Source organism: Tiliqua scincoides, chromosome 14 (assembly GCF_035046505.1).
Source record: "Tiliqua scincoides isolate rTilSci1 chromosome 14, rTilSci1.hap2, whole genome shotgun sequence".
Classification (NCBI taxonomy): Eukaryota; Metazoa; Chordata; class Lepidosauria; order Squamata; family Scincidae; genus Tiliqua; species Tiliqua scincoides.
This window is the reverse complement of record NC_089834.1, coordinates 8,277,229-8,418,710: the sequence shown is the minus strand read 5'-3', so window position 1 is coordinate 8,418,710 and position 141,482 is coordinate 8,277,229. Positions and strand designations below refer to the sequence as shown.

The following is a 141,482-nucleotide window of genomic DNA, read 5'->3' as shown; positions in this document are numbered from 1 at the left end:
CAATTTTCTCCCAGTCCATCTCCGACACTGGAAATGAGCCAGGCCGGGGGAAAATTGCTTAAAAGCATCAAAGCACAGCAAAGTAAGGCCAGGGCAGGGGGCTCCCCTCCCTTGTGTGCTCCTTCTCATGTAAAGAATAGACAATCCCCCCCCACTCCGCCGCCTGCTGCTTTGCATGTGAACAGGGCAGACTCATGAATAAAATACACATTCCAGCCCTATTTCATCCAGTTTAGCGTCTGTTTCCCTGCATCACATCAATTTTGTGGAAAATCAGTACAAAATACTTGGTAAAATTAAACACTGAGCAACCTCCATCAAACTGCTGGTGGGGGGGGGGAGTCATTTGGAAGTCCGAGCCGACAAACTGTCAATGTGCCAATGACAGCTGGCTCTACACAGTGACAGCCCAAGACATTTTGGTGCCCAGACCCAGCCTGTGATCTCCTGGTGCCTGAGGCAGTGTGCCAAATGCTGGCCCCCCTGACATGGTATCCAGTCTCTGTTCATCCCATTCCATGAATAGGAAAAGAGGAAGTCAGAGCAGAAGAGGGAGTGTGGAGCAGAGGAGAGTGATGGACGATAGAGCTCTGGAGGCCCCCAAGATATATATATATATATATATATATATATATATATATATATATATATATATATATATATATATATATATATATACACACACACACACACACACTTCTGCTGGCTGAGTTTGTCTTCCCTGCAATAATATTTTGTCTCTCCATATTTCTCTTCATCGGCTTCCTTTATTGTATCTCCAGAAGACAATAAAGACTCTCCAGGTCTTGTTCCTTCTGTGGTAATCCCATTCCTCTCTCTAGTTTCCTCCTCATCCTGTACATTCACCAAATCCTCAACTTCATACTAGATCTCAGTGCTCTTTTTCCTTGGACACTTTCTCATGGCTCCTTCTGCCTCGGACATGCCCCCTTGAGATATTCATCCAGTTCTTCTCTGGTCTTTTTCAAGAATGAAAACCCCCTCTGGAGTATGTGAAAAGTATGAAAACCCCCTTTGGAGAACATTGTATTTTGGTTCTCTCTATTCTTTTTTCCTCCATGTTTTTAGTGGCTCTATCAGTCAGGTTTTTTTTTACCATTGCTCTTCATAAGGTTCCCTTCAAATCTAAAAGTTTTATTTCACCCTCCAAGCTCTCTTGTCTCCTATTTCAAGTTCTTTATTTTGAGCACCAGCCAGTGGGCAGGGATTTGTATCTTGGCGGTGAGGTACTCTCTAGGTTCTTGTACCAATAATGCTTCTTTCCCACTTTGCCAAGCTGTGAGGCACAGTTGAGCGACAGAGAGCAGGACAGATCAATGGGTTATTGGATTCATTCTCAGAAAACGAAGCTAATGATGTACACAACACACCAAACTTCATGTGACCCAGAGGAGGAAGTTGTTTCCCTTTTTCTATAGCACACTAATCAGAGGGCTCTCAAGGTTAAGTGCTTTTATTATTGTTTTATTGGCAGCTGTCTTAGACAAAGAAGGCAACCGAAGAGACAACAGCCAATAGAAGTAGTGGGGAGAAATTAAGTGAGAATGAATGTGAAAATACACCCAATCTAAGGACAACTGATGGGTGCGCTCAAGCTCTGAAGAAACAAGAGGATTATTTTGTTCATCAAGACTGGCCCAAGATATTCTGACACGTGAGGTGCGGCACCAAATGCTGTACACCCTTGCCTGGTGGTGCACTAGCTTCTGTAAAGATTGAATATGAAAAAGAAGGGAATAGAGCAGAAGAGATGAAGGAAGGAGAGTGGTGGACTACAGCCTCTCCCAGAAGATCCTCTAGCCCTCTGTTCTCTCCTTCATTTTGTCTTCTGCTCTGTTCCTCTCTTCTTTTTCAAATCAAATGGGAGAAAGTGGTGGTAGTGGTGAATGAGGACATAGTTTTGGACAGTAGTGGCAATAGTCCCCCAACAACCCACTAATCTACTTCCTGAGGTGACCAACTCAATAAACTTCTTTGAAAGGGCAACCCTGCTGCTCATCATCCTGACTCTCTCAGCTCTGCTCCAGTTTTTCACATTTCTGGTGTTTTCTGTGTAGAAAACCTAGCATCCATTTAACTAGCATGGATGGAGTTTATCAGAATATCAGAAGAGCTGTTCTAGAGGCCCCTGGACGGCCCAGTGTAAGAAGGTGAGCCTTCTCCTGCTATTATACCTCAGCAACTTGCATTTGGTGGAATATAGCCTGTGAACATGGAAGCTCCATATCGCATATCACTACCATGGCTAACAGTTGTTACTGCTTAATTTTTTTAGTTAAATGTTTATAACAGTTACATAGAAACTACATCCCCCCCAAAAACACAGAGCATAAAAATAAGATAATCCATCTACAATCAGTCATTGTTCAACGTCAATTTGCTCTTCAAGAGCTGACTTTAAGAAGACCCCCATAGTGTACTTAACTATTGCCCCACTCCCCAGTACAACCAAAGCTACATCACATTATTCTACTGGGAAGAAAGGCTGATATTTTCTAGGCAGCGTGTCATTCAGTGAACTGTACGTGTGTTCCATTCCCATCAAACTTTTGGCCCAGTTGCCAAGGCAAGGCTGGGGAGCTGTCCAACATGGCCAGAGCAGCTGCGAGGGGTGCTGAATCAGCAGGGGAGCTGTCTGGCCAATGGATCCAACGTTGCACCAGAAGTGTTATCACCGTGATCTTGATGCTCACCCCTTTCTGGAGCATCAGCAGGGCCCTTAGCTGGAGCGTGTGCCAGCTTTTGCTCCCACCCTCACCAGAGTACAACTTGGAGAAAGGAGGTGTCAGGCTGCCAGGTTTGCACTGTGCCTTTTGCTCAGTGATTCCACTCTGGCTCCATCACTGTCTTAATGATGGAGCTGATGGTGGAATGTTCAGAGCTGGAAAGTGAATCTAGCTGGGGTGGCACTTGGGCCTTCTGATTACAGGTGGGGTGTCTTCCCTGATGGTAGCTGAAGGATGTTCCTCAGATTATCACTGATTATAAGGCCTCTCTTGCCCCACCAATTCACAAGCCTACACAGTTAAGAAAGGGAAGTTTCCAAGAGGGGATATTTCCAGGATTTAAAATATCAGCAGCATTGTTCATAGCAGCAAAACTCTTTCCCTCCTCCCCTCCATGCAACAGCAAAATTAGTTTCACTGCTACCACTCATCTAAAGTTTCTAGGTGCTGTACAAAGTAAAACAAAAAAACCCCTCTATCGCTTCCACTCCTGACAGAAACCTCAAGAAAGGTTGACATGTTTGTCTGTTGCAGTAAAAACAACAGACTGTTTTAGTCTTAGGGCGCAATCCTAACCAACTTTCCAGCACTCACATAGCTGTGCCAATGTGGTGTGCACTGCATCCTGCAGTGGGGAGGCAGTAAAGGAGGTCTCCTCAAGGTAAGGACTTGCTTGTTACCTTACCTTGGGGGCAGCATTGCAGCTAAGTCAGTGCTGGAAAGTTGGTTAGGACTGCGTCCTTAGACTGACAAATTTATTTCAGCATAAATGTTCATGGACCAGAGTCTATATCATCAGATGCATAATGTCTTTTGTATTCAGAAATCTCACATCTCTTCTGAAGTGGACTGTCTTCCATGGAAGCTTGTTGTTGGCATCCTTCAGTCTCGGAAGACTATGGTGTCACGCTCTGAATGGTGGTTCTGGAACAGATTGTCCTCTCCAGTGCGCGAAGCCTGGGTAAAGTAGGTATGGAGGTTAGGCTGTTACCCATGCAGCAAATCCCCCCTCTCCACGTCGCTGAAATGGTCCAATGGAAAGGCAGAGGCCAATACGGTTGGTTCCAGCGGCGTCGCAGGAGTTGCCTGAATGTGACTGTGTTCAGCCATGAACTGCCTCAGGGGCTCCGGCTCCGGATTTTGCCTCGAGGTTGATTCCTGAAGCCTTTTCCATAACTGGATGTAGCCACAAGGCAGTGGAGGTTTGGGATCAGAGTTTTCCTTCTCTCAGATGAGCTGCCTTCCCAGGCTGACCAGTCCCATCTACCCGGTCTATGCCAACCATGGAAGCTTATGCTGAAACAAACAGGAGTCTGTTTAGATGCCACAAGTCTCTTTATCATTTCTATGCCTGATATAGGGACTGGATAAGGTATTACAATAGTAACATGAGTCTTTTAATTGGGGGGGGTAATGGTTTTGTTTTGGGGATGCTTTATGATTTTTATAATTTGATTGTTGTCAGCCATCTTGAGGAGAAGGCTAGGATATACGACTTTAAAATACATATCAGTACTATCATGGTGCATATCAAGTCAGGTTGCTGAAATTTTTTTTCTTTTTCTACTTCTGTCCTTTAATGGGCTTCAGCTAGTGCTGGGGCCAGAACAACTAGACTTCATCATCATCATCATCATCATAGCAGAAATTCCAGGTAACCGTAGAATGGAAGACAAAGAACATGAAAACATGACAAGATACCAAGACCTGTAAAAAGAACTTGGACATCTCTAGGTGAACACTGTGCCAACTGTCATTGGAGCCCTTGCAGCAGTTCCTAGAAGTCTAAAAAAACATCTTGACAGACTTGAGCAAATTACACCAGCTCAGCATCAGAAAACAACATTGCTTGGAACAGCGAGAATCCTACAGCGATATCTCTGCAATTTCCAGGATCTTGCCTAGATCCCAAATTGCAGACTATAACCAGCCCAGCCTAGGCTGTGATGAAGAAGTATAACAATAATAATAACAATTCCCCCCAAAAGTCCTGGGCACAACTGAAAATCCTGTCTAGATCTTTCAGTGAGGCTAATCCATATTGAGGGCCCAATCCTATCCAAATTTCCAGTGCCGATGCAGCCCCAAGGAGACTTCCACGACTCCCACCCCACTGCAGTGTGCAGTGCATGCCCCTTGCAACGGCTGCATCAGCGCCGGAAAGTTGGACAGGATTGGATAGGATTGGGCACTCCTTCTTCTTATACTCCATTTTGGGACTGTTACAAACTTCAGACTTGGGGGGGGGGAGGCTTCAAGTTGGCCTGCTCCCCGACCTCACATTTTCCTTTTCTTAACTTCTGATGAGGAATTCTGGATAATTCAAAAGCTTGCTTAAGATTTAGTTGGTCTTAATAAAGGTATTACCAGATTTTGGCTTTTGGATTCTAATTCATCCTAAATTCATCCTAAAATCCAAATGTTTTTTAAAAAGAATGGCATGTAAATAAACGGAGCTCAAATGAGGCAGCCTTGGTCAAAGGTGATCTTTTGAAGATGGGCCCCAAATGGATTCCAGCAGATGTCCTCAGGAAAGGAATCCCAAAGATAAGATCCTAGGGTTGAGAAAAGCTGGCCTCCAGCCCAGTTCAGAAGGACCGTGAGGAAAAGGAGCAAGCAACGTCTGTCAGCTCAAATTACTGGGTTGAAGTTACATTTCCTATTGACATTAAAGCAGGCAGAATGAACACAAGCCAGTGAAAATCCTCCCCTTTCTTTTTTTTTCTGCACTTTAAAATCTTGGTTTGCTCTCATTATCAGGGTAAGCTTCTGGCTGGGCAATGGCCATTAGAACACAGTGATGGAAGCCAGATAAGGGCTTTAGGAAATAGAGAGAAATTTCAGTCTGTAGCTGTACAAAGACAAAAAGTGTGTCGAGTTACACTTGGAAAGAATGGCCAAATTACACATTCTCAACAAATGCATGAATTTATAATCAGACAAGCGTAGTTTCAAAGGGGCAGATTTTCAGCAAAGAAGTGGGAGGGAGTGCTTGGCAATCCTATTCACCAGCTAGTTTCAGCGGTATACAAGCTTTGCTTGTACATCTTAGCGTACAAGCTTGTACGTATTATCTTGTACAAGCCAATACTGAAAAGACAATTTTTTAAAAACAGCAAAAAATGCCATGCAACCACCAAGTGACACTAGCATAAAAACAATAAAAAGTCCACCTAGCAATGTCTACCCACCACTTAGCCCGCCCTCCGCATTTTTTTCCCAGATGGACTCATAGCGGTGGCCACCAGTAACCACTTGCCTCTGGTGTGTGTGGTATGGTATGGTGCCATTGCCCTCTACTGGATGAAAGTAAAATTGCTTCACTGTGTTTTGTTTTTGCAAGGGAAGTTATTTGGTGCTTCCAGGACCCAGCATTTTGTGCTTCAGTTCTGCATCTTGTCATTACTAAATAACTGAGAGGACGAGTGGAGATCCAAAAGTACAATGAGTACTTTTGAGGAGACATGCATAAGACTGTGGTGTTAGAACCTGTCTAGTACCTAGTGAGGCCCATCCTAGTTGAGTCTCTTTGATGGTCTGGTCACTGCTGGTTTGTTTTTTTGGATAGTTTGTTGTAAGTAGCCTTGTATAAGAGAAAGGCAAAATAGTAAACTTTTTGCAGTATATTAAATAATAAATAATATTTATTTATTGAAATAATATTCATTCATTCATTCATTTTTAGATTACTAAAAGAACAAAACTAATAGACAGTGCAATACAAAAACAGAAACAGTAAAACTTCAAATCACATCAGATATCTCTAAAAAACAGCAAGGCTAGAGCAAGAGCAGCATATCCTAATAACTACCAATCCTATGCCTGTCCACTCAGAAGAAAGTCCCATTGCAGTCAATGAGGCTTACTCCCAGGAAAGTATGGCTAGGATTGCAGCCTTACAGATGGCCTTTCTTCCTCCTCCTCCTCCTATCATTTTATTCTCTGATGTCTGTGGTCTCCATCTTCAAAAATCAAACTCACCACCTGGAGTGGTGCCTGCCTGTGTTGGGCACAGTGGCCCTGGTGCAGTCTGCATCCCAGGGTAGCAGATCCAATGCCTCTGCCTTGAAACACTGCACAGAAGAGGGCATTGGGCAGGCGTGGCTTTGTAAACCCTTCCAGGTGGAGCTGCACCTGCCCCGTGCCCTCTTCTCTGCAGTGGTTCAAGGCAGAAGCACTCTGTCCTCCACCGGATCTGGTCCCCCTGGGCGCCCCTTGTCTCCCTCTCTCCCAGCACCTCACAAGCCTGCCTACTCAGAAGTAGTACCTGGGGCTTGCTCCCAGGTAGGCGTGCAGAGGATGCGCTGCAGCCCGCGCCCGGCTGCAGCAGGAGCAGCGGGAGGAGGCGCTGCCTCCGTTGCCATGGCGACGCGAACACACCTGGCGGGCGGGATGCGGGCGCCGAGCATCCTCCCTCGCCCGGCCGGTCCCTCCCTCGGAGGCGGCGCGTCTTCGCCCGAGCATGACCCGGCAGTGGAAGCGGCGTGGGCGGCGAGCGGGGCAGCCATGGCCGCCTCCCGAGGCCGCGGAGCCGGCTGTGAGTGTGAGTTGCCCGCCTGGCGCGGGGGGGACGGGGCTGGAGCCCCCCAGGCGAGGGGAGGCGAGGCGAGGCGAGGCGAGGCGAGGCGAGGCTGACCCTCCTGCGGCTGTGGCGGGCGAGGTCGGGATCCCTTTGGTGTCTGGCTTGCTGGGGAGCTCGTAAGGAGGAATCTCGGGCCTTTGGGACCCCCTCCCTTGCCCCCAGCCTCCAAAGGGAGGGCAGGGGGACCGATGTGGCTCTGCCCCTCCCTGCTCCAGTTGGGGGGCAGGGCCCCCTTCCAAGAGCCCTCCCAGCACACACACACTTTGAAACACTTTAAGCGGAGGTGGGGGGGGAGCTGTTAGAAAAGGGAAGGGGATCCAGATCTCTCTGTCCCCTCCCAGTTCATCTGGGTTTGGGACCCTAGAGCAGTGTTTCTCAACCAGGAGTACTTGTACCACCAGTGGTATTTGAGGTGGTGGTGCTCATAGAACCCCCAGACCTCTGCCGCCTGGCAGTGTCACTAGCAGCACAACTTGACAAGAGGCTTACTTGGTTGGCAGCTCCAGTGTGCACTCCTGCCCTCCTGTCCACCCTGAGCTTCTTACTGGTGCTTGCATGTGGCCTCCCAATCTGGAAGTAACTGGCGATGACATTATTGCCAGTTACTTCAGTGGCTCTTCCAATAGGTGGACCATGTGAAGGGGGGGCAAATGCTGAGAAACACTGTCCTAGGGGTTAGCAGACAAGGGGGAAATCTTATCTATTTATTTGGATTCCACCTTTCTACATTTGGTATGGACACTTAAAAAAAAAAAGTACAGTAAATTGAAAACGGCAATAAAATGATTGTGAGCTAAAGGTAGGGTCTTTTAAGTGTAAGTGTGTGTGTGTGTGTGTGTGTGTGTGTGTGTGTGTGTGTGTGTGTGTTGTGGGGGCAGGTGAGTAGCAAGGAGGGGAGTGTGACCTTGTACATATTAACATCTTATTAGAAAGGCTGGTGGCAAAAGACCTGAGAGCTCTTCTGGTGAGGGTTGGGGGGGGCAGCGTAGTGATTGTGTGGCTAACTTTTCCTGCTTGCCATGGCAGTGACTGGGAAAGTCGTGGTGGTGGCAGCAGCAGCAAAGGAGCTGTACCCTCCCTGCCCCCAAAACTCATATGTTGGCAGCCTGTATTCAAATCCCCAGCCCCGGAAAACACTGATAAGTGATTGAGGCTGCAGTACTGTACAAGGCTGTCTTAAATTACAGCACAATCCTGCGCATGTTACTGTGCTCAGAAGTAAGTTTCATTATGTTCAGTGGAGGCTACTCCCAGGAAAATGTGTAAAGGAGTGGTTCCCAAATCTTTTAGCACCAGGACTCACTTTTTAAGACAACGCCCTGTTGGGACGCACCTAGCTGCATAAGACTAAGGGCTCAATCCTAACCCCTTATGTCAGTGCTTTCCAGTGCTGATGTAAAGGCAATGCAGCTCTGAGGTAAGGGAACAAACCTTCCCTTATTTTGAGGAGGCCTCCGTGACATCCAACTGCAGGTTGCAGCACATGTCCCATTGGCTGGAAAGCACTGACATATGGGGTTAGGATTGCGCCCTAAAAAATGTTTCACTTTATCAGCTGCTCAAACTTCTTTTTAATATGGCTCAGTACATTTTCCTTGTCAGCTGTGAGTTGTCAGTTTCACAACCCACCCAAAATGAGGTCACGCAACCCACAGTTTGGAAACCACTAGTATAGAGAACTGCAGCCTTAGCCTTTGAAATTCATTGCCATGTGATGGTGGCCATTGTCTTAGATGGAAGGTGTTGAAGGGGGATTGGATTATTTCATGGAGTACAGATCTGTCAGTGGCCAATAGTCAGAATGCCTCCATGCCTCTAAGTACCAGATGCGAGAGGGCAGTGGTGGGAAAAAGGTACACTGTTCTCTCCATTTGTGGGCTTTCCAGTTGTTTCCCAATTGTTGGCCCACATTGGGAAACAGGGGATTGACTAGATGGCCTTTTGGTGTTATTCAGCAGGTATTTTCTTATGCTTTTTACCTGGGAGTAAGCCCCACTGAACATAGTGGAACATTTCTGAGTAATATAGATAGCCCTGTGCCATAAATTGGGAAGTCAGGGATGAGCCTATTGATTCTTATTCAGAAGTTAATCCCACAGTGTTCAGTAGGGTTTTCTCTCTTGGAAGTGGGCAGAGGATTGCAATTTCATGTGGCTGTTTGTTAGCATTTGTTTATTTCCTTTTATTCATCTTTGTTTTCTGTTTGTTTCAGCCATTGGCCACAACACTGCGGGAATGTGTCACAATAACAGCTGAGCATCAACAGGTAAATTCACACAATTGCAGAATAAGAGCTCAATTTGTTATTTTTATTTTTTAAATGTATCAGTAAAAAAATCAGTATACCTCTGAGGCCTGGGACTAGTGTTAATGTAAATACTGGAGGATATGTGGTTAATATCTATGTACTCGTGAAATAAAGAAATTGAGAGGGTAAATATTTATAGTAAGTAACTGAAAAATTAATAGCCTGTTGGTTTTTTTCCCCCTTAGGTTGCTACAAGCCAGATTTTTTAAATGTCTGAATGCCATTTTTACTACCCAGCAGAAGATGAAGACGATTCTGATGGTAGCAGAGAAACCTTCTCTGGCTCAGTCTATAGCCAAAATCCTTTCAAGAGGTAGGGAGGATATTACATTTGTTATTCTTTTTGCCTGTCACCTTGATGATATTTCTGACTTATAATATTTAAATCTATTTGGACTGCATTTTCTTTTACATGTACTTGAAAGCAAGTCTTACTGAAGTCATGATACTGCTGTTAAAACATACACGGTATCAGGCTCAGTGTATTATTTATACCCTGAATTCCAGAAGGCAAGATGTCTGATAACAAATTTGCAGCATAACATATAATTGCAACTGTAAAGGAGGCAGCGGAATAAAACCAGGGCCAAAATCACTGGGGCGAATCCCAAACACACTCGCTAGGTGGTGTGCCCCACTGAATATAATATGATGTAATTCCAACAATGTGTGCATAAGATTGCACTGCACAACACTCTCAGCATTAAATAACCCAGGGTCTTGTCGGAAGCTTTTACATTATATGTGTGTATGGCCTCTGACTCTCAAGCCCCACAAGCAGTCTAACAAAATGTGGCGCTGTGTTCTTTTCCAGCAAAATGAACAGGGTCACATTCCCTTTGTTGATCCTTCACAAGGCAGTTCTGGTTCCAGGTTGGAAGCACAGTTCATCTCTGTGCCAGAAAATATAATAAGTGAAATGTCCCCTTAGTGCTAGTTATTGTTGGGATGGTTTCTTGTCCTAGGAAACATGACCTCTCGCAAAGGACTGAATGGAGCATGCTCAGTGCACGAGTACACAGGATCGTTCCTTGGACAAAGTGCCCGCTTCAAGATGACATCTGTGTGTGGTCATGTGATGACGCTGGATTTTATAGGTACAGTATTGTTTGTTCAAAACTGTCTGCTATTAGGAGCAATACAATTATTATTTGAGAATATAAAGGGTTCCCTCAATTCCCTCTATCCCTAAGTATAATATATTGCAGTTTGCTGTGGCTTTTGAATTGGGCAAACTGTGGTTGTCGCCAACCAGAATTGGAAACCAAACTAGGAAATGGCGGAGGAAGTTTGAGTACATGATGCTAGGAAGGAGTTAGGCCCAAATCCTAACCAACTTTCCAGCTTTGACATAGCTCTGCCAGTGGGGCATGTGCTGCATCCTGCAGCTGGGGGCAGTCCACCTAGGAGGCCTTGAGGCCCCCTTGAGGCCTCCCCAAGGTAAGGGAATGTTTGTTCCCTTACCTCGGAGCTGCATTGCCCTTATACTGGTGCTGGAAAGTTGGTTAGGATTGCGCCCTTAATAAGACTAAGTGCAGCCCCAGCAGTTAAACTATGGTTTGGCTATTATGTGTGAATCCAGCCACTATGCAACTAATTGAATCTGACCTGGAGAACAAGTGAGAAAATGTTATCTTAATTTGCTCCTTCATGTTGGTTTTCCAACGAACATAACAGATCATCAGACTGACTTTCCTTGTTGACCCATGCTGTGAGAATATTTATTTAGAATACTGAAACGCAGAAGTGTTGCTCTTTAATAGAAAGGCACAGAAAACATTTGAAGTCATGGAGTTGGATCCAAAGAAAGGGAACCCTGACTAAGCATCATTGAAATCTATGCAACCAATTAGTTGTGACTAATTGAAGTCCCATTAATTTCAGTGGCTCTAAAGCTGCAATCTTATGTACAGTCCCCTTGCATTTAATGGTGCTTATTTCTGAGTAGGCATGCATAGGATTGCACAGGCTCCACTTTCTTCAGATATAGCCTACTGTGTTTGCATTAATGTTTTACTTTCAAGTATTTAGATCTGTTTTTCAACCTTTTGCACTTCCTAGGAAAATACAACAACTGGGATAAAGTGGACCCAGCTGAACTTTTTAGTAAAGCCCCAACGGAAAAAAAAGAAGCAAATCCCAAACTGAACATGGTGAAGTTCTTACAGGTATTTGCTGAGGCTTGTTTGAAAAGAAGCATGGAACTTTAAACAGCTGATCCCTTGACACTTACCCTATATTTTTCTTCATCCCAGTTGTATCCCATCATTATTCCAAGCATAGAACAGCTATCCAATTTTATGTCTACAGTGAGGTAGGTTAGGTGAAGAGAGAGTTTGTTACCCTGTGAACTCCATTCCTAAGCAGGGATTTGAACCCTGGTTGCTCAAGTGAATGCAGAGCTAACCACATTGGTTCTACTGGTTTAAAGTGGTAGCTATCATATTTAGCGGGCCCTCATAGGCATGATCAGGGAGGAAATGGTAGTCATTATGTAGTCTGATTGTATGTTTCTTTAGAAGGAAGTCCCACAAATGGATGGCTATTTCCAAAAAGTACAGAATATGCAAGATTGATAGCCTTAGCCTGAACTTAGGATAAGACTACCAGATCAGTTTTGCAGCAAAGCAGTGAGTTATCTCCCACCCACCTTCTTCCTCCAGCTGAATAGGAAGCCTGAATCTGCAGAATGTGAAAGATAAATATATTTAATGCTGAATGCATATCTACTTCTCAAGTGACTGGAGAAAATGTATTTTATTTTAGGTAGAAGGAAGAGGCTGTGACCTCGTTGTTCTGTGGTTGGATTGTGACAAGGAAGGTGAAAACATCTGCTTTGAGGTTTGATTCCTGGGAATAATTTATTACATCAATGTAGTGGGCATTTATGTGTGAAACTAGTGAAACTTTTATAGTTTGGTGGAAAGTTCAAAAACTGGTGTGGAAGCTTGATTAGTACTATGTCTGTTGGGCCAGAAGGCTGCATGTATCTTGCCTATTTCACAATTTTATTTTAACAATCATTTTTATTTTTTTGAGGTTGTAATATCTACCAATGCCCAACTGATAGATACTCATACCTCTTGGTTCTATAGTATTACATAACTTCTCTTACCCTTATTCCAATGGCACCCAAACTTTTCAGGGTCATGATGCCCCTGCAGCTTCTTCTTCCCATCTGAGCTGGGCTCTGCCATCTTTGTTCTCATGAGATCCAAGGTAGCAGTGCCTGGAGGGAACAGGTGGGAGAGGTGACATCTTGTGTTGCTCTGTGAGTGTTCTGCAACGCCCTAAGGCACATTTAGGGAACCCCTGCCTTATTCCCAAATGTGAAAAAGCATCCATTTACTTTTTAGCTCATTGGATACAGGGGTTTTGAAAATCATAAATGTTGGTTAGAAAAGAAAGGAATGAATGTGTCATCTTACGAGGGTCACCCAGAAAGTAATGCACCACATTTTTTTTCTTCAACAATTATTTATTGAACGCAATGAAACTTACACACAAGAAAGAATGATGTTTCTTCTACACTCCCTATTTTTCCACGCAATCTCCGTCCAGTTCTATGGCCTTCCTCCAGCGAGACACAAGGGCATATATGCCCTGTCGGTACCACTCCTTGTTCTGGTCACGAAGCCGTTTCTGCACTGTGCGAATTACCTCTTCGTGATCCTCAAAATGTCTTCCGCGAATGGCATCCTTTAATGGCCCAAACAAGTAGAGGTCTGAGGGAGCTAGGTCAGGGCTCTAGGGTGGATGTCCAACCCTGTTTAGTGATGTGTTCTGAAGTCCTCAAACTTGTGTGAGGCCGAGCGTTATCATGTTGAATCAAACATTCACCTGGGTTGTTATGGCGCCGAAGTCGCTGGAAGCGCTTCTTGAGTTTGGTTAATGTCTTCATATAAGCTTCAGAATTAATGGTGCTGCCTCTTGGCATCACATCAATTAGTATGACGCCCTCACAGTCCCAAAACACAGTGATCATGACCTTACCGGCGGAAGCAGTTGCTTTGAATTTTTTCTTCTGTGGAGATTGAGGATGACGCCATTCCATCGACTGTCGTTTTGTTTCGGGCTCAAAATGGTGAACCCAGGTTTCAACACCTTTCACAATCCTGGACAAGAACGCTTCCCCCTCATCTTCAAAACGTTTCAGCAACTCAGAAGAAATGTTTTTTCTGAGAGATTTGTGGTCCACCATAAGACAGCGCGGAACCCATCGTGCACACACTTTTGAGTAATCAAGAGCACGGATGATTGTATTCCTTTGCTGATTGACAGCTTCAGCGCCAACTGCCTAGTCGTTATGCGTCGGTCCTCGCGAATGAGCACATCAGCAAGCTGCGTCTTGTCAGGTGTGACAGCCGTGGATGGCCGCCCCGAACGCTGCAAATCTTGGAGCTCTGCCGAACCGCCTTCTAATGGCCTCACCCTCTGTGCCCAGCCGTACTTCTGTTGACTGCAGAACTAACCGTACTTCTGTTGACTGCAGATTCTCCATAAACTGTACACAAACGTTTGTGAATGTTCCCAACAGTTTCTTTCTCCGAAGTGAGAAATTCAATGACGACACGCTGCTTGTAACGTACATCACTTACAGATGCCATTTTGAAACACTGCTGCAGCTACGCTATCTGTCTGAAGAAACCAAAAATTTGTGTGCGCACTCCTGAAAATTCAAATAATGTATATCTAAAGTTTCGCATTACTGTAGGCTGAGAAAAAAAATGTGGTGCATTACTTTCTGGGCGACCCTCGTACTTCTAGTCTCGCTGTTTTTGCTACCACATTTTTAAACCAGCAAACCTAACAAGCTCACTTCCTACTTATCCTACACTTCCCAACATCTTTTATAATTATCCTAATTGTAGTTTGAACCCCAGATAGCCTGCAAGCCTTCAGTTTTCTGTCCCTGTATTAAAACACTCCCAAATTTAAGGACGGCAGACTTCATTTGCTCATCCATCTCTAGCACCTGACTGTAAAAAAACCCATATGTGGAACCCTAGCTGGAGACTACATTCTTTAGGTCAGTTAAGAACATAAGAACAGCCCCACTGGATCAGGCCATAGGCCCATCTAGTCCAGCTTCCTGTATCTCACAGCGGCCCATCAAATGCCCCAGGGAGCACACCAGATAACAAGAGACCTCATCCTGGTGCCCTCCCCTGCATCTGGCATTCTGACATAACCCATTTCTAAAATCAGGAGGTTGCGCATACACATCATGGCTTGTACCCCATAATGGATTTTTCCTCCAGAAACTTGTCCAATCCCCTTTTAAAGGCATCTAGGCTAGACGCCAGCACCACATCCTGTAGCAAGGAGTTCCACAGACCGACCACACGCTGAGTAAAGAAATATTTTCTTTTGTCTGTCCTAACCCGCCCAACACTCAATTTTAGTGGATGTCCCCTGGTTCTGGTATTATGTGAGAGTGTAAAGAGCATCTCCCTATCTGTCCATTCCCTGCATAATTTTGTATGTCTCAATCATGTCCTCCCTCAAGCGTCTCTTTTCTAGGCTGAAGAGGCCCAAACGCCGTAGCCTTTCCTCATAAGGAAGGTGCCCCAGCCCCATAATCATCTTAGTCGCTCTCTTTTGCACCTTTTCCATTTCCACTATGTCTTTTTTGAGATGCGGCGACCAGAGCTGGACACAATACTCCAGGTGTGGCCTTACCATAGATTTGTACAACGGCATTATAATACTAGCCGTTTTGTTCTCAATACCTTTTCTAATGATCCCAAGCATAGAATTGGCCTTCTTCACTGCCGCCGCACATTGGGTCGACACTTTCATCGACCTGTTCACCACCACCCCAAGATCTCTCTCCTGATCTGTCACAGACAGCTCAGAACCCATCAGCCCATATCTAAAGTTTTGATTTTTTGCCCCAATGTGCATGACTTTACACTTACTGACATTGAAGCGCATCTGCCATTTTGCTGCCCATTCTGCCAGTCTGGAGAGATCCTTCTGGAGCTCCTCACAATCACTTCTGGTTTTTACCACTCGGAAAAGTTTGGTGTCATCTGCAAACTTAGCCACTTCACTGCTCAACCCTGTCTCCAGTTTCTACATTCTTCAGGCATTTTCAAAATGCCTTTCCACGTGTTGCTGCATCGTTTAAAGGCGAGAGCCTAAACCCATTCAGTGCCATTTTTGTTACAGAAAAAGCATTTCGGAACTCAAGCCTATCCATGTCTACTCAGAGGTAAACCCCATAATAGTCAATGGGGCTTACTCCCAGGTAAGTGAGAATAGAATTGCAGCCTAAGGCCCAAATCCTAACCAATTTTCCATTGCTGACATAGCTGTACCAATGGGATATGTGGGTGCATCCTGCAGTTGTGTGACACTCACAGAAGCCTCCTCAAAGTAAGGGAATGTTTGTTCCCTTTCCTTGGAGCTGCATTGCCCTTATTTCTGTGCTGGAAAATGGGTTAGGATTGCACCCTAAGTGTTCTGGGTGCCACCTGTCAGGCATTTCTCTTACACAAGTGCCAGTGAAATTACACAAGTCTGAGAAATATAACAGAACCTGTGTGTCTGCTCAGAAGTCTTCAGTGGAGCATACTCCACTGGACAGATGTTTAGGACTGCAGCCTTATTGACATGCAACCTCTTCATTTCCATTATTCTTGTTCAGGAGTTGTTCTGTCTAGTGGCTTCTGTCCATTATGTGTTTAATTAAAAAGTAAATCCTTTGATTTCTTTTCAGGTCCTGGATGCTGTTAGTCCTGTGATGAATAAGCCTCGTAGCAGTGAAAGGACTGTATACAGAGCCAAATTCAGCTCCATTACTGACACAGACATCTGCAATGCCATGAACCACTTAGGAGAGCCGAACCACAATGAGGCGTTGTCAGTGGATGCCCGTCAGGAACTGGATCTGAGAATTGGCTGTGCATTTACAAGGTATCCATGGAGCCCTTCCAGGTCAAGCCAGTTATTTTCTCTCTTGGTATGCTCTTCATGGGCTTTGGCTGGGAGTAGCAGTCACTGCACTCACCATTCTTTGGTAGAACTCACCACGTGAGTCACCCTGCTGTGAATTTCCCCATCTGTAGTCACATCAGTGACTTTCATCAGGAGTGATATGGAAAGTCAAGACACAGCACTGAATTTGTGTGGTGGGCTACTTTGAACTTCATGGCCTTGTGTTGGGAAACTCACCTTGGGGATGCGACCCTTTCCCCCCACCCCCCCGGCAAGTATTCCATCCAAATGGACTCTCTGTCTAAAGGTGGTAGATGGTGTGAGATGCTACATTTATTTCATTTTATTTCATATTTAGGTTTCAGACAAAATATTTCCAGGGGAAGTACGGCAATTTAGACAGTTCATTGATCTCCTTTGGGCCGTGTCAAACCCCGACACTGGGGTTCTGTGTGGAACGACATGATAAAATCCAGTCTTTCAAGCCTGAAACCTACTGGGTGCTACAAGCTAAGGTAAGCTACATTCACCATTCCTGTTTCCCTAGATATCGTATTGTGCTTCAATGTTACTGGTGAAAATTATTTTCATTTGTCCAGATTTCTGAATATGGTGGTGTTGTCGTCTCAAAAGTGAATAATCGTTGATGGAATGGGCCTTGGGTTAGCTATATTCCTGGAGAAGGACCAGAGAGTGCTCTTAATGTTTCTGTATGTTTCCTGCAAGGTTAACCATGATAAAGAAAGCTGTTTGACACTGGACTGGGACAGAGTGAGAGTATTTGACAGAGAGGTTGCTCAGATGTTCCTCAACTTAACCAAAGTGGCAAAAGAAGCAAAGGTAAGCATGGTTGCATATGGACTGAATTGCTCTGAAAAATGACAGCGGCCTGTTTATACCATAGTAAATATCAATATCACTAAATATGTCACATGGACATTTTAGTTTTCATTGTTAGTGTATGATACTTCAAATTTTGAACTAAAAATAAAGTATTCTTCCTCCCCCCCCTTCTGTGCTAAATTTAGTGAGGGAGAAACACAGTTTTGTGCTCCAAGCTGGAACAGTGTTTCTCTTTCAGGATACAGTTGCTGTGTCTTTCCTGTCAAGGGTATCTACAAACATTTAAAACACACACACACACGTGTGTGTGCAGGCATGCAACATTGAATAGATTTTCTTCCAACATGACAAGCCTGGCTTCCCTTGCCTTAGCAATGGCTTTAACACTCACATTTACCAACAACCTTACCACTGATTCAATTGCCCTTCTTTTACCTCTCTTGTGCTTTCTCTCTATCCACCTTTGAAGAATAACAATAGTTGTTGCTTTTAAAAAGTCTCTTGTATATTTAATCAATCAAGTCACCTTATTTTGGAAGGAGGGAAGTCAGAAACGAGCTTTAAAATGCTGCAAAACCACACTTGGGAGGGTTCATGACATTACCAGCAGCAGCCTGTCAGCACTGTGACCCTCTGGCTTCTGCTAACGGAGTACTTGCTGTGAGGGAGAACTGGTTGCATGTGACCAAAATATGAAGAGCCATAGCAACTCCTTTTGGGTATGCATCTTACAAATCAGAATTGTAAGTGACTGATGGAGATGGTTAGGTGAAAGTGGTGATAAGGCAAGGGGAGTGGATTTGACAAGTCCTGCTTAGCAGGCTGAAGCTACATGAAGTAGCTCCATTGGATGGTCTGAAGGGATGTGATGAAGCAACCTTATTGAATTAAATCATGTCCAGGTTTGGAAGATGTAACAAATAAATAGCTTCATGGATCCCAGGCCATGTGTCCAGAACAGAACTGGAGAAAGATATGAGGGCGCAATCCTAACCCCTTATGTCGGTGCTTTCCAGCACCGACATAAGGGCCATGCAGCTCTGAGGTAAGGGAACAAACATTCCCTTACTTTGAGGAGGCCTCCGTAAGTGCCACCCAACTTTAGGATGCAGCACATACCCCATTGGCACCACTATGCCAGTGCTGGAAAGCACTGACATAAGGGGTTAGGACTGTGCTCTAAGCCTGTCAGTATGCGACATATTTTTATAAAATTCTTAAACTCATTAGTGGATCCTTAGAAAGAAACCAATATTCACACCTACGAGATACTTGCTGGTGACTCTCCTGATTCTCTCTCTCCCTTTTAATTCTTGTCAGTTTCTTCTTGTAATTCGGAGAGGAAAGATGTGCAACCATTTTTATCTGTTAGACTGCACCATTCCATGGCCCAACCAAACAGTCAAAAGCTGCTCCGCCAACACCTCCTTACATTCAGAAAGTGGGTTAGAAAAACCTTGTCTCGCTTTGTGGAGGGGCAAAAATTGCTTGAAATGTCACCCAGTTCATGCTTTGGCTTACTGGGTGTCATAAATATATGATGAGATGTCACTAAGGGAAGTTTTGTCTTTTAGGTAGAATCCATGAGTAGAAAAGAGAAGGCCAAACAAAGACCCCTGGCTCTGAATACTGTGGAAATGCTGAGAGTTGCCAGTGCCGCTTTGGGTAAATGCAGCAGAGAAGTGTAGCTCTCGACTCAAATGCATGTTTTGGAAGTGTTTGGGAAATTCTCGAGGATGACTAATGACTCTGCATGCTTTATCTACTCTTTCATCTCATTAGTCATCAGCAAGGCCTCCAGAATTTCCATCTCTTGGCTGCTCTTTTCCCTTTGTCTAGACTTGTACTCCTACCCTAAGCAGCCTGAAGCAGCTTACCCTTTTCTGTTCCACCTAGACAGAGTGTGAGGAGGATGTGATCCTTTGCTATTACAGGAGAGTAAGCTCCATTGAGCCAGGGCCTCTGAAAGCGGGGTGCAGGGGGGACATCATGCCTGGGGTCCAAAAGGGGCCCCAGGAGCCAAAGGAGATGGGTGGATTGGGCCCAGGAGGAATAACCAGTGTGAAGGGAAGTGTGAAGGGAAGGGGATCCCTTCCTTCCCAAGGGAGGGAAGTGTGAAGGGACCAGTGTGAAGGGAAGTGGCCCAGAAGAAACTCTGTACCCCCAAATAAAATTTCTCTCAGTGTCTCTGCATTGATCTGAGTGAGATTTCCTGCTGGATAAATTTACACAGTATCAGACTGCAATCTCCCATCCTTCTCCCAAGCATCTGATGCGTGCAGTTTATGGAGGCTCTAGTGACACAAGAGTCATGCAAGGGTAGATGTCTCCTCAGTCAAGCTTCTTGTGTTCTCCTCCAGAGCTAACCCAGGAGCTTTCAGCATTTGAGGCAGCATGCCAAATGGTATGCCCCTATAACCTGGAAGTTTACTGGCCACCAATGCTACCATACCATAGTGGGTGCTCCTTTTTTTAGCAGGGGGAGAGTAACTGGCCCACCTCACCCCAGCACTGTCTGTTCTAGTGGCTGTCTGCTGGTATTCATTTGCATCTTTTTAGATTGTGAGCCCTTTTGGGACAGGGAGCCATTTAGTTATTTGATTTTTTCTCTGTAAACCGCTTTGTGAACTTTTAGTTGAAAAGCGGTATATAAATACTGTTAATAATTAATAATATCTAAGATTTGTAGAAGAATGGAGCAGAAGAGGAAGTGTGAAGGAGAGAAGAATGGAGGGTTATCCACCTTTCCAGCACCAATGCAGCCATAATGCAGCTCCAAGGTAAGGGAACAAATGCTCCCTTACCTTGAAGAGTCTTCTGTGACTGCCCCCCCCCCCGCCCCAACAAGATGCAGTGCATGTCCTATTGGGACAGCTGCATCCACATTGGAAAGTTGGATAGGATTGAACCTGGTATTGGAGTATCTCCAGTTAGTACAGTATCTCCCTGGTACTGGAGATTGTTGCCCTCTCTTTTTTTTAAATCCAGAGAGAGAGAAGGAGTGGCGGTAATGGGTGGTGCACACCCCCTCACCAATCCACAACAGGAGGCAGCTGCCTCAGTTAGCCTTACGTGTTGACTGGCCTTGCCTCTCTCTGTTGACATATTTTTGTTTAGATTTCTGGACCACAAAGCAAATAAGAGAAGAAAGAAAAAAAATCTTGTGCATGATTGAGCAGAAGCACAACTGTGGAAAAAGTTTAACTCAAGCGTAAAACCACGAAAAGTCACACCGTTTTGCCTGTGAACATTTTGTTGCTGACCAATAAGAAATTTAACCATTTTTGTTTGCAAAACGAACCACAGCTAAATATTTTCCTTCTAGGAATGGGACCCCAGCATGCTATGCAAATAGCTGAACGGCTTTATACACAGGGCTACATTAGTTACCCTCGAACAGAAACTACCCACTACCCGGAAAACTTCGACTTGAAAGGTGTTCTGCGACAGCAGGCCAATAATCCTTACTGGGCAGAAACGGTAAGTGTGCATAAAATGGCACTTGGTCTTTTATGGATATATATGCCACATCTACACTGTCCAAACTTGATGGCATGGATCGCACCAAGGCTTGTGTAACTGCTAGAAAAGAGATTGCAGTTCAACCACAGAGAAACACACCTAAGCTTCACTGGCTTTAGTGTGAGAATTATGCACATGCCTCAATTTTTCCTTTTGAGATCAGAGAGATTTTAACATAATCTTTGGCTGGATCCTGCCCATGGAGTCCAATGTATAACCCGAAACATCCTTGCTTCTTTTTCTTTCCCCTTAGGTGAAAGCATTGCTGGCAGAAGGTATTAACAGACCGAGGAAGGGCCATGATGCTGGGGACCACCCGCCAATCACTCCCATGCGAACTGCATCAGAAGCAGAACTAGGTGCCTGTCTGTGATTTTAAACTCCTGAGCACTGGCAACCAGTTTACAGACCTTGAGGAGAGGGCTGGGCTTGCCAGCAAGTCTTTAGGAGAGGGAGGGCTCAGTTTCAGATGGTTTAGTTCCATTAATCAAATAGACAGGAGCTGATTGGCCCAGAATTCACATCTTTTATTGGCTAGAATAGCTGCCAATCACTTGGGGACAAAGTGCTGAAATGCATCAATGCTGAAGGAAGCAGCATTGAGATCTTACTGTATGCTGATGTGTTTACCAGTCTAAGGTTGAACTTGTGTCTCACATGAGAAGCTATGGAAACTAAGAGCCCAATCCTGTGGTCGGCGGCAGGCTCCTTGCTGCTGGCCACAGTCGCAAACGTGCCGTAAGGCACATTTGCAGGGCTCACTGCTGGGCTCCCGCCAGTGCTAGCCCAGCACCTGGTGGTGGCCCAAGTTCTGCAGCTTGGCGGTCTCCCAGACTGCCGGGCTGCGGAACGGGAGGCTGGGATGTGGACGGGGGTGTGGGGGAGGTGTTCGAGGGAGGGAGAGGCCAGCGGGGGCGGGCAGGAGCCGTGCAGGAGGGCAGGCGAGAGGAGGATATGCTTGTGCAGGGCTGCGCGCCCTACACGAGCACCTAAAGTGAGTAGCCCCATTGCGGGGTTGCTTACCTTACTCAGGGGAAGGGGATGAACGTGCCCTTCTCCCGAGGAGCCTCCCGCAGTAACGCGGGAGGCGCAGGATTTGGTGGCAGCCCTTTTCAGTGCTGTCAAGCCTGGGCACTCTGGGCAGCTCAGGATTGGGCTGTAAGAAGTCAAGCTGACAATGGCTGTACCTCAATCTGCCATAGTGGCAGTGGGGAGATTGTTAAACCTCTTTGGGTGTAGAAACCTACATTTTTTATTTGCCCTACATTGCCCTACATGGGCATTTTGAGGAGGGTATAAGTATTGAGAACAATTGAGATTAACAGATGAACCTACCCCTCCCACTGAATTTTGCAAAATTTGCCTTCTGCCCACTGCTTGGAAGAAATGAATTGTCTGTCTGTTTTCCAGGTGGAGATGGGTGGAGATTATATGAATACATTACTAGGCATTTCATTGCCACTGTCAGTGCTGACTGCAAATACCTCCAAACAACCATTGCTTTTGGCATTGGTCCTGAACATTTTACCTGTGTAGGAAAGACTGTCATCTCACCAGGTAAGGGGATGAGGATGCAGGATGAGGGTTGCATGTCTCATTCTTTGTGTCTTTTCAGACACTTCAGGCAGAGTTTTAAGTAAGATATGGAAGTTAGAAAGCAGTAACACCTATTTTTATTGTCTTAACCCAATGCCAGGTTTCACAGAGATCATGCCCTGGCAGAGCATCCCACCCGAAGAGAGTCTTCCCAACTGCGAGAGAGGAGACACCTTCCCCATCAGCGAAGTGAAATTGCTGGAAAAACAAACCTGCCCTCCTGATTACTTGACTGAAGCAGAGCTCATCACTCTGATGGAAAAGCATGGCATTGGTAGGACTCCTCTCTAGTGGTGCATTTCACACTACATCTCCTCCAGCACATTTTTGTAGCACAATAAAAGTGGAATAATATGCCAATTTACTTCTGACCATGGAATAGCACACCACAGCCTGCCTGTCCATATCTTATTGGCACAGTGAAGACAACACATTTCTGATGCTTCAAAATTGCACAATTGCATGCAACAACTACAAGAGTGGCTGATCTTAAGGATCCTAGCAAATCCTTCCTTGTGTATCTTGAGTTATAGATATATTTATTTGGTCAGACGTGGTGAAAATTATAATCCAGCAAGACTGAACTGAATGCAGTATTAATAGTTTAACTTCTGCTTTCAGGAGCTGGAGTGCTAAACTCTGCATGCCCCTCACCTTGGGTTTGTAACTATTTCAGTTTTTTGGAGGTACTAACTGTTAACCGTGGTTGTGCTGTTCGGAAAGCTTTTCACCTGTCTTCAAATTGAATCACTTTGTAACTGTGTTTATTGGTTCTGTTAGAAAACAGGAAACCTGACTTGGCGGAGTGAAGTATAGCATATGTTGAGGAAAAGGGGATTCATCAAGTATGGGTAGGGATCTGTCTCCTGTGCTTAAGGCGTGAGAAAGAACTAGTTATTTAGAACATAAGAGGAGCCCTGCTGGATCAGGCTGTTTATTTAAATAAATAAAACTAGTTATTTAGAAGCTTGAGGAGAACAAAAGAGATGAGGATAAATAGATGCAAGAGTTATAAATTGATGCTTTGTGTGTGTATGTGTACTAGGAACGGATGCCAGCATCCCAGTTCATATCAACAACATCTGCCAGCGCAACTACGTCACTGTTGAGAGTGGCCGCAGATTGAAGCCGACAAACCTGGGCATTGTTCTTGTCCATGGCTACTATAAAATAGGTCTGTCTATGTGTGTTTTTCTCTTAGCATTGCTCCGAAGACCCTGGCAAGGGTCTCGCCAAGGAGAAAAGTAGTTAAAATGTTATTTTTAAGAAAACATTTGGCGTATGTAACCGCACAGCTGGTGGACACAATTCCACGAGGGGAAATTACGGCAGAGCTTAGGTAGAAATACTGGTAAACACTTAGAATGCTGAATGCAGCCCTCTGATGCCTTCTTCACAAGTGTCATTGATGGGAGTAGAAACTATGCAAGAGGACCAGCTCCTATTTGTTCTGATTGAATTGTGCCCTTATATTTGCTTACAGTGGTATTTGTTAAAAAAAACTTCTGTCTCCCTCTCTCAGATGCAGAGCTTGTGCTTCCCACAATCCGAAGTGCAGTTGAGAAGCAACTCAATCTGATTGCTTTAGGCAAAGCAAATTATCACCAGGTCCTGGAGCATACCCTGGATATCTTTAAAAGGAAGTTTCACTACTTTGTTGATTCAATTGCTGGTAAGGGTTTTTTTTTTTTAATCTATCTATACTTGGTGATTGTACTCAAGAAGGTTACCAGAGCATTCAGAATCTAGTGGAGAGCATTTTTTTCCATAAAGGTGGATTATATTCTTTTGGGAAAGGCACCAAGAACAATGAGATTCATATGCCACCCCCTGCCCCAAATTTCACCACTGGAATAAATTAGAAAAATTAATTGCAGTCCTAACCTCACTTGGAAATAACTTCTGTGGCCCTCTGTGGCCCAAATCCTAACCCACTTTCCAGCACTGGCATAGCTGTGCCAATGGAACATGTGCTGCATCCTGCAGTTGGGGGGGGGGCACTTACAGAGGCCTCCTCCAAGTAAGGGAATGTTTGTTTCTGTACCTAGGAGTTGCATTGCCCTTATGTCAGTGCTGGAAGGTGGGTTAGGATTGCGCCCTGTGTTACTTACCACAAGTCAGTGAGCTTAGGGATGAGTGTGTATTCTGTGTTTTATTTTCTCTGCCTGCCAGGAAGGAAAGGGTGATGTGGCTGTTGAATGCCAAATTCTCTGTGACTTGTTTTTGGCAGGTATGGATGAATTGATGGAAGTGTCTTTCTCGCCACTTGCTGCCACAGGCAAGCCCCTATCCCGCTGTGGAAAATGTCATCGTTTTATGAAGTATATACAGGTACAGAGAACATAGAATTTAACACAATGCAATCGAAAAGTTTCACAGATAAGAATAGAATGCTACAAAGACTGTGTCAGCTGAAACTCCTTTAGCTTTACCACCGTTTTCTAAATGAAGAATTACAAAATGGAGGGCATCGTCTTTGACTAACTACATCTATACTCTGCTTTCCAGTCCAGACATGCTCTAGACCAGGGGTGTCCAAAGTTTTTGGCTGGAGGGCCACATCATCTCTCTGACACTGTGTTGGGGGCCGGGGAAAAAAGAATTAATTTGCATTTAAAATTTGAATAAATTTGCATAAGTTTACATAAATGAATATATTAAAGATGAACTTATATGAATGAATGAAGGTCTTGCAATAGCTCAAGGCCTATAAAAGGCCTTGCACAAAGCAAGGTTGACCTTTCCTTTGCTGCCTCTGCTGCATCACAGACATGAAACAGCAAGCAGTGGAGGGAGCCCTTATCCCACAGCTCACTCGAGAGGTCAAACAGTCGCCTTCACGCTCAGAGCAGTTGCGTCAGGCCAGTGCGGGCTCCAGTAAATCTCCGGAGGGCCAGAGGCTCATTGGAGACTGGGGGTTCCCTGAGGTCCGCATTGAGAAGCCTCCAGGGCTGCATGTGGCCCCAGGGCTGGGGTTTGGGCACCCCTGCTCTAGACCAGCGGTTTTCAACTGCTGTACTGTGGCACACTGGTGTGCTGTGAGGCAGCCTCAGGTGTGTGAGAGGAGGCAGGCAGCAGCCATGCGCATGGGGGAGAATCGGCTGCTTTGACCCTCAGGTGGCAGCTGGTGAAAAAGGAGCAGCCATGGCTGCTCCTGCTGCTGAGCGAGAGGAAGGCTGCAACCCGATCCCCTGGGAGTAAGCCCTGGGAGTAAGCCCTGTTGACTATTATGGGGCTTACTTCTGAGTAGACATGCCTAGGATTGGGTATCAAGTCTGCCCCGCATGTTGATTGGGCAGCTAGAGAAGCCCGCGGAGTGAGTGAGAACGAAGGAGGCAGGAGCAGGCAAGCAGGTCCGAGTCTGCTGAGGCCACCAGCCCAAGAACTGGCTGGCCTGGTGAAGGGTCCATGAAAGTCCCTTTTCGTGCCACAGTTGCCTGCAACTGCCCAAGCCGACCCTCCCTGCCTTGCCTTTCAGAGGAAGGGCTTTGGGCCACAAGCCTATCCACACTTACCTGGGAGTAAGCCCCTTTGACATGGGGCTTACTACTGAGTAGACACGCCTAGGATTGGGTATTAAGTCCAGGCAGAGAGGTCCAGAGTGAGAACTAGGGAGGCAGGAGCAGGCAAGCAGATAGGAAGGAGCGAGTCTGCTGAGGCCACCAGCCCAAGAACTGGCTGGCTAAAAGGGTCCTGGTGCCCCAGTTGCCTGCAACCCCCCAAAGCGACCCTCCCTGCCTTGTCTTTTGCCTTTTAGGGGAAGGGCATTGGGCCACAATCCTATCCACACTTACCTGGCAGTAAGCCCCATTGACTATAGTGGGGCTTACTTCTGAGTAAACATGCCTAGGATTGGGCTTTGGCACTTCTCCCCACCCCACTCCCTCCCATATGCACATCCCCCCCAAATCTCATAATCGAAGTTAGCGCCTCTCTTACTGTCCCTCCCTTCACTCCTCTGCACCTTTCAAAGGTCCAGAATCACTTTCCTCACATTCTCCCCCCCCCCACTCCAGCTGAATCCTACACTTCTTTCAATCATGTGTCTTCTTTGCCCCTCACCCCACTATGTGCTCAGTCTGACCTCTCTTTGCCAGCACTCTCTGGCATTACACTTTAATAACATTTTTCCTGCTTTCCAGAATCACATGTATTCCAAACTTCATACTCTCCAAACTTCTTGTAAGTCTTTGGCTACAATCCTAACCACACTTTCCTGAGAGTAAACCCCATTGAACAAAATAGGACTTACTTCTGAGTAGACCTGGTTAGGGTTGTGTCCTTTGTCATGTAATGATTTAATTGTATTAATTATATTAATTAAAAATTAATTGTAATGTAGTAATTTAATGTAAGTAAAGAACTGGTAGTGTGCCTTGACAATTTTAGTGCCTTGTCAGTGTGCCGTGTGCTGAAAAAGGTTGAAAATGGCTGCTCTAGACAATGTTTTCCTTTATCCCATCTAGGCCAAGCCAAGCCGTCTCCACTGCTCTCACTGTGATGAGACATACACCCTCCCCCAGAATGGTACCATTAAACTCTACAAAGAGCTGCGATGCCCCCTGGATGACTTTGAACTGGTGCTGTGGTCTTCTGGATCCAGAGGGAAGAGCTACCCTCTATGTCCTTATTGCTATAACCACCCCCCTTTCAGAGACATGAAAAAAGGTTAGACTCATTGCAACCAAATATATAGTTCAGTCATTTTGCAACACACTTTAAGTACCTACCTTGGAGTTTCTGGAACAAAGCTGCTGCATTTGTTATCCTGAGAAGCATACTCAAAAAGCAGTACTTTGAGTCTCATGCTGATGATAGGGTTCTCACTCCAGGGAATTGCAGCTGCATCAGTGCTGGAAATTTGGATAGGATTTGGCCATTAGTTGGACCCAAAGGTTACTGTGGCTCTTAGATTTGAACTGCATTTTGGATATGTCCTGCTGTGCTGTTTGTCTTGACTGAAAGGCTATAAGTTGGAACCTGATACTTGGGCTGACTGGAGCCAATAAAATTGGAGCAATACATGGGACTTTTAGGATCCTGCATGGCTATGAGTGTACCACAAAATGTGTCTTCTAAAATGAGATCTAAAATGAGCTATTGTAAAATTCTAAGAATCTCAATATTTTCTTTTTAAAAGGGCAACTTTAACCTTATTTTGCGGAGAGAAACAAGTTTAAAAGCAGCTTTGTTTAAACTTCTTGATAACAGCTTTCCACACTTCATCCAGGTGGTGGGATTTCAGCTTCCAATCCTTTCCCGCAGCTCCGAGCACTTCTGCCCTTACACATCCATTAGTTCCAAGTCTCAGCTCCCCCTTGACACTCCTTGTCTCGACCCTTGGAACAAAACGCCAGATTTACAACAAAAAATCCAGGTTGTGCAATCAGACTAAGGCCCAAATCCTAACCGACTTTCCAGCACTGGCATAGCTGTGCCAGTGAGGCGTGTGATGCATCCTGCAGTTGGGTGGTAGTCTCAGAGGCCTTCCCAAGGTAAGGGGATGTTTTTTCCCTTACCTCAGAGCTTCATTGTCATTATGTCCTTATGCTGGAAAGTGGGTTAGGATTGCCCCCTAAATGTGCAGATCAAATGCATGTATTCACAGCAGCCCTGTTTGCATGATTTATTGCAGAAATGGCTTGCAGAATTTGTGTGAGTTCAGAAGTCAAGAACTGAGCAGTATGGACCACAGTGTGGGAAACTGTTTGCTCATAGCTTGGCATGTTTTGTCCTCCTTTCTCCAGGAATGGGCTGTAATGAATGCACCCACCCCACATGCCAGCACTCTCTGAACATGCTGGGAATTGGGCAGTGTGTGGAATGCGAGAACGGAGTCCTGGTGCTTGACCCGACCTCTGGGCCCAAGTGGAAGATGGCCTGCAACAGATGCAACGTAGTTGTGCACTTCTTTGAAAACGCCCACAAGGTCCGGGTGTCAGCAGAGACCTGTGAGTCATGTGACGCTGCCCTGGTGGACGTGGATTTTAATAAAGCCAAGTCTCCCCTCCCAGGCAATGAGACGCAGCACTCGGGCTGCGTGTTCTGCGATCCTGTCTTTCAAGATTTGGTGGAACTAAAGCATGCTGCGATGAAGCACCCTATGCATCGCGGAGGACAGGGGAAAAGGCAGGGCCGTGGGAGAGGAAAGGGCAGGCGGCCCGGAGGGAGGCCCAACCCAAAGAAACCCAAGGACAAAATGGCTGCTCTGGCAGCTTATTTTGTGTAATGTCCCTAATTCACCACTTATTATTAAGTAATAAATAATAAAGCTTCATCCAAACCCTTTGTCTCAGTTTAGGTTGCTGGTCTCGATCACAATCAATGCTTCAGTCCAAGAAGAGGTACCACAGTCCCTCTTGTGTCTGCAAGATCGTACACTGGGGGATTTTAAATCCCATTGAAGGCAGTATTTGCTCCTGTGCTAAGATTTGAGGTGTCAGGCCTTAACTCTTATATATAGATACGGTAATTAAATGTTCATCAAAGCATATAGAGAGTGCATTTCCCCATCACTGAACAGCAGTTCAAAATGGTTTTTCCAGGGTACACACTTGCTTTTTAATATGATTCTTCAGTGTGTTGTAGAAACAGAGTTTGTGTAAAGCCATCTGGGTTCAGCTAAGAATGGAGGGTGGAAAAATCCATTTTGAGGAAGAAAAATCCAGCTGGGCAGCTCTGTCAAGTCTATGTTGACAGAAAGAGCCTTGTGGTATGTCAAAGCCTAACAGCTCAATCCTACCTAAAGCCCTTCCCCACTGATGCAGCCATGCTACCAGAGTGTGCCATACATCCTATGGGCAGCACTCCCAGAGGTCTCCAGGTAAGGCGACATGGGTAACCCCTCACCAGTGAAAGGGACCATTTTTTATTTTGTGGTGTAAGGCTGCAATCCTATCCACACTTTCCTGGGAGTGAGTCCCAGTGCCTATAATGGGATGTACTTCTGAGCAGGCATGATAGGATTGGGGTCTAAGCTGCCCAGTCAACTCTCACTACACATGTTTATATTTTTGATTTATTGCACATTTTCATGCTGCCCTCCCCCTAGGGAGGTCAGGGTGGTGTCCCTGGTTCTTTCTCCCCCCTTTTGTCTTCACAACAATCTATGTGAGGTAGACACAGTGGCTGGCCCAAGGTCAGTCAGAGCCCCATCCTATGCCTGTCTACTCAGAAGTAAATCCCATTATGGTCAATGGGGCTTACTCTGTGGTAAGTGTAGTTAGGATTGTAGCCTATACAGCCCAATCCCAGGTGTGTCGCCTCAGGAGTCAGTCCCATGGTAGCCAATGGGACTACCAAGGAAGTGGGGCGGGGTGGCAGCCTCCTGCTTTGTGGCTGAGTGGGGATTTGAACCTGGCTGCACAGCACAGTGTAGTCGCTGCTACATCCATTTGGAGCTATGGGTTATGTATGTACACGTGTGTTGTTGCACGTGTGCATCTATAGGGGTGTTTATACACGTGTCTCCGTGAAAGCTATACAGCTCCAACAGGTTGAGCCTGCCACGTCTTACGCCCATTGGGGGGAGGGGGGAGCCTGGCCCCCTCCCTCGCCCCGCCAGGCCTGCTGGGGCAAGGCGAAAACACAAGCACCAGTCGGAGGAAGAGCGTTCCAGGCTCGCCCCACCCCGTCGCTCCCTCAGCCCTGACAGGACCGTTGGTGGGCGGGGCCGCCGCGCGGGGCTCCCCCCTCCCTCAGCCCTGACAGGACCGTTGGTGGGCGGGGCCGCCGCGCGGGGCTCCCCCCTCCGTCAGCCCTGACAGGACCGTTGGTGGGCGGGGCCGCCGCGCGAGGCGCCCCCTCCCTCAGCCCTGACAGGACCGTTGGTGGGCGGGGCCGCCGCGCGGGGCTCCCCCCTCCCTCAGCCCTGATAGGACCGTTGGTGGGCGGGGCCGCCGCGCGGGGCTCCCCCCTCCCTCAGCCCTGACAGGACCGTTGGTGGGCGGGGCCGCCGCGCGAGGCGCCCCCTCCCTCAGCCCTGACAGGACCGTAGGTGGGCGGGGCCGCCGCGCGGGGCGCTTCCCTCCCTGCCTCCCTTGGCTGCGGCACTGGCGCGTGCGCGGGGCCATGGCCTGCCCGGAGGCGACGGCGCGGGCTTTCCTGGGTGCTCTCCTGCGGGAGCTGCCCAGGCCGCCGCTGGGCCCGGAGGAGGCGTTGCCCTGGAGCCCCCGCGGAGGTGGCCCTCCCAGCCAGGCCGAGGCGCCGGCGGAGCTGGCCGAGCTGGCCCGCGGCTTCCTTGCCGGCAGGTAGGTAGGGCGGGGGAGCGGCGGTGCCAGTGACAGCCGGAGCCCGACAGGGGGTCCAGGCCCCCCGCGAGGGAGGGAGTGGGGGCTTCCGCGGCCAGCTGCGTGGCTGGAGGAAGGGGGCGGGGTGCGGGTCTTCCCCGGGGTACGAGCCCCAGTACGGGGTCTCCAGCCTCTTTCCTGCCACGGCTGGAGACCCACCACTCATCCTCCCTTCCTCAGGGGACCGCACCCACCCTTTGCCTTCACAACAACCCCGTGAGGTAGGACAGCCGGAGTAGGGCAGGCTTTGTGAGCCGTATGAGTCAGAGTATGTGACTAAAAACCCACTACTGCTCCCATCCCCCTCCCGGGACCCAGTCCCCCCACGCCCACATCCCATCCCCCTACCCCTTGTGCCTTCACAACAATCTTGTGAGGTAGAGCAACCTGAGCAGGGCTGGGCTTAAGAGTTGTGGGGCAAGGCAGCTAGAAGAGGCTGTGCGGGATTAGGTCAAGAATTTGGAGGCATCCTCTTTTTCCCTCTTTTTCCTAACACCAGAACCAGGGCACATCCACTGAATTTGAGTGTTGGGGGAGTCAGAACAGACAAGAAAATATTTCTTGACCCAGCATTAGCATGTGGAACTCCTTGCCACAAGATGTGGTGATGGCACCCAAAGGCCTAGAAGCAGATTGGACAGATTTCTGGAGGAAAAGTCCATCACAGGATACAAGCCATGGTGGGAAAATGTGACCTCCTGGTCTTAGAAGCAGGCAATCTCAGAAGGCCAGGTGCAAGGGACTGGTGCCAGGACGCAGGTATCATGTTGTCTTGTGGGCTCCCGGAGGCATCTAGTGGGCCACTGTGAGATGCAGGAGGCTGGACTAGATGGGCCTATGGTCTGATCCAGTGGGGTTACTCTTATGTTCTGAGTTTTGAGAAGGCAGTACTATGATTGAGTTGGATCCAAGCCCTCTTGAACAGGCTTTAAAAGTTTGCCACAAACTCCAAACTGAGGCTTTGCAACTCACAGCTTGAAGAACAGAACACTGTCTTAGAAGATAGTTCTCTGTCTGCGCGCACGCACAGAGAGAGAGAGAGAGAGAAGCTGTCCATCTTATTCTATTTGTTTTTCACATTTTTCTACCACCTTTCCTCCAAGGAGCTCAGGGTGGTTTCCATGCTTCCTTCCCTCCTTTGGTCCTCACAACAACCCTGTGAGGTAGGTGTGGCTAAGAAGTAGTGACTGGCCCAAAGTCACCCAGGAGACTTTGTGGCTGATGACTGAGTGGGGATTTGAACCTGGATTTCCCAGGCCTGAGTCCAACTTCCAAACCACTATGCCAAGCTGGCTCTATTTTATATTATTTATTTCTGTGATTTTATCCCACCTTTCCCCCATGACCATGGGGGCGCTCAAGGCAGCTAACAGAAAATATGAGCAATAGGCATAAAAACAGCTGGCTTCCCAGGTTAGGGACATCTGAGTTACAGAGGAGAGCTATGTGTGTCAGTGCTTTTGTGCTGGCCAGACTGTCCATTGTCGTGTTGCGCGCACGCACAATAGTGCCCAGCTGACAAAAGCTGACCGCTTCTACTTAGGTCTATTCCAACTTCCTCCTGAACGGACACAGTATGTATGCTGGGAACTTGGAGCAATGCTTGTAATGCAATTCTATAGCAGTCAGCTGCAAGTATGTAATGTTGGACACAGTGGGACTTACTTCTGAGTTAGCAGAGCTAGCCACCTTCCCCTATGGTAATGGTTAATAATAATAATAATAATAATAATTATTATTATTATTATTATTATTTGGTTTTTATTCAGTGTAGATGAATAGACAGGTGTGCATCTAGGTAAAATGAACATACCAAGAACAAGGGACAGGTGGTGTTACAGTTTTGGACTGTGAAGTTCCACTCAGCCATGAAGCTCGAATGGATGCATACAGTCTCTCCCTCACTCAGGTTAACTACCTCACAGGGCTGTAATGAGGATTAAAGGGGGAGCAGCGACCTGGGTTCAAATGCCCACTTGGCTCTGAAACTCAAGGACTGAACTTGAACCGGCTGCATTCCCCTTCTCAGGCATCTGAAGCACTAGGCCTTGCCTTACTAAATGATTCACTTCAAACATGGTGTTAACATTGCAGAAAAAGTTTTTTTTAATTGTATGTAGTTGTCATATAAGTGTGACATTTTATTCTCAAAGCTGGATTTATAAGGTTATAAGGGAAATACAATATAGGTATTGTTATTGAGATGTATCAGTCACATCAGCATGACTGGGAGGAACCTTGTGACTTTACAAGTCCATTGTGCCTTTTTGTATAGTTCAGGAATATCAGAATTAATGCTGTTCTTTGGGGACCCGAAATGAAGTGTTGCCTTGTGCTTAAAATTCACCCAGTTGCCAAGCATTTGCTTTCCTAATTAGTGAGTGTGCATTATATTGTGAACCATCCCCATTTTTCAGTGAATACCTGATTCAGTGTTCCATTATCCTGACCGTAGCTCTGATTTCACCAGAACATGTACATTGTGAGCATCTTGCTTGCAAATGTATCTGTACACTGGTCAGAATTGGCAGGTATATTGTTGTGGCTGCTGATGCAAACTTATTTCCCATTGGTAGGCAAAATCTCACTGGATGGTGCATTCAAAGTGGGTTTCACAGGAGAAAAGTGGATGTATGATGGACAACTTGCAAAGGAGGGACCCTCATCCTCCTTCCCACCAAGTACAATCTACTACAGAGTGGATGCTGCTTCTGCAGCTCTTTCACCTCACCTGTCACTCTTGCAGGGAGGAGCTGAATGTGTCAAGCCTGCATTTTTTGCATACCTGCCCTGAAGCTAGTGCTAGTTAGACTGTGCAGCTTAAATCCTCAAGACTCCAAACCCTGTCAAACCTTTTCTAGTGTAATCATTCCTCTGGGGCTCAAGAATTCTTAGGGAGGGGCATGGGCAATGTACCAATGCGTGGCACATTAAAACATTTACCCCCTCCCCCACATCCTCTTGGTTGGGATTAGTTCCTGTCATTTGTTAATTTGGGCTCAGATTGAATCCTGAATCCGGTGGTTCTCTAGAAAAATAATCTAACTATGTCAACCTAGCTATAGTGTTGCCTGCCATGACAAATCCACCCAGCTAGTAAACACAGGCTGCATTCTTCAAGCATAGATATATTACCAGTTGCCCTTGCAAACCCTCTCTGTCTCAGAGAGCCTCTGTGGAGGCTGCTTTAAGGCTGCAATCCCGTGTAACTACCTGGGAGTAAGTGCATTGAAGAAAACTAGGTTTATTTCTGAGTAGATACAAATAGGATTGTGCTGAATATATGTGAAGACAGAGAGGTCCCACAGCCCAGCATTCTTGCTATGTGCTGTGAATCTTGCTCTCCATCTGAGCTATGACCCCTTTCCCATGTAGCAAAGAACTGCCATGTCATTACTCTTTTATTCCTTTCTTCCATTCATTTTATTAGCTCTTTTAATGATGACGACAACAATAATATTATTTAGATCAGTGTTTCTCAACATTTGTCTCCTGCTGTACCACTTCACATGGTCCACCTATTCGAAGTACTACCGGAAGAAGTAAGCGATGATATAATCACCTGTTTCTTCTGGGTTGGGAGTCCAATGCAATGCAGCAAACACCAGTAAGAGGCTCAGGGTGGATGAGTGGGCTTTTTTGGGTGCGGGAAGCATGCTTTGGAGCTCTGCCTGCTGAGTCAAACCTCTTACCACTGGTATTGTGTTGCATTCCCGGTCTCGCTGCTGGGTGGCAGATGTCCAGAAGTCCTGTACCACCAGACATCACCTCAAGTAGCACCTGGTGGTACTCATACTACTGGTTGAGAAACACTGATTTAGAGCATGTATGGTGTATTTTTCTTGACGTTGTATTTTAGAACAACCCTGTAAGTGGAGTAAGTACTGTTATTCCCATATTGCAGATGAAGAAGACTGAGGCTGAGAGGACTAAGACTCTCCATGGAGTTCACGGCAGGGGCGAGATGTGAATCACATTTGATTTGCAGCACAACTGCATTATACTATACCATTTCTCTCTGTAACTTGGTACACATCCCTCTCCAGTGCTACATGCAGTTGTAATTTCCCATTTTTTTGAAGAAAATGGTGATGGTGTTACTGTCATTCTTCAGCAAGGCTGCCCAGCTGTCTAATATAATGTTGTCGGTATTGGATCATTGCTCGCTCAGGTGTCCTTTATAAGAATAAAGAGCGGTCTTTTGTGGAATCATCTGGGAAGGCCTTCTGATTCTTCTCTCTCACATTGTTTCCACTTACTCAGCTTCCTTTTAGGAAATGCTGTGCCCTTAGATGCAGATTGTGTCCTGTGGGAAGTTCTGGGAGGAAGAGCAATCCATCACAGTTCCGATGTGGGATATGGTTGTTCTGGGAAACAGAATAACAGGAAACACCTAGGATGAGCTAAGAACTTAAAACAGCCCCTTTGCAGAATGAATGGAAGGAGCAAAGTCCTTTAAGTGTATCTGAGATGTGTGTGAATGATGCAGAATTGGAGGTGCAGAATAATCCACTATGAATTGGAGCACTTTGACACGAGGTTTAGGTTTGACACTTATTTTCCATCTGGTGTCTTTCTTTATTGGTACAGCTCAAAATAGTTTAGTAGTATTTCTTGTACAAATCTGGCAACTGTTGCTAAAGCCCTGATCAGGGAGCTTATGGTGGCTTGAGAGAGCCAGCAGGGGCAGCCCATTCCTTGGACATTTTCCCTGAGGGAACAGAAGAAGGGGAGAAGCCCAGACGAGACCACTCTTGCCAGGCATTTCCGAGGGGCCCAGCAGCAAGGGCCTGCCAGAACTCTGCACTTTTGTTTTGTCTTTCGCCAACAATTTATTTTTTAATCTTTAGTTAATCTGTAGACTGTCTTGAGTTCTTGGCAGAAGGTCAGTATAGATAAGTAGCAGTGATGTTCATATGCAGTGGGATACTGATTGAAAACAAAGACTAGTAACTACTCAGGTGGCTATCCTGTTGCGCTCCTGGGTTCTTCATTGTTTTAAACTGATTTTTGAGATCTTTCTTTATCTACCGCCCCATTTCTGGTTCTGATATAATATGTATGATATGGTCTTACTATTTTTGGTTTTGTTTATAATTGGTTGTGTTGTTTCATAAGTCTCCTAGAGCCTCTTATTTTTTTAAATAAAGTAGATGCAGTACTCTGAACTGTAAAGCTGGTGATGATGAGATATTGAAAAGGCATTAAACTAGTATTGAATCTTGTATACCTGGGCTATGAAGGTATTCACATGTGTTTGGGCAGATACAATACTGTGGCCATTGCCTTTGCTCTTTTCAGATTTCTATAACAGACAGTAATATTTTGAAATATGTAATACTCAGGGTGGTAGCTGTGTTGATAATGCCCTCAGCATTGAGTTGTGTTAGGGGTACATATACAGACCTACAAAAATAATGGAACTCGAAGTGCATTTTTCTGCAGCTTGGTAAGCCTGGCTTCCTCTACACTCCCTTCCTTCCCCTTTGAATGCAAATAACGGACATGCTAATTCGGAAATCAAAACATAACTCCTTTCTGAAGGAACAAAAGGAGTCACACCCTCAAACTGCAGAAGAAAGGGGCTAGACCTAAAGTACTACAAAATGGTAATCAGATCATTTCTAAGACTGCTGTCCAATACATGTTACCTGGGAATAAGTCCCATTGATCTCAGCGGGGTTTATGTCTGAGCAGGCATGACCAGGATTACATTGTAAGCCAGGGTTCCCAAAGTATGCATTGTGAAGCCTTAGGTGATCACGGCAAGGGCACAGCAAGATGTCCCCAGTCGCCCCTCCTATCTGTTCCCCCATGCACTGCCATCTTGGATCTCATGAAATCTTGCAATATTTGGGTACCACCATTTTGGATCTTGTGAGAATTTGCAAGATCCAAGATGGCAGTGCCCAACTCAGCTAAGAAGAAGAGACCGCAGGGGCATTGTGACCTTGGTAAGTTTGGGAACCACTGCTGTAACCATCCACTGCTCTGGAGTGTGCATGTTATTTTCATCTAGGCACTCTTGGAGGCACTGAAGATCTGTTGCCTTCTCATCTCCCAAAAGACTGAATGCTTACTCAGAAACAAAACCATAGTTTGACTGAATGAATGTCTGAAATGTAAAAGAGTGATTCTAGAAGTGCTTATCTGGCTTATTATGAGATTCTTTGGGCTCCTGTGTACGTGTTTGGCACTGCAGGCTGCTGATTTCTAAGTTCATGAGAAAATGTCAGATTGGCATCAAACGCAGGAGAGCTGTTCATAGGGCTCTGACAGGAGGCTTGGCTCTGTGAAGTGTGTGTGCAAATACTGATAACTTAACACATAGTGTGCAAGTTGCTGATTCGTTATGGCCAGGATTGACAGACTTCAGGCTTACAGGATCTCCACTGTTTTTGTTTTTTACAAGGTCCCGGAGTCAGAGCCAGGTGCCAAAAAGTGATTCAGGAGGGTGAGCAGTGCATCAGATTAACAAAGAATGCTTCTAAGCACATGCTTCGCCAAGGAATGTGTTTTCAGTCCAGAGCTGGCTCTCAGTTCTTGTGCACACAGATCAACTCCTAGTTCCACTAAGCTTTCTGTTTCAACAGCCTAATTGAGAGGAAAAGAACGCTTTTTCTTATTGCAGTTGTTAGTTAAGTAGTTGGGAGTCAGGAACCCTTGCCAATGGACTTCAAGTCACCCAGCACTCTTACCAGTACATCCTTGTTTACCTTCTGCCTGCTATGCTGAGTAAAATTACTGACTGGCACTGACAGGGACCTTCAGCTTTCCAATGCATTCTGATGTTAAATTGCAGGCTTCCACAACTTACCTGAATTTGAGCACATATAGTGCAAATTAGTGACATAATGCCATGCATGTTGAATGGATGATGGAGTATCTGGCATGCAAGCAACATACAAGCTACTGGAAAATATATAACACTAAGTCTATCGCTGATGAAGAGTAGCGCCACCATGAATATTGCCTTATGAGAGCATGCATGGGTTTTTAAAAACTGCCAACTCTCCACATGCATAGTGAAAACTTGATCTTTGCCAGATGTTAGGCTGGTGTGCTGAATTTTATCAAGCTGTCATTTTTCTGATCTTGTAATCTGGTGATGATCAACTTCTGCTTTGGTGTGTGTTAGGTGTCCAGACTTTACCCAGCCAAACTATTTGGGCAGAAGTCCCTGTTGAATAGTGTTGCCTGTACACCTTTGCCAGTGGTTTGACTGGGAGAAGGCAGTGTTCCAGGCTGAAGAACCTGGCTGTTCCTTCTTACCTTGCGAAGGTATGCTTTTATCTCCAGAAAGTAGAAGACTGACCCAGAGGATCTGGTTCAGCTCCCATTTCCTGATGGGTGGTACATCCTTTAACCAAGTGAGAATTCACCTGTAACTCCCTCATGTTGCTTTTGACCAGCACAGTTGGTGGTGCTGGCCAGGGCAAAAGCAGCAGGTCAGGTATTGTCCCGCCTCCCAGCCCCCAATGAGATATGAGAGTCAGTCTATTATTTATTATTACCAGGTCCGAGGAGGCAGGTAACCTGCCAAGTGAGAACCTTTGATTGGCCTCATTTGGCTTCAATATTGATAAGGTACTTGGGTATTTTAATTTGCTATTAGTATATATCGGGGATTCCCAAGCTTGCTTAACATCAGAGCCACATACAATAAACTTGAGATGTTTGAGAGCCACAAGAGAGATGTTTGAGAGCTGTAATATTTAAGAAACATTTAAATTCTTAAATATGTTTACTCACCACAAACATTAATGTTTTTATCCAGTGGATTCTCAGTTTATACCTAATAACTATAAAACTTGAAAAGTTCTCATTTACCTTTTATATTGTGATGCCAAATGGTGTTACCAAAAGGGCTGTTTTGTTTAGGGGAATTAGTACACTACCCTTACTGGAACCTCAGGATCGCAGGCTAGATAACAAGACGGCGTAATGCAGAGAATTTCCCTTTAGCTTAAAGAGGAGACTGGGAGAAAGATAACTTTTAATAAAAGATTATAGCTTTATTACAAAAGCACAAAGGTAAACATAATGCACATGGAAAAATGAGTAAGTATATGTTTCTTGGTCCTAGTACTTGAATCCAGTGTACCTAGCTTTCATGGTGGTTGCATGTAAAAAGTATTTGGTGCATCCGAGGAAATTAGAAAAAGGAAAGGCTGTAGGGAAGGATTTTAGGGGTCCCTGGTCTGCCAAACCCAGTTGCTAACTAAAGATGGGGAGAGAAGGGGAGAAAAAAAGGGGAGGAAGAAGGGAAAGAGTTTCAGGCGCAAGATAGTTACCTGTCCTGTAGAGCAGTTGAGGGGGGGGGGACAGTCCTGTGTAGAGGACCCTCTGACACAACACACATGTATTGTGTCCTTGGAGGGGGAGCCAGAGAGAGATGTGGGCCGAAGCCCTCTCTTAAAAAGGGGTTTTCTGACTCTGCTGAGCTGAATGGTAACTTCCTTACCACCATCCAGCAGGGTAAACATTGAAAAGATCAGGATGTCCCTTATCAGCAAAATTCAATGGGGTCTAATGGCTGGCTTCCTAGCTGGGGGTATTTAAACAATACCATGAATGGCAGTTACCCAGGCAATACCCAGGAAGGCAGTTCAAGTTTGCATACGGTACTTAAGCAGTGATTGGGTTAAAACAATACAATGAATACAGTAATGTAGGAGACTGGGTTAAAACAATACAATGAACAGGAGACACTTAAACAATGATTTACTATGCCAGACTTCTTCCTATAATGTATGATCAGGGAGGTGGATTTAAGATGCCTATAACCACAGGGAAGTGGAGGTTGTGACTTGACCTGATTGTGACCTGTGTGTTGAGGTTTAATCTGCATGATACTTCAGTCCATAGTACACAACCAGATAAAGAGAAAATCACAACTAAAGGCAAAAGGGGATTTTCACGTAACAATGGAGCTCAGCCAACACATTTCTGAGAGCTGCACATTATATGTCAAAGAGCTGCATGTGGCTCATGAGCCATGGTTTGGCCACCCCGGTATAGAGGATGATACCTCATTAACTTTTAGAGAATTCAAACTGAAACCTATTTTAACTAAGCAGCAGTTCCCTTTCCCATGCAGCCCTCTCACCTAAGCATGTTTTTCTTTGTTTATCAGGAACGCACCACCTCTTCTTGCTGCATCTTTGATTCATGCTGCCATCTCTGATATACTACAGACTGACCTTAGTGATTTTAAAAAGCAGAAGGTGGAAGGCGAGGAAGCTGGAGACCAAGAGACTTCCCCTTGTAAGTACATTTCCTTCGCATAGGAGACCTTGCATTACTGGGGACCAGCGCTTAAGTGACTCTTACTGGTTAGCAGCTGTGGCTCAGCATTTTGACTTAAGTTGGGGTCCTCCTGTTCCAAGATGCAGAATTAGAATTGCTGCTTATGTTTAACATATAGGACGTTGTAGCACAATTGTGGAACAAAAGTGTTTCTTGTCCAGGCTGGACTAGTTGTTGTGACAAACAGAAGGAGAAGTGAGGCACCTCTGGGTAGTGGAGCTAGCCTTGTTCAGGTATAACAGGCCAGCAAGTTAACTGCTGCTTTGTGGCTGGTCTTATGACCGTAATAAAGTTCTATTCTATTCTATTCTAACTGCTGCCCAAAGAATTTGTGTGTTTTATGTAAAGAGTTATGCTCTTCCTTCCCTTTAATTTAACAACTTCAAGTAGGTTAATAAAAATAAAATGCACTGAAATCACTTACAATAGAAGCAAGAAAGTAGCAGTAGATTAAAACACCATCAGCTGTCTCGGGGAGGGGGGCAGTCACACAGCAGATATGGGAAGCCTGGTGAGAACTGAAAGGTGTCTTTTACACACCCACCCATCCACACCCTCAGCCAGCAGCAAACACACATTTCCCCTTTCTAGACAATGGGGTGCATTGTAATGGCACCTTCTGATCTCCTTTGGCATTTTAGCTTGTGAGCATTCAAGCTGTGTGCATTTGCTGTGTGCTGAAGCCCCATGTACTGGCCCAAGAATAATAGCAGTGCTATTTCCAAAGGTTCTGGAAGGTTCAAAAGGCTCAAGTGATGCAGTGGTTTATTTTCTTAAATATCCTTTTCTTTTGTGTCCATGTTACTAGACACTCACCCAACCAAGTGTGTTTGCTTGTTTGGTTACTCAAGCAGTATAATGCCGTTTCTCAAATCCCTGTGCTAGTTGACCATCACCTTCCTAATAATTCACAAAGTCCTCGTGGTTCCCATTTAAAACTTTCCTTAGCCTTACTCCACTCCACCTTTCTGCTCTAATTTCTTATATTTAAGCCTTTTGGAGAGGTGGAGTGAGTGAATCAGGAAAGCAAGACTTGGCATTAGACAGAGGAGGGGAAAAACACACACAAACATAAACTGCATTTGCTTACATTTGTTTCTTTTTACCCTTACCTTGCCCTTCTGTCCTGTCTCTTACCTCCTTCCCTTGTCAAAATTTAACTTGTAAGCTACTTGAGGGGGGTCACGCCTCTTTTGCTTGTGTTACTCATTGTAACACAGCCTCCCCCTGGGGGCTGGGGGATAAGAATAGGCCCTCAGTTTGGCTGTACTTGTCGTAAGAGGCAACTAAACAGCCACCGGGTAGATGGGACTCCTTAGCCTGGGAAGGCAGCTCATCTGAGAGAAGGAAAACTCTGATCCCAAACCTCCACTGCCTTGTGGCTACATCCAGTTATGGAAAAGGCTTCAGGAGTCAACCTCGAGGCAAAATCCGGAGCCGGAGTCCCTGAGGCAGTTCATGGCTGAACACAGTCACGTTCTGGCAACTCCTGCGACGCCGCTGGAACCAACTGTATTGCCTTCTGCCTTTCCATTGGACCATTTCAGCGTCATAGGGGGGGGGGATTGGCTGCATGGGTAACAGTCTATCCTCCCTATCTACTTTACCCAGGCTTTGCGCACCTGAGAGGACACTGTTCCAGAACCACCATTCAGAGTGCAATACCATAGTCTTCCGAGACTGAAGGATGCCAACAACAACAACTCATTGTATTGTCATGTACATCACAGGTATAGATAGTGAGGGTAACTGAATAAATCATGAAGGGTAATGTCAGTAAATAGTGCCATTGGTTTGCAAAACATGAAAAAAATGCCCTTCTACTCCAGGATCTCTTGGTTAGTTTGACACAAAGTTGGGTGCTAAGTTGGCTCCATCTGCTGGAGCTTGTGAAAACCGCATATCCTTTAAGAATACTGAGAGTCAAACTTACATGTGATGTTAGATGTGTTTGATCCTCATCTTTTGTTTTAAGATAAATAGTGTATGGGGATGGGGTTGATCAGGGAGGGAGCAAGCAGCTTTACCTGACTTGATCAGACCTGACAATAATGTCCATGCACTGGTTGTCATCAAGACTAGTGGATACCCTTGCCTCTGTCTTTAAGAATAAAATGTTACACCATCTTAGGATGTGCAAATCGGTGAGAAAGGCACAAGTAGAGGAGAGAGTGGGGTGGACGAGAGGAACAGAAAATGCACTGCAGGTCCCCAAATGTGACTTTCTGTATATCCTTTCTTTCCTGGGTCCTGACTAGTGCTGGATGGAGAGCCATTACAGCGCTGCTTCTATAACAAGCTCTGGGAAGTGTGCTGCAAGTGGCAGAAGCAGCTGCCACCACTGAAACCCCTCCAGCGCTACCTCCAAGTCTCCATCCATGCCACCCGCAATACCCGCCGGAAAATGGAGGACAAGCACGTTTCCCTCCCAGAATTCAATCAACTTTTTGGTATGACGGTGAGTTTATACACCTAACAGAAGAGCGCAAGTACCCAGGAAATTGCCTCCTGCGAAGTCAAGCCATCAACCTCAGTATTGCCAGTACTGGCTTGCAGAGGCTCTTTACGGTTTCAAGCAGGTGTCTTTCCCAGCCATACTTGGAGATATTGCCAGATATGGCATCTGGGACCTTTGAGTGAAAAGCATGTGTTCTTCCACTGACATGCATCCTCATTCCCCACAGAAACTGTTCTTCTCCAAACTACTCCTCAGTACTTGCAAATAGTCACACTTCCCCTTTTGTTCTGTTGTAGTTTCAGATTTCATACCATCTCTGGCACTGTTGCACACTGTCTTGGTGTCTCAGGACATGGTTCCCAAAGAAGTAGAGTTGCAAGCAGAAATACGTGTGGCTTCTAGCAGATCTTAATAGATGGGCAGTTCTGGGGGGGAGAAAGGTGCCCGTATTTGTATGATACACACAAATATCTAGCTCTTTGCTAAGCGATCATTCTGTAGATATAAAGGTAGTAGAGATTCTCAAATCCTCAAAACCCCTCCTGGCCATGTTGTAAAGTCCATAGCAGGGAGTGGGAATTATTCATAGATGTAATGATAAACTAGCGGGAACATGACTGAGAACAGAAGTGACCAGTGGATGTGTCTTGTTTCCTCCCTTCTCCAAACCAATATTTATTCTGATGCATTTTCCACTGCATGTCAATGTATAAGTTTTTTTCTATTGTGTTATTGTTCCCCTTCACATGTCCTCGCCACCAAAAGGATGATGTGGATAGAGTTTATTTTGCTGTGTTTGATGGTCATGGTGGAATAGATGCTGCTAACTATGCAGCAACTCACTTGCATTTCAACATTGCGCATCACAAGGAGATTCTGAAAAACCCAGAGGAAGCCTTGAGAGAATCTTTCCAGAAGACTGATGACATGTTCCTGGCTAAAGCCAGAAGGGAGGTGAGTGGGGGTGAGATGGTACAAGAGCCCAAATGAATTGGTTCACAGTTGATATTTTGCTAAGAATTACTGTCCACAAAACTGAGGAAATGAACATGTTAATTCAGGTCAGCATAGATCAGCTGACCTCAGCCAGTGGTATAGGTACCATCAGTAGTACTTGTAGTGGTACTCACAAGACCCCTGGACACCTGCTGCCCAGCAGTAAGACCAGGAACACAGCACAGTAAACAGTGGTAGGAGGCTCTAAAGCATGCTTTTCCATGCTTGAAAAAACCCTCGCATCCACCCTGAGCCTCTTATGGTGTCTGTTGTGTCAGATCTGACCTCCCAACCCAGAAATCACAGACAGTGATGTCATTACCAGTTACTTCTGGCGGTACTTCAAATAGGTGGACCATCTGAAGTGATACGGTGGAGGACAAGCATTGAGAAACACTGGCATAGATCAATAGTGGGATCTTTTCAGTGACATAACCAAGTATTTCAAGTCCAGGGTTATCCAGTGGACACTCTCTCTCTCTCTCTTCAGCTCAAGCACAAACCTGAGGGATTATGAGTTCATATACATACAGTGTGTGTGTGTGTGTGTGTGTGTGTGTGTGTGTGAGAGAGAGAGAGAGAGAGAGAGAATTAGTACAGTGTGTATATCTGCAATTAGTAAAAACTGATTCCAGGGTTTGGAACAGATTCTTCCTGTATTGCTCTGGTGTATAAGAAATCAGAGTGTGTTTTGTTTAAAAATTACACCCTGTCTTCACTTGTTGATAATGCATGGTGGCTGACAAAATTAATGAATTTAAGAACATCCAGATACAAAGTAGTACAGTTCTCAAAGCAAGCAAATTAGCAGCAACCATTTAATTTTTTGATTTGCCTGTAAACTGCTTTGTGAACTTCTGTTGAAAAGCAGTATAAAGATATTTTTAATAATAGCTGTAGAGTTTAAAAACAATAAAATTAAACAAAATTAATTTGTTTATTGAAAACAATTTGTTTAAAATTAAACATAGTGTAGCAGTGATTTACTGTGCCTGTATTCTGTATCTGCTTGTACCCACTCTCTCCGTGACCACTACTGTGTCCATAACAAAAGATAATTAATTGTAATAGAAGTTGAGTAAGTGCTGGCAAACTTATTGAACCCACTACCACTCTTGCTTGTGGAACAGCAACCGAGATCTTAAGGGCTTGTTTTAAAAGCACTGTCTTTTGACACAGGAAGCACTTCCAACTTGAGAGAAGGCATGAAAGTTAGCATCAGACTTGAGCATGCATGTCTGTTGCATGCTATCTATTGCAAATCTACAGAGCCCTGGGATGCAGCAATAGATATTATCACATATGACTATCAGTGTGCATGCTAGATTATATGTGGACATGGTAGCTGGGTGAGAAAATTCTCCACTGTTGGATTGAACCTTTTATCATGCAATTCATAATGCCTTTGGAAGGAGAGAAGAGGGGTGTGTGTGTAGTCATATACATCTGGACAGTACCTAGTTGCATTTTATTTTTTGGCAGACATTTTGAGCATCCAAGTAGATCTCATCACAACAAAATACAGTTGTGTGAATTCACCCTAAATCTTTTTGCGTCCCTAATCGAATGTCTCTGGTGCTTGATTGCTGTGTGGCTGAATGATGAGCTCCACTTACTCTTATGTTTCACTCTTCAAACCTCTCTTTCAAGACTTCTTCTCCCTTTGACTCCACAGAAGCTGCGAAGTGGTAGCACAGGAGTATCTGCCTTGATTGTTGGGAACAAATTACATATAGCTTGGCTTGGGGACTCCCAGGTCATGCTGGTGCAGCGAGGGAAGGCAATAAACTTGATGGAACCTCACAAACCAGAGAGAGAGGTAACTGCTGTGCCTTTGGGTCTTTATTGTAAAACTCTTGCACTCTTGTCTGAATTTTTTTGGATGTTGTGATGAGTTCTTTGATAATCCAAATTCTAGTTGTTATCCAGATGTTTGAATGAAGATATCATTCCACCATTCCCCAAGTCATTCAAATGAATGGCTATCGGCATTTCCTCAATTGAATCTTGTCTCTGCTGAGAACAGAGGCAAAAGACTCCCTCCTGGCCTCAGTCTTCCCCGTCTGCAGTATGGGGACAATAATACTGTACAGCTGAGGTTCTCAAACTGGGGCACTGCAATATCCCAGGCTGAAAGCCTCAGATCCTGCCCCTTAAGAGGCAGGGGAAGAGGGAAAGCAGTGACGTGACGTGATCCCCAGGATTGCGTTGCTAACTGGGGCGAAGGGGTTTTTAACTCACAGGGGGCTCCTGCAAGGTCCAGGAGGTGTGAGAGCTCTGCGCAGCCCTACACAGGGCTCCCTGCATCTTAGAATACCGACAGTAAGCAATTGGAAACCACTTCTGGATTCGCGATTGCAAACCAGGTTTGGGATCGCTTATTTTCAGTATTTTAAGACACGGTGAGCCCTGTGTGGGGCTCCCACACCTCCTGGACCTTGCAGCATCCCCCATGAGTGTAAAAAAAACACAACACCCTTCACTTCCCATTAGCAATGTGATCATGGGGATTGTGTTTCTACCTTTGTGCCCCCCCCCCCACAAAGACTTTGGGAGTTTGACTTCCAAGAAGTCTGAACCTCCGCACAGGGTTTTGTAAGAGTTACAACAAGACAAAATGTGAAATGCTGTTTAAAAGCATATAATAAAATGAAATGCTCAACTTAGACATAGCATGTTGGTGCTTTTCTTACTTTTATTATTGGTGAATTTTTTGGTTTGTTCAGGATGAGAAACAGCGCATAGAAGCTTTAGGAGGGTGTGTGACCTACATGGACTGCTGGCGTGTCAATGGAACCCTTGCTGTCTCCAGAGCTATTGGTAAGCAAGATTCTGCAGCACTGTAGAAAAGAGATCCCTGCAGGGTTTTTTTTGTCCTACTCCCTGCTGGAATCAGGACCACATAATTTAAAGTCTTCTTCCTGTTCCTAAGGGGTGACTACTCCCAGTTTCACCCCTGTAACACTCCAGCAAGGAAAGCCATGATGGTGCTTTGTCCTCCTTCTTTTTCCCTCTCTCTCTCTCTCTCCTTTCTCTATCCCTTTGCTTGATCTCAGAAGAACCCAAAGCGGCATTAGTGGGATTAGCAACCTCAGGCATTTGCAGAGCAATGCAGACCATTCGCTGCTAAGGCAGTTTCTAAAGTACCACCGTCCAAGTCTCACAATGACAATTTGGCTTGGGGGAGAGAAGGCTAGTTGAAAGACAAAAAAGTGCCTGGTGAGCAGCAAAGAGGAGCAACGCCCCAAAAGCTGTGCAGAATGGCAGTAAGCCTGCCATAAGTGGCAAAGCTGGTACCAAAGGGGCAAAGACTCTGAACTCCCCCTTGAAATTAGAGGCTCCCCAAACACACTGGATGGCAAAGTGGTCCCTCCTGACTCTGATGGAAGGATTATTGCATGCTACGACCTAAGTCATCAAAATCGACTAGAAGCTGGGCTCTTAGCCCCCAACAGTCAGAGGCAGGAGAGGCCCTAATGCTAGACCAGAAGAATATATGGCAAGTACTATAATCCCAGCAGCTGCAGGAAACCCTTTTTGCTTCATCGAGAAGCAGGGTAAACCAGCACCGAGGAGCCCCACAGACTCATAGTTAGGGATGAGTGTTCATCCCAGGCACCTCATGGGGCTGCGCTCCCCTTCTCTGCTTATTGAGGAGAGTAGTGCTGCTGGATTGGTGGTCCTCTCTGTATTTTTAAGAGTGCTCCCGTCTCATCAACAAACAAACTCCTCTTCTTGACACTAGGGGGTGCTCTCCATTTAAGCAGGAAAAATTGCCTGGCCAACATATTCTCCAAAATAGCTGAAAAGCTGAAGGTCTTTCTTTCTGCATTCCTTCAGCCTGCATTCCACCCCAGCACACACACACCCACTCCATGACTTCTTGAAGCACTCTCACCCAGGTCCATATAATCCTCAATTAAAGTAAAAGGGCAGATTTGAGGTTTAATCGACCACGTTTTCCACCATGGCCTTTTATGTCAGAATCTCTTCATTTTCACCCTCCTCTTCCTTCTCCTTTATTGCTCATTGGTAGTGATGATGATGAACTAGGCTCCCAGGAAGGGGGCTCTATTTCTTCTGCGACAAGAAAGGGTTGCTTTCAGATGTGGAGCACTCACTTCAGATTCTCTTGTGGCCCAAAGATGATTTCTGCCAAAGGACTTCCACATTCTTCTAAAGCAGGGGTGCCCAAACCCCGGCCCTGGGGCCACCTGCGGCCCTCGAGGTCTCTCAATGCGGCCCTCAGGGAGCCCCCAGTGTTCAATGAGCCTCTGGCCCTCTGGAGATTTGTTGGAGCCCACACTGGCCCGACGCAACTGCTCTCAGTGTGAGGGAGACTGTTTGACCTCTCGCATGAGCTGTGGGATAAGGGCTCCCTCCACTGCTTGTTGTTTCACATCTGTGATGCAGTAGCAGCAGCAAAGGAAAGGCCAGCCTTGCTTTGTGCAAGGCCTTTTATAGGCCTTGAGCTATTGCAAGACCTTCATTCATTCATATAAGTTCATCTTTAATATATTCATTTATTTAAACTTATGTAAATTTATTCAAATTTAAAATGTAAATTAATTATTTTCTTCTCCGGCCCCAGACACAATGTCCGAAAGACAATGTGGCCCTCCTGCCAAAAACTTTGGACATCCCTGTTCTAAAGAAAGCTCATGGGCTTGGTAACACTGGAGCCTCCAACAAACCATATGATCAAGGGGAACCTGGTGGGGCACAGACAGTTCTTCCTAAATTCAATATCTTGGATTATGTAGTGCCCTGTGCTCAGATTGTCCAAGCTTATGATTTCTGAGCAGAATGCACCTCTGGCTACTAAGAGACCTGTTGGAATGACAAAAAAATTCTATATTCTTCCACGTATGGATATGGACTCTCTTAAGACCCCTTTGGTAGATACCCCAGTTGCTGTTGGGGGCAGTGATGGCTCAACATGGATGTGTTCTCCTTAAAAACTAGAAAGACGGACAAAGCAAGCCAGTGCTCTGAAGATCACTTCAGGTAGCTGCCCTAGAATTCAGAATCAGCCTCTATCTTTGTAGGGGCATCTTCTTTGGGGCAGTAAGTTGCTGTCACCAGTCCCTCTGACTCAGGCAGTCTTGACAATCTTTGACGATGGAATACCTTTAGGGCATTCTCAGTTCCGCAGCTGATTAGCCTAGCCACAAGAGTCTGGACCCAGCTGAGTGGAGCAGACACCCAGAGGTCTTCACAACCATCTCCAACAGATTTGCTTGACATCTTGTGGATCTTTGAATCCCTCAAAACCACAAGCCCCAACTTCTTTTCTGCTCCAAGACCAACCAACTAGAGAACCCAAATGCACTTGCAACCCCTGGCAGATGGGGTTTCCTGTCTCCAGAAACACCATGACCCCTACCTCCTTGCTGTGGCTGGCAAAGAGGCGAGGGGGGATGCTTTGGACTTATTGTGAACAATGTAGGGCTGCAGCAGGCTCCAGGAGGTGTGGGGAGCCCTGCGCAACCCTCAGCAGCACTCCCCAACTCTTGGAATCTTCAATAAAAGCGGGCCCAAAGCACTTCTGTTTTGCAGGAGGTGCTTTGTGCCCACCTTTATTGCAGATTCCAAGAGTTGGGAGCACTGCGGTGGTCTGTGCAGGGCTCCCCACACTCCTGCAGCCTGCTGCAGCCCTACATTGTTCACAGTAAGTTCAAAGCACCCCACCTCACCCCCCCAAGTGGCGTAATCCTGGGGATCCAGTTGCTGCTTCCCCCCCTTCCCCTGCCCCTTAAAGGGACAAGAGAAGTGTTACACAAACTGGTGGGTCGTGACCCACCAGTTTGAGAACCACTGGCATAGAGATTGAGCAGTAGCTTAAGGGCTGTAATTCTGCAGTCATCCCTACTATTCTGGCCTCCCTCAGGAGCTCCGCTAACGGAATTTATTGTGTCACTTGGCGAGCCTACACGCAGTGGCATAAGAGAAAACATTTCATGTTTCTAAAGACAGAGGGTCAAAACAGTTTTAGCCTTTCTCCAAGACAGCCTCAACCAAAGCACAGTCTCTACACTAGACACTTAGCAATTCGGCCAATGATACACTTAGAAAACAATTGTTTAGCCTTCAGGGATCTTCATGGGAGTCTGTAAGGACCCAACAATAGACGTGGCCAAATTCCAATTGCACAAGGCCACATTTTTCTTATTAACAAAGACTGCAGCATGTGCTAACCTTAGCCTCAATTGCCTTATTGCACCTACATTAATAGCTGCTCTGCACAGAGCATTACCATAGTAACACACACCTGACGGAGTGAGCCATGCTGAATAAAGCTTTCAGTTCCTTCCTCGAACCATCTGTAATGATACTGAATGTTGTCATCTTGTCACTGAAAACAGCCAAAGCGTGTGTTGCTGTCAGAAGCTGATGTGCAGCAGTTTTGTGCTTTGTCCTGGCTATTGTGCTGTTGGCTGTTTGAATATTTTGAAGCTGTTTATATCCCAGCCTTCACTTTTGCACGGTAAATGCTGTGTTTACTGGAGCCCACCTTTTACCTTTTCTCTCATGCACACTTCCTCTTTACTCCAGTCCCCTCTTTCTTTCTGAATCCAAGGAGCAGCTGTGGAGACTGCAGCTGGTGTGCTGCTGGGAAAGGGGGAGGGCAGCATTGGCACTGCCTCAAGCACTGGGAAGTCTAGGCTGCTGCCATCTCTCCTTACTAAGCTTGTCTGAAAATACCCTCTTCTATTGACCTCCCCATTTGTATGTTTCTCTGCTCTTAGGGATAAGGTCAGGTGTTGTGTGGGGCTGTGGCACTGCAGTATGCTCCCAAGATGCCCCCCCCCCAGAATCTTTGGGAAATGAGGTAACACTCATTCCCCATAACATTAGAGAGCTCCTTTAAAAAAAAATTGTCATTTTAGTATTAGTTTTTAATTTCAAAAGTTGCATATCGATTGTGTGTGCATGTGTGTGTGAGAGAATATTTTCTGGACAGATAGGCTGTAGCTTTTAAAATGTAAAGTAAATGTCTCTGCAAGTATGTGGGTGTTCTTATTCCATTAGCACGCTGCTGTAAGGCTACTTCCTTGCCAGCTTTCTAGTCATTACACAAAATGCTGCCTACATGCAGCCAAGCTCAGAGTCTTCCTGCTCCCCGCTGTGTGTGCAGAGGAAGGAAGAATCCTTCAGCTGCATCCTTCATATCATATCTGGGGTTTGGGGCAATGAGTACATTGCAGAACAAACTGCAGGCATGAGCTGGAGCATTGCAGCACATGCCTGCAGCTCAGTTCAGAAGCCAAACCATGGTTATGAAAGCTTAGCAGTGGTTTACCATGTTGTCTGCATTGGCAAGTCATTGTTTGCAATCACTAAGGACACCATAGTCAGAATGCATTGTTTGAAGTGGGTTTGCAAAGAAAGGTTTGGTCTAAGTGAGGTTTAACATGACATCGGAATTGTCAAACCACAATGGAAGTCATGTCCATCACTCTGCCTCCAGAAGCAGCTCCCTGTGGAGATGGGAGTGAACATAGCAGCTTATGGAGGATGGAAAGCAAAAGCAGATAAGCAGATCTAAATTATGGTTAGTCCAAACCATGGTTTCATTTGATGTCTGGATTTTGTCTTTATTTTATTTGTTTGTAATGGCAGTTTTTTAACCTCCACACCAAATGATACCAGTGTCCAGTCCAACCACCTGGGATGATTAAGTGCTTTGGATTGGTGGACCCAATGTTTAGAATGAATAACCTGTTTCATTTCAAATCATGAGAGATGACTTAAAAATCATACAGTTTTGAAAAATTGTATGTATGTGTTGCTCTTATATTTGACTACTGTACTGAGCATTTCAAAATATTTATATTTTTAAGCTTTTCTCTCATGTACAATGTATTTGTGTGCTGTGTGTGATGTCAAGAGGGCTCATGGGAGTCTGCCCCAATCAGGTGTCAAGTGCAGGATTTGCCTCTCCTGGGATAAAAAGTGTACTGTGCTAATCTGGTAACGTTGTCAAATGTACCCCAAAGTAAATAATAGAAATAACCACCTGAGTGTGTTGCCATGAGAACGGGTGCAGTAAAAAAAAAAAGGCAGTGCTTCATTAAGTGTTCCCTTTGGCAGTGCAGGAATAGAATAGCAGCAGAAATAAGGGGGTCAATAATAATGATGCTTTTGTATATACAAAAGTGATAAGGCACAGCAGGAATTGGATATTTTCAGTTTCCCAGCCAATTGGGGTACAAAATAACACCGAGTCTATCTCTATATGTTCTTGTTTAGACAAAAAATTTTATAAATTTCATTGATAAGATCAGCAACATTTCCCTGGGAGGGAAAGTGGGGAGGGAGTGTTCCTTATGAGGCTTTCAGGACTGCACCTGTTAACCCAAATTCAGCTTCTGCCTGCAGTAAGATTGAGAAACCTCTGTTATTAGAGCTTCCTCTTGACTAAAGGATTTGAACACTCACAGATGGAATGTGGGGTGGTCGGAAAGTTGTACATTTTGTGTGAATATGGACTTAATTTCCTCCTTCTTCTTTCAGGTGACCTCCTCCAGAAGCCTTATATCTCCAGCTGTGCAGATAGTGCATCCTTTGACCTCACTGGTGCCGAAGATTATGTGCTTCTGGCCTGTGATGGATTTTTTGATGCCATCAGACCTTTTGAGGTGGTGGACCTGGTCCTAGAGCACTTAATGCAGAACAAAGGGGATGGTTTCAAGGCTGCGGAGAGGCTGGTGGCTGCAGCCAAAGAAAGTGGATCCACTGACAACATCACTGTCCTGGTGGTGTTTCTAAGGGAGCCCCGAGATGTCTTGGCTGACTGCCTTGAAGACCCCAAAAGCTGCCCTGCTGATGATTGCACAGCAGAACCAACCTTTTGCTTTGTCAGCTCCGAAACAAACAATTGAAATGGCAGCGAGAAGGGGATGACTGAATCCGTTTTCAAAGCACAACGCAAGTAGAGAAAAGAAAAACCTCTCTAATTAACCGGAGAGACAAATGTGTTGTGGACAGAAATACCAGACCGTAAGTGGCCACAAGGTTAAAAGTAAGATGGTTCCATAACTCAGGCCTGGGTCATGGGGTGGGAAGTCTGGGTTTGGGCTGTACTGCTTCTGAACGTAGGTGGAGGAGGTGGGGTGTGGCAGCCCTTTGCATTTATTTGTTGGTATCAAAAGTATATATAAGCCACTTTTTCTCCAAAATGGAGTACATGGAATTAAAAACCCATGACTGAATGCTCCCTCATGCAGAAACTTCTCTCCACATAAAAAACTAGACGTCAAGGAGAGCGGTTCTTGCTTAGCCTGACATTTTTGTTTTCTGCATTTGGGGAATTTGTGTGTGCTGTATTCAGGTATTTGAGCCTCCACCTGCAGTCTGAAATGGTACTGCCCAGGCTCAGGTTAACCATCTCAGGGAAAACTAGGCCTCAGAGGGTCAAATAGGTATTGCAGTTTGTGCATTTCCCCCCTTGGAAGCCATCTTCCGCTTACCCATTAAATGTCTTAGGAAATGGTGAAGTGTATATAAGCTAAAGATGGATACTCGGGGACTCTCTGGATTCATTTTAATTAGCAAAGGCTGCATTTAAATATTTAACTACAAGACCTGTCTATAAGCTACCGTCGCCAAAGACGAGCTAATTCCTGTGGTCAGGTTCAGTATTAAAGGAAGCGTTTGAGATAGGAGCCTTACTTTCTTGTATAGCAGAAGAGGTGAGGCCTCCTTCTCTTTGTTGCATACCAAAGAAAATATTAGTGAGGAACAGAAATAATACATTCATGAGGCTTGACGGGAAATAGAGACCAGATATTGAAACATATCTGCCAGAAGAAACCCCAGTGATGTGCCCAGGCAGCAGCATGGGAGTCTCTTGTTCAAATGTGCCATTACTTGCAAACACCACCAGCTTCTTGGCCAAGGTAATGTAAGCATGAAGGGTTGCAGCTGATTCACTAACACAATTCTTGCATGCACCTTGCTCATTGCATTCCGTGTATGAGGGAGCAGTGGATTGCCTCTTTTTACCATTGGGTTCTTTAAGGGTATGTTCAGTCTTAAATATGATATAAACATTTCGTCACCCAGTTGGGAAAGCCTTTATTTCGCTCATGTACATCCCATGGTGGACTCTCTCTATATTTTTATACTGTTTTTCTATAGTTATGGCATTTTATGATTAAGAATTTAAGTATCCTCCTTTGTTGGAAATCTTATTTAGGAGTTACCTTTCTTGTTGTCACGGGCATTTGAGACTGGCCACCCTCAAATGCCACAAAGGGCTGTTTTTTTCTATAGCGTTGTATGGAGTGTGTGTTAGCTTGTGTTCTTTTTAAAAAAAAAATACTTGCTTTATTTCATTCCTTTAAGCACTCACAAGGCGCTTAAGACTTTCCCTGTTTTGAAGTATACAGAAATTCATGTGGTTCCGGCGTCTCCACATCCCTTTTACTCTTAACGTAGGGCCTCTCCACTGCCCACTTGTTTGGGCCAGACTTAGATTTAAGCAACTGGGCTCTTTGCTGCCATCACATATAATTTGAGCTTAGTTCAGGATTTGAATGTTGTCTTGCGTAGTGTTAGTTCTGGTTTCATCTCTCAACACAGAAAAGCATTTGCAAATGGAGGAGTTAGTGGGATCGTGCTTGATCTTCACCTGATCCAGAGCATTGTGCCTCCTGGATAAAATGTGGTTCTGTGTTTTGAATTACAGGGAGACAGACCAGGGACAGACTGCACTTGCTCCCAGTGTGGAAGGGATTGTCACTCCCTAATTGGCCTTTTCAGCCACACTAGGCTCTGTTCCAGAACCACCATTCAGAGCGCGATACCATAGTCTTTCGAGACTGAAGGGTTGCCAATTGTTTTGAATTGCTGTTTTGTCAAGCAGATGAGAAGGCATGCTTCGGAGGCTGCAGCTTCTTTACTGAAGTGGGATGTGTTCCTTGGATAGTGGCCAGCTTACGAAGTCTTGATTTCTCAAGAGATTGGGGGAATGTGCCAATTTATTATAGAAATTGCAAAGTGAAGTGATTGATTTTACAGGAGGACGTATGAACTTGCAGTGCTTTAAATATCTCATTTTGGTCTCCGCCCGGGCAGCAACTCAGAATGTGTCCTGGACTGGTCGTCACCTTTTCATAACCATTGTGAATACTATAAAATATAGGAAACATTCTTGCCTAATTAGCATCTAATGTAGAAAGCAAGAGCATGTGTCAGTGTCTGGCAGCTCTGAACAGACTCACGGTTTCTTCAATATATGTCTGAAGCTACTGTGGGTCTCCTAAGAAACTGTTCTTCAACCTTGGGGTCGGGATCCCAGTGGGGTTGTGAAATCTCAGTTGTGGGGTCGCAGCAGCTTACACAAATGGAAAAGGTTGAAAACCACTGGACTAGAGCACCAGCAGGTAAAGGGGGGAGTATCTGGTGTACCCCTTCAGGTACCAGGAGACTGTGTCCCAGTCGTGCTCAGGTTCTTAGTAATTGTGCTAAAATAACTTTTAGTAAATTAACTTTTAGGCTTCATGGTAACTTTTTCTGCTTACTGGAATGAGAATATTTGGTTACAGCGTTTGGCTCTAGGAGGCTGTTACGTCATTGGGCAGATAGGAGGCAGGACCAATTATGGGACCCAGTCTCATACTTTATTTATTGGGGTCATGGCACAAAAAAGGTTGAAGACCACTTTTTCAAGGAGAAGAAGCTTCTTGTCACTGGCTGTTAATGTGTTTGACATGCACTGTTTTGCAGAACCTTCTGAGAGAGCAAAAGAATGTACAGCCCAATTTTTAGAACCATGGGGAGGATTTTAAGTGAATCCACCCTCTAATCGCAGGGGGAGAGGGAGAGAAATGGCAAACCATTTAAGAATTATTAGAGCCTGTTTTGAAAAAGAAGGTAGGCTAAAGATAGAGCTACACATCAGTTTGAGAAAGAAACGCAGCATGAGGGAAGGGAAGAAAAATTCGTGCTGTAAAGTGAATCTCGTATGTAGTAAGCATGCCAGAAAGAGATGCTTAATGGTCTGGGGTGCCTGGGAGAAACGGGGCAAAAAGCATTGAAAATGGATTTCTATTTCCCCAAGCATTTGGCCATGCTTAAATGAGTGAGAACTGTGGCGTTTTCAAAACATATTATGCAAAGTGCCAAGCCACCCAAAAGGAGAGGACCATTTTTTGTGCGTGTGTGCACATGCATCCCCCCCCCCCATTTTAAGTAAATATCCCAAAGGATGCTGATAGCTTGGTACTGCAGATTAATTCTGATGGGGTGGATACCTTGGTGGCTTTAGGAGAACTGGCAGCTGAATAAATCACAGCAGTGGTTTTACTAGCTGACATTTAGTGGAACATGAGCAGGGATGAAATGTTGCTCCCCCTTTTTAAGTGTTCCCAGACCATTAGCATCTTTCTGGTAAGAGCCCTGAAACTTGCAAAAGAAAGTTATCCTTTTTTAATGGGCTTGCTCTCTGTCTTCTGGCAACATCTTCTTTCCCTTTATTAGAACTCATTAATTTGTTTAGATAAGTAAGTGAAGAGAGCAGTCCTCAACAAGCACTTAGCCAAAATGGTCTGGTGGTTGAAGTGTTCGGAAGTCTCTGTTTGCTAAACATTAGGAGCAAGTAGCAGGAGATGGCTTCCTGCATAACAGTTGTGATTTACACCCTATCTTTTTCAAGCATGAAATGCAGATTGTTTTTGGAATTCTAGGCTGGAAGAACATTGGTCTGACCCAGCTCTCATATTCTCACTTTTTAATAAAGAAATTTTTTAATCTTTTTTTGTTGAACAACTAATCCTTCAAAAAGAGTCTTGAAGACATGGACTACAGTCTACAGAAGCTTCTGCAGAAGTTGTTTTGTTAGGCTTTAAGGTACCACAAGAACTCTGTTGTTTTTCCATTGGCTTACTTCATCCTGGAAATTGAAATGTCTGACAGTCTGTTCTTGTTCATTGCACCTGTGTGCTGTGACATGAAATGAACTGCAGTGCTTGTGCTCTCTGATGCCAAGATAAGCCTCAAGGCAAGTGTCAGGAGTTGCCATTGTCAGGCAAGTGTCAAAGCCCAGGTCCCAATAGGGGACCCATTGCTGGGACCCCTATCCTGCTGGCTGTTGTTGGCACCCACTTACTCACTCTTTCCCTTTTAGAGGGAGAGAATGGGCAAGAAGGAAGCAGGAGTAACAGTTCCTACCTCCTCACTCACCTGCCCTTTCCCTCTTGGCAGTGAGGAGGAGGAGCAAGGAGGAGGAGTTGGGGCCCACTGAGTGTTTTGCTCAAGAGCCTACCAAACTGTGAAATCAGCATTGCCTCTGTTATAATACTGTTGGGTAAACATAGACCACCTTATTCAGTATGGTGTCTTTGCCTGAATGCCAGTACAGGGTGATATATGCATTACAAAACAGTTCTTTTTCAACAGCATCTTTGGGGATTTGATTCTGTTGCATTGAATTTTTAGGGAAAGAACTCCCGCTTAGAGCTGTCATTTAGTCATTTCATCTGCCAACTAGGGAAGGTTCTGGAATCTCCTTCTCAGGCTTTCAAGAACAGATGCACCTGGGTAGACACATAAGTCTACAACGACTAGTTGAGTAGCCCAGTCCTATGGTCTGCTGCTGCCGTGAAGAACAGCAGCACCAAAACGGCTGCTGCTGTATCCTATGGGACCAGACCAGCTGCTGGAGCCTCCTCGGGATAAGGGAACAAATGTTCCTAACCCTGTGTCAAGCTCTGCTGGCAGCAATGGGTCTTCTTGGATCTGTATCAGCTATTTAGCAAGTGCAGAACCAAGGAGGTCTGTTGGGCGGAGCAACTCAGGAGGAGCAACTGAATTCAGAGGCAGACTCTGCCACCGTTCTCACCTCCTCCTGGGCCAATCCTCCCTCCAGCCCGGCTTCCCTCTGCCCAGTTCTTCCCCATCCCCGCTTTCCCCCTGCCCGAAAAGCCTCCTCACCACCCAGTGGGAATACTTATCGCCTGGCGCTCCTTGGAGGTGTCTTCCTGGTGCTGAGGCCCAGCGCCAATAGGTGCTGACCTCACTGCCAGCACAGCATCCTCACTGCCAGTTGCAAAGTGCCTTATGGCACTCACACAATGTCTGTTGCCAGGGTGGCACACCATTCACTGGCACTGCACTGGCTTAAGTTTGGGCCCTTAGTCTAGTTCATTATTCCCCAAATGTGGTTTGGGAATCCACCGTTGAGTCATGAACTGATTTTTGAGGGGTCACGAAAAGTTTTTGAAACAATAAAAAAAAACACACACCTGCAAGCACCCTTGCCTGGTTTGCAGAAGAAAATCATTAGGTAGAATGCTAACCTGTAGTGTGAAGTAATCTTTATGCCCGAAATTAAAATGTCACATTTTTCCATTTTCTCTACTTATGCTATAGACCACTTATGAACCCAGTTTCAGCCTTTTGTCTGGCCTGGAAGTCCTTAACTGCACATCTTGCTCCCCAGTTCAACTTTCTGGGTACCTTGGAATGTCTCTAAAGGTTTGGGGAAAACAGTCCTTGAACTCCATTTCTAGGGAGAATCTACACACATACTATATATTAGGTCTCTAGCAGCCTCAGGAGCACAGGACTCTTATTATTATTATTAATTATTTATTATTAATAAATTATTTATCTCTCTATTTTGTCTATTGGGTCACAATAGATTGTCGTTTTAAAAAGTAGGTCCCAGTGCTAAAAGGTTTGGGAAATACTAGTTCTTAGTTCTAGGGCTAGATAACATTTGGATCTTTTCCAACCCTTATGTGCCTTTGTGAAAGGAGCCTATAACTCAATCGAAGAGCATACACTTTGCATGATGAATTTTCCACATTCTGTTCCTGACACCTCCAGTAAAGTATCTCAGATAGTAGGGCCAGGGAGAACTTTTCCTTTTATCTTTTCACTGGCAGATAATGAAAGGAACAGACTGAAGAAGAGCCCTAGTAGACCAGGTGAGGGGTCCATCTAGTTAGTATCCTAATTCCACCAGTGACTATCAAAATATTTCTAGAACACTTGCAAGCAGGATGACTCTCTGCCCACTTAGAAAGCAAGGGCTCTGAATGTGAGTTCATATTCAGTTTCCAGAACAGCACTGACTCTAAATCAAGGAAAAGCAAAATAAAAATATATTTAATATCCAGCTGTCAATAGACAGGAATGGAAATTGGCTGCCTTTCTTTAAGTATTTAATGCTCTGCTTTGCTGAACATGTACTCTTTCGTAATAACAGAACTATTCAATGCCACCGTTTTGTGTTCTGTCTATACATCGCAGTATGTCAAGCATGTCAGAATGGATCATTTTAGCTCCTGGAAGCTTTGACTGGAATCTATATTTATACTGGCACAAATAGGATAGTCAATGTGACTGTCATTCTTTTTAATTATGAGGAAAGCTTCTTCCTTTCTGTACCCTTTTCATCCTTGCTGTGTTGTCCAGTTTCTTGTAGAAAGGCAAGTGTCTACTGCAGGAATAGGCCTCAAACTGTGCCATGTAGGCTTGAACACTCCCTGGAGAGAACTAGATTATTTATATATAGCCATCTGTGTGCCTGGTGCTTTACAAAGAATTGGAAAGCAAGTCCCTGTCCCGTGGGCTCATAATCTAGATTCATCGCAAGGGAAGTGGAGGAGGGGGGGATAGGGAAAGACAGGGAAAGAATACACAAGAGCATGTATACATGCTTGGACTTTATATACAGTATATTATATGAAAGGAGGGACAAAGGGGAGAGAGAAGAAAACAAACTGAAAGCCAGCTACGTGCCTGATCAACTGATGATGAGGTTATCAATGGACAGGGAGAGTGAATGAGGAGAGAATAGCTTGGGAGAGAAGATGAGAGGTTCCGTTGTAGATGACAGTAAAGCAATCAGATGGAAGTATCAAAGGCATTCAAAGATGTGGGATGGGATGGAAAGACATGTTTTCTGGGGTTGTGGATACCATCAGTGCAATCTGAGATCACCCAGGGACAGTGAATAGACAGAATCACAAGGGGCCGAGAACAGAGACCCTTACAAATGTTGTCCAGGAATCCAATTCCATTGACAAACTAGAGGTCAGGTTAATTCTGAGCATAAGGCTTGAGAATGCATTGCATAAGGGATACTGCCCACTCCACATTTCTGAATGACAGGCCATCTTGTACAGCAGGATGTGCAATCAAGGGCCATAAAACTATAGCACACTGCAATGAGGCCTCCTTGTGCCGATTAACACAAATCTCCTAGAATGTTGGTTTGACTACACCAGGGCCACTGACAGGCTTCCTGTAGGAGAATTCTAGAAGAAAAGCCACTTCCATAGATTGAATACCCTCCACTGGCCCTTGACAAGCCTACATCATGCTTGTTTGGTCTGTGTAAAGAAAGTTGATGATCCTACCTGGGCTGGTGGATTTAAAATGCTTTTCGTCTGCTTTGCAGCACAGTGCAATTTCCTGCAATGCCTTAACTGGATAGGTTGACCAGTACTCTGCACTTGCAAGCCTCATGCTCTATGCCATGAAATCTAAATTCTGCAACTCAGGGTGAACAATGCACACTTGCATTATTTCAACTGCAATAAATACACAGGCTAGTTTGAGGGATGAGCTGGGGATGAAACCAGATACCATGAGAAAACTAGAGAATGGGGCAGAGTACAAAAGTAGCACATCTTAAGCCCTTGAAGCACTAGCTAAAGGTTCCCTTGGCATGCAGCTGATGCCAAGTATCTTCAGTATTGTCTTTTTGACACTGAGGACAAGTGGTTTCCTTTAAAAAAAAAGAAAAGAAAGATTCTCATGAAGCCCATTTCTGCACCTGGCAGCATGTGGCTTGGATAGAATTCAGAAAACTCCGTCTCTGGGCCGTCAGTAGGCCATCCATGCTTCATCTATACTGGAGACGAATATGTCCATCTGTGGTGAATACTGCCACCATCTCTTTTTGGTCTAACCCTTTCCCCAGCGTTTGGCATATGTCTGTACTACTGGAGTACAGACAGCAAATGCTTTACTTCGGTTGATACAAAGTTGCCAGTATTACTGACTTGGAGAGGACTGAACTGTTGCATATCTTGGCAATATGCCCTTTTTATATGCTATTGCCTCATCAACCTTAAAAGAACCCCCCCCCAAGCAATTTTGCTTAGAATTAAGGAAACTTTTATCTGTGTGTCATCTGCATGTACAGTAACTCTATTTTTCTTGAAAGGCACCATGTGCAAAAAGAGACCGAAATAGGGTGTGCTTTAATAACTTGCAATGTTGGCACTTATTCAGTATCTTAAGGAGGGGTTTTTGCCGATGTATGATATGTGCATGAACTGTGACACTGTTGTTAACCGTGAGTCTTATGCTGCTGCAGATTGTTTCTGCTTTATTTACATGGTGCTTGTGCACAGTCTTCAATTATTATTTGTCTTGCATGAAGTTGACTGGGTTTTTTTTTTGTAAATGTATATATTTATATATCTATATATTTTCCAGTATCCTTACAGTGCCTCACTTATCTATTTGTGTGCTATATGGAAGGAAATGGAGGGGTGGGGGCACCTACTAGCAACGATAGGATGTAATGTATTGAAGTGTTAATAAATGGCTAAAGTTCTCACTTTCTGTGCTTTGTGTATCAGTGGCTGAGACACACGGAATAATTTTAAAGCAGTGGCTGCAGCCCACCATATTACAAGATGTACATGTGCACTTGAGTTTTTGTCCTCCAGTTGTTGCTTCAACCCCCCCCCCCCCAAACTGTCAAAGTGCATTGTCAAAAGGGGTGTTTGGCACACAGCTGGATCTCCCTGGCATCGATGTTGTTTTCCAGCTGCTTCCAACAAGCGTTTTCCTGGGAAAATCGGAGGGAAAGAAATGAAGCTGCTGCATACGAGACTGACAGTAACTGAACTGGGGAAGGATGGCAGTCCACTGCTCTGGTTTGCAAAGTACTTTTGCTTTCAGGGAATGATGGCATAGGAGTTCTGCCAAGCTGTCACTCACTATTGGGACCGTGAACCAGAAATGCAGCATGTTTGTCTTTCCCTGTTTTGAGTGGTGGTGATTGAGAACAAACCCCCTGTTGACTAGACTTCCCCGCCTGTGTGCTAGGCTGGGTCTACACATGCAGCAGCCTGGATTGCATCTCCTCAGACTATAAGGAGGCAGTGCTGTTAAAAGGAAAATTGCAAATGGAAATGGAGCACAGCAGGGAAGGGTTTCAGACCAACTTTTTGCCTTCTGTTGGCAAGGAGTTTGTGATGCAGGGCGGCGTTTACACAATGTAATAGCTCAGCTGCCAACTGTGAAATGAGACGTTCTACTTTCTGCCACCTCATTCAGCTGCACGTGTAGACAAGGCCCTACACAGAGCACCCTAGCTTGCCATTTGCAGATCCACTTGAGAGTTGGCCTGCTCTTTCACCAGCAGCATCTGGTGCAGTGTGAGACATCTCCTTAACTTGTTTGATCTCGTTCTGCACTGCTCAATGCAGCAAATCCCTTTTTTGCATACCAAACCTCTTTTGTCTTCTCCTGTTTTGTGCCTTTTTTCGCATGAGGTCGAAGGAAAGAAACATGACTGAAACTGTTCTCATTATCCTCCTGTCCACAGGTGATTTATTCGCACAAACATTACCAAATGCTTGTTTTGTCCTCATGGTTTCTGCTCACAAACAGACTCAATAGTTGCGGGAGAAACATGAGACATGAGACACATGCTGCTGGTGTAATGTATTTAAAGCCACGGAAGCCAAAACTGAGAACAGAAGGAAAAGTTTTTTTTCTTTCTCCCCTTTAAAATGACTGGTGGAAGCTTCTGCTAGTCATTTTAAAGGGGTCTGTGCTGGTTGCACCATTCTGAAGGCTCCTTCAGCCTCTGGAAGGTCTCTGCAGTATTCAGAGATATTTTGGCACTTCCTGCTGTACTCTGCTGGCTTCCTGAGGGTCTCTGCTAGCTTCTTCTGATGGTACCCCTTAATGGTGGCCTCCTCAAGCGAAGGAAATGTTTCTTCCCTTACCCCCAGCCATGTCCTGGGACCCAATGGCACTCAGGGAGAGGTGACATGGTGATGTCATCCCCTGTGTCACCACATTCCCCCTGCACACTACACCCCCACTTCCATCCTAGAAGTCAAACAGATGTAAGAACATAAGAACAACCCCACTGGATCAGGCCATAGGCCCATCTAGTCCAGCTTCCTGTATCTCACAGCGGCCCTACCAAATGCCCCAGGGAGCACACCAGATAACAAGAGACCTGCATCCTGGTGCTCTCCCTTGCATCTGACATAGCCCATTTCTAAAATCAGGAGGTTGCACATACACATCGTGGCTTGTAACCCATAATGGATTTTTCCTCCAGAAACTTGTCCAATCCCCTTTTAAAGGCATCCAGGCCAGATGCCGTCACCACATCCTGTGGCAAGGAGTTCCACAGACCAACCACACACTGAGTATAGAAATATTTCCTTTTGTCTGTCCTAACTCTCCCAACACTCAATTTTAGTGGATGTCCCCTGGTTGTGGTGTTATGTGAGAGTGTAAAGAGCATCTCTCTATTCACTCTGTCCATCCCCTGCATACTTTTGTATGTCTCAATCATGTCCCCCCTCAGGTGCCTCTTTTCTAGGCTGAAGAGGCTCAAACGCCGTAGCCTTTCCTCATAGGGAAGGCGCCCCAGTCCAGTAATCATTTTGGTTGCTCTCTTTTGCACCTTTTCCATTTCCACTATGTCCTTTTTGAGATTTGGAGACCAGAACTGGCTGCAATACTCCTTGTGTGGCCTTACCATAGATTTGTATAACGGCATTATAATATTAGCCGTTTTGTTCTCAATATCTTTTCTAATGATCCCAAGCATAGAATTGGCCTTCTTCACTGCTGCCGCACATTGGGTCGACACTGTCATCAAACTGTCCACCACCACCACCCCAAGATCTCTTTCCTGATCTGTCACAGACAGCTCAGAACCCATTAGCCTATATGTGTAGTTTTGATTATTTGCCCTAATGTGCATGACTTTACACTTACTTACATTGAAATGCATCTGCCATTTTGCTGCCCATTCTGCCAGTTTGGAGAGATCCTTCTGGAGTGCCTCACAATTGCTTCTGGTCTTCACCACTTGGTGACTGCAGCACCATTGGAGGCAGCGAGGTGTTGCAAAATGGTGGTGGCAAGGAACAAAAGTAAGCAGGAGTAAGTTAAGTATAACTTACTCAGCAGCCTGCCAGCCTGCTTACAGGCACGAGGTAAGTATAAGGGCTAGCTTTGCTATGCTACAATGAGTTTGGCGCAACACACCTTAAGAGATTATCCTATGTGACTTTTTATGGGATCCACTGAGGGCACCCTCTTGAGTTTGCTTCAGATGAGTCAAGGATTGAAGATAGGCATTCTCAGATGTGAAACTCCTCCTCTAGTTATGGAACATCTTCCAATAATATTTTTGTCAAAGTTTAGCACCTTTCTAAAGCAGTGCAAGACCCACCTCTTTGGACTTGCCTATAGGACGAGGGTTCAGTCAAGAAAAGCTGAAGACATTTCAAGGAATTTGATTAAATTTTATTCTGCAATGCTGCTGTTACTGAGAGCCTTCTGGATGAAGCTGTCTATAACTGTAAACAGTGAACATGAAGATTCTGGCTGCAGTCCTGTACATGGTTAGATGTGCGCGTGCCTCACTCCCTTTTAGGAGGCTTGCAAGTGCTTAACGGTGCATAGGACGATAGCATTTGCCATCTGTTCCTCCCCCTCATTGTGAAAGCTGCTCCAATTATGTAATAAGATGAAAAATATTTTTGTACCAAGTAACACTGTCATCTGTGATCCTTTTCTCTCCTCATGTTCCTGACCAAAAATTGAAGGAGGAAAAAAAGAAAACTGACAAGAATAAAACAGTTTCACATTGTTCCACAGTGTTATATGGAACAGGGTTCTGGGTAGCTGCCTTTCATATCCCTAACTGGCTTGAACCTGGGATCCCCAGCAGGTGCTTTTCCACTGAACTGTGATCACCACCTAAGGTTTGCCTTACAATTAACTGCCTTGGTGGGACTTATAGTCCATTTTTAAGTGGTTCTCTGCTATCAGTGGTTATTAGCCATAATAATCAGGATATCTCATTCACCACCACTCCTCCTTGGATTCAAAATGGAAGGGGGGGGAATGGAACAGGGAAGAGGGCTACAGTATCTCTCTGTAGTTAGTAATGGCACCTTCCTATTCAGTTAATATTTTCAGGTTATTTTTAGGTGCCACTTGGAAGCAACTTCCAGGAGACACCAACTCAATACTGGTGGGGTTGGCAATCCTGCAGGAGCCCCTCCCCTCCTTTAAGCTGCATTACTATACACTTTCCTGACAGTTAGCTCTGTGGGTCTTACTGCTGCGTAGACAGGCCTAGAATCATGCTTTACTTCCTAATGAAGAAGCTCCACCTGCTACAGCCTTTGCTGGTAACGAAATTTGGGCTGCAACCCAATACACCAGCAGTTCTCAAACTTTTAGCAGCAGGACCCACTTTCTAGAATGAGAATGTCAGGACTCACTGGAAGTGACACCATCAAGCAGGAAAATTTTTTAACAATCCTAGGCTGCAATCCTACTCACACCCAGGAGTAAGTTCCACTGACTATCATTGTTAAAAGAATATACCTAGTAGCCTGTTCAAAGCACAGATCTGTAACATTTCCCCAAATGCAGTCACATCCCATGGTGACATCAATAATCTATTTAAAATATTGAAATAAATGGGGACCTACCTGAAATTGGCTCATGACCCATCTAGTGGGTCCTGACCCACAGTATGAGAAACACTGCTGTACACACTTTTCCTGGTAGTAAACACTGCTAGACACAGTGAGACTTACTTCTGAGTAGACACACCTAGGATTGAGCTCTAAGCCTTTGCTGGTAAGGAAATTCAGGCCCATTGAACATCACTCCTGAGTTAGAGCCCCATCCTGTGCATGTTTCCTTTGGAGTAAACCCCATTCTAGTCAATGGGGCTTACTCCCAGGTAAATGTGGCTAGGATTACCAGCCTGTGCAGCTCTACTCAGAAGTAAGCCTCATTATAGTCAATGGGGCTTACTCCCAGGTAAGTGTGGCACGTCTGCATAAAGGCAGAAGCCCCCAGGCGCCCCGCACCAGCCAGCAATCTAAACACCAGGAGCCATTCAAATAGGCGCAGCAGCAAGCAAGCAGCCAACCACGTGACCCAACACTCCTCCTCCCGCTGCGGCGCGTCTCTGAAGCTACCGCAGTCTTCCGCAAAAGGCCACGCCCTTCCCTCTCCCAGCCCCGCCCACCTCCCCTCTCCCCGCATGCAGGCCACGCCCCCGAGATAATCCACACAGGCCAAGCCCCCGAAGAGAAATGGAACGAAGGAGCGGTGGGCGGGGCGGAATCCGCGTTGGCCACGCCCACCGCACTACCTCCCTCGTTCTCGCAGGAGAAGCCCCGCCCCCTCCCGCAAGCCCCGCCCCCCGTTGCCGTCGCTCGCGCGAGCGGGGAAGCCCCGCCCCTTTCTCCTCAGAGGCCGTTGGCGGCGGAGGGGACGAGGTGAGCGGCGGAGGCTGAGGCGGTGGGTCGCGTCCCTCCTTCCCCCACGGTTGGGGGCAGCGAGGGCGGAGTCTCCCCTTCCCTCCGAGCGCAACATGGCAGCGGTGTCGGGGACCGCGGGCGCCCCGGCCAACCCGGTGGGCGCCCCGGAGCTGGTGCGCGGGCAGGCCTTCGACGTGGGGCCGCGCTACGCCAACCTCTCCTACATCGGCGAGGGCGCCTACGGCATGGTCTGGTAAGGCCTCCCCACCCCCTGCCACCTCCCCTGCCCCACTCTGCCCTTCCCCCTCCCCACGCCCTGCCCCCTCCCTTGCCTTACCACCCCTGCTCTGCTCTCTCCCCCTGCCCTCCCCTCTCCTCTGCTTCTCCCTCCCCCTGCCCTCCGCCCTCTCCTCTACCCCCTGCCCTGCCTGCCTCCTCTCCCTTGCCCCTACTCTGCCCTCCCCCTCCCTTGCCCCATCCCGCCCTCATACCCCTCCTCACCCCTTCCCATCCTTCCCCCTTCCTCATCTCTATTCCTCTGCTCTGTCCTCACCCACTACCCCTTACCCTGGCCTCCTACCTTGCCCCTACCCCCCTGCCCTGTCCCGCCCCTACCTCCCTGCCTTCTTCCTTCTCCCCCCTCCCTTTCCTATGGTTCAGTGTACACGCATGCCCTGGAGCATGTCTGCATGCGCACCCTTGGAGCTGCTCTCTGGGAGGCAGCAGCAGCAGCCATCACGCAGTGTTGCTGGGCCCTACTCCCAAGGAAGCCTGCCTCACATGGGGTTGGGAAGCTCTCCTGCAGCACCCCTCAGCCTCAGGACCAATATCCCAGTGGGGCCGCAAAGCCTCCTTGCACACCCCATTTAATTAACCAGGGTTGTGGGCTCCTTGCAACTTACAGTCCTCCTGTATGTTCCATTTTGGGTTCCACCATGCAGCCTCCAGTGAAGCACATACAGGATTTCAGTGTGCAGGTCAGGATGTGGTAGTGCAGTGTTCTTCAGCCTCAGGATTGGTGCCCCAGGGGGCTGCAAAGCCTCCTTGCTTATACCCTCCCCAGGAGGCGAAGGACAGGCAGTTGTACCAATTGGGAAATGCCCACTGAAATAGAGCAGGGGTGGGTTTGATAGAGATAGTCTAGGACAGTTTTTTTTCAGCTTTGGGGTCAGGTCACAAAGCTTCAGTTGTGGGGTGGCAACAACTTATAGGAATGGAAAAGGTTGAAGACCCCTGGACTAGAGCACCACCAGGTCAAGGGGAGGCATCTGGTGCACCCCTTCAGGTCTCAGGAGATGGTGTCCCAGTCCTGCTCAGGTTCACAGCAATTGTGCTAAGATTGCTTTCATTAGTGCCAGCCTTCATGGAAACTTTTTCTGTTCTCTCTAGTAAGAATATTTGGTTACAGTGAACAGTGCTGGGAGGGGAAGTGGATGGCAATGGGACAGGGGTGGGCAGATAGGGTCCTGCAAAGGGTGGTGAGATCAACAGTGGGGTCTCCAGTCTCAGACTTTATTTATATATTGGGGCAGTGGCATGAAAAATGTTGATGGCCACTGCTCTTCTGCATGTGTATGCTCTTATGCAGATTCGTAGCCACAAGCACACGCTTTACCTTGTCTCCAAAGCAGCTCTCCATGAACGTGTGTTTTTCTTAGAAGTGTTTGTCTGTGTATGCCTGCATGCTTATAAGTTATTGAAGCCCATCTTATGCAGGCTTTGGGGAGATAGCAGCTTGTGGTGTTTTTGGTTTGGTGTGTCTGCGTGCATGTACGCTTTTGAACCCACATTACGCAGGAAGTTGAGCCCCACAGATTGCATTGATTACTGTCTTTCCTCAAAGCAGCTCACATTAAAGTGCTGGGCTCTGTGTCCAAGTTACCCTTTATAAGATCAAGTTCAAACCAAAACGCACATGGTGATGTGTAGTTATTCTGAGTTCTGCTTCCAAGAAAGCCTGCATAACATGGAGTTTAAGAGCCTGCATGGAAATAGATACATTCCAAACCAAAAACTTGCACATTTTGAGTTGTTTTGGGCGACAGCAATAGCACTGCAATATGCTGGACTTTATTTCCCAGTAAACCTGCATAAGGTGGGTTTTGAAAACCTGTATGCAGACACACATGCATATCCCAAACCAAAAAACACTTTCAATTAAACCTGTAGGAGATCAAACAGAGAAACCCATGTGCAGACTGTGAAGAAGATTCATTTCTTTTTTACCTGCTTTTCAGACAGAAATCCAGACCTAAAATGCACACATTGAGCTGCTTTGGGAGGCAGCAATCATAATGTAATATGCTGGGCTTTACTTTCAAGTAAATCTGGATAGGATCAGGCTGAGAAATCTGTATGCACTCTTGGAGGAACATCTGATAATTTTGATTTTTGGACAAGCTGCCATTTAGAACCTGTTGTGAGCTGCTTTGAGAGACAGCAGTCACAATACAGTACACTGAATGCCAATACCAAGCACTGGGCTATATTGCCAAGCTAAGTATGCCTAGGATCTGGCTGAAAAATATGCACACTGCAACACACTTATTTTTAACCTACTTTTCAGGCAAACACATCACCCCCCCCCAAAGCAGCACACAGTAATTGAAATGTCACACAGCAAATGCTGATGGCCAGCACTTTATATAAGCATTTCTTGCAGAGCTTTTCTTCTAAGCAAGTTATAGATGAAAAGCTGCAAGTCCTGCATGTGCGTTGACCTCAGAGTAAGACCAATTTTTTGTGACCTGCTCCTCACTTGCTTCTTTTTCTTTGCCTCTTATCTTTTAAAGGCTTGTGCTGCACACAAATATGTTATTGCAGCCTCAAATGAAACACTTTTTACTAACTCCAAAGCTTGCATAGTGCCTGTCTACCAGCATTGGTGTATTGCATTGCAGTGAACTTCTTTAGGAGACAATGTGGGGGCTTTTTGTTTGAAAAGCGTGTGAGCATGTGAAAAATGGGTCTTATTCAGAGGTGAGCATGCATGTTTGATTTGCAACCTCTCAGCTCAATCCTATACAGTACATGTTTATTTGGAAAGAAGCCCTGCTGAGTTCAGTGAGAAGTGAGTGTGTGTGAGGATTGCAGCTTTGGCACATGCCTTAGTAATGCTTCTTGGCATCCTTCTGCGAGTGCCTTCTGTACTCTGATAGGGTAGCAGGAGTTTAAAATGCTGTACAGGGCTGGATTTTTTGTTACTACTCCCCCACCAGTGATTTAACAAAATGCTTTCTGCATGAAATGGTGACACTATTTGTGTTTTTGTTTTTGACGCTGAGTACAGAACAACTCAGGCCACAGGGTAAATATAAAGTGCTAAAACAGAACTTCGCTAATAACCATGTTGCTTTTTAGACTCTAGAACCAAAGGGGATGTGAGTTAATGAATATGTTTAGCTTGATTGATGTTGAGTATGTAGTATGAGAGCTTCATTGGGGGGTCTCGGAAGGATAATGGGAAACCATTTGAACCCTCATTGCAGAAATGAGTTCAGGGTGAAAGCAACAAATCAGACATCATCTCTCTCCTGCATTTTACTTACACATGGGACACCCATTATTTATTTTTCTGCTCGCTCGTGCCTCCTCCCCTTTCCTTACTGCCTGTTTGTCATGGGTATGCTGCAATTAGTGAAAAAGGGTGAAGGAGAAAGATCAAGATTGTCTGATTAGATTTCATTAAACGCTGGTAATAAGTTATCACTGCTTGATTGTTATGATGATAGAAGGAAAGCAAAAGGATGATAAAGATTGGAAGGAAATGGTCGGATATCACCAAACATCACATTGATGGCAGGGATCCACAAATCTTGGCCTGACTCTTATTAGCGGCCTGTACGTGTTGTTACTCCTTCCTTCCTCTCCCCGAGTTGGGGAGAGAGGCAGGGCACTTGGGGGAGAGGCAAGGGTTTCTCTCATTTTCATAAGGTTTAGAAAGAATAAAAGAGCTTCTGCTATTCTTGATTTACTCCAGCCACCATCCATCCCAGTGGAACAGGATGCATGCTGATGACTGTGATGGAAAGATCAGATAACTAATTGCCTCAGACCCTGGGGCTGTTCAAAAGTCAGATAACTGTTAATTGCCCTGCAAAGAGCTGAGCTCCTGAAGCTTGTAAGATATCTGCTAATTGCCCTTAAAACAGCTAAGCTCCTGCAGTTTGCAAGCTTGTGTAAATATAGGGAGATAAATGTTTGAGCCTCTTTTTTCTGGTGTTCCCCCCCCCCCCAAGTCTGTCAATGACAGGTAGCAGGGGGCAGGTGAAGGCTGGGTCACATAACTAAGCCCCTCGAGCCTTGAAGCTGTTCATTAGAGTTTTTTTGCAAATAAATAAAGTATTACTTATAAATAAATAAAACCGTTTTTTTCTATATCACCCTTTTTAAAGCCTCGCAAAGCTAGGTGAATCCCAATAGAGTGCCATTTTAAAAAGTGGATCCCGGCACTAAATGATTTGAGAACCTCTACTATAACCAATTTGCACTCACTGCTAATGGTGATTAGCTTATTGGACCATTAATAACTGGTAGTTGGCTTATGGCTTAAAGCTAGTTAGTTTAGTGTACCTGTGGAAATACAAGTAAGTTAACTATAGCAAAAAGGTGGATGTTGGCCATTCTTAAGTCACTTGTCTTCCACTTAATACCTGCTTTCCATTACCAGTGTGCTTAATTATTGCCATGCCAATATGGTCTGATATACATGCTATATAGAGCTCTTGTATTGTAGATACTTGGGGTAGGTTGTGATTGTGAAATGTGTCCATAAAACTAGCATGTATCATATGAAGATAGGTTATGATGGAAGGAGCTAAGACATGCCTGGAAAAAGGAAGACTCAGACGTAAAGAATCATGTAGACAAGATTGCACTTCAGGCTGTTTTTAAAATCAGCAGATTTGAATAAATCTCCTGTCTGTTTGAACTGTGTGTGCTAAAGTACCAGTAAATGTGTGCACACAACCCAGATATGGTTAATGGTGTAACCAGTGAAGTAATTGGGGCCCATATGTCAGGTCCCATAGACATTAATGCAACTTGAACACACATTACTTGAGTTGGTGGGTGATCTTGGGGGCTGCTAGAGAACATAATGGACTATAGTTGGACAGAGGTAAAATCTTGTCAACTGGTAGAGGTGCGTGAGACATGGGTAACCTCTGCCATATAACTTGTGCTGCTCCCCTCAAGACAGCCTCTGCCGCCCCAGTTAAACCATTTCTGCCCAACATTGCATATGTGCAACAGGAACTAAATGTGTACACCTGTGGGCTGGGCAAAAATTTGTTAATTTGCAGGGCTTATTGGCCATTTACTGATCAATGACTTTGGGAAGGACCACATTCATGCAGACAGTCAGCTCAGTAGCATTGTTCTGGGGTTACTAGCCAGCAAGAACTTTACGTGGTGGTGTATTTGCAGTGTAGTTCGTGTGTGTGTGTTGTGCATGAAACTGCTGCTTTGTACAGCTTGGTTGCTAAACAAGAGAACAATGGAAGCAGCTCTGACAGTCTTGCGGGAAGTATTTAGCAAGACTTGCATGTATCCCTCTTAAGAGTGAATCCAGAGTACTCTTTGGACCGGCAAGAGACTTGTGCTGGCCCAGGAATGTTGCAAACGTGCTGTAAGACACGTCTGCAATAACTTGGGAGTTGGCGGAGCCGATGTGAGGATGCGTACCAGCCTGTGGGGGCCAAATCCAGCCTCTGTGCCACTCTGGAAAGGTGAGTTTGTGCCGGCCTGGAGAGGCCAGCGTGAGGGGGTTGGGAGATTGGACAGACTGCTGGATGGGCCAGGCTTGGGGTGTGGGTCGAACCAGCTTCTGACACTTAGGCTGGATCCTAACCCCCTCCCAAGCAACCTTGCCTTACACCAGTCTGCTCAGATCTGATCTAGTGATTTAGCTGGTGCAGATCTGAGTAGCTAAATTGAGGTGGCTGGGTATTATTTGGGGCAAGGGGACATAAGTCCCCTTACTCTGAGTTCCATTGGAGCCACCTCAAATAGGCAACAGGCGTGCCTGTTCCAGTGTAGGTTAGGATTGGTCTGTTAGTTTCCCAGGTACATGCAGATATGCCAGTCCATAGCAGAGCATCTCCCCTTCTGGTAATGTTTGCCTGCTGTCTCGCTCTTGGCTTTTCAGATAGTGCTTTGGCCAGCACAAATGGAAGCGAAGGCATAGCCACTGAGCCCTGTAGTCCTCACAAATTTAGAATCGGGACCCACTTTTTAGAAAAAGAATCTTGTCGGGACCCACTGGAAGTGATGTCATGACCGGAAGTGACATCATCAAGCAGGAAAATTTTTAACAATCCTAGGCTGCAATCTTACCTACACTTACCCAGGAGTAAGTCCTATTTACTATCATTGTTAAAAGCATATACATAGTATTCTGTTAAAAGTACAGGTCTGTAACATTTCCCCAAATGCAGTCACATACCAGGGTAGCATCAAGTCTAATACATTAAAAATAAAATATTGAAACAAATGGGGACTCACCTGAAATTGGCTTGTGTCCCACCTAGTGGCTTCCGTCCTACAGTTTGAGAAACACTGCTATAGTCTTGGCGACATGGAATAAGCAATCCCATCACAACATATATTAAGGGGCACTATCATTAACTTCTTAAGAGTTAAAAGTTAGAAAACCTGCCTATGTAAACTGCCTTGGATTAAACTCAGAGGAGAAATCCAGTGACAAGAAAGGCGGTATATAAATACTGGTATTATTATTTTTAAAAAATGCATCTAGTGTCAAGTGCCTCTGAGCCAGACCTTTTATGGTCTTTTTCTCCTCTTTGTGGCCAATCAACTACTGTGCCATTCTGATCCACTTGACTGTTGGCAACCTTCAGTCTCGAAAGACTATGGTATCGCGTTCTGAATGGTGGTTCTGGAACAGCGTCTAGTGTGGCTGAAAAGGCCAATTCGGGAGTGACAATCCCTTCCACACTGGGAGCAAGTGTAGTCTGTCCCTGGTTTGTCTCCCTTGCTATGGGCCTTCCTTCTTTGCCTCAGTCTGTTGGCCAAGTGTCTCTTCAAACTGGGAAAGGCCATGCTGCACAGCCTGCCTCTAAGCGGGCTGCTCAGAGGCCAGGGTTTTCCACTTGTTGAAGTCCACTCCTAAGGCCTTCAGATCCCACTTGCAGATGTCCTTGTATTGCAGCTGTGGTCTACCTGTAGGGCGCTTTCCTTGCACGAGTTCTCCATAGAGGAGATCCTTTGGGATCCGCTAGGTGCCCCTTGACTTTTGCTATTCTAAAGCAATTCTAAAACAAGCCACCTTACTTCTGAGAATAAAATTGATGCTGTTTGTCCCACATCCTGTCCCTCTGCCTAATCAGGGTAGATAACTTGAATAATTTGTTTAAATAATCTACATAAGCAAATTTACAACTTCCTAATTTGCGTCTTTCCTGATCAAGTATGCTTACCAATTGTTATAATAATGAAAACTAGCCATTAAACCTTGGTTTGGCACTATTTTTTTAAACTTTCTAGTTCAGTTCCAGTTTAGACCATCTCCCCAGAAGTAAACCTTATTGAGTTCAATAGGACTTATTCACACATAAGTGTGTTTAGGATTGTAGCTGTAATCTTTTTAATTTGGTAATGCAGATAGATTTGATTACAATGTATGATTGATCACAGTATTTTGATGTGATGTAATATGCTGTACTGTATCTTTATGGTCATATACAGTATGAGTATGTGATTATACATACTTATACAGTAGAGCTCTGTGATTAGGAACATGACTACGTCAGTAAATTCTTACCTTGGCTTGGTCAAGTTTCATAAATGGAAAAATAAACATAATACCTACACTCTCTTGTTAACACTCTTTCTGTTGGTTACGGAAATGGTTTTTCTAAGATGGCAGAAAGTGATTATCAGTTTCTTAAAGGAAGGAGGAAGATAATCTCCATGTCAACTCTGTCAAAGAAGAAAGCAAAATGCAACTGTAGCAGACAGTGAAAGGATGGTATATAGCCTTCTATCCACTCAGGCTATGTTATATGTTTATTACTATCTCCAAATAATTCCCTAGATCAGTGTACATCCCAAGATTTAAATAAACCTAAATATCAGTTGAAATTTTATTTGGGGAAGGCGTTTAAAAATTGGTAACAGGAGAGATGTAGCTAGGCCAATGGTTCCCAAACTGGTAGGTCACAATCCACCAGGCCAGTGGTTCTCACACCTTTAGCTCTGGGACCCACTTTTTAGAATGAGAATCTGTCAGGACCCACCAGAAGTGGCATTATCAAGCAGGAAAATTTTTAACAATCCTAGACTGCAATCCTACCCACACTTACCCAGATTAAGTCCCATTTACTGTCATTGTTAAAAGAATATACATAGTAGCTTGCTAAAAGTACAGGTCTGTAACATTTCCCCAAATGCAGCCACACACCATGGTAGCATCGTCTCTAATCTATAAAAATAAAATATTGAAATGAATGGGGACCCACCTGAAATTGGCTTGCGACCCACCTAGTGGGTCCCAACCTGCAGTTTGAGTTGCACCAGGGAACCGAAAAAGGGCCATTCCCCTTTAAGAAAGGCCCAGAAATTGTCAGCGATGATAGCGCTGCGGCCGGGCAGGGAGGGTTTTTTTTACTTACCTGGGGATCACTAAGGCTCTCTGGAGGGTCTGGGGAGCCTGTGACCCCCCTCTGCAGCCCTCCCGGCGTCTTCAAAATGTAGGGAAAAAAGGGGGAACCCACTTCTGCTTGTTTGTCCCCAAACAGGCATCAAAATGTAGAGAAAAGGGGGAACTCCCTGTTTGGGGACAAACAAGCAGAAGTGGGTTCCCCCTTTTTTCCCTACATTTTGAAGACGCCGGGAGGGCTGCAGAGGGGGGTCACAGGCTCCCCAGACCCTCCAGAGAGCCTTAGTGATCCCCAGGTAAGTAAAAAAAACCCTCCCTGCCCGGCCGCAGCGCTATCATAGTGATTGCATTGCTGCCCTCACCCCCACGCAAAGACTTACACGGTTTCCAAAGTGTGAGTGGGATTTAAATTGGCAACATCCATGTATTTAAGATACTTTTCTAAATAAATGTGTGTACTAATTGATTTGGGTAACTACAACACTGATTTCAAACTGAATAGAGCCTTTGTTCAATCTCAAAGTCTGCACTGTTTTCTTTTTATTAATATTAATAATAATAACTTAATTTCTTGTTGGCAACCTTCATTCTCGAAAGACTATGGTATCGCGCGATACTGGTGTTCTAAAAAAAAGCACTGGAATACTCAGGATCATGTCCAGCTGCATTCGAACACTTGTATGAACTGAACAGTAAATAGTCTACGCTATTTATGACTGAATAGTAAATTGTTGGCAGGGTCCTAGGGTTGTATCCTAAGCTCAGTTAGTGATAACTAACTAAATTTAGAATATTAACCATAAATACTTAAGGGTGTGATTCTGAGCCAGTTGCAGCGGTCAGCATAAGTAAGGAGTAAAAGTCACTCAGAAGCACCAGTGGATGACGTATGTATCATATGATGACTGGCCAAGAAGTTTTCCCTCAAATATCTTGCCTTGCAAAGAAAAGCAGACTTTTCATAAGAGAATAATAAATTTAGGTTTAAGAGATGGTGGGTTGCATTCAAAGCATTGTGCTCGCAGAAGCAATGCAGCTGGAAGCCATGTTCTCCCGCACAAAAAACGACTACTGAAGAGTATGGATCCTCAGGAGCAGTGTGCTAGGGGCTGTAGAAGAATTGATTCAAACCATTTCCCCCTTCTTCTGCAGCCCCCTGCTGTGCACTGTGCCATGGCAGTGGAGAAGGTGGCTTTTAACAGCATTGCTTCCATGATTCTGTGACCTTTTGATAGGATAGGTAGAAACTGCTGCTGTAAATGTAACCATCGTCTACTGCAGTGTTTCTCAAACTGTGGATCGGGACCCACTAGATGGGTCGCAAGCCAATTTCAGGTGGGTCCCCATTTATGGCAGTATTTTATTTTTAATATATTCGACTTGATGCTACCATGGTATGTGACTACATTTGGGGAAATGTTACAGACCTGTACTTTTAACAAGCTACTATGTATAATCTTTTAAAAATGATAGTCAGTGGGATTTACTCCTGGGTAAGTGTGGGTAGAATTGCAGCCTAGGATTGTTAAAAAATTTTCCTGCTTGATGATGTCACTTCCGATCATGACATCACTTCCAGTGGGTCCTAACAGATTCTCATTCTAAAAAGTGGGTCCCGGTGTTAAATGTGTGAGAACCACTGGTCTACTGTACTGCTTTATACAAAATGGAAATATTTGTAGCTGAAGGCTTTTCATTCCATCAGATAGGAAAGACTGAACTTAGCTCTTACCCCAGATTTGGATGAATGTGGGTTTCTTCCAGAGATGTGTTAGCCTGTGGCCAGCTACCTCAAGACCCTGAAAAAAACAAAAGGGATAGGTTCCCAAGAGAGCAGAGAGTACTACTTTAAGCAGTCTCATTCATGGGAATCCAGACATGTGGACTTGAGATGCTATGGTAATAAGGCTGCAATCCTAACCACACTTTCCAGAGGGTAAGCCCCATTGAACAAAATAGGACTTACTTCTGAGAAGATCTGGTTAGGTTCTAAGTGTGGCACAGTCCAAAAGGAAAGCTGTTAAGCTGATGCTTCCTTGAGCCTTCTGCTCTCCTGATGATGATGACGACGATGCAATATAGTAGCAGCAAGTGTTGCAAAGATGCACTGTTGGCAGACACAACTCTTTATTGAATAAGGAAAGCATAGCTCATGCCAGCAGCATACCCTGGAAATCATTTAGTGGATACGAGATAAGGGCTGATACAAAGAGGTGCCTACACGTGACTGAAAAAATATCGGTGGAAAACATTGTCCTATTAGATATATCAGTGGCATATTGTCTGAGCTGGAAAAGTAGTAACACAGTTATCATGTGGTTTGAGCTTTTTGTAGTGTATGGTGTCCCTTTTTGAGAATTTTGTTTAAAATTTTCTTAGAACATGTGACGTATTGCTCAAAACTTAACCAGACTAAACATCTACTGCTTGGAAGATTCTTCCAAGTCTTTCCTCATGAACCCTAGGGTCTTCGTATGACAAGGTGTTCCCTCTAATTTCTAGGGCTCAGAGCTGGAAATCATCTTGGTTACTCTTGTGACAGTTGCGTCACTAAACTGTAGCTGGTGTCTCTTGAGAATGAGTCAAACCCCTTGCCACCTGCCCTTCCTAGCTGGTGATAACCAGTGGTGAGAGACTGGCTGAATTGGAGTGTAGGATTGTTCACACTGTTTTTGGTGTGTCGGCAGCGTGTCGAATCTTCATGATTCCACTAAGACTTGGGGAGTTAATAATAAATAGGGAACAGGGATTTTGACCCTTCTGAATTTGTATTAATCTTCTCAAAATGCAACCATACAAAACACTTTGTTTCTTGTCTGTGAATAGCCTTGGAAATGTTGTTTAAATGCAAAAAGGATTTGTGTTTCTAAACACAAAACATGTGTTTAACAAATGGTATTTAAAAGTCTAATTCCTAAGGTTGATATATTAAATTATACACACATAGTTGACCCAGTCCATGTTCTTGGAGCCATCATATCAATTGCCCAACTTATTTAGTTGAAATATTTATTATGACTACAAGCTCTTCCAACAGTGGTGATAATTATTAAGAATACTTACATACCATTTTTCAACAAAAATGTTCACTTAAACACAGTTCTTCATTGTCCACATGATTTCAGCTACTCCACTACAGTTCTACCTGAAGTAGTAGACAAATGATCAGAACTCTGGAACCAGGGGAATTGCTATTGTGTCTTATCCAGCTTCTTGCACCAAATCTCTCTCATATATTTATTTTTATAATTCCTTTTCAGTTCTGCCTATGACAATGTTAACAAGGTTCGGGTGGCTATAAAGAAAATCAGCCCTTTTGAACACCAGACATACTGCCAGAGAACTCTGAGAGAGATTAAAATCCTGTTGCGCTTCAAGCACGAAAATATAATTGGTATCAATGACATTATCAGAACTCCAACAATTGAACAAATGAAAGATGTGTATCCTTTAAAGATATGTTCCCATACATCACCCTTTCAAAGCCCCAGCCTTTTAAAGAAGGACAGTGATAACCCCATATTGTGCATAGGATGGGACTTTAGCTGATCAGCTTGGCCAAGACCAACATGGTGAGCTTGTAGCCTGGATGTGATTCTAACTGTAGACTCTGATTGGTAATGGAGTCTCTTGGCAGCAGTGCTATACTGGCTGTCAGTCCCCTTCTGCTCCCCTTGTTTCAGCTTTCTCTTTTGTGTTGAACGAATGCTTACCATTTATGTTGGTGCTGACCTATTTTCAGTCATTTAAAACTTGGTTCCTGTGATCTTGCTGGTAACTGGGCTTGTGTTTTGCCTGCTGTAAATGTTATTCAAAAACACCTTCTAAATTTAGGTGAATTTTGAGGTTTAGTGGCATAGTAGTGTTAAAAAGTGGTTAGTCTTGGGTAACCTTCCACAAGTAACTTCCTTCTACATCTAATATTACATAGGAAAAGTTTCTACATCACCCTTTGTGATGCAGGGACTGGGGAGTCAGTTTGAGGATGGTCTGATGGACTCAGGCAGAGCACCTGCTTTGCATGCAGGTTCCATTTGGAGACAGCTGTTTGAAACCCTGGAATGCCACTGCCAGTCAGTGTTGACAGTACAGGTCCAACTTTGTTATACACGGATTTGACTCAACACAAATAGCCACTGCAAATGAGAAGGAATGTGCTGATCCCTGGAGAAGGGGAAAAATGCACCGCTTTAAAATGCTCTTCTTACTTTTGTAGAGATTTTTATCTCAGCATGATGAGAAGGGTCCTTTAAATTAAAGGAAAACAGTCCTTTACAATAGTTAGAGAGAGGTCAACCAGCTGACAATCCATCAGTCATTCTCTCTCCAAGTGACCCTTCCCTTTCCCCTGAACACCCCTGGAGAGAGACTGATCTTTGGATGGTCTTAATGACTCTATCTTAACATCACAAAGGTCAGCAAGGCTGTTTTTAAATCACTTGAGCAAAGAGACTTTTAAATTGATTTACTATAGTGCGGTTTTTGCCATCCACATGAGTTCTGGGAACCCTCATGAAAAATGAGACTCAACCTGTACTGAGCTATATGGACCAGTGGTCTGACTCAGAAGGTGCCCTCCATCTTTCTCAGTCTTCCTCTACCTTTGGGTGGTGATAGAAAACTACTTTTTCCCTAGTTCACGCAGTTAAAAGGGTGGTGGGCGCCAGTCATTAACCATTGGTTGAAGTGTTTGCTTCTGGTGAGTAAGATAAGATTACAACCTATGTCTTAATGAACACCAAGGGGTTATTTCTGAGTAAGGTGAATAACACCATTTTCAAACCTTGCCATTGGACCTGCCTTCTCTTCCCCCCTATGATTTAGAATTCTGATATTTAAAGGTGCCTTAGGAATTCTCAGAGAGACTGGCTGTTTAGTAAACTGTGCAAATTTGCTGCCTTCAAATCCTGATTAGTCCCTGTATCAGGAAAATAATATGATCTTGATTTGACTAGGCCTAGTAGAGTGGTCACTACACCATTTTGTAATTACCAGTATGTTTGTAATTCCTTTTGCATTGCAGAAGTGAACTCTTAACTTGGGAGTGTAGCAGTTTGTTCCAGTTTCTAGAGCAGAATTCTGGTTTGCTTGCCTTAATTTGACTTACAGATACATTGTGCAAGATCTCATGGAGACAGACCTTTACAAGCTCTTAAAGACTCAACATCTCAGCAATGACCACATCTGTTACTTCCTGTACCAGATCCTGAGAGGTTTAAAATATATACATTCAGCCAATGTGCTGCATAGGGACCTCAAACCTTCCAACTTGCTACTAAACACCACTTGTGATCTCAAGGTTAGTATCTTTTGTGACCTCAGTCAGTACCTTTTTTTATAAGTTAAAACAATCTTCCTTAACCACAGAATGAGGAAGTTTTTTTCCAATAGAAAGGCATGCATAATATGTATCATAAGAGTTAGTTGACATAGCCAACTGTGTGTGTACTCTACACTAGCAAAACAAAATACCAAAAAAATATTATGTGCCAAAAAAGACCTCAACCTATGCCAATTGAGCAGATCATGCTGTAGTGCAGGATGTAGAGCTGTATGCAATGGTGAGGAGGCAAAGGTCATTTCTCAATAGTAGTATTTGGCAAGTGAATTTTTTAGCAACAACAAAATGTTTGTTTAAGATGGATGACTTGCTTACTTTAAAAAAAGCTATTTTTATTGGTTAAGCTGTTGTTCTCATTTCCTTAATACTCAAAATGGGGCCTGTAAATGCTCCTGCTTGTTGTGGAGCAAACAATCAAGTAGATTGGATTTTAAAGTCTAGACAGCAACTGTGTAAAATTTATACTGTATCTTGGAAGTCCGAGAGGGGCAATGCAACGGTTGAACAAGAGAAATAGCTGCTTCTGCTGTAATACTTTTGTTTTGTTTAATATTAGATCTGTGACTTTGGATTGGCTCGCGTTGCAGATCCAGATCATGATCACACTGGGTTCCTGACAGAATACGTAGCTACACGTTGGTATAGAGCACCTGAAATCATGTTAAATTCTAAGGTGAGAGCTGTATGTGCCTGTGGTGTTCCAAACATTTCCTTTGTTATATGTATTTCACTAGACTGCCGTTAGGATCCAATACAGCAAGGGTGCCCAAAGTTTTAACTGACAGGGTCACACCACTTAGTCTTGCTTTTATGGTGGGGTGGAGCATGTCAATTTTAGGAGAGAATACATACATAATACATAACTAAGCATTTTCACAGTAGGAGAAAGCTACTTGTAGCTGTGGAGCTTTTTGCTCTTGCTCTTTCAGTGAGAGTAGCCCAGGTCAGTGATTGCTTCATCCAGCAGGAGGCAGACAGTGCATGGTAGTGGGCGGAAGTGGGAAAAGAAGAAAGAATGCGGAATTCTCTTGATCATGCACTCCTTTGTTTTCTCCATACTTTTCATTCATCCTTTTAGCTATCCTTGCACCCAAATGCTGCTTTCCCCCCTTTATACTACTCTTCATCATCTTCCTACAAATTATTTGCTTCCCCCTTTCTTCTCTTCCTTGTGTATAATCCTTTCAACGTTGCTTTTCCTAAACCTTACTTGCTGGCCCCCTTTTGTTTTTCATTTGATTCAAGGACACAACCTCTTTTGGTGGTGAGAGTTCTGGAAGATAGGTAGTACCAAGAAGATTCACTGTGACCAACCTTCAGAGTGTTTTTCCCTCATGACTCAGTCAGCAACCACCCATTGGAGGTGCAGCTCTCAAGTCAGAGGCTATAGTTTTCAGAAAGCTTGAGCCGTAGCCCCTCTCTATTAAGCACTGCCTCAATATAAAGAAGTGAGAAGGGACTATGCCTGGAAGATAAGTTGCTATTTCTGGCCAGGTCTCCCACCTTTTTCTCTCTCAAGTCCAACTTTAAGAAAATCTTGATTTATCCCAAGTGTTATGTGCCTCAGTAAAAACAAAAATGTGCCTCTCAGTGTAATTCACATCTAATAATTGACATGGTGGAGCTTGTAAGAGCAGTTGAAAGACTTGAACTTCTTGGTTTGTTTGTGGAAATATCATAGGTCATCAACACAATGTAAATAATCAATGAATCTTTCACAAAAGGTTTGTTGATCATTTACTTTGTGTATAGATGACCAGTGATAATCTTTGCATTCCAGTTAACATGTAGTATCTTAGTTGACTTGTAAGCATAGTCTGCCAGGTACACACAGCTGGCTTTGGAGAGGAGATGGTGTAACTATGTAAGGTGGTAGTTCTAGGATTCCTGGTTTCTCCTTCCTGCCTGTGCAGGACAGCCTAGACAACTGCAGTGAAATGTTTTTGGACACAAATGTCCAAAGCAAATACTATAGGAGTGCTAAAGTCCCTACTGTTGAGCTTAAACTAATGAAGGATGATCCCAAAGTGCAAACAGGATGTGGTTCTTCTCTGGCCGCTCAATGCATCACCACATTCTCAACAGTTGGAGAATTTTCCCAACATTAGTATTGCAAGCAGGAAAAACAACAATTTTTGGTGAGGACTGGTGCTGCAGGATTTAGGCATCTTCTTGAACACGATTTTGTAGAATTTGTTTAGCAGAGTGCTTTTCAGAGATATCCTGCCCGACATGATTGTCATGCAGTAGACACACAAACTTCAGCCCTCTGCCTGTTACCAAAAGAGCTGGTGGAGGGGGTTATTAATTTATATTTCTCTTTAAAGGCACAGGAGGACCAGTCCTTAACTTTGAGAGAGAGAGCATACAGCCAAAATTAAATACACAGCTGTATTTGATAGAAGAGCTGTGGATAACAGATCAGTGTAATCCAGAGAATTTCCCCTCCTTTAAAGAAGAGACAGGGAACTTCAATTCGGTTATCACCATTTTATTATGAAAGAATAAAAAATTAAAGTACTGTATACAAAAAACACCCTTTTCACCTAAAAAAATTAAGAGATATTGATATGCAGTAACCAATATGTAGTTCCTAGCCATGGATGATGAACGTGTGTAATGAAAGAGTATTTAGTACATTTCAAGGAATGAGAAGGGTGACTTTTAGGGAAGGGATCCTGACATCCTTTCACAACAATCCCTAAAGCTAAAGATAGTGAGAGGGAAAGAAGTTCTGTCTTGAACTCCCAGATACGCTTCCAGAAAATGTCCCAAATTTGTGTAGTGATGGAATGGCGGAAGAAGTCTAGAATTCTAACCTGAATGGAGATTTTCTGACAACTGGATTTGGAAGTTTTCCCATCAGTTTATTGCTACATAAAGAACTCCTTCAAATAACTTCTGAGCGAGCAGAAGAAACAAATGAGGCTGCTACCACTCTCTGTGTGGGCAGGTTAATTCAAAACGATCATGCTGCACATTTGTGAAGCCTTCCTGATGTGGGGCTGATAGAAACGATCCTTTCTCTCCAGATGGGATGAATCTGTTAAGAGAATTACACCTTCTCAATTAACTTAAGTCGAGTTGGTCTTGCATACTGTAGCATTGCTGTATTCAGCACAGAGTGTGGGAGAAATGTATAATTAAGCGCAATTTTCCTGCAGCTCTTTTCGCTCCCCCCTACATCTCATCTCACTCTGCTGGGTAGATTACCTCCTCCTTGTCACCGCAGAGACATTAGGATAGATGAGAAAGCTGGCAGAGCCGACTCCTCAGTCTTATAGCATCCAACTCTTCTATACATCTTCCTCACTCAAAACTGGCACTTTCTTTGGAAAGAACTTTGAGGATATGAGTCTTAAAGGGCTTAGTAAATTTACTTAGTGGGGTTACCAAATGTTCTAATTGCACTGCCCTAGGACCTGGTTTTCTCATTAATTTAAGCCCAAGTGGGTGGTATAGTTTCTCTCCAAAGTTCAGGTCTGCCGTTGATACATTCCAGGAAGTTAAGGGAATCCGCAGATACACTCATTTACAGCCGCTTCCAGTTTGACAAGCAAATCAGGAGTGGCCTTCTGAGGCTTCCAGTGGGCCTTCTAAAGCCCATTGAAGCCTCCGCAGTCCTTAGAAGGCCTCCTGGAGACTTCAGAAAGTCACTTCTTATTTGTCAAGCACACTGGAAGTTACTTTCACCTGGCAGCCATGGAATCCGGTGTGAGTCAAATCTGTGGATGCTAGATCCGGGATTACACTATACACCCTAATGCATTAATGCTGCAAGAAGTTTGCAGGTCTTCGGCAGGACTATATTACTTTACCATTCCTGATTTGCAGACACTTTATAGACACTGGCAGATTTAAAAGCGTTGGGGGGAGGGGATAATTCTTGCAGCTAACTCCAGTTTCCAGGTGACAGAACCTTATAAGATGCTAATGTATCTGTTCCTTAAGCCTTTTCTGCCCAATGTTGCATATACAGAACAGGGATCAAATATGTACACCTATGGGCTGGGCAGAAGTGGGTTAAGATATGGGTCTTTAGGTACAATATATGCATCTAGTAAGAGCCAGACTGAGTTTTTTGAGCAGCTTTTCCTGACACTAGAGGCATTTAGGTCTAGGGAGGTCGGGTGTTTTTCATCTGGTGCTGGAAAATTCTTTGGATAGGACCTCAGAATCTGGTGTTTGGAGGATTGCATTTGTATTGGCAACCTTCAGTCTCGAAAGACTATGGTATCGCGCTCTGAAAGGTGGTTCTGGCACAGCGTCTAGTGTGGCTGAAAAGGCCAATCCAGGAGAGACAATCCCTTCCACACCGGGAGCAAGTGCAGTCTGTCCCTGGTCTGTCTCCCTGGCTATGGGTCTTCCTTCTTTGCCTCTTTGCCTCAGACTGCTGGCAAAGTGTCTCTTCAGACTGGGAAAGGCCATGCTGCACAGCCTGCCTCCAAGCGGGCCGCTCAGAGGCCAGGGTTTCCCACCTGTTGAGGTCCATCCCTAAGGCCTTCAGATCCCTCTTGCAGATGTCCTTGTATCGCAGCTGTGGTCTACCTGTAGGGCGCTTTCCTTGCATGAGTTTTCCATAGAGGAGATCCTTTGGGATCCGGCCATCATCCATTCTCACGACATGACCGAGCCAATGCAGGCGTCTCTGTTTCAGCAGAGTGTTTCAGTTCGTGGCCCACTTGCTTAGGTCAGTTCGGCATTGGGAAGATGAATGAGAATGGCCAATGCCTGCTAGAGTTTTGCTGTCATCATGGTCTCTGTGTCAGCAATACGTTCTTCAACACGAAGCCCCAACATAGAGTCTCTTGGAGACACCCAAGATCAAAGCACTGGCACCAGCTCGACCTGATTCTCACCAGACGCTCCAGCCTTCCCAGCACCAAGATCACACGCAGCTATCAGAGTGCTGCCTGTGACACTGACCACTCCCTGGTGTGCAGCAGAGTGAGACTGCAAACAAAGCGACAGTATCACACGAAAAAGGAAGGAAGACCTCGCATTGATACCAGCAAGACCCGGGATCAGAGAAAAGTGGAGGAATTTGCACGAGCACTTGAGGAATCTCTTCCAGGCCCGGTCGATGCAAATGCATCCAACAGATGGGAACATTTCAAGAATGCCGTTTACAACACCGCCTTGTCCATATTTGGCAAGAAGACCAACAAGATGGCAGACTGGTTTGAAGCCCACTCTGAGGAGTTGACACCAGTCATTGAGGAAAAGAGGAGAGCTCAAGCAGCACACAAGGCCTGTCCCAGTGAGTGCAACCTGCTGGTCCTCCGAGCTGCTCGCAGCAAAGTCCAGCAGACTGCCAGGAGATGTGCTAACGACTACTGGCTTCAGCTGTGCTCCCAGATACAGGTAGCAGCTGACACAGGCAACATCAAGGGGATGTATGACGGTATCAAGCAGGCCCTAGGTCCAACACAGAAGAAAATTGCCCCTCTGAAGTCTGCCACAGGCGAGGTCATCCAGGATCGGGCGCAGCAGATGGAACGCTGGGTGCAGCACTACTCTGAGCTATATTCCAGAGAAAATGTAGTCACCGAAGAAGCGCTGAACAACATTGAGTGCCTGCCTTTGCTGGAGGAGCTTGACAGTGAACCAACCCTAGAAGAAGTTCACGTGGCCCTGGACTCCCTTGCCTTTGGCAAGGCACTCGGAAAAGACAGCATCCCTGCTGAAGTCCTAAAGTGCTGCAAAGAGATCATCGCTACTGAGCTGCATGAAATCCTCTGTCTCCGCTGGAGAGAAGGTGAAGTACCTCAAGACATGAGGGATGCAAACATCACGCTGGAGGATTGCAACACATACCTGAATAGCTATATCCATTCAACAAAGATGAGAAACTCCTGGTGTTTTTTTTTTTAATGTGGAAATACAAAAGATCATAAGCTTTGGGGGGACCATCATTCCCTGGTAAGATGGTGGAAACTTTCTCATTGGTGATGACAAAAGAATGAAAAGCTAACCTATGTTCAAGGAAATTAAATGGCATTTTCTTGTCAGAGGAAGGGAAAAAGACGCATAGTGTTAAAGAAAAGGAATCCCTGATGTCATAGCTAACTTTATGAGATGCGCTGAAATCAGTAACCACGAGTCTTTTCATCATGGCTGTCGCTACAAGGTGGGGGAGGGGAGAAAAAAAAGATAAAAAGGTTCGGAGCAGAAACATTTAAAAAGAAAACTCAATGTTTCCAACAGTGGCTCTCACGCTCCCAGGGAGTTTGCGGGGACAGGTGGAAAGCAGCAGCGTGATCCCCAGGATTGTGCCACTGCTAGGGCTGATGGAGGGAGTTCACTTACCAGTCCCTGCTCCGCCCTTCCCACGCCTCTGTAGCAGTAAGAAAAAAATTTGGAAACACTTCCAGTTTTTAGTCGCTGCCTTCCCCCCTTCCCCTCAAAGAGCCAGAGCCAGGGCTTCTCAGGCTGGTGGGTCGCAACCCACCAGTTTGAGAAGCACTGGTTTACAAGAAGCTACCATCTGCTTAACATCGTTGGGGGGTGAATAAAGCTGAAAGGGCCTTCTTGTGTATCAGCAAACTGATCATTGGTATCGACATATTAAAGTTTTAACTTAATACAGGCAATGGTATCGCATCAAAATAAAAATTTCAAGGTATTTTTGCAGCTTATTTTTCCAAACTCTGAATCTGAGCAATCTCAAGATTTGTGTAGACAACCTGTTCCTAAACTGAACATAAGCCATAGCTAGATAAACTTAGAACCAGAAAAAGGAAAGGAGCAAGTTTCACGCCCCCTCCTTGTTCCTTCTCCTTTTGTCTCACGTTTTTACCGGTGTGAGTCCATGGGCAGTGACCTGTGTATCTCATTTCTACATAGCACCTGGCACATACGAGATGCTTTATACATAATAGATGGTTTGCCTATAATAACAGATGATTCTCAAGTGCTAGAACTGAAATCTTGTGTTTCCAAATTGCCATATCTTAGAACTGCTAAACATTCATGCATTAAACTAGGTAGCAGATCAGTTCTGCAAGTGACTTTTTCTTCCCTTTTGACTGCAGGGTTATACCAAATCTATTGATATCTGGTCTGTAGGCTGTATTTTGGCAGAGATGCTGTCAAACAGACCCATCTTTCCTGGAAAACACTATCTTGATCAACTGAACCATATTCTTGGTAAGATTCCTGTGACTGAAGTAGGCAAGTAACTGCTTTTTGCTAATTGATCATCTTGATTTCCAGCATGCTGATACAGATGGTGGTGATAGCTGTGGCCCTCTATTATACACATTCATCAATACCAGAGTACACCTTACCTTTCCCAAGTTCTGTTCCTGGCCTCTCAAGGTAGGGCTTAAAAAGCCTATCTGAAACCCCAGAGACCTACTGCCTGTCAGTATAGGTGGGCAACCTGCAGCCCATCAGGGTTCTGTGTGTGACCTGCGAGGCATTTTGTTTATAATTGTCCATGATCAGAATTGCCAGATTTGCCCATGGTGTATATGGTCAGTGCACATGGCCAGTTTTCACTGCTGCAACCCACTGAAGTAAAGGAAGGCCACACATGCGATCCATTCGAGCTTAAGCTGAGCTTGATTAACTTAGGCTGTTCATTAGTACTGAACAATACAGAATATTGGGCAAAACAGAGGCAGACACAGCTGGTTTTCTCTTTCAAGGGAAGGCGTGACATTGTAAATAATGCCAGGTGCAAAATGTGCTTGGATGGGAATGGAAGTGCATCTTGTTAAATTGTTCGCATGTTCCTCCTAAAATCAAATCTATGAAATGAATTAAATATGAGCTTAATATTAAATACATGCACTTGCTTAGTTTTTACAACAGTACATTTTCTTCTTGCTTTGTAGGGATTCTTGGATCTCCTTCACAAGAGGATTTGAACTGTATAATCAATTTGAAAGCCAGAAACTATTTGCTTTCTCTGCCATACAAAAATAAGGTGCCATGGAACAGGCTGTTTCCAAATGCTGATCCCAAAGGTAACTTAGCCAGTAATGAAATACAGTTTGGTGGAATATAGTGTGACAAGATTAATGATGCAAAATATAACCAGAGTGGGAAATTTCCAGGCTATCTTGTGAAGGCTGTCCCTGTTAAACACATCACCTCTAAGAACAGACTGAGGCAAAGAGGCAAAGAAGAAAGGCCCGTAGCCAGGGAGACACACCAGGGACAGACTACGTTTGCTCCTAGTGTGGAAGAGATAGTCACTCCCGAATTGGCCTTTTCAGCCACTTCCAGAACCACTTTTCAGAGCGCAATACCATAGTCTCCCAAGACTGAAGGATGTCAGTGATGAATCTCAAATTCATCTACAGCTTACCAAAAAGTACTCTACTTATCCGAAAATCTAGAAATTTGTGGCTTTTCATTGTTCTCAGTTCACATTCCTGAGGGCTGAGTTATGAGCACATAACACTTAAGGGTTAATCTTCAGGTGGCTAATTTTTTGCTTACTGCGGTAGAGATGCAGACATTTCAGTTGTAAGCATTGCTCTGCTTTGTTAATATCAAGAGGGGTTGCCATCTTAGGAGCAAAGGCAACAAAGAGTCTCCTGGCACATTGAGTGTCCTTAAGCTACCACCAGACTCTATTTTTTTTATAGCTTGTCCAGAGCCAAAATATTTTGTAGGACACCAGTAGCTTTATGTAAAACCATTGCAAACGTTCTTGCAGTTAGTGATGTCTGCCACATAGGAACTGGGCTCAGAGTCTTCCAGCATCTGAATCAGGGCACCAAATGCTGCTCTTCCCTTACCCAGTATGATTAGTCACTATTTCTGCTACTTCCTGGATTCAGAAAGGAAGGGTGGAGTGAAAGGAATTGTAAAGTCTGGCTCATCACTGTCCTCACCTCCATGCTTCCTCTTCTGCTTCATTCCCCTGTTTCTTTTCAAATCTAAGGAGCAGGACTGGTAGAGGTGGGCTCAGGTGCCTGCACTCACCTGTGAATCCACTGCCTGAGGTGACCGCCTCTGTTGGCGTCCTGGACATGCTGGCCCTGGTTCTTACTGCATGCATCACTTGCAAACACTTGTTAAATCTCCCCAACTAGATTTTTATATTTTGGGAGTGCTCAGTCAGTTTGACTACAGAAAATAAGATCCACTTCCTCCAGGTACTGTAAACATTTTTCGTGTGTACACATCCTATGCATTACACACGCATGGTGGATGAAAGGAATAGGCAAAAGTAGGTATGTTTTCCCTTTCTCACTACCTGTACCTATAGCAGAGAGAAGAAAATCCTCCAGTCACCACCTATGCCAGAGGTTCTCAAACTGGGGTGTTGTGATGCCCCAGCCTTAAGAGCTCTGCCTCTTGTCTCATTAAGGGGTGGTGGGAGGGAAAGGTAGCAGCACAATCCCCAGGATCATGCTGCTGCCAGGGCTGAATGGGAGTGAATTTCACTTTTCTGATCCAGCTCCTGCCTCCTGGGAGTGTGGGGAGCCCTGCAGAAGCCTCTGCAAAGCTCTCCCAGCCTCCAAAAAGTAAAAAAAAAAAGGAATCAACTTCCTGTTTTCTGATCGAAAACAGGAACTGTGTTCCGACTATTTTTAAACTTTTTTAGAGGCTTCAGGAGCCCTGCAGAAGCCTCTGCAGGCTCCTCACACCTCTGGGGGCTCCTCGCACCCCCAGGAGGCAGGACCTGGCTCATATAAGTAAAATTCATTTCCAATCAGCCCCAGCAACCTTTGCTGAGCACCTGCCCTCCCCCAAGGAGTTTGCGAACCAGGGCATATGTGCATGGGCTGAGGGTAACAGCAAGGAAATAAGGAGAGGAGGACCAGCAACCATCCTTCCAGGCAGAGTTGCTGCCAGTCTTGGGCATGATGATCAGTAGATTATGTTGAGCCCAGTCCAACCTCTTGCTTCCCATACATTGTTCTTTTTGCTCTTGTCACGAAGTTAGGGGGGTTTGGGGTGCTCAGAGTTCTTGGTACTCGAACCCTAAAGCACTCAAGGCCCCTTGTTCAGTAGTACTGCCACCACCCTGTACGTGCCAGTGCCTTAGTCCAGGGAAACTGAGACTCTATAGGCTTAATTCTATCCCTTGCAGTCACTTGAACGCTTTCTCCAATTAAAGCTTCAGTTCTCAAGTTACTAGACCTCAGTGAGCACTTGGTAGTTTGCTGAACGGCTAGGCAGGATTCTGAACCTTTGTCCCCAGCAGACAATGAAACAACTTAGTAAAATAGATTTTAGTTTATTAAGTACATAAGGTTACATAAGTTACATAAGGCAGCAAATGCTATAGGCATAAACATCTAGGAAACATATCAGCAATAAAATAATAAAGCTAGCTGGCTATTTCTATTAATCCCTATCACTCACCTGGGTCAGCTTCTTGTAGATCTTTTAGCTCCAGGCCACCTGTGAGGCCAGATGCCCATGTTAGACAATGGAGCTCACAGTGTGCAGGATGTTGCACCCAAAAACTCTGTCCAAGAAGGGGCCGGACCTCCCCTTTGGGCCTCATTATTATACTTCTTATGCTGATAGTACTGAGGTGACTTCATACTTATTTAGACTGTCCAATCAGAAACTTTTGAGGACAGAATGTTCTCGAAGTGGGCCTGGCTGCTAGTCCTCCTAGTTCTTACCCCTCCCAACGAGATCCACAGCTGCATTTCATCAACTTAATAAGGCCGCTGTTCTGTCTGCAAAGGTGCTGCATTCCAATGGGTTGTAATTCTTGTTGTCTGTCCTTTTTGGCCAGCAGAGGAGAGACAACAATCTTTGTGTTTGTTTACTCACATTCTTGCAGCTAGGAACTGCTAGCCACTTCTCCGTTACTGATGTAGTTTGGTTCAGGCTCCACATGCTAACCAAGGCCTAACAAGTACATATTCACGACAGCCCTGCCCAGCCCTTCAGTAGTCTTTTGCCATCCAGGCACAAGCGGACTGTGAAATAGGAAGTTCCCTGTTAGCCATGTGTGGGAGGGAGAGACCATTGCTATATGAAAAGATTAATTTTAAAATGATCTTTGCCATAGCTCTTGATCTGTTGGATAAAATGTTGACCTTCAACCCCCATAAGAGAATTGAAGTGGAAGAAGCTTTGGCCCATCCGTACCTGGAGCAGTATTATGACCCAAGTGATGAGGTTAGAGGACCATTTGATTTGTAACTGTAAATTTTTGAACTTATTTTAAAGTGATTCCTTAAATGGCTTCTAATGTTGGGGAGGCAAACTATAAATTGCTAGCATTACTTCATATAATATGCATTTATGACAGTTAATAGGAAAGATTGCGGGTCATGTGATTTTCAGTTTTCTTTGCTTTCAAATTAGGTGTGTTTTGCAAGTAGCCAAAAACACATTATGCAGCCAAAACTATTGCTGTGTCTTTGCTGGCATTGCACCAGAGTCTGTATTGTTGCTGCTTTGGTATTCCAAATATGCAAAGATTTGTAGTGAACCAGTTAATGGTCATGGTTAGTGATAAAATACGTACGTACTAATTGGAAATGCAGGATCTCTGTAGTCCATGTGAAGCAAATAGGTTTTGTTTCATATGGTTAACATTTGATCAAATATCTCCATGCCTATAAAATGCCAAAGAGGCAATGACTTCATGTTTCAGAAACTAACTTTTTTGCTTTTTTTAAAAAAGCCTGTAGCTGAAGCGCCCTTCAAGTTTGACATGGAGCTGGATGACTTGCCAAAAGAAAAGCTGAAAGAACTGATTTTTGAGGAAACGGCACGATTCCAGCCAGGATACCGATCTTAAATTACACATGGGTACTTTGTGTGACTTTTATTCTTAACTATGTAAAACAGGCAGGAGAATAACAAATGCAGAATGTACAATGGCATTTTGTAACCTTTCCAAGCAGTAATTTGAAAAAGCATTTTATTATTAGATTTTGCTTTCCGTTTTTATGGTTTTTAAATCAGCAAATCTCCCCCTGCTTAAAATTCAAACATGTTGCTTGTTGGAAAAAACCTTGGCGTTTGTTTGTGGGAAAACAGAAGCACCACAGAAGTATTTAAAGGTTATTCAGAAAATGGCTTAATACCTTGAGTCAGATGTTTGTTCTAAAGCAGATGTTTCTGTCTTTAATGACTGGTGAACATATTGAGATATCTGATTATTTTGCTTGTCTTCTTTAAAAGCCTCCTGAACTATTTACCCATTTGCACAGTGAGAGAGGATTTTCCCCTAGTAAGGAAGTAATTGTATATGAAGTAACTAGAACTTTGCATAATATATGATTTATCTTTCAAAGTGCTGCTTTGATCTAGAAAATAACATTTACATTTGTAGGCTGGGAAATGCTAGAAGGGTTGTAGCTGTACTTTAACATTCACTAATTAGAAATGCCAGAAATATTTTGCTTTCAGAGCACACTTGTCTGCTGCTTGAACCCTGGCGTTCTCCTGGTGGGTTACGGCTTCACCAAACAGGGTTGCACCAGCAATCTTGCCATGTTCAGGTCGTTTCAGTGTGAGCTGCAGCATTCTATCCTGGATGTGTCTCTTCCACCCCTTCCCTGCCCTCGGAGAGAGGGCTGGGCACACATCTCAGATTGTACAGTGCTTCCGTTCTGGGCAGGATGTATGAAGTAGGAGAATAGGAATTCCATGCTAATAGGAATGAAAGAAGGAAAAAGACTAGTGGAGTGGAGATTGAGATATGTCCTTGACACATTTGCCCTGATGATCGTTCGTGTGCAGATGTTGCACACATAGGACCAGCCCACATATGTGCAACAAAATGACTCGGTTACAGGGCTGAGCAGTTTGCCTGTGGCCAGTGTTGCATTTAAATTTGGACTTATGAGAAAAGTAAGAAAAAGCATAGGTCAAAAAAATGAAAACGGGGCCAGATGGTGGTGTCTGGGGGAAAAAATGTGAGATTGCTGTCTTAGAATGATGCCCTAGAGCAGTGCTTTTCAGCCATCACAGTATGACTGGTGGTACGTAGTACCACTGCTGTGGTGGTCATGTGGCATGGCATGATCCCACTGTGAGAGGGCTGCGATCAGTGATGCATTAAAGGGTGAGATGTGGCTGTGCAGCTGCCTGACCCTTCGGTAGAGGCAGCGTTTGAAGAAGGGTGCAGAGTGGAGCCCCATCTCTAGGGCAAGCCACTCACTTGTGGTACTTGGAAAAACAAGAAAAGAAAAGCCCTGCTTTATGTAGAGTTGGTTATCATTTGCCAGTGAATTTGAAGTCAGACAAGTCCTTTGCAGTCATTTTTGTTAACTTTGAATTTTCAGCTGAATTAATAAATAGTGGAAGGAAGGATAATTCATTTGATGTTGACCAGCTGGGCTAAATCCAGGCACCCAGGCTCAGCCGGTGTGGGAATTGATCACTTGCTTTGAAAAGATATAACTGTTTGCTCACCGAAAGTTCAGTGGTGAAAGTGTTCACTTCAGAAAGGCACAAACTTCTTTAAATGAGCATAAAGAATTCTCTTCTGAATGTGTGGGCTTCTGTGGCTTGAGTATGTGGCAGCAGCACTGTATCTATTTGGCCATGAATGCTGGACCAACCAAGCTTGACAGGGTGAGATGAAATAAGCTCATGCTTGTTTTGCACAATGTATTCTGCCCCTGCTAGTGAAGAGAAGTGGTGTCCAGAGCACAGGACTCTCTGCCCCTGCCATTCTGGGGTTGTCCCAGAAAGTGGATGACCACTTCAAGCTTTTTTTCCCTCCACCATTGCAAGGGTTACACTTTTGCTTTTGGGGGGGGGGTTAGAATGAAAGGGTTGAGTTGTGAGATTCTGAATGCTATACCTGGTGTCTAATTCCGAATTGCACAGAATTGCTGAATGCACCCAGCCCCTACCAAGTGTAGTTTTCAGAGGTAGGGAAGAGTGTGGATGGGTCTTCCACTTAATCTCACTGTTTAATGACAAATTTGTATGTGGTATACTCCTTTTCCATGAGGTGAAGTCAGTCAGTAGCTCTCCTAAGGCTGTGTAACTTTAGGAGAATAGCAATCAAATGGAAAGGATGTTGTGTCCCTGCTTCTTCTGTGTTCTATCATGTGTTGCTTCTTCACTGGCAGGCTAGCAGGCATTCTCTTTCAGCCTGGTTAGGTAGGCAGGCTAGCAGGCACTTACTTGGTTAGTTATCAAATGGAGTTGATCTAGGACTTTTCTTCTGCAGGTTCCCTCTCCCCTCAAAAATATTGAGTTGTATCCCAAGACAGTGAATCCTGACTAAACACTACTGAAACTTTTCGATCACTTTAGTCATGACTAACAAGTTGCATTAATTTCAATGGAACGTAGCCATGACTGATTTTTCTAGAATACCATCCATTGTATTTAAGTGTAGTGGAATAACAAGCTGCTTTAATTGCCTGATGTTGATAGAATCACAGAGTTGGAAGGGGCCTAAGGGGCAGGAAATCCTCCTAGAGCATCTCCAACAGGTGCTTGTCGAGCCTCTGCTTGAATATCTCTAGTGAGGGAGAGTCCACCACCTCTCTCGGCAATCTGTTCCACTGCCAAATCGCCCTTACTGTCAGGAATTTTTTCCGGATGTCTAATCGAAATCTCCTTTCTTGTAGTCCTCAGCATAGAGCTCTCAGCATTGTATACTGTAGTTCAGGGGTGCTCACACTTTTTTGGCTCGAGAGCTACTTTGAAACCCAGCAAGGCCCGGAGATCTACCAGAGTTTTTTTTACAATGTTCGCGGCATCATAACATACAACATTTATGTGTACAATGTATGTTGGTGTACCTTGAGCCCCACTGAGTATAACAGGACTTACTCCTGAGTAGACATGCCTAGGATTAGGCTGTGAGGCTGCAATCCTAGCCACACTTACCTGGGAGTAAGCCCCATTGAGTACAATGGGCTTTACTCCTGGCGTTTCCTCCCAGAGGCACCTAAAGGGGGGGGGGGAGTCGGCACTCCGCGATTTACTCATTTTGCCTCGCAATCTACCGGTAGATCGCGATCCACCTATTGAGCACCCCTGCTGTAGGTTGTGACCAGTGTGAATAATGTTACTGGCTGTTGCACAATAATTTGGTGTTAATCGTATTAGAAAAAGTCTTTGGCGTAGAGCCCTCTCTCTGTGTGTCAATACAATAGCTTCATCTAGATCTAAAAGGTAATTGATCAACTCAACTAGGACAGTAGCTTTTGTAGAGGTAATGGGATGAAAGTAGCAAGTATATTTTGATGTGCTGTCTTGATTATGGACCTGCTTCATCCTCCGGCAGATGTTATGGAAATTCCTTCCAGCTATAGGAGAGAAGGCAGGCAGGACTCTGCTGCTGCTGTCACTGAATAATCTGTGATTAGGAGCTGTGATTGAAAATTAGACACATCAGTCTCAGCTACACAATATAACTTTCTCTTGATTGGTGGATGTGCGCTTAGTCCTTTGCTAAAACTTGTTTGCTCTTCTGTTTTTTTAGGATAAAGGCGTTAAAGGGCTGGGCATACTCCATATAGATGTTTTCTTCCTGGTTCTTTATCTGTGGCCATGCCTGGTGGCCCCTCTCAGCTTCTCCACTAACCACTTCAAGCCATTCAGGAGGGTCATTTCTGCTAGTTCCGGCTTCAGTGCTTTCAATGGATTCTTTATTTATGCCTGAAAAAAAATGTTCCTGATATTTTTGTGTGTAACATTCCCATTACTGACCTTTCTGCAGTGCTGTCCTTTCAAACCCACCTTCTGCTGGCAACATGTTGAAACTGCCTCCTTTCTTATTTGAAAAATGCAGTGTTGTTTCTGGCTTTAAATGGGAAAATGGCTGGCAAAATCTTTTACACTTTGGGCTGTTTAATTTTCTGGCCTGGTAGTGGCATTGTGTTGGGGGGGGGGGGGAGCTACCATTTTCAGGCACTTTGCATCAGTTGCACACACATGCATCCTTTGCACTTCTTTAAAATAGTAATAGCTTATTAACTTGTACAGTACAGATCAGCTGATGAACAGCAAAGGTTATGTTAAAATAAATTTTGCCATTGCACTTGTTGGATTTCTTCTTTTATATGTACAAGTGAATGCAGGGCATTTCAGTAGAAGAGGATCTGGAAATCTTGCTTGTGTTTTAACTCAACAGAAAACAAATGTGCTCTGCTCCCCCCATTCCACCCCTGATCATAGGTACTTGTGCAATTTTGAAAGGAATGGTACTTCCAATCTTCTTACTGTCTGTCATGGTTTCAGGATGTCATGCAGAAAAGTAGCAGCTCATTAGAATAATTTGAGACAGAGTTGCATATTTGGTAATTTGTTTTGTGGAAGGCACCCATGCAGGAGCACAAGTGTTTTGGGAAAGGCACCTGTGGCACAGCGGCCAGGAGACTGAACAGCAAATCAGGACCCCTGTGGGTTTTTGTCTCTCCTTTGCCAGAAGCTCACGAGGCAGTCCTAGGAGAGTCACTCTTTCCTGCCTCAGCTCCCTACCTGCAATATGGGGAGAATCCTTGCCTGATAGGGTAGTTGTAAGAACTACACCGGGATAAGGCATTTGAAATACGCTGAACACTCAGAAGCATTGCAGAATTACCCAAATAGTGCATATTAGGAAGCAGAGAGATCATGTGGTTTATTTTAAGCTCTGCCCACTTACTGGATACCAGCAAAATGTTTCAGATACCTTTAATGACCTTTGAACATTATGTGGAGGGCTCTGAAAAAGGTACACTGCATCTTTAAATGAGAAAGGTGGGCCACAATCCTGTACATACTCACCTGGGAGTAAGCCCCACCAACTCAGTGCAACTTACTTCTGAAAAGACATGCTTAGGATTGTGGTGTTAGGCACATAACTTTGCTCCTACAGCCTGCCAGCATCTTTAATTTGTCCTGCGCAATCTGCCTGTGATTTGCTCTCAAATCCAAACTATTGATTGGTCAAAAAATGACCCAGAATTTGCAGGGACCAGCACACACGACTGCAACCAAGTTGTCCCTAAATCAGGTTTCATCCAAACTCTCTCTTTAAGGACAGCTTTTCAAGTATTTGTTTCTGAAATTGTATAATGTGGAGTTTTCTAGGTGTTCTGTTCCAGTGCGGTGCCTCCTCTGCTTTCCCCACTGCTCCGTGGTGAGAAATTTGCCTTGTTTCAGATAATTACTGTGCCCTCGCATGACTGTTAAAAAGCTTTCTGTGCAAAGATGATTGTCTCAGTGCCACATGCTTAAAGTTACCTCCAAGATTGAAAAGTTACCTCCAACTTGTGTTAAATGAATTTCTATCCAACAAATAGCTTAGGAGGAAAAAGGGGTAGGGGGGAGATGGTTTCAGCTGTTCATTTCTCTGCTCTGTTGTTGTTTGGCAGCAGTCAAGAATGGATTGTATAAAGACTGCTGACTAATATGGACAAAAATGCACTTGTAATTAATAAAAATAAATAAATTTTAAACTTGTATCTTTACATTAACCTTTCAAATAGTTTGATTTGCTCTTTGGTAAGGCATTTAGGTGAACCTCTGACTTGTTTGGCTACTGTAGTATTGAGGGATCCTTGTCAGTGTATGGCACTCGTGTTTTTCAATATTATTTAGAAAGCCTAGTGGCAGTCCTGCATTTTGCAGGTTTACAACTTACTCCCAACTAACATTGGATTATGGTCCCAGGCTCAGATCCAGCTCAAGTTAGGCATTGCTGAATTCCATTTTTGAAGCTAATGGGAATTAAGTTCAGCAGGACGTCTGTGCAATCCTGTGCATGTTTACTTGGGACTTGCGTCCTAGTTAACGATCTTCAGGGCTGCAGGTTGTGTCCCAAGTAGCTTTGACTGGATTGGGGCCCAGTGTGTAAGGGCGCTTACAGGACACAATTCTAACTCTTTCTTACTAAAGTCAATAGGCTGCTAAAACTAACTCTTATTATTATTATTATTATTATTAACAGTATTTATATACCGCTTTTCAACTAAAAGTTCACAAAGCGGTTTACAGAGAAAAATCAAATAACTAAATGGCTCCCTGTCCCAAAAGGGCTCACAATCTAAAAAGATGCAAATGATACAGGTGTTTATTGTCAAAGGGCATTTTCTATTACCTCTTGTCCATTGTACTCTACCTACATGTTGGGCAAACTGTTGGAAAACTGCGACAGTGACTCTTGGCAGTTATGCTGGTTTTCCTGTGATCTTGCACTTGACTGTTTGTACTAGTGTGGAAACTGGTGGTGGTGGTGGTGGTCTCCCTGCATGTCACATCTCACCAGAAAGCCCACACCATAGCTTGAGTGTTACGAAATGAGTGTGGTGAGTTTTGAAAGATGACTGTTAGGAAAACTCCAGTGATGTAATGCCAAAGCATTAAGAAAGAGATTTTGGATGCAATCCTAACTGCACTTTACTGAGAGTAAGCCCAATTGAATAAAATAGGACTTACTTCTGAGTAGACCTGGTTAGGATTGTGCCCTTAGCAGCTTCCAGCTCCTTGCATTTAGTTGTTGACTAGTTAAACTTTTTGTAGTATAACCTGACCTTTCAGTTTACATCTCTGCACCAGCCATGGGCCTACCCGTTTCATATCTGGTGCGTGTGAAGCCCTTGTTGTGGAAACCTTTGGGCATGAAACCATGAACTGCAGTTATTGAATGCTCTTGTGTTTGGACTACCAGCCCTGATCAGCAGGACAGGAAAACCATTTTAAAACATGCTTACAATGGCCAGTGCTTTAGTACATGGTTGACTTCTTTATTTCTTACCTATTCTGTCTTTCTACATACTGTTTCTGAAAATTGCTGCAAAAAGCTTATTCATTGATCTTTGACATCAAGGTCGCATCTATTGTGACTGATGCTGAGTGATGAATGTGCATATTCAAGGGTTGCTGTATGAGATTCTTATTTAGCTTGGATACTATGCATATTAATCAGTCAAGATACAAATAGCCTGCCTGTGCGCTCATTCTCCATTTAGCTGGCACCACACTGCCAAGCATTCCACTCCTTGGACTTGAAGAGGAAGAGAAAAGGCAGAGAAGAGGAGAGTGGTCAGGTAGAGTGGCACTCTAATTCACCTCTCTTCTCTCCTCCACACTTCCTTTTCAGATCCAGAGGGCAGGAGGAGTGCTTAGCTGGTACACCACTGGCTAAGAAGGAGCAGCATTTGGTGTGCCTTGTCAGGTGCTAGGGAGACTTGAGCCAGTCCTGGTTCCAGTCTTAACATAACAAGACCCATCAAGCTCACAGTGGTGTGAACAAAACTCTGGCCTCCAAGCTGGTACTGTTTTGAGACCTAAATTTTTCCTAAAGCCATACAGGGGGAGCCTTGTGGTGGAACTTTGGTGGAGTTAATAGAGGGCAATACAGTATATTCAAACTGTAGCATGTTTAAGTATGAGACCACCATACACCTAGTTGGAGTATTGGTCCGTCTGACCCCGTCAGCTGCCGCTGGTGGTGGTTCTTTAGGGTCTCAGGTGAAGAGCGCGCGCTTGTGTATGTGTTTCCTAACCCTGTTACCAGGTTGGTCACTTAAACTATGCTAGGGATTGTACCCAGGACCTCTTGCATATGCAAACCCTGTCTTCTGTCACAGCACTGTGGCTCCTCCCAGGCCACGTGCTTTACTAAGGTATATTTCTACCCTGTCCAAGCTTTCTGCAGAGAAACTACAGTTGGGATTTGTACTCTTATGGATAGTCTGATTCCTGTGAGCTTTTAATACGTGGCCTGGTGTCTGATTAATCAATGTTTAAATGGCTCAGATGAAAAATGTCCACGTGACTTTAGTCCCTTGCATAGTATTTCTATATTTATAAAGCAATGTTTTGAAGCAATCCCACATTTTAAGGGAAAGTATTTTTGTAAGTATTGCAGTTTTAAGTCCAAGAACTCCTTTTAACATGAGTTTGAAATAGGTTTATGCTTTAAAGATGATTTGTCTGAAACTGAAAAAAACACTACAGTAATGGGAGGTGCACAGGAGTTGGAAGCCATTTTCGCAATTGGGATTGTTGGACGTGCTTTGATCAGAAATGAGACAGACTATTGGGAGAAATCGAACAGCACGATGAACCTTGTGAACCCAGAACAAACGTTCAAAAGTTGAATGCTTACTATTGTTGCCTTTTCTTGTGCTGTTTTAAGTGTGGAGCACTCCTAAAGAAAAACTTCTTTGCTTTGTATTTGCTTTGTACTGTTGGTGCCTTAGTCATGTACCCAAAAACATCCTGCATAGATAATTTGAGTTAATGGTGAAGTCTAAAACTGAAGACAGAAGCAGAATTTTATATAAAAATGGTTTTCTGTATGTTCTGTAACAACTAAACATTTATATCGTGGGACAGATTTGTGATTTTTGGTTAATATAATATCTGTAGAATGATTGTAAGTAGAAAAGATTTATATTTTGTCTTAATTCTGTTGATGTGAAACGTTCATAATTTTTTTTAATCAGTTAATTGTTTTGTTAGTATGTGCCATCTGATTATTGTAAAAACAAATGTGAAGAAATTATTAAATTGTAATTCTGTATTACCAAAACTGCATATATAGACTGATTGAAGGTTGTATGACGCCTTCCCAAGACAAAAAAAATCCTGCCATTAATCCATACATTTCAGATAATTTATCAGGGTATTAAGTGGACAGGTTAAAATTCAGGATTTGGGGCCAAATGGTAAGCCATTTTGAATCACAAGACCCCTCTAACTCGATGGGTAAATGTCCAGTCTAAGGCATACTGTTTCTACGACCTTTAACAGGCATGCACGTCACTTTGCTCATACTGATGTTCTGAATTGGCTTCTGTGATTTTATTGCATCTTACACTCTTTAACCATATCTGCAAATTGAGATGCAATTGCTGCTTAGAAGTCTACGATGGCAGAAATTCAAACGGATAGGCTCTCTTTGTCAATTGGGATCCTCCATACCAGCCAGCTACGAGGGAGGTTCCAGTTAACCCTGGTTTGGACCTGGGGATGTGGCAGGAAGGTTTTGTGTTTATCAGTTGTTACATGCACAACTGTTGTGTGGGGGGGGGGGAGAGGACAAAACTCCATTCAGTTGCATGGGGGACAGAGAAGCTGTCATGACTCAATTGTCCCTTTGCCCTTCCTCTTCAGGCACACACCCACAAAGCCCTAAGAATGAGTGGGAAGAGAGAGTGGACACACAAACTCTTCCCCAGTATCCCTGCCTTTGGATCACCTCTCTTACTTAGGGCCTGCAGCACAAAGTCACAGCAGCAGTAATTGGACCATTTTTGACATCCTTTTTAACACTAAGTGAAGATTCTTCAGAATATACCTACCAAAAAGTCCTTGTTGAAAGCCTTAGAGCAGTGTTTCTCAACCAGTGGTATAGGTATCACTGGTGGTACTTGAGGTGGTGTCTGGTGGTATGTCCAGGACCCCAAATGCCTGCTGCCCAGAAGTGAGACCGGCAACACAATGCGACAAACAGTGGTAGAAGGCTCGGCTCCATGGGCACAGCTCCAGTGTGCGTTTCTTGCCTGTTTGAAAAAGCCCCCTGTCTGCTCTGAGCCTCTTACCAGTGTTTGTAGTGGCACTTCCAGTTACCTGGAAGTATCTGGCAATGATGTAATGGTGGCAGTGGCAATGGTGATACTTCCAGTAGGTGAACTATGCAGAGTGGTACGGCAGGGGATAAACACTAAGAAACACTGCACTGGAGCAACTGGCCATGGCCCAAGAAAGAGAGGCAACCTTAGATGTGTGCAGCTGTTTATAAGCAACTTAAGAAAGGTTTTATCTACACAGGCTGTTCCAAGCCTGCCAGATCTTGACAGAGGTATTCATTATAAAGTGTAAAAACGTCATGCCTTTTTAAAACAGCCTGGAGAACTGGCCTCCTGTGACATTACCACCACCAGATACCTTTAAACAACCTTGGTTGTATCTCTTGGTAGATGTTTTTTTCTTTGGAGAAAACTTGCAAGAGAATTATTCCATCTCAATGCGATGCTCCAGTTAGGATCTCTTGTTCCTTTTCGTGTTGAAGTTGGTTTGGCTGCTCCAGGTTGTGGGAGGGGGCTCATCTGACCAAGGCTCTCCTCAAAAAGAAATTTCCTCCTTGTAGAAAGCTTATTGTGTTGGAGAGAAATCTGTTGCCCTTAAACATATGTGTGTGTGTGTCCTTTTTCCTCTACAGGCAGAGCTCCCCTTCTGGTCACTCTGGCCTTTCTACAAGGGCTCGGGTCAGTTTGTGAGGCCCTTTCTTTAGGTGGTGAGCCCGGAATTCATCAGTAGCACTTTTCATCCAGACTCAGTGGAATCATGACTGAGATTGAGCTCTCCTCCTTGCACCACAGCCTGCAATGTGAGTACTGGTTTGTGCTGCTTTCCCAGGAGTGGTGGTGCAGGGGTCAGGCACTGTCCAAAGACCCGCCTGGCCAGGTTGACTCCTGAATCCTCACTCTCAGTGATAATGGTGGTGGTGGTATCTAATGCACTATTGGGTGGGTGGGGGGTGGGGAAGCTATAAGTTTCAATTGCTCAAAAAGCCTGCTCCTAATATCCATATCTGGGGCATGTGGAAAAACATGCTGCATCGCCACTAATGAAGTACTCATGGAAAAATAGTACAAGCAGTGCTATTATGTACCTTTTAATCCAACTGCTGGTCAGAGCCCCATTCCTCATCCCTAAGAGATCAGAGCATTTATTCCACAAATTTTCTAGCCTCTACCAAACACACAAGAGTGTGCTTTTCTGTGGTTAATTTATGTTTTTAATCTGTTTTTAACATGTTGTAAGCCGCCCTGGGTCCCTTTTAGGGAGAAGGGCGGGATATAAATAAAGTTTATTATTATTATTATTATTTTCTGAAGCTGAGTAGATCTGAGGACCACTCAGGGTGGAGGCATTGAACCTCAGCAGTTGTGGCTCTGATCCTGAGAGCTTATCCAACTTCTGGAGCCTTAAAAGGATCAAGGCCAGCAGAAGTGAAGCAAGCGGTGGAAGTAATCATCACTGTGCAGGTCTATTTTTAAGCCGTTCACGTTGCGTGTTCAATTGGTTGCCTCCAACATGAGCAGATCACAGGGACTCTTGCAGCTGTGCAAGAGCTATCTGTACTGCTTTGCATTTAGAGAGCAATGGGCATTTAAACCAGTTCACCATGTACATTTAAGTACTACTGGTAACTGAACTTGCTGGAAGGTCCCTGCTTGGGGCAAGAGGAATGCCCAAACTATAGCTGTGAACAACTCGGATGTGGTCCTCTAACTCATGGCTGGCCCATCCATGAAGCCAATTGAGGGGGTTGCCTTAGCCACAGATTGGTTGGGCTCATCCATCTCTGTTCATTCACAATTATGCTCCCCCCCCCCCACTTCATGGAGAGGGAAAGCAAAAGGGGAACAGACCAGAATGGGGAGGACCTGAGTTTCATACCAGTGTCTCTAACATTCTAGCCCACCCTTTCTCCACATTTCCATCCCCCTCCCTTTTCCAGGCTAGGGGATTGGGAACAATAGAGGATGGGGGCAGCATTTAGCACACTGCCTCAGGTCTTCAGGAGGGTCTTGGACCAGCTCTGGTCTGAAAACAAGATTCACTTTGGGCAACTCAGGGTGGAGATGTGAACCTCTGCAGTTGTGGCTCTGACCCTGACCCTCTTTCATGCTTCTGATTCTATGGGAGAGCTGAGCAAGCCGTAGAAGCAGCAGCAGAGACTGGGCTGTGTGGTGAAGCTCTCGGATGCCATATTTAAGGGTGGTGGAGCCTGGCTGCACAAGAGAAAATGACCCAAGACCGGAGCCCAGTCCTGGGCTGTCTTTTCTGCTCCCACCTGCCCCCTCTCCAGATCCAAACTTTAGAACGTGACCACGAATCACTCTGATAAGCTGCAAATCTCCTGTGGACAAGAGCCACAGGGTCGTACTCATCCCACGTGTAGAGAAGTCTCCCCATTTGGTTTTAATGTAGCTGCCCTTCTTCCTTCGGTGGGAAGCATGGCAGCTGTAAGACCCAGTTTGAAGGACCAACTTCTCACGTTGTTCTCAGGCTCAACGTGTGCTGGCTGTGGGGTCTCCTTGCTGACAGGCCCAGGCTCTAGCTTGATCTTGGGAGCTGAGCCTGGGCTCATAGTTATTATGGCTCAATAGCACCTCCCACACACACACACACACACACACACTCCAGAAGCAGTTGTTCCGAGTGGAGCCATGACAGCTATTCACAGCGTCCGTCCATGATGCTGACCAAGGTGTATACCTCAGCAACCAGTTGGTGTGTCTGCCTACTTGCCTACACTGCTCCTACCCCTAGTCCCTGGATTAGAAAAGGAAGTAGGGATGAAGTGGAACTCCTCCCTCTTCAGTTCCGTTCTGCTCCTCTTCCTTTTGGAAGCCAGGGAGTGGAAGGGGCAGAGGGTAGTGCGTCACCAGATAAGGGGGGGATAGCATTTGGCGCACTGCCTCAAGTTCCCAGGAGGGTCTTGGACCAGCCTGGATTATACAGCATGGAGGTGCAGCATAAAAGTGCCTGAAGAGTGTGGAGGAGAATTCTTGGACATGGACCAGCTTGCAGGGTGAAACTGCACTCCTGGAGGTGACAGAGGCTGCCATTGGACCAAAAAAGATCTTGGAATTGGGGTATCATTCTGGGAATGCTGATTGGGCCACACCACTCTCCACAGAGATATTTCTAGCCCTAGGAAATCATTGCAGAGCAAGGTTGCCCTTGATGGCTGCCTGGGCAACGAGAGCCACGCTCTGTCTCCTTATCAACTGCTGTCGCAGGAGCTGGTGACACAATTTTCTAGAAGGCAAAGTGAACAAAAACACTCCATCTTAGCTGTTGTTGCAGCAATGGCTACATCTTTGTTGTTTTAAATAGAATCAGGTTTTTAATTGTGAGGGAGCGTGGGGTGGGGTGGGGTGAGGCTGATGAGAGAAGGAAAATGTGTTTAATTTATGGCCAGAGTGAATGAGATGGAATCTGTTGCTGCTGCTTCTCTTGCAGCACTCTGTCCTGACAGTCTGGCTGCTGTACCAGGAAGCTTAATTTTCTTACACAGCGGAGAGATGCGTGAAAGAGAGAAGAAAAAATACCCTCTGCAGACATCATACCAAAATAGACAACGCTCTGTTGTCATTTAATTGTGTCTCTGTTTCCCTGTCAAAGTGCCTTCTTCTGTCAATGTTTCCAGACACTGCCTGCAAAAGCACGACTCCCTTTGGAGAGACGCTGGGAAAGCATCAGGCATTAAACAAACCAACCAACCCACAATCCTGATGTACCTCTATGAGGAGTAACCAAAAATAATGCATTGTCTTGAGTTCTCCGGAGCCCACCTGACCAGATGTTGAGGAAAGCACATCGTTGGCCATGGTAGTCTTCTGTGCTGGGTTGGGTAGCCCTGTTCCCTGGGGAAGGGAACATCCCAGGAGGTGGTGCTGGGACAAAACTCTTTGACCACCACCCCCTGCCTTTGGAGTCCCATCTTGGTCTCCCATGCTGTGAAGCTGCTGGGAGAGATTATCTAGAGAGGTTTGCTTGGAGGTGTTCTTGGCATGCTGAGGATGCCCTGCCCCACCTCTCTTTTTCCTGGTCCCAGGGAGGCAGCAGAGGCTCTGCACTCAGCAGTGGGCTGGATGTAATAATCCAGGCAAGATGGAGGCGGCGGCGGTGGTGGTGGTGGTCACTCAGAGCTGACTTGGACCTGGGTGTCCAGCTTCTTCTTTCAAGGGCAGCACTTCCCCTCCAGATCAGGTTTGCAGTTGGGGAGCACTCCTGGATGGAACCGGGGGTGGGGGGGTGGGAATGTGGCCAGCAGTGCTTCTGGAAACCTTTGGCTGGTGCATCAACCCTGCCCCTTTCTGAGTAAGACAGATCAGATCAAGTACCTTGTTTAGTGAATTTGGGCTGAAAGCAAAGCGACAGAGATCAAGCTTATTCCACCACACGGTGGTGCCATCACACTCCCTGCTGTATCTGTTCATGAGATCCCTTTGCTGTCTGCTTGTTTCAACTGCACAAGTCAAACGCACTGGGGCAGAGACAGTATTTGCTTGTTCTGCTCTGCTGGGCAACTTATCAATAGTCTCTGTTTTTCAAAAATGGAGATGGAGTTGTTCTCCTGGCATGTACTGAGATACACTGAATGAGTTGATGTGTAACTGTGGCTGTCTGTGGGCACCTTGATGTCTCAAGGGAAAAGCCACCTTTGGGCTTCTTCACACCAGAAAGGTTCAGAAGGGGTTAACCTGGAAGAACCATCTGTCTACATGGGCAAAGAACTGGAGCAGTGGATGACCCTTCTGATCTACCTTGGGCTGTCTGTAGACCATATAAGTCTCTACAGAGCGATTTCACCTGTCAGAAATGCAACATTACAAAACAGCTTTTCTAGGATGAAAAGAGAAAAGAATCAAAACCCCTACGCTTGGATCTACAAGAATTTGTCTCAAGGTTGCCCAACCCAATAAGAATCTGACTCTGAACTGTTTGGGTTTAGGGTCCAACACTAAACACTCCAACACTCCAACCACAATACAACAGGGGTGCCCAGACCCTGGCCTGGGGGCCACTTGTGGTCCTCGTCCTCGAGGACTCCCAATCCGGCTCACAGGGAGCCCTCGATCTCCAATGAGACTCTGGCCCTCCAGAGACTTGCTGGAGCCCTTGCTGACCTGGCGCAACTGCTCTCAACTTGAGGGCGACAATTCGACCACTTGCATGAGCTGTGGGACAAGGGCTCCCTCCACTGCTTGTTGTTTCATGTCTGTGTTGCAGCATCAGCAGTGAAGGAAAGGCAGGCCTTGCTTTGTGCAAGGCCTTTTATAGGCCTTGAGGTATTGCAAGGCCTTCATTCATTCATATAAGTTCCATCTCTAATGGATTGTATTGATTTGTGTACATTTATTCAAAATTGAAATGTAAATTAATTTTTTTCCCAGCCCCCGACATAGTGTCAGAGAGATGATGTGACCCTCCTGCCAAAAAGTTTGGACACCCCTGCAATACAGCATGGCCCCTCCAGAGGGGTGGAGCGAGAAGCTAATCTGTTGCAGCAAAAATGACAGTGTTGTGTGGCACCTTAAAGATTAGCCAGAGGATTTCAGCGCAAGCTTTTGTGGCTGGACTGCACTAAATTGCAATCTTCAGGAGCTACACAACATTACTGTTTTCACTGTGTGTGGTAAGAGTGACATCACAAGCACTCACAAGAAGTAGGCCTTTTAAGTCATGTCTATGCCCATAACTCCTCCATAGGTCCAACAGTACTGAGAGGTTGGACCTACTTTCCAGACCCCTTGTAAATTTTTCCTTGTGCACGGTGTATGGTGTGAACTGCAGCTGTGGGGCTCATTCTTCCAGAATATAAGGTAAGGCCGGCTCTTTCCATCAGGCCGCTAAAGGTAGCTAGAAGGGTACAAGATTAAAAAGTAACTAATGCTTTACTATCTCTACAGAATTGGGTTGCTTCTAATGGAAGCGTATGCTTTTTAGTCATCAGGACAAACACCTCACAGTCTCAGCACAAAACTTGTAGCACCCCAAGGAGAGAGCCTGTCCTTGAGCCATTTTTCCACCAGTCTGCCTGCCCCGTGCAATCTTTCAGGGAGGCCCACCTGCACGTTCTGCCGCTCTGGTTTGGAAAGGAGTCCATTCATGAGGAACTCCATGCCTCATGATGCAAGACAGGTGCCTTATCTTCCAGCATAGGCCAAAGACTCCACTTTTTGTTGTTATGACTCTACTTTTATTTTGCCACTTCCTGCAGTGGTGTGTTTGCTGCTGTGGGTGGATTGTTTGGTCATTTTTAATTGATTATTGTTAGCTGCCTTGGATCCTCTCTGGAGAAAAAATGGGATATACATTTTATAAGTAAAATTTACTGGATTACTACAGTCAGGATTTCCATAACTTCCTCCCCCCAAGCTCAGGGTGAGTAGCAACTCAAAAGGAAATCATATCATCCAAAGCAGTGTTTCTCGAACGGTGGGTCGGGACCCACTTAGGTGGGTCATGAGCCAATTTCAGGTGGGTCCCCATTCATTTCAATATTTTATTTTTAATATATTAGACTTGGTGCTACCACAGTATGTGACTGCATTGAAGGAAATGTTACAGACCTGTACTTTTAACAGACTGTGCTTTTAACAATGGTAGTCACTGGGGCTTACTCCTAGGTGTGTGGCGGTAGGATTGCAGCCTAGGATAGTTAATGTTCCTGCTTGATGATGTCACTCCCAGTGGGTCCCAACAGATTCTCATTCTAAAAAGTGGGTCCTGGTGCTACGGGTGTGAGAACCACTGGTCCAAAGCCCTACCCATTGTGGTGTGTCACCCTCACTGGAAAGTTCCCCAGAGTCCTTCCTTGCATTGTCTCAGCCGGTCCTACTCTGCAGTCGGGAACAGTGTGCAGCCCATGCATGGGGTGGGTGAAGCAGCTGCTTGAGCAGTGCTCTGCACCATCCAACCTACCCCTTCTCTGCCCTCCTTGGAGAGTGTGCACGAGGAGGCCAGGGTGCCAACACTTTGGCAGAAGTGCCAACACTCAGGGTGGCACAGCTGGCCCCTGTGCCGAGTGGAACTGCAGGACAACTGCTAGAGCAGCAGGGAGCAGCAAAGCGCGCCCTCTGGTGGCCCTGAGTGGAACTGAAGAAAATATGAAGCTGCCCTGCTGTTCCACGCAGAGCCACCAGAGGGCGGCCGCTTCAAGTTCGTGCCCTGCAGTTCCCCGCAGAGCCTCTAGAGGTCGCGTGACTCCAGCCCTCTTCCCTCTCAGGACAATGGAGAGAACCCAGCCCGCCGTCTCCTAGCAACCGCCTCTCCCGCGCTCCGATTGGCCGGCCGCCCGGCGACGGTTGAGTGGCCGCCTGTACCCTCAGCGCGCGTGCGCGGGGCGCGCGGAGTCCAAACAAAGGCCCGTGTGGAGGCGCGCGGGGCGCGCATGTGCGGGAGGTGGGGGCGGAGCTGCGGTGTGCGTTCGGTGGAGCGGCCGGGATGCGTCGGGGGCGCCTCGGCGGGGAGGCTCGGCGGAGGGGGCGTTCCGTGACCCCCCCTCGCAACCCTGCCTCGGCCGGCCGTTGGCGCCCCCGCCGGAGCGCTTGAGGGGAAGGTGGCCACGCCCCGAGTGAGTATGGCCACGCGCACCCCTCCCCTGCGGGGGGTCTCTGCCCCGAGGGGCTGGCAGTGCAGGAGGGTCTGGGAGGGGGCTCTGCCCCGAGGGGCTGCTGGCTGGCGGGCCAGGGGGAGGCTGCAGGCAGGTGAGAACCAGGCAGCATCCCAGGGGGTGCTGCTCCTTCTCCAGGTCCCTGCCCCGAGGGGCATGCAGTCCAGGGGGAAGGTGGCAGCCGGGAGAAGGAGCCGGGCTGCAGTCCAGGACCCTGCCATGGCAAGGGGGAGGGGGTGCTGTTGCTCATCCAGTGCAAGAGGCAGGTCTCTGCCCCGAGGGGCTGCTGGCAATCCGGGAGGGAAGGGGGCAGGGCTCACAGTCCAGGGGGAAGGTGGGAGGCAGAGTAATAACTGGGCAGCAGCTCAAGTCTGCAAGGGGGAGGGAAAGAGGGAGGGAAGGAGGAGCAGGTGCTGCTGATCCAGTGCAAGAGGCAAGTCTCTGCCCCGAGGGGCTTGCAGTCCAGGAGGGGAAGGAGCAGAAAGGGGAGGAAGCCAAGCAGCCCAAGATTGTTCCAGGGCAAGAGGAAAGGGAAGGAGCTGCTGCCACTCCTCTAGTGCAGGAGGTAGGTGTCTGCCCCAAGGGGCTGGCAACCAAGGTTTCTCACAGCTAGGAAGGAGAGCAGGTCAGGCAGGATGCTGAGCAACCCGTGATTGTTCTAGGTTAAAGGATGAGGAAGGAAGGGGGTGGGGGTGCTGTTGCTGTTCCAGTATAAGAGGGTAGGTCTCTGCCCTGAGGGGCTGCCTTTGCGGTTTCCCACATCCAGGAAGGAGATCAGGTGGATGAGCAACCTGTGTTTGTTCTAGTGCAAGAAGAAGAGGAAGAATCTGCTGCTGCTGCTACTCTTCTTCCAATACAAGAGGACAGGTCTCTGCCTGGAAGGACTTGCAATCATAAAAATGCAGGAGAAATGGGGGAGTATGGAGGCCTGGGCAGGAAGAATATGGTGTTTCAGTGCAAGAGGAAGAATTGTGTGAGTTTTCAGTGCAGATCTCTGCCCCAAGGGACTTGTAGTCTGGAGGTAGCAGCAGGGAAGGGACAGGGAATGAGGCAGGTGTAAGAAAGGACTTGTTCCCGTGTAAGAGGAAGGAGAAGAGTATGCTGCTCTTCCACTGCAGGAGGACAGGTGTCAGCCCTGAATGACTGAATGCCCTGAATGTCAAGATCTGGAGATAGCAGGGGAAGGAGAGTGCAGGCGCCGGTAAGAAGGGGAGGGTTATGCTGCTTTTCCAGTACAGGAGAGCCATCTCTGTAAGTGTAACTTTTTGTGGCACATATGGTCTGTTTGAGTGTGCTTTTAAAAAAAACAACCCAATTTTTATTTAAAAGTTTTTTGCATAATTGCAGCCAAAACCAAATCTTAAAACAGCTGCATTTTAGAAATTAAACTCAGGAGAGTGGGTGTTGGGAGCAGGAGAAAGGGACAGAATCCCACTTAGAATTTGAAATCCTGAATTGGTAGAAGGAAGGAACCTTTCACATCTGGAGGTAGAGAGAAACTGTAGGTGCAAAGATTTTGCTTTCCTACTGGTCTGGACACGGGCTCAATTTTACGTGTTTGACTTGGAAGTCCTTACTTTGCAACTTGTGAATCTGGAGCTAGCAATGAGTGAGGAGGGGGAGACTCTTTTCACATGCTCAGAGGCATGCTGGTATTGCTTTGATTGTTCCAGGACACGTTTTGTTGCTGAAAGAGTAGATGGATCTGAGCCCTCATTGGAATTTCAACTCTTGCCTGTACAGAGGTGCTGTCTGCATACTGATTTCACCTCTTCCTCCACCCCCCTTTGAATAATATTGCAAAGGAGGTGGGAAGGACTATTTTTGTAACACGTGTGGGTGGCAAACTCCCAGTCACTCTTGTTTGGGGGGGGGAAGGGAGAAGTGAGACAGATATAAAGCAAGTTTTTTTAATCCCAACTGGGTCGGGGAGGGCAAGGTAACTTATTTATGCAGCGCCATTAATGCACATGGCGTGCCATGCAGAATGAGAGGGCAAGGCCCTGCCCCAGGAAGCTTACAATCTAGGTGTCAGCACCTCAGAAAACAATGGAGAAGGGGAGAGCATAAACTGTTTCAGTTAATGTAGGGAAAGACGACTGATCTGGTCAGTTTCCTGTTACTTGTGTTGAAGATGTGTAAAGGAGTTATATTCTTGCATGTGTGTATGTGCTTTCATGTTGCACACCAGGAGACTGGAGTGTATGTGTGTGTGTGTCCCCTTTCTGAAGGCCTCCCCACACGCACAGCTCTCTGGTCTGCCTTTGTGCTCCCTCGCTACCTCTACAGGGCTGCTCTTTGTCGGCCTGCTGAGGGGTGGATCATGTTTTGTCTGCTGCTCGGCTTTGCACGTTTTTTGATGACGCTTGTGTGGTGGGGGGGTTGGGTTGGTGGTGGTCTCATCTCATCTGCTCTCCTGCGCGGTCTGGCTCTCCGGTTCCCTCCCCTCGTGGGGCCCACCATGCTCAGTGGGTCAACTGAGTAAGCCCTTGAGGTAAGGCAGCGTCTCCAGGAGAAGGAGTGTTGGGATGTGCGGGTGGGTGTGTGAGCTCTGTTTTGCTTTGTGTTTAAGCGGCACACACTGCACTCTTCCAGGCTTTTTGCTGTATCAGGCGGTGAATGTAAGGACAGAAAAGTTGGCTTCTTTCCTACCGATAGGATTAAAAGGAAGGAGCATTACATAATCTTAAAGCCCATTCATCAGAACCGATCATCTTCCCTCCCCAAGCTCAAGCAAGGGGTCCCTGGAAACCAGATTGCTCTTACTGGGGCTGTAAACACAGCAAAAAGGAAAGGCTGCTGCTGGCCTTTGTTTCCACCAAGTAGCCACCAGGCACAGGCTGGCCATGGCCGACTGGCAGCTGGTGGCTGCTCTGGAGCAGGAGAGGGCTTGCCTCTTGCATGCCACCCCCTTTTCTACAGAAGCTAGAGGTGCCTCCCTCTCCTTGAGAGCCGCTTCTCCTAAGGCTCCCCTTTTGCAAAAGTTACATTTTTCTGGAAGGCTGGGAGTGGTTGTTTCCCTTCTGCTGGCAGCAAAAGCAGGATGGTTTGGCTTGCAAACACACAGCTTAGCAGGCAGTTGAATTTGGCTGGGGGGGTGCAGGTGGTGATCGCTTGGGCAGCGCTCTTCAAAGCACCAAGGAGATCTGCACAAGTGCTTTTTTTTGCTTGATTGGAAGATTAGCAAGGCTCAGGGTTTTCGCCCTGGAATGAGCTTTCTTGGAAAGCACCTGGTTCCTAGCTTTGAATAACAGCACAATCCACTGCATCTCTCTGGGACTCAAGTCTTGATGGTGTTTGGTAAAGCTTCCTCCCTGGGATCTGCATTGAGCATCTGTGGATCTCTGCCTTTACAAAGCCTGTCTTTAATTTGTTTTTGTATCTTTAATATAGATGTAATACTGTGTGTTTTTTTGCTGACGATACAACCATATTCGTGCCCATGACTGAGCTTTGGGTTCTTTGGAGTTAAGAAGGCAAACAAGGCTGTTCCGTCTTCATTCAGTCGCATTCAGCCTGACTTCATTCAGTCAGCTTAGCTGCACGAGAATGGAAAATTAAGGTCCACTGTTGGCCATCAAAGAGGCTTTAAAAGGTTTACATAGTTTACATAGAAGTAAATTCCCCCGATGTTAGGGCTTTTATTGCTGTGCTTTCTCTTGTGGTAGTATGTTGGCTTAAGTATGCATCAAGAAACTTGAACGCTTATAAATGTTGGTGTTGTGTTTGATATGGCAGTTTGAAATGCTCGATGCCTCTTTGTTTGTATTTCAGTTCAGCGGCTAGCTGATATATGTGGGTCTGAGTCTTTTGCAATTAAACATGCTCTGAGTATTTGTTTATACATCCGGGTGCAGCTTTGGGACGGCCCCCTTGGCCTCAGATTGGCTGCTGCCGGAGTCTTGAGAGTGTCCCTCCTTTCCGATGATGTCATTCTGCTGGCAGGCTGAGGTTGCATGTGCCGGTTTGATGAACTATGAGATCAGATCAGAGTGATGCTTATTTTGTACATCCAACCAAGAACATTGGTGACTCATTGAGTCTTTAGTAAGCGTTTGGGTGACGGCAGCGGAGGAGGTGGGGGAGCAGCCAATCTGGTAGATCATAATTTGGGCAGTGTCAATGAAAACAGTGTCAAATATTTAAAACACTTTTGGAACACATTTTTTTCAACTCTAGCACTTCTGTTGTAAAATATGCACCTGCACGGAGCACCCTTAAATATATTTAGTATGTACGATGTAGCAGATGTACAAAAATAAGCCACAGGATATGACTAGATAGACTGTAATTCATTTTTATTCAGCTTCTGTTGTCAGAGGAACAATGAGGGGGGGAGTTTATTTTGACAGGGTCCAAATAGCTTTTTTTCTTCCATAAATATCAATTGCTTGGCCTGCACTTTTGAAGCCGGGCCTTTCCCTGACTTAGCAAACAGTTATCGTTTTGTTCTCATTGCTGTAAATTATGGTGGTTGCTCATGTAATTTTCTAGCTCTCCCGCCAAGAAGTAAAGATTAAGCACTTCCAGACTTCAAGCGCTTGAGCTGCAGTTGCTGGAGTCTGGTTTTTAGCTTGTTAATCTTTTATTAGTCGCAAGGCAGAACAAAACGTGGATGTTTTGCGGGCAGGACTGTAGTACAGTCAGGGCGAGCATGTAGTAATTACGGTCATGTGGGCAGTGCTTCAAGGAAAGAATTGTTTGAATCAAGGGCCTGTGAATATTTTGGCTTGGTTGCTAGCCAGCCATTATGTCCAGGGGCCAGCAACCCTCCCTTCCCGTGTGCGAGAGTGCGCGCGCCGGAGAATTGGTAGGAGGAAAGAAGTCTCTCCTTTGTGTGAGCTTTGCAGAAAGATCTACCATCTGCGCCTACATAGGAGATGGTTGTGTCGGGGAAGCCTCACTGGGGCGCTCCCTCTGAGGCCAGCCAGAGTAAGCTTTTGAGTTCCTCAAACAGATAAGGGAAGCAACAAGAGGAAGAAAATGTTGGCATGGGGGGAAAAATCCCCGAGCCTTCAGTTTAAGATGGGCACAAGTTGGATTCAGTTTTGGGTGAATACAGACAACCAGTTAACCATATGGCAAATGCTCCCACTGCGCATTTGAATGAGTGGTGAAGGTTGCTTTCCTCACGGTTTCCCACTTGGTGAACTGGTCTTCTGCCTTGTTGATCCGTGTTGGATGATATCAAGAAGCTGTTTTTTTTCCTGGGCTGTAGAGATTCATGGCTGGAATATACCCTCCAGGAACAACTTGTTTTCTTCATGGAGTTCAGATTCCTGTCTCAAGTGTTGCTGTATATTTTGAAAGACTCTTAATATTTAATGCTGCTGCGAGATTTCTTTTTAATGGTAGCTTTTTGGCGTGTTGAACCTCATAAAGTAAGGAACCAAGGTTGCAGTTGAACTTGAGTTGAGTACTGTGAGAATGGTGTTTGGTTAAGGTGTGATAGGGGCTTGTGTGTTAAACCTCTTTGCCCTAAGTGTTCAGTAGGCAGGTGGCAGCCAGGAACACCTAAAGGCAGGCTCCCCTCTGAAACAAGGATCACTGTGCACCCTAAAAACAGAGGACTTCAATGCTTACAAGCAAATCAGTCTTACTTTTAAAAAACCAGAAATTACTGGAGATTAACCCTTTTCTTTCTCAAATCAGGTAATGTTAAAAAAACTGCAGCAGTGTACTGAAGGGCAGGTAGAGGCAGCGTGTCTGCTCCATAGCAACAAGGGTGGAGCAGTTGCAGCTGTGAAATAGTTCATGGCCAGCCATAGTCGTCTGTGTTGTTGCACTTTCAGCACGTAGCTTGCCGTATGGTGTGTGGTGATTATTTGTATTCAGCCTCTTCTAGATGCAAAACAAATTCTGAGTTGCGCTGGGACCTGCTGGTGCAAAGGAACATGGCTGTGGTCCGTCCTTCCTTTCTGCTCCCTGCTTGATATTAAGCACATCAGTTATTCAGATTGGTCAGAATGCCAAATGCAAGGGAGGGCACAGGATGCAGGTCTCTTGTGGCCTTGCGTGCTCCCCAAGGCATCTGGTGGGCTGTTGTGAGATACAGGAAGCTCGACTAGGTGGGCCTTTGATCTGATCCAGTGGGGGGGAGGGAAGGGGGGTTCTTATGTCTTCACCGTTCTGAGAAATGCCTTCTGCAGAAATCCAGGAACAAATCTGTTTTCATTGAACTCTTTTGATTTGGTGCTTTTTCATGCCTGAGCCTGATTATTTAAGCATTGAACTTTGTAAGTTACTGCAGGAGGCTTAACTTTAAAAGGTAGGATATGAATCTCTGAAATGGGTTAAAAATGGGACCTCCCCCAGGTTCTCTGTAAATGCTAAAGAAGGTGAGACCATGCAAAGGGGCTGCATGATGCCACTTGCTGTTTTTTTTCTGAAACCCCCATCTGAGGTGAAGTTGGACCTTTCCTCTCCACAAAGCCCTCTGTGTGCACAGAGGTGGAGATGGAGCCCAGAGTCTGTGTTTCATGCCCCAGGCAGAGCCAGTTGGCAACCCAGGTAGGTCTGTTGCCATTGGTGACCTGTTGGAAGAATCCATGGTGCTCTGCATCCCGCGAACCTGGAAAAGATGATCTGTTTGAAATTCATAAGAACATCTAACCCTTTAAAGCAGGGTGGATAAAAAGGGGCTGGCTTAAAAACCTCCCAAAACGGGTTTCTTACAGTGGTGCTGAATATTTGAATGCAAAATGAGTTTATTCTGGGCCCACAAGATCTTAATCTGAATCCCTGACTCTGTCAAATGCATTAAGCCTGCTGATCTGTGTGAAAGGAAGAGGGCGTGCTAAATTGATTGGAGTGGGGTTTTATGTGCGCACTGGGCTGGCGGGAGATGCTTCCACAGAGGCTGATGCTGCCACTGGTTAGGCACTCATAAGACCCAAATAACTTGAGTGAGGTTTGTGCATTGGAGATGGCATCTACTTATGGATACAAGTGTGCTGCCAAACTAGAATGAAGCTTGGCTTCATGAAGAGCATAAGTATGGTTATACTTCCGGTTACCCACTCAGTAACCTGCGTTGGCTCGGTCATGTCGTGAGAATGAATGATGGCCAGATCCCAAAGGATCTCCTCTATGGAGAACTCGTGCAAGGAAAGCGCCCTACAGGTAGACCACAGCTGCGATACAAGGACATCTGCAAGAGGGATCTGAAGGCCTTAGGAGTGGACCTCAACAGGTGGGAAACCCTGTCCTCTGAGCGGCCTGCTTGGAGGCAGGCTGTGCAGAATGGCCTTTCCCAGTTTGAAGAGACACTTGGCCAACAGTCTGAGGCAAAGAGGCAAAGAGGCAAAGAAGGAAGGCCCATAGCCAGGGAGACAGACCAGGGACAGACTGCACTTGCTCCCAGTGTGGAAGGGATTGTCACTCCCGAATCGACCTTTTCAGCCACACTAGATTCTGTCCCAGAACCACCTTTCAGAGCGCGATACCAGAGTCTTTCGAGACTGAAGGTTGCCAACACATAACCCACTCAGTCCAGGAGCACAAGCTGGTAATAGGCTCCACTGGTGAATTCCCCCCCCCCAAGATCCTCAGCAAAAATTGCTGACACAGTAGTAATTCATGTGTCTTTTCATGTCACCTGATTGGCTGACCCCAGGTTCTGTTTGGGGTTATTGGATAGTTAATGGAACGGGGTATTCCTTGTCTTCAGTAGGGCCAGGCTGAGCAGCGCTGCATGGCCCCCAGTGGTAGCGCTGCTGCAACCATGTGGAATCATCTGCACGGCCCAGCACCACCCATCATGCCGTGAAAGGTCCCCAGTGCAATGCACCGGTCTGCTAGGTTGGATTCTCTTGGACAATTTTCTGATGGGATCTGATTTGTTGATCTGAACTGAATCAGCTTGGATCTGGTTTGGCATGTTCGACTTGCATCTAGTTTGCAGAATGAGAAACCTGCGCCGCACCAGTTTGTGTACTGTAAAAAGCAGGAGCTGCCTTGCGCCTCTAGGCCCTTGGGATTCTCTGCAGCTCCCACATGAGCAGCTTTTGGGGAGCTCAGCACTGCGCTGCAAAGTAAGGGACGGGAAAGATGCTGTTCACACAAAAGGAAACCGTGCTTTGATGATTAGCATCATTTTTCCCTGCAGATGCTTCTGGAAAAAGCCTCCTTACACCCGGGCCTCCTTACACCTGCCCCCCCCTGTTTTCTTCACCTTTCCTTGTCTAGGCTGGCGACAAGGAAGGGCCTGGCACTTGGCCTCCTGGGCAAGCCCTGGCAGGGCTTCCTGGACTTGTGGAAAAGCGTTTCCTCCAGAAAGGATTGTCAGGCAGGAGGACTTGGGGTTGCCGCACCCATTTTGGGGGCTCAGTGGAAGGTGACTACTTCAGTCAGCAGAACTCCCTCAAACATGGAACTGATTTCCATACAAGGCCGTTTGCAGCATGAGAGAAACAGAATTGTACAATTCCTGTCTAGATCCGCTTGGGATTTGGTGGAAAGGCTGGGAGTTGTCTTGTTGCTTCCCCCGCCCCAGTTTATCTGCAAGGGTAAGACCCTCCTATTTGGTTCCACCCCTCTCATTTGGAGCTATACTCAACTACTCTGTGGAGTAATTGTGTGCATTCTACTGTAATCGTACTGTAATTACGAGACGGGCTAGTGAGAGTGATTTGAAATGTGCTGTGCCGGAGAGCTTGAGTTGCTGACAAGTGTTCTCTCTCTCTCTCTCTCCCCTTCCCTTCCAGGGTTTGACCATTTCTCCTGTGGCGTCTGTGTGGAAAGTGCCACACACACTCCAGAACAACGACGGCTTTTGCTTGCCTTTTCCAGTGTTTCTTTTGTCAGCAAGTTCAGCAGAGTTGTAACTCAAGCGCCAGCCCCGATCCGAGCGAGGCGCCAGCGACCGAGATGGTAAAGATGACCAAGTCCAAAACGTTCCAGGCGTACCTGCCAAACTGTCACCGCACCTACAGCTGTATCCACTGCAGAGCCCACCTGGCCAATCATGACGAACTGATTTCCAAGGCAAGTGGTCAGTCCGTGGCAGCCCCCCCCCCCAAGAGCTCAGAAGCCTGCATGGGGTCTCGTTGCTATCTGGTCAAAACTGTGTACTGCAAAATGTAGTCAGTTGCAATGTACAGGTTGTGTTACTGGAGGAAAAATCCATTACGGGGTACAAGCCATGATGTGTATGCGCAACCTCCTGATTTTAGAAATGGGCTATGTCAGAAGGCCAGATGCAAGGGAGGGCACCAGGAAGAGGTCTCTTGTTATCTGGTGTGCTCCCTGGGGCATTTGGTGGGGCCGCTGTGAGATACAGGAAGCTGAACTAGATGGGCCTACGGCCTGATCCAGTGGGGCTGTTCTGATGTTCTTAACTACAATTCCCAGAATGCCTTGCAGGTCTTCTTGTTATCTGGTGTGCTCCCTGGGGCATTTGGTGGGCCGCTGTGAGATACAGGAAGCTGGACTAGATGGGCCTCTGGCCTGATCCAGTGGGGCTGTTCTTATGTTTCCAAACTACACGCTGGTGCCTAAATTGGGGTGTCAAACACATTTCATGCAGCAGGCCCAATAGCATTCATGATGCCTGCTGTATGCTTAATGATGTCATTAAGCAGGTGATGTCCAAAAATAAGCACTTTTTTTTACTTAGGAACTCATTAGCTGCAGAGGACAGAAGAGAAACATGCAAATCTTAATCATATTTTCAAGATGTAGAAGAGCCCAGTGATGATGTGGGCCACCTTTTCAGTGGTGCCAATGCAGCACAGCGCAGCTCAGCTCAGCAGCTGATGATGGTGCTGGGAGAGCCCAACTCTCCTGCAGGCTGGCTAAAGAACTTCTGCAGGCCACATCCAGCCCTTGGACCTTACGTTGACACTCCCAGCCTAGTTAGCTTAACTTGAGGTACAACTGGCTCACATAAGTTTTTCAGTGGTGCTCCTTTTTTTAGCAGGGGGAGAGTAACTGGCCCACCTCACCCCAGCACTGTCTTTTCTAGTGGCTGTCTGCTGGTGTTCTTTTGCATCTTTTTAGATTGTGAGCCCTTCTGGGACAGGGAACCATTTGGTTATTTGATTTTTCTCTGTAAACCGCTTTGTGAACTTTTAGTTGAAAAGCAGTATATAAATACTGTTAATAATAATAATAATAATAATAATAATAAATAATAAAGTTCTTACTCTTCTGAAAACCGAAGCAAACTGATACGGTCATGCAAGTTATTTCCCATTTTGTGATGCAAAAATTATGTGAGTAACCCCCGTTCTCAAGGCTTTGGCTAGCAAAGTAAATGAGGAGATGGTCCTTAAAGAGGCACATGGAAGACTTTGACCAAAACCTGGGAGAGGTGTTGTGCTGGGGTGAATGGGGGAAGTTGCTCTCCCCTTGAAATGGCGCCTCTTGGCCCAGTTAGCTTGGGCAAAGATACTATAAGTTTTCTAGGGCTTGCTGTCATCTGGTCTATTCTTGTAGAGACTATAATTTAAAAGGTTTCTCTGTATAAATAGATCTTTAACTTGTAAAAGTATAAAGAACATTCATATTTTTTAATTTTAAGCTGCCCAGACGTGCCTTTTAAGCAAATGATTTGAAGGTTTTTTTTGAAGTAATTAGAGCTTTCCCTGGACCAAAGCATCATCATCATTATTATTATTATTATTATTATTATTATTATTATTATTATTATTAACAGTATTTATATACCGCTTTTCAACTAAAAGTTCACAAAGCTGTTTACAGAGAAAAATCAAATAACTAATGGCTCCCTGTCCCAAAAGGGCTCACAATCTAAAAAGATGCAAATGAATACCAGCAGACAGCCACTAATTAGGCAGTCAGTTTAAACCAGGGATCTCCAAACTTTTTGGCCAGAGGGCCTCATCAATATCTGGCATGGTGTTGAAGGTTGGGAAAAAATTTAAATATAAAATTTAAATAAATAAATTAAATATGGAACTTAGATGAGTGAACAAGGGCTCTCTGTCCCTCAGAAACCCTCCAGACACAATCAAAGCACAGTTCTGGTCATATTCAGTTGAATGGGCCAGATGCTTTCAGGGGACAAGAGGTTGGCCGTGGGCGGGATAGAGGCTTGCTTCGGGCCGCATCTGGCCCCCGGGCCAGGGTTTGAAGACCCCTGGCTTAAACAGAAGTGGTTCTATGGCTGGGATTGTTTTCCCTGGTGGGGTTTTTCCTGCTGTTTTCTGTACAGCATCCCTGAAGCAACAGAGTCCATTTTTGGACTGCATGATTTGTTTTCCCCTCTTCTTAACCCTCCTTCCTCTCCTTTCTATTCTTTTCTAATCCAGGGAATGGGAGAAGAAGAGGTAGAGGGGGACAGTTGAAGGTGGCTCCTGGCCCCACCTCTGCTGTATGATGCGGTCACTATGAAGGGCCACCCCGGCCTGTTCCTTGAGGACTGTCTTGCCCTGCAGCATTTTGAGGAAGAGCATTCTTTCTCTAGGAAACACATGAGGGGGTTTGCAGTCCCAAGCGTGTGTCTTTCCCTTCATGTTCATTGGCCTGGATCCCCTGTCTCTGACATGTCGTGGACCTCAGAAAGGAAGTGGATCCTCCTGTGGCTCACAGCTTCCTCTGCAGAAGTGAGGCCTGTCGTGATCGCCACACATATCGATCCACTCACCAAAGCTGGAGAAGATGCTGGCAGTTCGGGAGCCTACGTGGTTTCTGTTCATGCTGTGGATTTTGAGTTTCTTGAGATAAAATCATTATAGAAAAATCCTGATTCTCTCTTTACTGGGCTGCTAGGTTCCTCCTCTCCCCCCCCCACCCCCGTTGTACACAAAAATAGAAAGAGCTTTTAAATCCAAATATGTCCTGTAAGCTCTTCTTTAAGTCCTGTGTATGTGGGTCTTTTTTAAATAGTGTGACTCCTCAAGTGACAACATTTCAGTTTTTGAATAAACTCTCCACCAAATCGCGTTCAGGCTTGAAATGGTTCTGACATCTGCCCCCTTGAGTTGTTGCCTTTATAGTACATGGTGACTGATTTGCTGCATACCTTGTAGGGCATGGGTAGGTGGGGAGAAAGGCAAGACAGAATTTAATGTAAGCATAAAGTATGCCTGGTAATTGCTGCGTTTAAAGAGGTGAATTGGTTTGATTTAGATCAAGGGTGCCCAAATCCCGGCCCTGGGGCCACTTGCGGCCCTCGAGGCCTCTCAATGCGGCCCTCAGGGAGCCCCCAGTCTCCAATGAGCCTCTGGCCCTCCGGAGATTTGTTGGAGCACACACTGGCCCGACACAACTGCTCTCAGCATGAGGGCGACTGCTTGACCTCTTGTGTGAGCTGTGGGATGAGGGCTCACTCCATTGCTTGCTGTTTCACGTCTGTGATGCAGTAGCAGCAGCAAAGGAAAGGCTAGCCTTGCTTTGTGCAAAGCCTTTTATAGGCCTTAGCTATTGAAAGACCTTCATTCATATAAATTCATTTTTAATATATTCATTTATGTAAACTTATGTCAATTTATTCAAATTTTAAATGTAAATTGATTCTTTTTTTTTGCCCGGCCCCCGACACAGTGTCAGAGAGATGATGTGGCCCTCCTGCTAAAAACTTTGGACACCCCTGATTTAGATAATGACTGAGCCAGAATTTGGAGGTGATGACTGGAAAGCATTGTGTGCCTCAGATTCAAAAATAAGCACTCTGGGCTTAAGAAGCCAAGCCTTAAAATAAACCGAAGCCCTTCCAGGTTTGCAAACTGTACACGGCTTTGTGTGACTGATTCACTTTCTTGCATAAGAGATGGAGGGAAAGCTGATTCCTGGCATGTCTTGGCACCTGCCTCCTTGGGTGCTCCTCCAAGCAGCACGTCTCGTGCGAGACTCCCCCAAGAGCTTCTTCGGCACTGGTGGCCGTTCTTGTTCATAGCAGTGATGTGTGCAATTGCATGTGCATTCCACAAATGCACCCCCATCAGTGCAGGCACCCAGGTGCTGGAGGCCCTGGGACTTGCACTGGGGTTGCGTGGCTATCCCCGCACCTGCCCCAGCGTGTTGCTACGAGTTGCACTTGAGGGTGCCAGTCTCCCAAAGCTTAATGTCTAATAGAATAGGAGCCAATGAATTTGTTTAATTTATCAGTTGGAAGGCTTGGAAATGGGAGTGTCAGCCTGGGAACCTCTGAAATCCCTGTGCTTTGCAACGGCTGCTACCAGTTGGTTTGTACTAACAGTCCAGTATATGGTGCTACTGACTTGTCAGTTGCAATGCTTGCTTCCATTCTCACAAACTTGATATTGGAAGGCAAGTGAAGATGAAAAGTTTTCTGTTTCTTATCCCCATATCCTCCTTCAGTATAAAAGGAGAGCAGTGGTTACCCCAGAACTGAGTTTGTTTTCTAGCTTGTTTCAGGCTTTCAGAATGAATGGTGGCAACATGTAGCTCAGAATAATAGCAACTTGTGCAAATGCCCCATTCACATTTCAGCCTCTGACCACTTCCAGGCAATGGGAATCTGCAAAGTGACATGTACGCGGGTGTCTTTGTAACCCTGTGCCTAAAACAGGGGTGCTCACACTTTTTTGGCTCGAGAGCTACTTTGAAACCCAGCAAGGCCCGGAGATCTACCAGAGTTTTTTTACAATGTTTGCGCCATCATAACATATAACATTTATGTGTACAATGTATGTTGGTGTACCTTGAGCCCCACTGAGTATAACAGGACTTACTCCTGACTAGACATGCCTAGGATTAGGCTGTGAGGCTGCAATCCTAGCCACACTTACCTGGGAGTAAGCCCCATTGAGTACAATGGGGCTTACTCCCGGCGTTTCCTCCCAGAGGCACCTTGTTAATTCTGGTTGAAGATCTGTGTTATCTTACCCCTAACAAAAGCTGGTTTGATATATTTTTTTAATGGCATCTTTGTCTGGTTGCAGTCTGATCCAACTGCCTTTTTCCCTGCAGGCAGTGAGTGTGGAGCAATGTGTTGTGGCATCAGAAAGGAACCTTTTTTGGGGGCATCAGAGGCAGAGCAACTCATGTTTGTATCTAGCTCATTGGTGGGGCAATTTCAGACGTTCATTGGTCCATTTAACTGAGCTCAAAGATTCTTCCAAATTGCATATTTTCTTAAGGGTTCTGGTGGTAAAGGAGTATATGCCCTTGTTCTTGTCTATTCCACTAGAGCAGGGGTGTCCAAAGTTTTTGGCAGGAGGGCCACATCATCTCTCTGACACTGTGTCGGGGGCCGAATTAATTTACATTTCAAATTTGAATACATTTACATAAATGAATATATTAAAGATGACCTTATATGAATGAATGAAGGTCTTGCAGTAGTTCAAGGCCTATAAAAGGCCTTGCACAAAGCAAGGCTAGCCTTTCCTTTCCTGCTGCTACTGCATCACAGACATGAAACAACAAGCAATGGAGGGAGCCCTCATCCCACAGCTCACTCGAGAGGCCAAACAGTTGCCCTCATGCTGAGAGCAGTTGCATCGGGCCAGTGTGTGCTCCAACAAATCTCTGGAGGGCCAGAGGCTCATTGGAGGCTAGGGGCTCCCTGAGGGCCACATACAGAGGCCTTGAGGGCCGCAAGTGGACCCTGGGCCGGGGTTTGGGCACCCCTGCACTAGTGGAATCCTTATCCACTTCATAAGTCAATGCTGTAATGGAGTCTGTCCATTCATTGACATCCACTTTCCAGTTCTAGCTATGTATAGTTGGACTTGCTTTGTTTGTTTGCTTGGTGAACAATTATGATGATCTGGGTAAAAACCAAATGAATTTAGAACCGTCCTTCCTATCCTGTGTAACGTCAAGGTGGCAGCATTCCAGCAGGTTTTGTCTTTGAGTTTCTGTGCCGGCCCTGTTCATGAGGTCAGTTGAGGCTGTTGCCTCAGGTGGTGGGTTTGCAGAGAGGCACAAGTACCTCCACTGCTGCCACTCTTCCTGCACCCTTGGTCTTGAAAAGAATTGTGGAAGAGAGTAGAAGATGAAGCAGGGAGAGCCTCAGAGTTGCTCTAGCCCACCACTTTCCTCTGTGATTCTTCCACTGCTCCATTCCCCTCTTCAAATGTCTCTTTCTCTGGTTGTTTAATAAGCCTTCAATGAGCACAGGCTGCAGCGTGATCGTAGAAAAGTGTTTTCCAAATTTTAAAAATCTCTCTTTCTCTTAGTCCTTCCAGGGAAGCCAGGGACGAGCCTACCTCTTCAATTCTGTGTAAGTAGGATTCCAGTTTTTGCCTCGATCAAATGCCTCTTCTCTTGGCAAATTGCCAAAATGGGTATCGAAAGCCTCCCGTCTACTTGCCTATAGCCTATGATCAGTGCTGCTTTTTAAAACAGAAAATGTTTGCTTGTGCATCGTATAGTGCACAATTGGTTGTACAGCCTATAGTGAAACTTGTTTTCCTTCATGTGTTTTACATTGACCTGGTGTTGATAATAAAGTGAATTTCTCCAGCATGAGGAGTGAATTTAGCTACCATGTTTGCCCCTCAGCTATGGTTTTTCCACTGCATAGTGAATTGCTTTTGCACTTTATGTAGCAGTCAGCTGTGCAACAAATGGCAAGACTGTGGGGAACAGAAACCTCTTGAGAGACAGTGTGCTGTAGTGATTAAAGCAGGGGTTCCCAAAGTGTGTGGTGCAGCGTCGTAGGGCATTGTTGCACAATCACAAGAGTGCCGTGGGGATATCTTTGGTGTCCTCTCCTGGGTGCTGCCATATTGGATGTCATGAAATACTGCGAGATTTGGGTGCTGCCATCTAGGATTTTGTGAGATTTCATGAGATCCATGATGGCGGCGCCTGGCTGAGCTGGGAAGAAGAGGCTACAGGGGGCATCATGACCCAGGGAAGTTTGGGAACCAGTGGGTTAAAAGCATTGGTCACGGAGACGAGAATTCATATCCTTATTCATCCATAAAGGTTGAACGGCTCTCCCCTGCATGAGAAAACACTGGCAGATAATCATAGTTGCAAGAAACCAAACCTTGGGGTATATTTTTAACTCTGGAGTTAGCGCATGTGTTAGTCTCGTGTAAACTCTAACTTGCATATTAAATGAAGATGAAGATTCTGTCATAGTAACATTTTTATCAGAATATCAGCAGCTTCCTGCTGGCCACGGAAACAACAAAACTGTAGGTAAAGCCACTGAGCTGTTGGTGCCCATGCATCTGGATGTCACGTGCACCAGCACTAACTTTAGTTGGTGCACTAACTTTACACTGTTAGTTTGCTTAAATTGGTTCGTCAGCTTGATTTAGGAAGGGGAAAGCAAAACAGTCTTGCCTTTACAATCACTTCCTTAATTTAACAACCCACAGATCCTGGCGCCATTGTGTATTTGTTGTGCAAAACAGGATACAAACGAAGCCAAAATCCTCTGGAACTGCTGATGTTTCTCCCCTGCTCTCCTTTGCACAGGGTGAATGTGGGCTGTGGCCCTGCAGAAGAGAGAGTCCTCCTGACTGGCTTGCACGCGGTCGCAGATATTTATTGTGAAAACTGCAAAACCACCCTTGGATGGAAATACGTAAGCGAGAGTCTGTTTCTGGGCATGCGCAGGTGTGGCTGCTTGGATCATCTGTACATGTGGTGGGAGCATGTTCCTTGGGATGGAATTTGCTCGCGTTGTAAGAGCGTCTCTGTCTTGGCCCTTGTTTGATGGGCTGCTTGATTCTGATGCCGATTCTGACCCATGTGCAGAGTTGCCCCCACTGTAGCCCCATCTCCTATCTCCAGTTGACCCTGCTTTCCTTCATTCTGGACTAATTGCTGGGACTTAAGTGTTCATTGCAAGTGATTTGCGTGATGCCTGTCGGGGTTCCCCTCCTCCCACAGGTCCCCAGCTTACCCAGGGAGAAGACTTCTGGGCCAGAGGATCAGGGAGGAAGCCGGTGGAACATGGGGCCACCTCTCCATATGCTGCCTGGGCACTCCTGTGGGTGGCAAAGCGCAGCGGAGGAACACTGCGGGCCAAACTCCCCCCCACTCCCCCCTCCACGTTGGAGGAGGGAAACAGAATGCAGGCCGTTCAGCTTCTGGGCAGCCACCCCTCCCCCACCTCGGGGAGAAGGGGAGCACTCCCCTATCCAGCCAGCCGGGACTTGCCTTGCTGGGCAGGGCAGCTGGCTATGACATCGGGAGCCCACAGCTGGACCTCCTGAAGTCGTCTGCAGAGCTACAGGACCCAGGCGGGCAGGGCCAGCCCACCCCCCAAAGGCAGAGACCAGAGCAGAGGCAGCAGCCTCCCCAGCCATCTCAGGAACAACCCTGGCAGCTCCAGGTGAGAGGAGGTGGGAGGAAGACAGAGAGAGGAAGGGGAGGAGTTGTGGTAGTCCCAGGGGAGGGCAGTCCCAGAGACACACCCTTTTTGTACCATCCCTGTGAGGGAAGGGGAGGGGCCTGCCCTACATCAACCTGGAGGCCAGGGATGACAAGGCAGTTGGCGAGCAGATAGGAGGATCTGCTGACAGCAGCCCCTGCGTCTGACTATGGCAAATGCTGCCAACCCAAAGAGGGGGAGCTGGGTGACACAGCCCCCCCTTTCTTCTGGTGAACTAGTCTGAGGCCTCCACCAGGGAGGCCCCCTTGGAAAGGCTGCGTGGACCAGACCCCTCCCTTCCCCCCGCAGGGAGGCCTCACACGCCTGTATTTGAGCATCAAGGATTTTGCTTTTGGTCTCCATTTCCCCCACAATGTATTAAGGATTAAAGTTCTACAAAGAATCGTGGCTCTGTCATCTTGTGCTTCTTTTACTTCCCCAAACCCAAGGCATTTGCCACAGGTGGGATTGGGGCGGCCCCTTTGGGCTGATTCCAGTCTCTCTTTTTTCAGCTTTTGTTTAGATTAGAAAAGCTGGCATCTCATTTGTGGCGATGCAGGAGAACTGTGCAGGCACAGTAAGAATTCTTATTCTGCAACCTTAGACGTGCTTGCCTGGGAGTAGGTTCCATCGAAATCAGTGGGACTTCTGCGTAGACATGCATAGGCCTGGCCTGTTAGTGAAAGGGATTGACTGTGGTTTTTATTGCTTTCATGGACCACCTTGACTGCTTGTGACTTTTGTGCTGCGTTGTGGAAGAGTTGTGTTGGTGATATTTCAGCCCTTTCTGTTGCGTATCAGGCATTCTTGTTTGGTCAGCCCCTGATGTCTTGTTGGCTGAGGCAGTGGGCCAAGCGCTACCCCTCCTTACCTGTTGATGTTCCGGCATCTGCTCTGCCTGCTCCCCCCTCCTCTATCTACCTCTTTCTTTTCCCTCTTTCCCATCAGGAAGTGGTGGGAGAAGGGGGAGCAGGTGGCAGATGGAGGTGAGCAGCCCCCACCGTCTGCTACTTAAGACACCTGACTCAGTTGGTCTCATGGATGGGTTGCCCTGAGCAAGGTGGATTACAAAACCCTAACGTGTTGTTTTCTTGTTTCAGGAACATGCATTTGAGAGCAGTCAGAAATACAAAGAAGGAAAATTCATCATTGAACTTGCCCACATGATCAAAGACAATGGCTGGGAGTAAATTGGAGCTGTTCTCATTCTGCCTGGACAATTAATTTGCAGAATGTGCTTTATAAAGACTTAATGCAACAAGGATTTTGGTTGCGGTGGCTGAGAAAATCACTGAATGTCTGAATCCTCCAAACTTAAGTCATGTAACTTGGTGGCTTGTTCCAGGCCATGTTTTTGCCTTTTTTCCCCTTCTCCTCGTGTCAATGCCCTTCTTTTGTATGTGTACTGCTGCGTGAACTGTTTTGGATGAACTTTTTCTACACCTAGAGGAATAATCTCCCAATTGTGGATTCCGCTTTCTTGGCTAGTGCCCACCTGCTTTCTTGCCTCTCACCTGCCCCAGAGTCTTATGGGAAGCTGGTGGGAGCAGTCCTGGTGGAGCAAGTGTCACTCTTTCTTTTGTGTCTTCATACATCGCAATGTCTGTGGTCTCCTTTGCTGTGAAAAGAGTGCAGTGTTGTTGTCGCCATTATTACTTTGTGGGTCGAACCTGTGTCTTTTTGGCCAGTTGGGTTAAAGGTTCAGTCAGTTGTACTGACTGCAGTTGGTCAGATTGTTGCTTGCGCACAAGTGCGCCTAAAGGGAAGGTTTAGACAATAACTTGCAAGAATAACTAAGACAGTAATACTGTAGAATATAAAAGCCTAAATCAATACATTCCTGGGGAAGTTCAACTTTGGTCTTCAATGAAAAATTTCTAAGCCTTGGAGATCAAAGGACATAAATATGCAGCTTTTCAAGATGTCCACTTGAAATTTTTTTTGGTACTGTCCCTTTAACGGGCTGGGCATCCATCAATCTTTTTTGGCTGGTTCCATGTAGCTACATATTTTTAATGCACTGGAGACAGTGGTTGCTAACGGTGTAGTATCCTGCTGCTGCAGTCCTGAGACACTATTTGTGTGTGTGTGTGTGTGTGTGTGTGTGTGTGTGTGTGTGTGTGTGTGTGTGTAAAAGTGGCCGGAGCCTATAGCTGTTTACTACCCTGCCTGTGTTGGGCAATTGGAAAGAGGGGTGCAGGTGGCAGAAACAGACAATTTCTTCATAAAAAGCTAGTTTTTTAAAGGGTGTTTGATTTGCTGGCTGAATCATCCCGAAGCACATTTTTGTAAGAAACAGTGACGTGAGACGAGCATTGTCTTGTAAGTTTTTTGTTTCCCAGCTGCTGCCCAGTGGAGTGACTCAAGCAGACACCTCCACGGCACGCAAATGTTTGTGTCCACGCCGAGTTCACTTGAGGGAACTTTTCGGGATACCGATTCAACAGATTTGAGGAATCTTGCTGGCCTGTGTGCGGCATTGAGGTTTTGCTCAAAAACGTTCAGGAGGAAAGGCGTACTTTGGGGGGGGACACCCCATTTTTTAAATAATTAACACTACGTAACCGTCTCTAATGTGTGGATAACGTGGAGAGCTTTGTGGTGGAAACGCCTGTGTTCCTTTTTATTCTGCTTTTTACATGGTGTTCAAGGCTTTGCATTCTCTCCTTGCTGGCTGCTGCTAATATCCTCTGATCGGCTTTTAGATCTCTACTGCACTTTACCTAGGCCTTTCATGTGAACGTGGGTGTAACTTTTCTCTAAATATAGATCTCTCTCTTTCGAAGTATTCCCCCCCCCCCCGGTTGAGGAATTAAAAGTTAACATGCCTGGGAAGTCACATGGATACACTGTGATGCAAAAAGGATACGGGGATAGATCTATTAAATGTATACATTTACCTCTTAGACATTCAGATCCAAAGAGCTGTACTAGCGACAGCTGGAGTCCCATTTTATTGACCTTTTATTCTGGTGCTTTATTTAAGAAGAAATAAGTTTAGAGCTCTGAATCTTTGGGGCAGTACTTGACTGAAATTGGCACTGGACACGGGATTTGTCTCCGTTCCCAGGCAGCAGCATCTCAGCCACAACAGAGCCACTGCTGAGAGGTTGGTGGCCCGGCAGTTGGGGAATGCTTCTTGGGTACTTGGCTCTGTGGTCGCTGGTTTCATTCTGCCGCTACTTTTGCTGCTAGCGCCGATGTTTCTAGTCCTTATGGATTAGCAGTAGCCCAAATGGGAACTAGAGTAGTAGGCTGTGTGTGTGCCTTGTGGGCTTGTGACATGCACAGCCATCTTTGTCCAGTAGAGCCCTGATTAAACACCCCTAACGCAAAGTGCTTGGCAGTGCTCATCACTTGAATCTGGCAGTCTGGTTTTCTTCTCTCTCCCTCTGCCAGCATTGGAAAGCACTGTGGCTGTAGATAGGAAATCATTTGTGTTGACTTGCAGTGCAAGCTATAACCAGTACCATGTCTGACAATGTTCCCAAGAACGTATCTCCTTTTTCTAGCAAGGCCACCCGCCTGCAGAACTTCTCTCACCAAGTACTGTAAGAATCAGAGTACCAATTTAAAGGTTGTAGGTTCTTTTTAGCAGGGGGGAGGGGTGTAGAGAGTGGGAAACATTGAGGGGAAAAATGTCTTTTGAGAATTGTTCATCCTCTTTCTATTGGGGCATCATTTGTTACAAACAGAAATCACCAGGCCAAAGCTATGAGTTTCCCATGTTTAAGTTGGAAAGAGGGCTTTGGGTTGCTGAGACTGGAACAGTAGTGGGGAGGAAGTGGGTGCTTCACTTCCCCCCCCCTCCAAATTGTCAAGCACCTCTCTTCCTGCAAAGTTTGAAAAATGCATTTGCAAAGGCAAAACACACCTAAGACGCCATCAAAATGGCTGGGGTGAATATGGTGTTAGGTTTGGCCTGTCTGTGAGGCCAACTGAGGGAAGCTGCAGATTGACAGGGGGAACCCACCACCTGCCTCAGTTGCATCTCTTCCTCCTGCTGCCTGGATTAGAGGGGAATGGAGCAGAAGTGTGGGGTGGAGGGAGTGTGCCCCAAACTTAGGCTCATGATTCTCCTCCATACTTTTCTGTACAGTTCCCCTCTTTCTCAAACCCCTGGGAACAGGAGAAGGGGGCAGCTTAAGGTTCTTAGGTCCTGGGAGCCTTAGGTCCATGGAGAGATTGACCTGACCCTGTTTGGTGTAGAGAGAGGCTTATTTAAAACCTCCCCACTCCTTTTTCCATCTCTGTACTTTTGCTTGTCTTCCTTCCAAAGTGGATTTCAGCCTAAAGCCAATCACTGGGTTACCATTGCCTCTGTAGAGCCTAACCTGTCCTTTGGCCCTTGAATGAACAAAAGTGGTGTGTTTGCCAAAATCTTGCATTCACTTGGCTGCTCCCCTCAACTCAGATTTTTTTTTAAATTGGTACCTGGCATTCCAAAATTGTGAGTAAAACTTAATGCAAGTTGTATGGCATTTAAGAATACCAAATAGAGCAATATTTTTATGGATTTTGAAAAACAGGGAACAGGAGGGAAGGTAGAGAATTTTAACTCTCCAACTGATACCCTGGGTAGTAGCATCCCATATTGGAGTACTGGGGAGTCGGTGAACTCTCTTTTTCTTGGCCAATACTGTGGGCGATTCTGGTAATCGGGCTGTTTTAGCGTTGACGGTTTGGATTGGAGATAGAATCTAGATACAGATGGATGTTGGTTGATATAGAAAGATCAGTCTGGTTACTGAACTTTTCCAGCATTACATGATACTTGAACATTTTACAAAGCATTTTCCCTCTAACCATTTTTGTAAGTGTAATTCTATTTAAGGGTTTGTGTGTTCTTTCTGGGCGAGTTTACACTTCCCCTCTGACTTGAGCACTTTTGTTACCTGTTATTTTTATTACTCGTTGGTCTTAACATTTATTTTATAAATATCTATATATATAATCTATATTTTATAAATTGTAACAATTTTTGTGAGCATCTCTGTGTTACCTGCTAGTTTTTTTATGTGTGTGTGTGTGTGTTTCTTTTTGGCCTAGATGAACGGACTACAAGCTGGTTCTTGGGTAGAATGTTCATGGGGCGCTTTACGGAAATGCGCTCACAAAAGCGTGCATGTATAGAAGTGTGTTTTATCTTCTTTGAACTCAGTAGCCATGGTTACCGTGAAATGACCAAACAAGATGACATGACTGATGATCGGCTCGGATGTTCCAAAGGATCTCTGTGCAGAGCAGCTTGAGGCAACAGGGTGGAGGGGGCTGGATGAGACCCACCTCCACGCAAGGAAGCCCTGCACAGGGGCCTCTGATGCATCTGACCTGATCCTGCAGGCGACCAATTTTTGTTTGTTTGTTTTCTGACTCCTGTAAGCATAAGCAGTTGCAGTATGGAGAACTGACTACGTAGCAGGTATTTCTCTGACCACTGTGGATAGTGTTTAATGACCAGTAGAAAATGCAATGCTTCCAGCGTAGTATGTTGTGATGCCTGCCGCTGGGTCTCAAGCAATGAGAGTTTGCTTTACAGTGGAACCGATTGAGTTGAGTGCGTATATGGATTTGATGTGCTGTTTAACCCCCAGCATCCCCATTAGGCTCAGCCTCTTCTAGAAAGGTGCTGGAGGACATTTTACTTTTTTTTTCTTTTGGCCAAAGTTTGTTCTATCCTTTTTTAGCAGGGCCTAAAGGTGGCTTGGATCGGGTCAAATGGCCCGTCTCTTCCTGCTCGTTGCATTTGAAAAAGGGGAATGCAGCAGAAGGGGGAAAGTGGAGGAGAAGAGAGAGATGAGCTAGATTGTCTCTTCCTCTTTCTCCTATCACACTTTTCTCCTCCATACTTCCTCTTTTCAAGTCCAGGGAACTGGAGAAGCAGCGGTGAATGAGCCACCATGTAAAATGAGATGGTTGCCTGCAGTGGTAATGTGTCATGTTGCTACCCTCCCCAGGTAGCCACATCTTTTTGTGAGAGCCAACGTTGCAATTAACAAGTCAGTAGCACCATATACTGGACTGTTAGTACAAACCAATCGGTAGTAGCTGTTGTAAAGTGCAGGGATTTCAGAGGATCCCAGGCTGAGACTCGAGTTGTTGGTGGCAATTGCCGTGCGCCTTGCTGCTGGGACACTTTTCCAATGTTTCTTTTGCAGCTGATGTGGCTTCTTTATGGTTTTTTGTCTTAGCAATACTGTACTCCATTTGTTGTTTCACTTTATTGTATCTATTTGCGGTATCAACAATAAAAGCTTTCAGTTGTTTTGTTGATGCGTTTGTAATGTATTGTGTTTTCTGGGAGGGGCCAGCCTCCATCCACAGTCCAATTTCAAAGCTGGATGTTGCGTCTAGATTCATGTTTGCCAAATGGTGGGGTCGGGACCCACCAGTGGGTCGCAGGCCAGTTTTTGGTGGGTCACAAAATGTTTTTGAAACGTTTAATCTGCCATCTGAGGTGACCACCTCACAGAGGGTGGGATTCTAGTTAGTCTGTGGAACTCCTTGCCACAGGATATGGTGATGGCATCTAGTCTAGATGCCTTTAAAAGGCGATTGGACAAATTTCTGGAGGAAAAGTCCATTACAGGTTACAAGCCATGATGTGCATGTGCAGCCTCCTGATTTTAGAAGTGGGTTACCTGAGAATGCCAGATGTAAGAGATGGCACTGGGATGCACATATCTTGTTGTCTTGTGTGCTCTGAAGCATTTGGTAAGCCACTGTGAGATACAGGAAGCTGGACTACATGGGCCTTGTGGCCTGATCCAGCAGGGCTGTTCTTATGTTCTTATTCTTTGGAATTGACTCATGGATACCTGGAAGCACTGTGGACCCAGAGGGTTTTCCATTGGAAAATGAATATTTATTGGAGGAGCAGAAGATGCAACAAAGAAACACAGGTGGTTGCTGCAGCCAAAGGTGTGGGTTAGCTGAACTAAACAAAGTTGTGTATTCCTGTAACAAAGGATTTACTATCTACGTACAGACCTCAGTGTGCTAATTGACCTTTCCCAGAAAATTTTTCCCCAAGGACATGTGGGGAGCGCTTTGTTCTCGGGAAGCCAGTAAACTCCATGACTCAGAACTTGTATAGTCAATGAGAAGTGCAAACTATTGTTCATTGGTGCCTTTTGTTCTCCTTTCATAATGAACCTTCTAGTGACCCAGCGTGGAAGACACTGTGGTGCTCCTGCTCACCTTGACCCAAGGTAGGTATTGTGTGGAAGTTGGTGGTAGAGCTGCTTGAATGAATTAAGTGCCATTAAAGAAGCATTAAATCACACCAGTTATGCCAGGCGTACAGGCCCATGCCTTCCTCTCTTCACTCATTCTTTATGGAGACACCTTGTCTATGTTTAGTACTTTGTGTTCTTGAATTGTATGCATACGAGCATAACTGATGTATAGTGACTTTGTTGCAATACAGTGACAACCGTATCAAGTGTGGACAGGCAAAACACAATTAGTTTCAGACCCTCCTGTGCTTCTAACTATGTTTTGTTTGCTGGTTCAGCCTTCTGTTGCTGGCTGCAGGGGGCGGGGGGTTAGTGATGAATTGCCCACTGGTAATTTAATCATGTCCCCAATAGTTGTTTGGGGTTTGGTGGGGGTCATTAAATTTGCCCTGAATTGTGTGGGGAATCTTTCCCAAAACTCTGTCCATATTCTGTGGCTGTGTTGTGAGCAGCTACGGGCACATAGAAGCAGGACTGGTGGGTACATAATGGCTTTTTGGTGGTGTTGCTTGGAAGACGTGTACAAGTCCAGCTACTCAGCCCCGTGTCTTCCACAGCACCCAACCAGACTGGGCATAGCCTCTGGCGTCTTTCATTATTTAATCTTGAAGGCTTGTGCATGGTTTCAGCTTGCACTATCTCCATAAGAAGTGTTCCTTTGTAAACCTGTCTTGGCTACAGCTGAATCTCTGTTTTTAGATTGCTTTCATAGGCCATAAGTTATCATGTACAAAAAACTGATGTCACAATACATTTGTTCTTTTTTTCAACCTCTTTATTGACGTACAAACACCTTTTAAAAAAAAAATTCCTTAAGCAACATCTAATTTATGAGGTTTGGTGTGTGTGACAGTTGTGAAGGAGGGCAGTTCACCCCAGTTACTGATTTGGTCTTTACAAACAATCATAACTGGCACGTACATGATGCTTTTTGAGATGTGCAGTTTGCAGAGAGACTTCCTGTTGAGTATAGAGGCCTAGGTTTGCACTACAAGTTTGTAGTATTATCTCTATATTGTGGCTGAGAAGGTGGGTTGGGCCTGAGGCCGCCGAGACAGTTCATAGCTCAGTCTCTTAACAGCTATGCTGCTACGCCAGCTCTTGATCAATCAGAGAGGACTTGGGGGCATCTTTATGCCTAAAGTGAAAGCAGGGGAAAGTGGCTTTCACATCAACGGCGCATGTATCAGTGTGGGCTGCAGAACAGGAGGCTGCCATGATTAGCCTAAATTGCATTTGTGCGACATTCGAGGGTCCGTCTGATGGCACTGTTAACCAGCCTTGTCTTTAGACAGCCCTTGGGGTGAGCAGGGCAGCAGAACAAGCAGAACAGGGCACCATTCTTGCCAGAGGGTGAAGTCATTGAGGCAGGCGTTCTTTGAGAGGCTGTATTGACTCAGGGCTTGTGCTGTGCTCGTCAAAGAGAAAGAAAGCAGGCTGCTGCCACAACCCTTTCAGAGCTGACCAACCCAAGGCTTGGAGCAGATGGCTGGGACAAAACAATCACAGCTTTGGCAGATACTGGGGTCAGATATACAAGATTGGGTAGGGTGCGCACCTCTGGACAGACTGGCGGGTAGCTATCCCCCTGTACAGTAGTCCATATGGATGAGGAAGTGTTGGATGATGTAACTTCTCTTACTGCCTTCCGTGGGCTATGAGATCTGGGACATGTTCTGTTTTCTCGGTAATCGTTCTCTTTAGTCCCCATAGCTTGCAGAATTGAAGCCTCAGTATGTATTAATGCATATTCTGGACCCTTAAGTGGTCAAGAGTGGAGGTTGAATCTGGTGTAGTCACGAGGTTTGGAGTACCAGTTGTGGAACAGAACAAGATTCACATCGTGTCTGCAACAGTAGAAGGTAGTGAAGTGGCACTGGCAGCATTTGGAGACACTCATCCTTGGGTGAGATTTCTAGGGTGGCAGAGTGGTCTTTTGTCAACACTACCCCACACTGATGTCTTGGCCTCCGTGAAGGCAGGTTTATTAGCAGAAGATTTTGGAGTCTGGTGCCACCTGGGTGTAATCCTGTTCTGGGGACAGAAATGGGGACATTCCACCTCCCTCACTTCCAGGCTTCATTGTCTTGCTCTTCTGGACAATAGGTTACTTGTAGTTTGGGCTCTCAAGGTGGGGGCCCTTGCCTTATGCATATCTGGTGTCTATGGAGCCTGTCAGCCTTTGCTCCTGTTCTTTCTGTTGACAGGTTTTGTCTTGGGCAGTGTAGTGGGATGTCCACAGATGGGTAAGGATCTTTTCCAGGCCAGTCTGGGGGTTGAATACCATCCAGGAACAGGAGGAGATTTCCTTGCCTCCTGTAGTAGGAGGGGCTTTCCCAAAGTGTCAAGCCTACCCCATCTCAGAACAACAATTTAGTCTAAAATTACCATTTTCTTACCCTGTATATATACCCCAACTTGCTCCCCACATCTCCTTTGTCAAACTTCATACTGTAAGTTCCTCCCAGACAGAGACCTGTTTTTATGCTTGGTGAAAGGCACATCTGTTAGTGAGACTGCTGAAAATAGCCTGTTCTTCAATACCCATCATATGACACCATCTTACAAGAAAATGCTTTAATTGCTTCAGAGTCATAGGTTTGGTCAACCATAGAAAACAAAAGTACTTTCAGTAAAGCATTAAGTCACTTTTTTCCAGCTAGACAAAGCGCCCTTAACTGCGATTACATCATGGCAGAGTACATCAGATAGTGGCCAGATTTCTCCTGGCAGCAACCCCAAGATGGAAGCTTATTGGATCTGGGCCTGCACTTTTGTTAAACATTAGCAGGTGAGTAATATGACTTCATATATTTTAGACCATGCATAAAATGAAAGTAGCCACAAAAAAGTGATTCAAATGGTTTTTTCCCCAGTCCCTGACCTCGTGTTTCTGCTTTTCTAGGCTCTTAACTTGCTGAGAGTCTCACAAGGTTTTGCTCATTGACGCCACATCAGCCAGCAAAAGGTGATCCCACTACACTTTTTCCAGGCCAGATCCGGGAAGGGTAGTCTGGCTTCTAGAATGTACACCGGAAAACAGTGCCTCATGCTATGAGACAAGTGGGGGCAAAGAAGCTGGCGTAAACAGTTGTGACAGGAGAATCCTGAATTCCCTACCAGAAAAAAGGGATACTGAGGAACCCTGTCCCAGGACTGCAGCAAGTGCCAGCACTGCTCAGAGGAAGAAGACTGCCAGGTAAGCAAGCTGAGCCACTCACCACCCCCAGCGCCTGCTTGACCATTGGGGGAATGACCATGGTTTGCAGCAGCAGGTCAACCTCTGAGATACCACCCCTGCGTTAAACTTTAACGCACTTTTAAAAAATGCAGGCACACTGAATCTCCTTAAGTGAGGCTGAACTTCCGATCGTTAACTGAGTCCTGCAACTGTTTCCTCAGAGCCCAGACCCCTTTAAGGGACTGAAGAAAAACGCAGTTGGACTCATTTCCTGTCAAGGAAACAAACAGTGTCGGGAAAGAAAAACATCATTTGAAATATAGCCAGTGTTAGTCATGTGTTTGAAAAAAAAATTCTCAGAATATATCTAGGTATAGATTTTTGTATCAAGGGAGATTTTTTCCTTATGAAAACAATGTTTTCATAAGGGAAAATCTCCCTTGATATAAATTTTGATGTATAAGATGGACAGGTTCTGGGCAACTTTTCATTTACGATTTTCACGTGATAAACACTTGCTACATTTCTAGGTATACATTTCATATATGTGAACACAAATGGGCCCCCTGCGGTCTTGGCTTCCCCAGTTTCCGGATACTGAAACAACATCTTGCAGGACACGGCTCTTAACGTATGTGGCCCTGCAGGATCTGATTAAGATTTCTTGCTAGTAATTCCTACATGGTAGCACAAAAACAACTGTCATCCTTGCATGATAGAGAATCACAGGATTCATTTTCAAGTGACTGCCACACTCTGAATTGGGAGTGTGCACAGGAGGGAGGGATTTCTGCCCCTGTCATGCTCCCAGGCTAGGTCAGGGCCCTATCAAACTGCCCCATACACATTTGAGAGGAAAAAAAGATTGTAGGTCTATCAGGCATTAGCCTCTGGTGTATCATTTCTTTGGGGTTTGGTAAACAAAAATGGCCAAGGTGCGAACATGGATTTATATTCCTGGGAGAGAGAGTGAGTCGCTTAGCCATCTGGTCTTGCTTGGTTGCATCACACACTGCAGACCATCCAGAGGTTTAGAGGATGCTTCTCATCAGTTTTCACCTTTAAAAAAAGTGAACTAGCAGGCGTGAAAGAAGCAGAGACACAGAGGTGATGACAGTATTGCCCATTTTATCTGAAACGGAGCCTTGTTCACCGAGCCTCTCACCAATCCATTCTGTTCAGCAACTATAGAAGGGTGACTGTTGGACAAGAGGGTGCCAAAAGTTGCTTAAAAACTTCTGAGGATCTTTGTGCTGCCAAAGGAAGAAAGGAGCTGCTGGGCAAACATCCAGCTAAGAAGAGCCCCTGTTGGTTTGCCTGCCACTTCTTCAGAATAGTCCAGACTCAGGTTTGCTGATGAAGGTGATCTGGAGGGGTGGCTACCAAGAGCTGAAGTCCCCAAAGCCTGTGCTTTTTTTCTCTTTCTTGATGGTTGTGCTGGTGGAGGGCCCATCGTCATCTGCTGCTCGCTTCCTACAAGGGAAACAAACAGGTGAGTGGCGCCTGTGAACGTATCCCTGAGAGTGCTGAGCAGAGGTCCTTCTCCCTCGCTTTCTGTGAAGTCAGGACCCTCCCAAGTTTAGTAATGCCTAAACACAGCACCAGGGACTTACGCAGCAACCAAATTGATGTACTTCCCAACTCCCTCGCGGTATGTCTTTGGAGCTGGGGGCTCTTTCTTTGGTGCAACTGGGAGCTTCCCTTGGGCTGCTGCTTCTTCTTGTTGAGCCTTCTCTCTCTCTGCAGCAACCTGGGAGAAAAAAAACACAAGACCTAATCAACAAAACTAACTACACACGGCATTGCCTGCATCCCAATCTCCACAGAGGCCCCTCAGGGACATTTCAGTCTTAGGAAGTTCCATGCTGTCCAGCAAGTACTACTTGGTCCCCGTCCAGAAAAACAGGCACAACAGCTGAAGCAGCAGAAAGGGTATGGGGGGGGGAGCTGCCTCTGTAGCTTCTCAGCTCACTCCCACTGTGTCCCCTTCCCTTTAAGTCAATATGTACCTGGGTGGAGAAGGGACAGCGCTCTGGATGTGAACAGGAAGGACAGCAGATCTCCCACCTCTTTTTTGGCATGCTAAAAAGAGTGGCTTTTGACTTATGGGGTTTCTTGATGGTTCTGCCATTGCAGAGAGAGAGACTCTTCTCTTTCCGGGGCCTAGTTGGGTATCCGCCCCAGTTCCAGACAGGTAATTTGTTTTAATTCAGCATTTGGATTTGCTTTGGCATTAAGCCAAGCTATCTTCTGATTTTTGGAAACAGAACTTGGTATACATTCAAAGCAAACCAGTATTCAGTTGGGCACCCATGTTTGGGGGGGATACACATGGGCATTCAGTTGGGCACCCATGTTTGGGGAGGAGTGGGATACACATGTATAAGGTAAATATTCAGCAGAACACACCCCTAGACACAGAAACTCTGTTAGCCGTGATTCTTTTCTTAAAGCCCTTTTAGAGCTAATGGACATTTCCACATCCTGTCCCTACCACCCAATTTTTTCCCCCCAAATGTGAGTTTTGCTACCCTCCTCACCTGAGCATCTGCTTCTTCATATGGATCCACAAAAACAGTCGTCGACTTGATTTTTATTTCCTCCTGTGAAGAGAAGGACGGAAACTTCAGCGGGTTAACGTGTCTTTGTTCCTGAAGTCTGGTTTAAAAGAATGAATAAATACTATATAAACTAGACTGGAGAATCTTAATTTTGCCTGGTAGCTTGGGGGGGAGGGAGGCTAATGACACTACCTTGGGACGGTCTGTTTTGGGGTCGCTCTCCACATTTTCCATCGCTGTCAATGTTTCAAAACCACCAACCACTCTACAGGGGAAGAAAAGGCAAAATGCAAGGGGAGGTCATAAAATTCAGCAGTCTGAGCAGGGCTCACCCACCTATGAGCCAGACTGGCAGGCACTTCAAGGGATGGATTGGTGGGGGCAATAACCAACACCTTGAATCACACCCGAAAACCAAGGGAAATGCACCCCTACAGCCAGACTTTCTAAAAACATAAGCATCCAAGTTTATTTCTACATTCAGTCCCTTGCACATTCCCCCCCACCCCGTGTATGCTTTTTCCTTCTAAATTATATCAATTAAACTGTATGCCATATTACATGGCACAGACCCAAAACCAAAACACGCCATTTCCTGCTCAGAAGACAATGCAAAAAGAGATACACGCACATCTGGAACATTTTCAAGAAGAAGAAAAACAGCAAAAGGAAGGAAAGAAATTTGTGTGAGTAAAAAGTCACATGTTCCACAAATTAGAGTGCACCAGAACAAAATTTTAAGATTTTGACCTAGGTAGGAGGTCCAAGTATTACACCCTGGGAAGATCCAAAATCTGCGCATTTGTCCTGGGGCTCTCCCAGAAGTCACCAACACAAATTGGATGTGGCTTCTGTCACAATCTGGTTCAGAATGCCAGATGCAAGGGAGGGCACCAGGAGGCAGGTGTCTTGTGTGCTCCCTGGGGCATTTGGTGGGCCGCTGTGAGATACAGGAAGCTGGACTAGATGGGCCTATGGCCTGATCCAGTGGGGCTGTTCTTATGTTCTTAACTACAATTCCCAGAATGCCTTGCAGGTCTCTTGTTATCTGGTGTGCTCCCTGGGGCATTTGGTGGGCCGCTGTGAGATACAGGAAGCTGGACTAGATGGGCCTATGGCCTGATCCAGTGGGGCTATTCTTATGTTCTCAACTACAATTCCCAGGAGGCCTTGCAGGTCTCTTGTTATCAGGTGCGCTCCCTGGGGCATTTGGTGGGCTGCTGTGAGATACAGGAAGCTGGACTAGATGGGCCTATGGCCTGATCCAGTGGGGCTGTTCACAGGTGCAGCTGCCTGGTAAATTATTGCAACACAGCCCTCCAAATTTAAGCATGGATTTCATTATCTACTGTGGGTCCTGGCACAGATCCCCCACAAATAGCAAGGGCCCACTGTGGTACTAAGCACTATCAAAATGAAAGAGACACATTATCCAGGACTAGCCTAAGTTGATGTTGAGACAGTTACCCCTGCTTTTGGGATAACCACCTCTGAAAAGGTGCCTCTTAAATTTAGTAGGGGGAGAACAAGTAGCTACACAGCATCCCTCCCAGTGGATGTTAGCAGTACCTCCTGTGTGAGCTCTTTGCAGAGGGAATCTTAACTATGTAATGTCCCTTTGTGAACCTTTTGGCGAAGGGAACTTAAAAGCATTGTTAATCATTTCAGTCCTCATTCACAATAACCCTGTAAGGTAGGCCGTGCTGAGAAACAGACCAGCACATGACTGTGCCCAGGGCACAGCAGGGATTTGTGGCCAGGGCTCCCCACTAGCCATCTGACAGCAAAGAATACTGGTCTGGAGCAAAGTCTCCACAGTCTTGGCAAAGAACAGCACAAAACTTGAACAATGCTGCTCACGCTCCGCTGTCACAGCACACAGGACAGTGGTATAAAACAAAACCATGAAGCATCTTCCTTACCTCCCAAAGATGGTGTGCTTCTTATCTAGGTAGGCACAAGAGCGGAATGTGATGAAACTAGTGGGGAGTTAAGAAGAAAGGGAGGTGAGAGAGGATGGCAACAGTGCACGTTAACAGAAAACACAAAGCATTTTCAGAAACTGCAAGCCATGTAAAGGGAACACAGGCATCTGCCACTTGGTGCGACAGGGGAATTTGCTCACCGGCTGCCTC

General features: G+C 45.6%; 5 protein-coding genes across 9 annotated transcripts in view; 4 read left to right on the top strand and 1 right to left on the bottom strand.

The window, feature by feature from the left end:
- Nucleotides 1-7,212: 7,212 nt before the first annotated feature.
- TOP3B (DNA topoisomerase III beta) lies at nt 7,213-28,824 on the top strand. 3 transcript variants are annotated; one of them, XM_066609630.1, is made up of 19 exons: nt 7,213-7,290; nt 9,542-9,595; nt 9,823-9,950; nt 10,603-10,734; nt 11,699-11,805; nt 12,404-12,478; nt 16,362-16,558; nt 16,938-17,094; nt 17,306-17,419; nt 18,997-19,087; nt 20,748-20,902; nt 21,198-21,303; nt 22,355-22,501; nt 22,641-22,814; nt 23,586-23,714; nt 24,063-24,212; nt 24,771-24,871; nt 27,007-27,208; nt 28,288-28,824. In XM_066609630.1, the coding sequence occupies exons 3-19, from the start codon at nt 9,881-9,883 to the stop codon at nt 28,767-28,769; spliced, it is 2,589 nt and encodes an 862-aa protein (XP_066465727.1). In that variant the 5' UTR covers nt 7,213-7,290; nt 9,542-9,595; nt 9,823-9,880; the 3' UTR covers nt 28,770-28,824. The 3 variants fall into 3 exon arrangements, with proteins under 3 accessions (XP_066465727.1, XP_066465728.1, XP_066465729.1); XM_066609631.1 differs by having other exon boundaries at nt 7,240-7,284; XM_066609632.1 differs by lacking the exon at nt 7,213-7,290 and adding an exon at nt 7,356-7,407.
- A 1,757-nt stretch (nt 28,825-30,581) lies between these two features.
- Nucleotides 30,582-61,180, top strand: PPM1F (protein phosphatase, Mg2+/Mn2+ dependent 1F). The gene is made up of 7 exons (XM_066609604.1): nt 30,582-30,789; nt 39,965-40,095; nt 42,396-42,595; nt 43,361-43,549; nt 45,267-45,410; nt 46,318-46,411; nt 52,109-61,180. Exons 1-7 carry the CDS (start codon nt 30,611-30,613, stop codon nt 52,474-52,476), a joined length of 1,305 nt encoding a protein of 434 aa, XP_066465701.1. The 5' UTR covers nt 30,582-30,610; the 3' UTR covers nt 52,477-61,180.
- Nucleotides 61,181-66,084: 4,904 nt separating this feature from the next.
- Nucleotides 66,085-102,324, top strand: MAPK1 (mitogen-activated protein kinase 1). 2 transcript variants are annotated; one of them, XM_066609539.1, is made up of 9 exons: nt 66,085-66,358; nt 77,986-78,168; nt 79,835-80,024; nt 80,623-80,739; nt 87,101-87,215; nt 87,908-88,039; nt 91,060-91,169; nt 91,681-91,808; nt 102,127-102,324. In XM_066609539.1, exons 1-8 carry the CDS (start codon nt 66,219-66,221, stop codon nt 91,795-91,797), a joined length of 1,104 nt encoding a protein of 367 aa, XP_066465636.1. In that variant the 5' UTR covers nt 66,085-66,218; the 3' UTR covers nt 91,798-91,808; nt 102,127-102,324. The 2 variants fall into 2 exon arrangements, with proteins under 2 accessions (XP_066465636.1, XP_066465634.1); XM_066609537.1 differs by lacking the exon at nt 102,127-102,324 and adding an exon at nt 95,455-97,432.
- A 6,602-nt stretch (nt 102,325-108,926) lies between these two features.
- YPEL1 (yippee like 1) lies at nt 108,927-132,601 on the top strand. Its single transcript, XM_066609714.1, has 5 exons — nt 108,927-109,062; nt 117,807-118,086; nt 124,212-124,255; nt 125,467-125,575; nt 127,468-132,601. The coding sequence occupies exons 2-5, from the start codon at nt 117,970-117,972 to the stop codon at nt 127,555-127,557; spliced, it is 360 nt and encodes a 119-aa protein (XP_066465811.1). The 5' UTR covers nt 108,927-109,062; nt 117,807-117,969; the 3' UTR covers nt 127,558-132,601.
- Nucleotides 132,602-137,897: 5,296 nt separating this feature from the next.
- The window catches only part of PPIL2 (peptidylprolyl isomerase like 2), a 62,825-nt gene continuing 59,240 nt past the window's right edge, over nt 137,898-141,482 (bottom strand). For both annotated transcript variants that reach the window (XM_066609857.1, XM_066609858.1), the window contains 5 exons: nt 141,270-141,326; nt 139,540-139,612; nt 139,327-139,389; nt 138,400-138,536; nt 137,898-138,259 (listed from right to left, as the gene is read on the bottom strand). In XM_066609857.1, coding sequence (XP_066465954.1) covers nt 138,166-138,259; nt 138,400-138,536; nt 139,327-139,389; nt 139,540-139,612; nt 141,270-141,326 — 424 coding nt within the window. In that variant the 3' untranslated portion in view covers nt 137,898-138,165. The remainder of the gene's footprint in view (nt 138,260-138,399; nt 138,537-139,326; nt 139,390-139,539; nt 139,613-141,269; nt 141,327-141,482) is intronic.

Bases quoted from the DNA above. Each gene is read 5' to 3' on its own strand.
- TOP3B (XM_066609630.1), top strand. From the start codon at position 9,881: ATGAAGACGATTCTGATGGTAGCAGAGAAACCTTCTCTGGCTCAGTCT. The intron at 21,304-22,354 runs GTGCCTGTCTGT...TCTGTTTTCCAG, and splicing joins TGCATCAGAAGCAGAACTAG to GTGGAGATGGGTGGAGATTA. The intron at 22,502-22,640 runs GTAAGGGGATGA...ACCCAATGCCAG, and splicing joins AAAGACTGTCATCTCACCAG to GTTTCACAGAGATCATGCCC.
- PPM1F (XM_066609604.1), top strand. From the start codon at position 30,611: ATGGCCTGCCCGGAGGCGACGGCGCGGGCTTTCCTGGGTGCTCTCCTG. The intron at 42,596-43,360 runs GTGAGTTTATAC...CGCCACCAAAAG, and splicing joins ATCAACTTTTTGGTATGACG to GATGATGTGGATAGAGTTTA. The intron at 45,411-46,317 runs GTAACTGCTGTG...TGGTTTGTTCAG, and splicing joins CTCACAAACCAGAGAGAGAG to GATGAGAAACAGCGCATAGA.
- MAPK1 (XM_066609539.1), top strand. From the start codon at position 66,219: ATGGCAGCGGTGTCGGGGACCGCGGGCGCCCCGGCCAACCCGGTGGGC. The intron at 78,169-79,834 runs GTATCCTTTAAA...TTTGACTTACAG, and splicing joins ATTGAACAAATGAAAGATGT to ATACATTGTGCAAGATCTCA. The intron at 88,040-91,059 runs GTAACTTAGCCA...TCTTTGCCATAG, and splicing joins TCCAAATGCTGATCCCAAAG to CTCTTGATCTGTTGGATAAA.
- YPEL1 (XM_066609714.1), top strand. From the start codon at position 117,970: ATGGTAAAGATGACCAAGTCCAAAACGTTCCAGGCGTACCTGCCAAAC. The intron at 118,087-124,211 runs GCAAGTGGTCAG...TCTTTCTCTTAG, and splicing joins ATGACGAACTGATTTCCAAG to TCCTTCCAGGGAAGCCAGGG. The intron at 125,576-127,467 runs GTAAGCGAGAGT...TTCTTGTTTCAG, and splicing joins CCACCCTTGGATGGAAATAC to GAACATGCATTTGAGAGCAG.